This window comes from Eurosta solidaginis, chromosome 3 (assembly GCF_040869045.1).
Source record: "Eurosta solidaginis isolate ZX-2024a chromosome 3, ASM4086904v1, whole genome shotgun sequence".
NCBI lineage: Eukaryota > Metazoa > Arthropoda > Insecta > Diptera > Tephritidae > Eurosta > Eurosta solidaginis.
The window spans coordinates 93,725,904-93,870,082 of NC_090321.1; the positions used below are offsets into that span (position 1 = coordinate 93,725,904).

General features: G+C 37.8%; 2 protein-coding genes across 2 annotated transcripts in view; both read right to left on the minus strand.

Moving 5' to 3' along the window:
* Nucleotides 1-581: 581 nt before the first annotated feature.
* nvy (CBFA2/RUNX1 partner transcriptional co-repressor nervy) lies at nt 582-115,633 on the minus strand. The gene is made up of 8 exons (XM_067772778.1): nt 115,550-115,633; nt 54,417-54,513; nt 3,013-3,653; nt 2,526-2,948; nt 2,105-2,461; nt 1,795-2,028; nt 1,631-1,738; nt 582-1,565 (listed from the first exon to the last, which is right to left on the minus strand). Exons 1-8 carry the CDS (start codon nt 115,589-115,591, stop codon nt 1,356-1,358), a joined length of 2,112 nt encoding a protein of 703 aa, XP_067628879.1. The 5' UTR covers nt 115,592-115,633; the 3' UTR covers nt 582-1,355.
* A 25,686-nt stretch (nt 115,634-141,319) lies between these two features.
* Nucleotides 141,320-144,179, minus strand: part of LOC137245934 (uncharacterized) — a 3,639-nt gene continuing 779 nt past the window's right edge. The window contains exons 2-3 of the mRNA XM_067777115.1: nt 142,188-144,179; nt 141,320-142,134 (exon numbers count right to left, since the gene is read on the minus strand). The exon at nt 142,188-144,179 is cut by the window's right edge and continues 409 nt beyond it. Of these exons, the coding sequence (XP_067633216.1) occupies nt 141,320-142,134; nt 142,188-143,508 (2,136 nt within the window). The 5' untranslated portion in view covers nt 143,509-144,179. The remainder of the gene's footprint in view (nt 142,135-142,187) is intronic.

The following is a 144,179-nucleotide window of genomic DNA, read 5'->3' on the forward strand; positions in this document are numbered from 1 at the left end:
CAGACAACAATATGTGCAATATACGAAAGTATGTGGTGAAGTTTGAAGCTTCAATCTGATAAATTTAGGAAGATGTGACAAAAATCCTCTTTTTCTGAAAAATCGGTTGCATGGACGATATATGCTATAGTGGTCCGATACCGTCGGTTCCGACAAATGCCTAATCGGACACCCAAATACGCCCGCTCACCAAATTTTATCAAGATATCTCAAAAATTGAGGGACTAGTTTGCATACAAACAGACAGACGGACAGACGGACATGGCTAAATCAACTCAGCTCTTCATCCTGATTATTTCGGTATACTTATTGGTGGGTCTATCTATTTTCCTTTAAGGACTTACAATTTTGGGATTCGTGACGAAATTAATATACCATTTCATTTTCATGAAAGGTATAATTACTGCAACTTACTTCTGCTCCTTCTTGGGTCATATTGTATCGAGTAACCCATCTCTGATTTCTGTCGTTGTTGCTTGTTTATGCGGGTTGCTAAAAGGACGAACAGTTTTGTAATGTGTACTTACGTTTCTTCGATTTTTAAAAATAAAGCAATATACAACATTTATAAAATTTGCATATAATGTTTTGGTTTTCAAGTTTTAATATTTATTCAGCGATAACATAAATTAATACATTTAAGATTATTTTAATATTGTAATATAATACGTAATAAATAAATTACTAAAATTACAGTATATTTGCTTTTTTGGGTTTTTCACATTTAATTTTATTATTTAAATTTTAGATTTACTACTTTTGATATTGGTTTGATATTTTATGTTTTTTTCTATAGAATTTTATATTTGGTGGATATTGAAGATTTTCAAAATTAAAATGCAAATATTTGATGGGTGCTTCGATTCTGTCTTAACCTGTTTGTAATTGTGCGTAATTGGTTTTCTTTTAAACAATTGAAGTTCGAAGACTTTCGTTTAAGTGAATTTGAAACATTAAAACTTTTCCCTCTTTTCACTACAAGGTGTGTTCTTTCGGTAGGTCGAAGCCGTCAGCCTTCATTCAAAATGGCGTTTTTTATGGAGAATAACACAAGGGCCCCCTCAAAGCCGATATCTGGGTATTGTTAATTGCTTTTATCCATGTATATATTTTTTAAAATCTATTTTGATTATGTTCAGATATTGCTGTGCTGATTCAATAAAATGTATAACTATATACTCCTTTTCGGCGTAAATGATTAACTCCTTACTTTAATTATTATTATTATTATTTTTTTTAATTATTTCTTTGCATACATTTAATGAATTTGTTGTATTCTAATAAATTTATATTTAGTTTTTAGTTTAATTTGACTAGCACAAGTATTTTTTCTTCGGCTTCATCATGCGAATGCGTCATTTGGAGCCGACTCCATTTGCTACAAGAGAACTAGGTGGCGGAGCACTGCCGCTTCCCGAGTTCAGCGGTTGCGGCACCTGAGCCGTTGGCTGACTTTGGTTGGGCGGTGATCTGCTAATGGAGCCACGCATAGTAGCCGAAAGTTGTATTCCCTGTGATACGGCATGCTTAGCAGAGAGGTCGGTTGAGCGTGTGGTGCCACAAATCTGTGAGAAAATAAGGAAAACACTTTCATTGATATCAGTTTAACTTAGTTTATGCGTTTATCCACCTGATGATGATGTTCCCAATCCTTATGCTGGCAGAATGCACCGCAATAACGCGCCAGATTACAACCAGAACATGTTTCTGTTGCTTTGCGTCCACAGTTCCAACAAGCCTTAAGGAAAAACAATTTTTCTTTTAACTACTATCTTCGATTGTTTTCATACTTACATTTTGCCCAGCGGTAATAGAAGGAGACTTATTATCCAACTCACGCTCGGCTGCCACTGCTACCGTCGCCACGCTCGCAGCAGTAGCGCCCGCAGTGTGTACGCCTCCAGAATGTCGACTCATTTCTACAAAGAACTTTTCCATGCGCAACCGCTCTTGGGCCATAACTTCAGATGCACGCGTTTCTGCTGCTACCACTGCACGTTGTATCTCAATCATTGCTTGACGTTTTACCTAATATGGGCATATACATATATACATAAGTAGGAAATGACCTCTTAGGGTGATATCATTCACTTTTAGATATTACCTGATTGACAGCTTCCTCGGCGTTGCGTTTAAATTCCGCCACCTTCTCCTCTGTTTGACGTCGTATTTCCACTAAAGAGGCAGAATTCATTTCCCCATAATTCGGTTGATGTGGCTCTACACCACGGTGTTGCAGGATGGTTATCGCTCGCTTGGTTTTATCTACCATTGCTGATATGCAATTGAGCATAGTGTGAATGTTTTTCCATTCTTCTTCACCGCCAAGTGCAGGGTTGCTGTTGCTAATACCGCTCGTACCGCCACTTGTAGATGGGTGACTTGACCGTGGTGCATGACGTTGCGCTCCAGATTCAGAACCAATATTTACACGTACATCACGATCTTCTCTGTGACTCGCCTAAAGTAAGTAATATTTGTATAGATTGAAATATGTATTTATCAAATATGAAATTAAGTCTTACTTTCTCCATAAGACTATTAAAAGTGTTCTCCGATTGAGTTACTGCCGATGCGCTACTGCTAGTTGCCGAATAATCAAAAATTGTTGGTTGAGTGACAAATCCAAGACGCCCATCTGTAGGTGCACTATTCAAATGCACCGTGTGTGCGTGCAAAGCACGTTTAGCAGGTGGATAAGCTGTCATATACTCATTCCAGTCTTGTACTCCATTGTGATGCTCCATTAAAGTGTCCGAAGCGCGACGTTTGAAGACTATGTTCGTGGTGTTGCTGACATTTGAAACCGCTGCCTGTGCTACAGCTGCCGCTGCTGCAGCTTGTGACGCTTCAATGTGTACAAACATATCACTATATTCGGCTAATGGCCCATGCGGGGAAAATTCCATTACAACATTCTCGTTGGTGGTAACATATTGGATGGGAGTCTAGGATTATGGAAAAAAAAAATATGTTTAATATATTAATTGAAACTAGACTATGGAAATTTACCTGATTGGTGGCGCGCGCAAGCTCGGCAATTTCTCGTTGCAACAAGGAAATGTGGTTTTTTAGTAATGGTATAACGTAGGGACGTAACGGCAAATTAATTATATCCTGCAATGTTTGGCGAAAGTCATCTATACTTATGTTGCCACTGACCAAAGATAGCACCAGCGCTCGTACCCTATCGCTCACTTCTGGATGAACCTCTTGAGCTAACTGTACCAGTGAGCCAAGAAACTTGCGTATTTTACTTAGAAGGCGAGTCTGTTCGGCATGCACAGCTGCTGCAGCTGCTGCCGCTGCTAGAGCGGCTTGTGTTGGTGGAGTGGGTAAGGGTGGAGGCGTTGTAGTTGTGGCGCCATTTACCACGGGTGAAGCACTAGCATTACGATTTGGTCGTGGAGGTGGCGGTGCCAAAGTAGATAGGTGAAGTTGCGGTGACATTGGTGAGCGTGGTGCAACAGCACGCGTACTCTCTGGAGAATCGGGCGTACAGCAACTACGCGTACCGTTCCCGTTTGGGTTCGAGCTGCTTGAATTAGAGTTGCTTATCCCGCTGCCACTGCTTGCTCCTGTGCAGCCGCTAGCTTGCGAATTGGTGATATTACTTGAATCTTTGTTGGATGAGGAATTCGATGTGGTATTCACTGGAAAGAGAAAAGGAAGAAAAAATTTCAGATAAATGAGAAGTGTTGTAATTAGTGGAAGTTTGTTATATTACTTTGTTAGGAAAAATGTTTTGCAAGCACCACAAAATAAACGAAAGGATAAGCGGCTACTGCCTCGCTATGATTCCCCCTTTAAACAATTATAAGCCTTACAAAATTTGGCCATCAGCTGCATCATAACCACCAATGCTGGTCAACTGGCTTAGAGAATTATAGTTGTACCGGTGGCTCTGTTTGCTTGTTGTGTTGGTATTGTTGCTGCCAGGTTTATCATATTCAACACTGTTCAGTACCCGAAACACGCACCTCCCATGTCCATCCAACAGTCTTTCGTGTATATCGTGTGATCATGCAACCGCAAATGCCGAGATTTGTGTTACGTTCCTTCTGCCATTGACGACGACTCAGTGATTTTACTACTGCTCATGTACTGCTGCTGTTGACCCGAAGGATAAATGCGTTGCTGTCTGGTAGAGCATGCGAAAGGACATGCCAGCAGCTGACACATCATAAATGCATTAGTTGCACATGAAGAAGGCATTTCGCTTCGCTGGCTAGCTGCATTGTTGTTTTGCACATTTCAACTATTTCTTGTTATTATCTTCCCGCACCCATTTTCACTTGCCACACAATACTTAATGCCAACTGACCAATGCAACAATTGCTCCTGCAACGTTGTTTTGTTTCTATATATTTATGCTTTTGGCGACACATCTTTATACATAACTACATACGTACAAGTATTGTGCTTTTGTGGAATGTGGCATGCCACACGAGAATCAGAAGGATAACGACAAGAGTGTGGCCATTAACCATTGCATTACAGCAATGTGTTGGTAGCGGGCAGCAACAGCACACAATTACTATGTGGTGCGGTATTTTGCGAACATGGCCAATAAATTAGTAACATTCTGAACAAATTGGACTTGCACACGAGATTTTTTATTCATTGTTGGAAATTCTCGAATGTCGATTTGGTTGTTGGAGGGTGTGATGGTTGTTAGTGTTGGTGTTGAAAGTACAACACGTGTTTAAGCATTTGTTACCAAATACATGATTGCATTTTGTTGGCATATGTTCGGACATGGAAAACTTTTAAGGATTTTCAGCAACTACAACAATTGACTAAATCGACACTCAGTGGGCGAGTGACAATCACGCTGTTATGAATACTAAAAACATGATTAACTTCTCATATTTTACATACCTTATGTAAATCGTCTATTTTCAAAACCGGCCATCTCCAAAATTTAAATTTTTTAAGCTAAGTATAACATTATATTCTAAAACATCTCCTGTATTTAATACTAAAATAATTTCTTAACAAAACCGGCCATATTCAAGACAAATTACTATATTTAAAATGCCCTTAGTTTCAAAATTGGCTATCTCCAATGGTGCCTTACGTTCAAAACTGGCCATATCCAACCGACCAATAGTAATTCGCAATTTTGTTATTCCGGCATATTCTGCATGTCACGACCAGCGTTGCCATAAGTGAAGATTGATCTTCAAAATTAAGATTTTTTTGTCAGAAATCTTCAAATAGTTTTTTAGATTTCCAAAAATTGCACTGAAAAAATCTTCATAATGAAGATTTCCATATGTATCTGCCAAAAAATGTTTCTTTCCGAATAGTTACAGGCTAAATTCCTTTATACCGCTACTATTTTTAAGCCAAACTCCATATCTATCACTGAACATTTTCGTAAGAGATATCTATGTACCTGACCTGTTTAAGACATAAGTTATATTTTTACTCAGTTGGGGGTTTCATAGCAAAATAAGGTGGCTCAACCCATAGCCAATAAAATTTTCTAAAAAACATTGGGTTTTCGATCAAAGTAACATGTTCGACACACCAATGCTTTATCTATTTCAAAGCTATTAAGTTTGAATTATGATAAGTAATCAATTATTTAGACGGTTTTTTAATTGGTAATGATTATTTTAAATTCTTTTCAGAAAAAAGTAATTATTATATAGTTTTGATTAAAAATAATCAAAAAATTATTATTTTTAATTGTTTTGATTGTTGCCGTTTCTTTTACCCAACTACTAACCTACCATTTCTTTTTATACTCAGCTGAGCAGAGCTCACAGAGTATATTAACTTTGTTCGCATAACGGTAATCCGTAATGGCATAAACTAATGGAGATAGATATAGACTACTATATATCAAAATTATCTGGGTGAAAAAAGAAATTCATTTAGTCATGTACGTCCGTCCGTCCGTCCGTAAACACGATAAATAAATGTAAGGCGCGATAACCTACGAAGAGATCTAAGGCCGAGCTTCTGTTCCAATTTGCGTCGTGCTCTTCTTGATTTTCCCTACAAATTGGCCGGACGGGACCTACATGTTTTATGCCGACTCCGAACGGCATCTGCAAGGCAGATGAGTTTTCACTGAGAGCTTTTCATGGCAGAAATACACCCGGAGCGCTTGCCAAACACTGCCGAGGGGAGACCCCGCTTAGAAAAATTTTCTTCTAATTGAAAAACCTTATTTCTAAAATTTTGATGTTGCTTTGCCCGTGGTGCCATCCCAGGGCATACGGTGTGATAGGCGGAGCACGCTACCATCACACCACGGTGGCCGCCGTAAACACGATAACTTGAGTAAATTTTGAGCTATCTTGATGAAATTTGGTACGTAGGTTCCTGGGCGCTCATCTCAGATCGCTATTTAAAATGAACGAAATCGGACTACAACCACGCCCACTTTTCCGATATCAAAAATTTCGAAAAGCGGTAAAAGTGCGATAATTCATTACCAAAGACGTATACAGCGACAAAACTTGGTACGTGCGTTGACCGTATGACTCAAAATAGAAAATTACTAAAATTTTGGACAATGGGCGTGGAACCGTCCACTTTTAAAAGAAGGAAATTTATAAGTTATGCAAGCTGTAATTTGGCAGTCGTTGAAGATATCATGATCAAATTTGGCAGGCGCGTTACTCCTATTACTATATATGTGCTGAATAAAAATTAGCAAAATCGGATGACTAACACGTCCACTTTAAAAAAAAAGATTTTAAAGTCAAATTTTAATAAAAATTTAATATTTTTACAGTATATAAGTAAATTATGTCAACAGTCAACTCCAGTAATGATATGGTGCAACAAAATACAAAAATAAAAGAAAATTTCAAAATGGGCGTGGCTCCGCCCTTTTTCATTTAATTCGTCTAGAATACTTTTAATGCCATAAGTCGAAAAAAAATTTACCAATCCCTGTGGCATTTCGTAGGAGCATAGATTCTATGACGATAACTGTTTTCCGTGAAAATGGGCGAAATCGGTTGAAGCCACGTTCAGTTTTTATACACAGTCCACCGTCTGTCCTTCCGCTCGGCCGTTAAGACTGTAACTTGAGCAAAAATCGGTATATCTTTACTAAACTTAGTTCACGTACTTATGTTAACTCACTTTATCTTGGTATAAAAAATGGCCGAAATCCGACTATGACCTCGCCCACTTTTTCGATATCGAACATTACGAAAAATGAAAAAAGGCCATAATTCTATACCAAATGTGAAAAAAGAGATGAAACATGGTAATTGGATTGGTTTATTGACGCAAAATATAAATTTAGAAAAAAATTTGTTAAATGGGTGTGACACCTACCATATTAAGTAGAAGAAAATGAAAAAGGTTTGCAGGGCGAAATCAAAAGCCCTTGGAATCTTGGCAGGTATTCTGTTCGTGGTATTACATACTTATATAAATAAATTAGCGGTACCCGACAGATGATGTTCTGTGTCACCCTGGTCCACATTTTGGTCGATATCTCGAAAACGCCTTCACATATACAGCCAAGGGCCCCTTGCTTTTAAAACCCTCATTAATAACTTTAATTTGATACCCATATCGTACAGCACACATTCGAGAGTCACCCTTGGTCCACCTTAATGGCGATATCCCGAAATGGCATCCACCTATAGACCTATGGTCCACTCCCTTTTAAAATACTTTTTAATACCTTCCATTTGAAACTCATGTCATACAAACATATTCCAGGGTTACCCTAGGTTCATTTTGCTAAATGAAAGCTCTAAGCTGAGTATGTAATGTTCGGTTAAACCCGAACTTAGCCTTCCTTACTTGTTGTTTATATGTTTAATTCCATAACCATTACTATGAATTAAATCCATAACCATTACGATTAGTAATCATTATCTAACATGTCTCATCTATTTACCAGATATGGAAATATTGGTTGTACAAAAGTTGAGAGTTTTTTAACGGATTGAGTCTATTAGAAGAATGGAAGAGGGTTTGCTTAAGAAATACTATATGAACATTTCAATAAGTTCTTATGGGGAAATAGATTTTGAGTTTATTCTTTAGGGATTTTTTAGATAAGTAGATTTTTTGACGTTCAATCAATTGTTTTATAATTTTTGATTGCACGTCCTAAAATCGGTCAGGAAATCAGTTCCTGTAAAAGAGCGATTAAAAATCATTTAGTGAAGATTTTTGGGTATAAAGAAGATTTTTTTGCTACCTAAATCTTCAAATGAAGTTTTTTTCTATAAAAATTAAGATTTTTCATCTCCTTCCTCTGGCAACACTGGTCAAGACGTATTTTGAGTCAATTATCTTTAGTCTGGTTTCGTTTGTGAACGTTTCATTTGAAAACAAATAATTTAAAAAGGGGAGTTCAGGATTTTGTGCAAATGGTCTAGCATCATTGTATTTGCACAATGGTGTAGTATTTTTACACAAAACGCCAAAAAGTTATACGGCTATGCATTTTCTACGTCATGGAAAATACCCAACATCAAAAGCCGTAGTTTTTTTTTCAATTTTGCATAGCAATTTAGCAACTGTCAAAAGAAAACAAAATATGCAAGACAAAAAGTTCTTCATGATCCGAAGCTTTCATTTGCTATGGCAACGCTTTCAACACCAAATGCACAAAAATTTGAACTTCCTTTGTGTGTTTCTCTGAATACTTATTTTTTGTTAAGTTTTGAAATAAAATTTAAAAATGTATACGTTTTACTTGTATTATTAGTTAATAAATGAGAGAATGTTTGGCTTTTACTTGCACCAATATAGGCCAAAGACATCGGCAGGTAATTTCAAAACCGACCATATCCATATCCGGCTAACTCCATAGCTTGGTTTTGTATTAGTAATATGTATTTATATTATCATCACAAACATAAAAATAATAAATACAAATTGTCATTGGTTTCTTATTTCGTGTTGCTATCAGTGACTGAAAACAATTTGCACTCAAGCGATAACGTTGTAACTGCCAAACCATTTCTAAAAATTTTAATAATGAGTTCTATTTGTCGCTAGTTCGCATATGCCATTAATCCAATCCACCATTTCGGAGCTATTGTGATTTAAAAAATGCGTTTCGATTACGGATCATAACACGTAATACGGGCCCTGATTAATCGCAAAAATGCGGACGGTTTTTAAGAATATAAACATATTTGAGTAACAAGAAACTAAATATGTCCAGTGGAGTGGCAGTTTTAATAGCCAGTAGAATACTAATAAATCCTTTTGTGTCAGAGATATGTCAACCGTAGTTTCGTGATGACTTTTAGAGTAGTTCCCGATATTTTCGGGGACATTACGGAATTTTTTAGGATTTTTGGTATAACATTCTAAGGTTTTATATAAAGGACCATACAATACAAGATATGTTCGACGTTATTTATGTTTTTATTTCGATATTGTTTTTAACCACTTTGTAACTATTTCGAAAAGGTTCAGTTCCCCCAACCCTGAAATCTTTTTAGAAATAGTCCTGATTAAATAGTAACGAAAATAGTCGCAAGATAAACTTTCGCTGGCATGCTTTTCAATGCAAAAATACAGTGCTTGCCAAACCAAGTAGGAAGAAATTAGTTAGTTAAAATTTTAGAGCTGTAGTCAAAGCAGCTGTTGTACTATGTAGCCCGGGATGTCTTCTTATTTCCCCAAAACACACTCTACACAGTGAGGCGAAAATACTCCCTATAAAAGAGAGAAAGTGAATAAATAGTTTCAGTTGAATACCTAGAAACCTGCACATCCCAAAAAATATCCGATTGAAGGGGCCCGCCTCCTAGAAACTTAAGAAGTAATCTCCGTTAGAACTATGAAGAAACCCGGTACTTATGAACACAGTCATTTGAAAATTATGAGCATGACAAGGCCCTCAGAAACATCCATAAATCCATCGGACCTCTATGCCAGGGACTGTCCGGTTAATACCGTCCTTAAAGATAAATACCCCAAACTTGCAGTTGAGGAAAGCAACCTCCCCAGGGGGACGCGCTTCACTCAAGCTCAGCTTCGAGCTGGATACTGTTATAGGTTAAACTCTTACTTATCCAGAATCAACCCTGACATACCCAAAGTATGTTAAGCTTGTAATGTATAACCCCATAACATCAACCATCTTTTCATTTGCAATGTGGATCCAACGCCTCTAACACCCTTATCTCCCTAGTCCAAACTTCAAGTTTGCTCGAACTCCCGTTGATGACAATAAGTGAGTGGTCGCACCTATTGCATGGGGCGAAGCACTGCTAAAACAACAACATCGAGCCGTTTGTATCCAAACTTTCGTAAATATTTATATTTATTTCTGTATATTGCTATATTGCATTTAAACAAAAAGTCTTCTCTCGATTTGCATATGTAATAGATTTCACGGGTAAAACAGATATAATATCAAGTTGAATAAAAGGGGGTTTAGCCTATCAAAACTTGTGGTACGCCGAATTTCCCTGCTTGACTAGACCAAACTTTTTTTTCGATGTAAGTGTAAACTGTGACAAATTCTTTTTAAAATGTTGGCCTCTGGAAAATGGAGAAAAGGCTAAAAGGCTTCACCAGTGTTTTTATCTTTTCTATGCAGAACTCAGATTTAAATCTCCCTATAAAGATCGATATTTGACGGTTTGATACTGATGTCAGTATTTAAGTTTTGCAAATGCAAATATGGATTGGAATTGAAACGAACTCTATTCTAATCATAAAAATAAATGTCCTGTATCATGTGATTTGGGTGGAACGATAATATTGCATACCACCCATATTCTAATTAATACACACTCTATCAAGTAATGCCAATGCAAATCAATGCGTGATTTTTATTTTTTCCCCAGAACTTTTTTAATTAACTAGGTTATTCTCTAAGTCCAGAAATTTTTTAGTCCACGAAAAATATTTGGTAAAGAGTGATTAACGTAATCTTGTGCTTTGGGTATCCTACGATGCGTACACAAACTTAATGGAAGGGAACTTATATAACGACCAAAGAAACGAGGCTTGAACTTCTTAGTTAAAATTCTTGCTTTAAACTTTGACATGGTTGGGCTATCATCACAGATTTTGAAAAAAAGTATGTATTAACACAAATATGTAAATCTAAAATTAAGAAAACTTATTTAAGGAAAACATGTTTTCGAGCTGCATCAATTTTGTTGTTTAGTGAAATTGATATCCTAGAAAGTTATGTAAATTTTAAACATTGTTGTAAAGCAATTTCGAATTAAACTACAAACAGCTGAGGCTTCTTCAAATCGACGAATGAAAATGGCATGTAAAGAAAAGAAGTGGGGGTAAAGTAGTTAGAAAAGTTGACGACAGGATATTCTCGCAAATTGTACAATAAACTTTTGTCCTTACACGCACACCCACACATACAAGCCAAATACATGCAAACAAATATATCCGTTAGTATGGCTGGATTTAAGCAACTGATAGCAACAATGATGAATGTACATACATACATATGTATTTCAGAAACCAACAACTATGTATGATCCATCATATTCGTTGACATTTGCCCACTTCAGCTTGAATGTTTCTTGTCGATCGCAAATTCAAGCCCACCTGCTGCTCACTTATTGGTGTTATTGTAATATTCTCATAGACAACATATACCCTCTTTTCTTTATACATACATAGCTAGTACAAACAAGAGGGTATATTATGTATGAATATACTAGTCAAATTGGATTATATACGTAACATTAATGCATAAATGTGTCTGTGGATGTAATAGTGATACAAATAGTGATACAAATTTTTCAATTTTTGCTTTTTCGGGATTTCGGACAAGGTGTTTCCAAGGCTCGAAATTTCCAAGGATAAAAATTTCAAGAAAAAAATTGGGATGATCTTAGCATTTTAAACACCTTTTCCTGCGAGTTTTGTCTTAGTAACACCAAAATTCAAAATCCAAAAATTATTAGATATATACTTATGTACATATAACAGACCAGCAGGGTATGATTGAAATATTAAAAAAATATATATGTATATCTAATTTCGCTCTTTTGCACATTGGTATATTATTTTTGAAAATGGCTTCAAAGCTGATAACTATTATCCGATAATGTCGGAAGAATTATTTATTTTAGTATAATACTCTAGCATAGTATTGTAAAATAAGTTTTTGTGTGAGTTTTGGTTCTTCACGTTCTTCACAAAAACCGTTTATGGTATGATATCGAAAGTAAAATTTTGCATAATATACTGTCTTTTATTTACTAAGCTGAGAATTCGAAAATGCCTCTCAGCAAAATTTTTCAGGACATCCAATCTAAGAATTTGTTTGGAGAATACCACATTGGCTTTAAAGCTTGGCTGAGATGGATCTTTTCAAACCGTCAGCCAAGAAGGCAAATAAGTTAATAACAGCAGCTGTCAAAAAAGTTGCAACTAAATTTAGAACCGAACAATTTAAACAGAGCCGCTATAACCCCTATAAACTTATAGCACTTTTGTTTTGTCATTCTCTGGAAAAATTATAATAGGCATTAGTAAATAATAAAATCCGAGAATCTCGAGGTAGTCCCGAGAATTTTTTGGTACATAAAAATCACGGGATGCCGGGATTCAAATCCCTAGTAATATAGTTAATGTGGGTGTAGGTGGATATGAGGTTTTCTGCGGTGTGAGCTGCGTTCACTTGGCTGCTCTACTGCTACGTTGGCCTACAGAGGACAATTTGCTGTGCAAACAAAGCAAATCGAGATAAACGAACCGCGTTATAACAACAACAGCAACAACAAGACAAGAGCAATACATAGAGTAAAAGCACAAACAAAAGGCGATGTGAATAGGCAACAAAACCAATTGTTAAACACCAGCAGCGGCACACGACAGAAACATTGAATGACGACATATGTATCCCAAACTTGGAGCACTTTAAACTTGACTCTTCTTATACTACATACCTACATATACATATACGTATTTTGTATGGCTTGAAACTTCTAAGAATTTGGTTGGACGTCAAATTTGACTAATTGTTAAGAACATATTTGCAGGTCCACACCAAAACGGAACATTTACGCCCTGAGTAATTTCAAGTGAATTGAGAAAGTTTAGTTCACTATGGATTTCTAATCAATGTTGTTTATTCATGTATTGAATAAATTTTCTTAAATGTTAATAAATATGCCACTTCAACCGTTCACAGGCTTATATTAGCTTCACTTGTATGTATGTAACTCTCTAGGTTAAGTGCGCAAAGGAGAGTTAAAAATAACACATAAAAGAATGAAGTGTGGTTCCAACACTTTTCGGAGTAATATTCAAACTAATTTTGGTGTATTTTCGAATTTAGCACAAAAATAGTGCAATGCGAAAAAGTTACATAGGTATTATTGTATATTATTACACTTTTCGGAGTGATATTTAACCTAATTTTGGAGTCAACGCTCTTGTCGTTGTATTGAGTAATGACAGATGTAAAGAGCAAGCCGCAGTGGTGTGGTGGAAGCGTGATTCGCTTTTCAAGCCGAAAGTCCTGGGTTCAAATTCCGGCCGAAGCAACTACAATAATCTTTTTTTTATTATTATTTAAATTCTATTTTAAGAATAGCTATTTTTCAACACTTCTTGGGGACGAAATTCACACTATTTTGGTTTTTATATAGAACAACACCACAAAGTGCGGTTTTGGCACCAACATTTTTTTGTGTGAAATAAATATACATAGTTTATAAAAACTAGAAAATACGCTTTTATAGTATATGAAAGTAAATAAAGTTATAAAAAATTCAATCAAAACACTGCCGAGGGGCGACCCCGCTTAGAAAAATTGTCTTCTAATTGAAAAACTTTATTTCTAAACTTTTTGATGTTGCTTTGCACGGGGTTTGAACCCAGGGCATCCGGTGTGGTAGGCGGAGCACGCTACCATCACACCACGGTGGCCGCCTATCCAAAGAAATAGTTTTCAAAATAAGTTTAAGACAATGAACGAAAAATATTAGTATTATTGTGAACAAGTATGGAAGTCTAAGTTCGGGTGAAACCAAACATTACATACCCAGCTGTACACTTGAAATGCTGTTGTTGTTTGTTTTGTGTGCTGAAGGCAAGATGCACAAGTGGCGTAGCTTCATAGACGCGTAAAAGATATGACATGTAGCTACGATTTCTCTACGCCTCAAGATCTGCACACGAAGCTACTTTCGAGCGTTGCTACAAATTGCAAAAAATTATTGAAAAATATAAGAAATTTAATTTCTTCAGGTATATTTGTCCCCGAAACCAAAGGAAAACAGGTATTAAAAGTTGTTTGCATCCCCGTGCCTTTGTAAATTATGAAAGGCAACTTTACACCACCGCGGACTAGATAAAAAAGTGATTTCTAGTTTCCAACACTTTTTAGCCTTTTAATCGCTTCAACAATGTCCAACAAAGCTTTTGTGATGTTGAATACTCTTTTTCGCTTTGGTAATATACCTTTCACGTACTTTTGTTAACTAAAATTCTATTTTCTAACTAATTACACAAATTTGGGTTAAAAAAAAATGTAAGCAAACATCTTGTTCTTCTTTTTTTCAAGGTTACGTACGCTCAGCTACCAACATTGCTGTACGCTTAGCTACATGAAGCTTTCATGCTTTGTTGCTTTCATGCAGCTTACGCGTCGTGTGCAGCTCTCCATTCAAGTACATGTGTTCGACATCAAAGCGTACAGATTTCGCCTGCAGCGTCTAATACGCGTCTAAGACGCATAGCCCCGTGTGCACCTTGCCTAATAGTGTTACAAGGCTGCGCAATAATACATATACATAATTTTCGTTTAAAAGAAGCAAAAAGGATACAGGGGCTAACACCAATAACCTTGAGCGGGTAATAATGCAGTTTTCTTTCAGATATGGGAATTCCCCTACTGTTTATTTTAAAATAAAGATATAACAGAACAATAAAAATACGATTGGTACAAAACCATTTTTCGCTAAGATTTTTGCTTTTATTATTTTTGCTACGACCCTTTTTAAAGTAATTTATATAAAAGCGGGCATGGTCCTTAACCAATCTTATTCATATTTCCTGCTATAAGGAAAATATGTGTACCCAATTTTGTTAAGATATGTAAATTTTTTTTCGAGTTATGGCTCCCTAAACATTGAAAATTCCTTAGACGAAAAAGGGGCGGTGCAACACCCATTTTCAATTTTAGTGTTTTCCAATTAAATGTTATAATTCAGTTTAGAAAGTAAAATTCTATTGATACAAAGCTCTTTTTCACTAAGATATAGCTTATTATTTTCGTCTACGACCCTTTTAAAAATCTTTTATATAAAAGTGGGCGTGGTCTTTGGTCGATCTCGTTCATTTTTCCTAGAAATAATTCCTGCTATAGGGGAAATTTTTGTACCCAACTCTATTACGATCCGTTAATTTTTCTTCGAGTTATGGCTCCCGAAACATAGAAAATTGCTTAGTCATAAAAGGGGCGGTGCCACGCCCATTTTTGTAAATTTGAGGTTTTTCCTATTTCTTGTTATAAATCCACTTGGGAAATTAAATACCATTGATATAAAGTTCTTTTTGCAAAGATATAGCTTATTTTATTCGTCCATGACCCCTTTAAAAATCGTTTATATAAAAGTAGGTGTAGTCCTTAACCGATTTCGTTAATTTTTCTTCAAAGCATTCCTTATAGTAAATGTAACCTTTCTGCCGAATTTTGTTACGATAGGTTTAACGATTTTTGATTTATGATTAATAATATTCGTAAAATTGATTTTATCACAAGTGGACGGTGCCACGCCCATTTTAAACAATTTTTTCAAATTTTTATCAAGAGTGTCAGTATCGGTCTACACGTCAAATTTCAACATTCTAGGTGTATTATTTACTAAATAATCAAGTTTTTTGTGCTTTCCAAAATGTTATATATATAAAAAGTGAAATTGGTTATCATCCGATTTCGCTCATTTTCAATACCAATCTATTCTGGGCCCAGATAAGCTCGTGTACCAAACTTGGTGAAGATATCTCAATATTTACTCAAGTTATTGTGTTAACGGGCAGACGGACGGACATGTCTCAATCAAATTTTTTTTCGATACTGATGATTTTGATATATGGAAGTCTATATCTATCTCGATTCCTTTATACCTGCACAACCAACCGTTATCTAATCAAAGTTATAATACCCTGTGTAAAAGTACTGCGGGTATAAAAAAACGTGTGCGATTTGTGCCATATTTTTCGCATATCGAGCGCCCGACACTTTTTTCACAATAATACTAGTATTTTTCGTTCATTATTGGTTTAAAGTTATTTTGAAAATAATAACGTTCGATATAATTTAAAAGCGATTTATATTTTTTTATTTGTATTATGTTAATTTGTTCGCACTTTATTATGTATCTTCTTTATCTATAAACATTATAAAATAAAGTCGCTAAACGACATGTACGCACATCACTTCATACAGAATGCTCCGATTTTAAAACGGTTTTTTTGCATTTGAAAACTTAACTACGTGCAATGGATATTGTCAATATAATTTGAAGACGTATATTATAGGGGCGTGAGAAATTGACAAAATGTAGTAAAAAATTATAAAATTTTTGTTTACACAGCTAAAACTCATAAACGGATGGATGGATTTGAAAAATTTTACTTTGCAGTAAAACTTTGAAATATTTACCTTCGTTCTGCATAAAGAAAAAAAATACTTTATTCCTTTCTTATATCAGCCAAATTGTTTAAAAAAAGTAACATTTTTACCAAAAAATGCGTGCATGTGGTTGTTCGATGTTAACTGTGCGCGCAAATTGCTTTTGAGTGAGGCATGATGCGACTCATACGTACATACATAGCATTCGCTGCGTTATTTAACTTCGGTCGTAGGTTTATAGGCATGTATGGATGTACATATGTTATGTCCCTTTGAATGCTTAAACCTTTAAAATTACGCAACGGATTTTGATGCACTTTTTTTAATAGATAGAGTGATTGAAGATTGTATAATAACATCCATTAAATAGTGGAGAAATACTGTTATTTTTGAAGTTTCTAATGTGATGTATATATGGGGTATTCCATCCCATTTCGACCAATTTTGAACCCGACCGCTTTAGAATTGGCTGAAAGTTTTTCTTCTTTTTCTAGCTTTCGAAAGACGTTTTTCAGAAGTTTTTCAAATTTTTTCATCCAACTCAAAAAAAGTAATGGATTTAAAAAAAAACACCGTTTTTGTTTTCAAAATGCTATAACTTTTTCAAAAATTGACCGTTTGGGATCTTTTTTTTTTTTTAAATTTGTTTTTAAATTTACTTTTCGGAAAAAATTCAAAAAAAGTTTTTTTTGCAATTGTTTTTGTTTTTATCGGACTATTGATAAATGATTCAAGGATCGGTGTTTTTTTCAAAATGCTATAACTTTTTCAAAAATTGACCGTTTGGAATCATTTTTTTTAATATATGCTTTTAAATGTACTTTTCGGAAAAAAAAACAAAAAAAATTTTGAAGTTTTTTTTCAATTAAATAAAAAAAAAAAAAAATTCTCGTCCCACTCCGGGATTAGTGGGGATGATTGCAGAATTGATTGAAGTTTTTTATGAGAAAAAAAGGGCGAAATTCGAAAAACTGAAAAATTACAAAAAAAAAACTTTAACATTTTTTTCGAATTTTTTCCGAAAAGTACATTTAAAAACAAATTTAAAAAAAAAGATCCCAAACGGTCAATTTTTGAAAAAGTTATAGCATTTTGAAAACAAAAACGGTGTTTTTTTAAAAATTCATAACTTTTTTTGAGTTGGATGAAAAAAATTGAGAAACTTCTGAAAAACGTCTTTCGTAAGCTAGAAAAAGAAGAAAAACTTTCATCCAATTCTAAAGGGGTCGGGTTCAAAATTGGTCGAAATGGGATGGAATACCCCATATATAAAAGAAAGTGGTGTTAGTTACACTATATGTATATAACTCAAGAACGGATGAACACATTTCGCTGAAAATTGGTGAAGGAGTAGCTTGGGTACCAGGAGACAGACATAGGATACTTTTCATCCCGTTCTGGATAGGATCTTGAGATTAAAACGTGTACCTGGTTAATCCTGGGACATGTTTGTACAATATGGGCATCAAATGGAAGCTGTTTACGAGTACTTTGATACCGGGTATTTTTCGTACCCGTGGGTGACTAGGGTCTCGAGATATAGGCGAAAACGTGGACGCGGGTACCCCAAGAATATGTTTATAGAATATGGATAACATATGAAAGCTGTTGATGAGTTCTTTAGTACAGGGTAGTTTTCATACCTATTGGTGACTAGGGTCTCGAGATATAGGCCAAAACATGGGCCAGGGTAACACTAGGATGTGTTTATACATTATGGGTATCAAATTGAAGCTGTTGATGTATGATTTAGTACAGAGTAAATTACTCTACCGCTGGGTGACTAGGGTCTCGAGATATAAGCCAAAACGTGGACCCGGGTGCCCCTAGAATGTGTGTGTAATATGGATATCAAATGAAAGCTGTTGCTGAGAGCTTTAAAGTGATTTTCATTGTGATATTCGATTTAGTCGCATCAACCTGACAAAACTGATAAATATGCATGCGAAGCCGATATAAAGACATGAATTAATAATAACCACATACCTATTTACATACGTCCTATTCGAATTGCCTGAAATTTGGTATATAAATTTGCCTATATTAGTATTTACGATCCATTATTCCGGGAAGTAGACCAGAGACGGGCTGGGAATGGGATTAGGACTAGGACTGAGACTGAGACTTGCAGTCGGACTGGGACTCGGAATGGGACTGGAACAAAATACATACCACCCTCTGGGACTGGCAATAAGGGATGAAGAAGAATTGGAAGAACTTGAGAGAAGAGAAAAGAGGGAAGGAGACTGAGAAAGAGATAGAGTGAGACGAAGATAGCGATAGATGAAGCGAAAAAGCGAAGGGAGGAGTGAATAAAAGGATTAAGAAAAAGTGAAGAGGGGAGGGGGGGGGGGGGCAGAGTTAGACGGAAAAAGCTTATTAAAATGTATGCAGATGGACCAAATTTAGGGCAGAACACCGTCTGACGGGTATGCTAGTTTCATATAAATCTAGCCAAATAATTTAAAAAGATGTTACAACCAACAAAATTCTGAATAGAAAAAAATTTAAACTTAAACCTGAACACCTAACTACGTACTTTGTTTTTGTAAACACTTTCTGTATCAGTGTTGGCGGCCGCCGTGGTGTGATGGTAGCGTTCTCCGCCTACCACACCGAAGACGCTGGGTTCACGCCACGGGCAACGTCAACATTTTATAAACAAGTTTTTTCAATTAAACATAATAAAAATTTTCTAAGCGGGTCGCCATGTGTAGGAAAAATTAAAAAAGGAGTACGATGCATATTGGAAGAGAAAATTGGCCTAAAATCTCTTCGGAGGTTATCGCATCTTACATTTATTTATTTTGTGTATCAGTAATAAAAATCAAGCATTTGCTTATATTTGCTCATTATTTCCAATAAAACAAAAGAAAGTATTAATCTCTTAGGTGACTTTTTTTTGCCGTGGGTTGCTGCCTGTTTATGCTACAGTGTAGTGAGTTCACTTACTCTTACACATGCTGTAGTCCATACAGAATACTAAAACTATGCACTACTCCTGCATTAACATTGTACCAGAGCTGGTAGAATCAAGTACAACTACCATTACGGTTACAAATACTCAGTAATTGAAAACACCAATTACCAAGTATAAGTATATTTTATTGGTAATTGATATTCAACGCCCGCATTTTCAATTATTTGAAACTAAAAATTTTGGTCAGAAAAAAAAATATTCATCGCTAAACAGAAAGAACAATTCACAATATTGCAAAATTAAACCTCTTTTTGTTATATAGTAGCCATTTTATTTTTCATAATTAGGCCGGATTAACCCTTAACAGGGCCCTTTTTCACGTCCGTTTCCTTCTTTTTTCGATTAAAAAATACAAACTTATATCTTTCATAAAAATGTTACTGTTACAATGTAATAATATCAATAAAATTGCTATCTCCATTTTAAACATGTCGTTTTCACATTTGTTTTCGGCTTATTCATCAATTATATCATCAATATCGATTTTGTTCAATAAATCTGACTTAATGCAAATTATACCTAACATTTCGAGTCGCTCTTGCGAGAAGGATCGTTCGGCAGAACAATTTGTGATCATTAATGTTAAAAAAATCCGATGAGTTATTTCTGTGTTAGGAAATACATCGGCTAATTGGCGGCCACCGTGGTGTGATGGTAGCGTGCTCCGCCTACCACACCGGATGACCTGGGTTCAAACCCCGGGCAAAGCAACATCAAAAAAAAAATGTTAGAAATAAGGTTTTTCAATTAGAAGAAAGCTGTCTGCCTTGCAGATGCTGTTCGGAGTCGGCATAAAATCATGTAGGTCCCGTCCGGCCAATTTGTAGGGAAAATCAAGAGGAGCACGACGCAAACTGGAAGAGAAGCTCGGCCTTAGATCTATTCGGAGGTTATCGCGCCTTACATTTATTTATTTTTTTTTTTTTAATTGAACTTCCATTAGCATCTTATACAAATGACTATGACTTTTTTGTGCATCAGTGTATCTGGAGTTCACCAAACTTTGGAATTGTTTCATTTCATTGAAAAATTCTTCCAAATCTCTAGAATAAAAACAAACTAAGTTATTTATAGCTTCGTGGAGGTCTCCATCACTTAGAGAAAAGTTGATGAGAAATGCAAATCTCTCTGAAACTTCCATATATAGACTTTCGCACGTCGTTTGATTTCACTGTGAAGATTTTCGATGATTTCGAGGAAACCTTTTGTCCTAAAATCATTGCCAGGCGAAAATTCTACTTCTGGAGCATTTCCATCATTAGGTCGTTTTTTTCTACGGCGAGTACGTTTTACGATTTCTGTATAACCTACACCTTATATGTACACTTATGTACAAGTCAACGAAGAACATTCCACAAATATAACCAGGGGTGAAGAGATACTCACGCACACACATGTGTCATCAGCCGAAGTAGTTACTCACACATACACACGCATACACTACAAATATACATTTATATAGCTGGTAACCAAGCATGACTTACAACTGTTTGCGAAATTACTAGACCTTAGGAGAGATGGGTGAATGAGAAAACAGAGATTATAAAAGCAGCGAAAGCTGAAGAATCAGTAATCAGTTTGATTTAACCCCGCTTTTGTGAAGTACGCGTACAAGTACAATGTGACTAGTCCCAAAGTAGACTAAATAAAGACCATATTTCCATACTGAATATTGGAGTTATTTATTCAACAGTTCAGAGATACGAACGTTAGCAGAAGGTCCAAGATATTAGGAAATCCTCAAATTCGTTACAGTATGTTCATTTATTTGTCATCCATCATTAATCCTTCACTCATTCATCATTTTAGTTGAAATTTCCGGTTGAAGGCTTATACAGCCTCTGTTCCAAAAATAACCGAAATTTTTCAAAATAAAAACAACCAGGGTACATTCTGAGATAATTCTTTTTTATTATTCAATATACTCTCCTTTCACTTCGATACACTTCTGTGCACGCTCTTACAACTTGTCAAACGAGTTGGAAATGTCCTTTTTAGGAACCTTGCCTAGTTCGTCGGTCATCGCCTTTTGAATGCGGTCAATTGAGTTTTATTTATTTGAGCAAAATTTATTTTCAGTTCTGATTATATCTTTCTTTCACTCTCTAGAATTTTATGTTTGTAAGAAAATATTAGAAGTGTTTTTTATTTTTCGGGGGCCTCCTACTTGTTAATACGGCCCTGTTCATAATAAATAAATACTTGAAGCAGTGTTTTTCCGGGGTCGAGCTGCTCTCCCCATTTGCGTCGCGTTGCTTTTACATTTTTTTCGGGACATGAATCCTTCGATTTGTACACAAACTTAGAGAAAAATTTTTACTATTTCAGAAAAGCTGAATATTGGCACAGACTGAGGAAATATAATAGAAACCAAAAATTTCATGGCCAAATCGCCGAGTAGCGGGACATTTGCGTTCAGCATCTATTTATAGGTCAAGAGGCCCTATGAAAAATGTAAAAAAGTTTGTCTAAAAGCTTTTCTTTTCACATTAGGTTGCATTCTTGTGATATAAAGTGTATTCAGAGACACTAAAAGTACCGCAATAGGTCGCATGGGGGGACCGCGAGGTTGCAAAATTTAGTGATTTCGTGAAATTTATTTTCTTAAAACTGATAATGAGCGCAGTTCTAAGAAATATAATATCAAGCGAGGATTCGATGATCACTGTGAAAATGCGTGATAGTTGCAGTCATCACCTCTAATAGTCCAAGAGTCGCACAAACATTGTGAAGCACATTTTTAGTATCTTTCTTTCAAGTTGTATTTTAGTAATAGAAAATTGGTTAAACGTTCCTCGGTACAGCAGCTTGGGGAGAGCTTTCATAAAATTTCTATGCGACATCTTGAATTATAAAGAATAAATGGTGAGTAATCAGCGTGTTCAGTTGTCAGTAGTTACTAAATGTGTATCTGTTAAGTGGAAAAAATCGGTTCAATACAAAATTTTATATTCAAACAAAGAAAAAAAATGCCAGTTTGAAAACCAACTTAAATAATAATTCGATTACGCGAATTCCTTTGTTTATTTTAGTTTAATAGATATTAGCAAATATTTGAATTACCAAGAATGTTCATTAGTGCACAGCTCTGCATTCTGCATACATATATCCCCCATAGAGCATAGGCCGTACAAAGGCTATGCTTACGCCTACACTTTACACCTTTAGCTTACATTCAGGATTCCCCTATAACGTGAGCAAGGATGTTTACACATTAAAAAAACTTCGTGGCGATTCTACTCTCCTATTGAAATATTGATAAGACTGTATAAACACTACATGTTACTAGTCGACCGTGCTTGCCTTGGCAGACAGGAATTTTGCTAATGTTGATTCAGGTGAATCCACAAATTATTATCGCAAAGGTACGTACCTCCATACACAAAAATTAATGAAGGGATACAAGAAAGCAGCAGCCATCAGTTGCGGCTTTGCAATGCTTATGTATGTTTGTACATATCTGACAGCAAATGATGGCAAAGAGAAGCTTCATCTCACACGGACACACTCGCAAATACAATTTTAGCCGGTGGTTGTCATCATTGGCAGAATCGTTATCGGCCCGCACAATTACGCAAACAGATTGCTCACCCGCATAAACCATAGCACCTGTACAAAGAAAATATGTATGCAGTTACGTATGTACAATGTACTGACATATGTACATACATATTAGAGATATACGCCGCCGATAAACGCCACCGCCGCCGATTTTCGTCGTTTCTTGCACGCCACTGCCGAATGTCAAAAATATCGGCACGGTACTACATTTTCTACTCATTTAAGACTGTCTAGGCCATTTATTGTTCATGTAGAAAATTGGACGGAAATGGTCGAAAGGGGTATCAACGGATGCGTATCACTGCCAGTTATAAGAATCCAATTGCGTAATGTAACTCTTTCTACCCGTTCAAAAGTAATTTAAAACAAGTAAGGACGGGACTGTCTTCGGCTGTGCCGAAGACTTCATACCTTTCATGAATGGGGCTGAACAATAATCTTATCCCGTTCGTAATCTCCAAATAATCGGATGTATAAGATAAGAAATATATAGTGAACAGATGTACATACTTAAACGATTTTTAAGATAAATCTAATATATAAAATTCTTCTGTCACGGTTTTAGAGGCTGAACTCTCCGAAACGGCTGAACCGATTCTCATGAAATTTTGTGAGCATATTGGGTAGGTCTGAGAATCGGCCAACGTCTACCTTAACTTAAAAATCGGCATGTTTTTACAAATTGAGTAAATTGGAATGATTCTTTACTTTAAGTTATGAGTGTATGGACTACTATATCCTTATCTTTATTGTTCCTATCATTATTTTCTAAATTATTTTTATAGTTCCTACTATTATTTATGAACTTATGCAAAATATTTTCCTATTGAATTTTTTTCTATGTAAATAATTTATTGAATAATTTTTATTATTTATCTACCTAGGGTTAGAGAAAAAGAAATTTTGCTATTAATAGTTTCTAATCTATTGGGGTTAAAGTAAACTATTTTCCTAATATGTAAAAATATGACCTTATTAGACCTAAGCAATAAATGAATGTATTTATTTTATTTTATCAAACTGATTCCGCATATTATTCAAGGAAAAGATTTTTTTTTTTTTCGCTTGACATTTTTCATTCATAATAAGGTAAATCTGTAATAATTGCATAAAAAATAGAGGGGTTGCTGATGGAAGAGCGGGCAGTTGAGTATTGGTAGTGGCTCCATTAATGGATAAATGGAAGGTACAGTGGGTGCAAAAAAATAATTTTCGTATTTTTAAATGTCCTTTTTTTTTATTTTCCATAATTTCATATTTTCCAGCTATTTCTTTGATCTTATTTGTCATGCGATTTCTGCGGCGGCCACCAAGACAGAATCGTCATGACTTTGATGAAGAATTTATTTTTATACCGGGATTTGTCACTTTCACAACCTTTTTGGGTTTGTGCAATTGTTTGATCTTAGAGAATTTGGGTACCTACTTTTATTATTTTAAATTTGCCTACTCGAGTAAATAATCATTTTCCACCAATTTGTCCCTTAGGACAATTGTGATTTTCTTATAATTACCAAGTCCTAGATTGGCGGCATTTGTACAACGTGTGCACAGCCTGATAAGTAATTGTCCTAAGTCAATTTTACAATCCACAATCAGGTTTCTTGTATTTCCTACGCTACCATTTTGCTATCCTAATATGAAAACGAGCGCGACATGTCTTATTGCAAATTTGTATAGCGCTTCACTTATATTTTTATAGGTTCTCTTTGTGACTATTCTTCATCATTTTTTTTTGTGTTATGGGCTTGTTTTAAAAGTTTCCTAGTTTTTGCCTATTTCCACTGTCCTAAAATTTCCTATTGCTTTATGAACATTTTTGTTAGGAGCCATAAAAGGAGTTATGCGAAATTTTTTTTTTTGATTTGCTGTTCACTTTAGGCAGTGTTGCTTTTATTGTCGATTGTGACATTTTGAGATTTATTTCAATTTATCGCTCTTCCTCAGCTTTGGTTTGGTACTCGTAATGGGTTAGATACGAGTTGTGGCGGGTTTTACCTGCCTAAATTTGTGCTTTATATAGTTTTTGAGCACCATAGCTATTGTGATGATCAAAAGCATGAATACACAACCTATAATTGCTAACCAAACATCTGGGATGTTCGTAGTACTTTCTGTATTTACCCTAGTTGATGGCTCATACTTGATGATTTTATTATCTCTTATTTCAGAGCTTTCTTTTCCTACTTCGTAGCCAGTTATGGCTACCATAATGCTTTGGGCTATCTTTGTCCACCAAGACATCTTGAAGGTTTTAATAGAAAGTTAGATATTTTTGTTTTATAAAATTTTTTTTTTTTAGGTGCTACCTAACATTTGGAATTGTTGGGGAACACTTTCCTCATCATACGCATTATTTCTTCTATTGTAGTTGGTATAGTTATTTCTATGTTGTACCTAGCTAAAGAGGATACTAATTTGTTTCGTACTTGGGAAAAGAATTGGTATGCTTCTGCTTGGTGTTCTTTGGTGAGTATATTATTTACCCTATTGATTACCTGTCCTATATTGTTTAAGGCTTCTACGATTGTGTTTATATGTTTTACTATAGTTTCTGGCTTTATCGTGTTGTTTTTATTTATGCACTTGTATGCTTTTTCGCTTCAAAGATTTGTTCCCATTTGTTCATTTCTATTTTGGCGGAACATGAGTGGGAAAAAAAAAATTCTAAATTTGAAGGGTTTTTATAAGGGTGACCTAATCATTCCAATTTACTAAGAAAGTATTTACGTTCATTTGTGTTATTTATTTCATTCTTATTGGTAGTAATATTTAGTAGTTTAAAAGTTTCAGCTATTTCCTTCTTTTTTTAAATTGTTTACCTCCCCGTTTTCTTTTTCTTATTATTATCGGGGAAGGTACTATTGGAATTTCTTCCTTCTTATAAAGATTGTTCCGTCTCCGATATTCCTCTATTGTAATCGGAGTTGGACCTTGCCTAGTTGTTTTATTTATTTTAACTTCTACGATTTTTATAAATTCCCTAATGGTGTCTTCGCACTTTTTAAAGATTTTATGAAAATCTTCCTCAGTTTTTATTTCTTGCATAACTAAAAGAGATAGCTGAGCTTTTTTTGTTTTTTTTTTTTTTCAGTAAGAAGTTTTAATTTTCCTCCTAATTTAAATTTTAACAATTTAGATTTTTATACTATCAATTTTTTTTCGAGGTCCAAAGAAGTTATTCGTACATACTTTTATTTTAGTTTAAATTTTCCCTTTTTTTTTCAAAAAAAAATCCTAAGCAAAAACTCTCGTTTTTGCTAATGGTTTACCGTCCCTGAGGCCGCTCAATTGATTCTAAATTTTATATACATACTTATTCTAAGACATTTTTATTTAATTGGCCAGCTTGTTATTCACGTCCAATGCCGGGATCCTGTGGTATATATTTCACTTCACGCCTAATGCTTTTATTCTGGGTGTATATTCCACTTCACCTGCGCGCTCCCTTCACTTCACGCCTAATGCTTTTATTCTGGGTGTATATTCCACTTCACCTGCGCGCTCCTTTCACTTCACGCCCTTCGCTCGTTTTTTGAACGTGGCAATCAAAATTTCTTAGAAAGGAAATTTGTTCCTTTTGCCTTATTGGCAGAATTTAATGAATTTACTTTTTGTTTAAATCTTGCACGGTCTCCTCCAGCTAGATTCTTAGCAGTTTTGCCAATTTTAAATCTAGTCTGGCAGGATCTTCCCTTCAGCGAGATCTAGCGAATTTTGCTTAAGAGCAAATTTTCAGCTAATTAAAGATCGGGCTGGCAGGATCTCCATGAAGTATTAGAAATTAAAAGACGTTGCACGTTTGATGGTGCGACATTAAATCTCTCCTTTATTAAATAAATTCTTGTCTTTTATAGTAATTGGCTTAACCTATACATTCATAAATATCTTAACACTAATAACTAAAAATAAGTACATAGGAAATGGAGTATGCATACATGTACGTTTGTATACAGTCTTTGTATACATGTAGTTTTGTATGCATGGCTCCATACATGTAGGTTTGTACATGTTGTTTAGCAACGTCAGCAGATCAATTTAAGTGTTTTGGTATTTTCCCACAATGGGTTGTATGTTTGTATGTATACTCAAAATTTATTAGCTGTGAATGGAAATGGGTCTCATATTCGGCATTCTATTGATGTTGGTTAACCGTCTGGGTTAGTTCAATAATTTATGTTGGACAATATTGTAATATGACTATTACTAAAATATATTTGGAGTTTATGATGAGTATTATTTCAAGTGTGTTACAGTGGGTATGAAGCATAATGCTACATTACAGTGGGTATGACGTATAATGCTACACAGGGTCTCGAGATATAGGCCGAAACATGGACCCAGGTACCCCTAGAATGTGTGTGTATTATGAATATCAAATGAAAGCTGTTGCTGAGAGCTCTAAAGTCCATTGTGATATTCGATTTAGTCGCATCAACCTGGCAAAACTGATAAATATGCATGCGAAGCCGAAATAAAGACAATAATTAATAATACCCACACACCTATTTACATACGTCCTATTCGATTTGCCTGAAATTTCGTATATAAATTTGCCTATATTAGTATTTACGATGCCTTTTTCCGGGAAGTATACCAGAGACGCACTGGGACTGGGATTAGGACTAGGACTCAGTCCCAGTCCTGAGACTCGAAGTGGGACTGGGACTGGGATCTGAGTAAGAGATAGAATGAGACGAAGATGGAGATGAAGCGAAAAAGACGGAGGGAGGAGTGAATAAAAAGATTAGGAAAAAGTGTAGAGGGGTAGGGCAGAGTTAGACGGAAAACGCTTATTAAAATGTATGCAGATAGGCCAAATTTATGGCAGAACAACGTCTGCCGGGTCTGCTAGTATAAAATAAAAAAGGTAGGTACTTTGGTGAGGATGCAAAGTTTCAGGTTTTTTGTGATATGCATGTAAAAACTATGACTATGAATCACGTATTTCAACAATATATGGCGCAAAAAAGGGGAAAAAATTACAGTTTATATGGGGTATATAATATATGTATATACAAGCGATCTCTATGATTTTTTCAGACAACAATATATACTATATACGTAAGCATTTGGTGAAATTTGAAGCTTCTAGCTGTTAAAATGGTGCCCAAATTGCAAAAAAAAAATACATATATAATATATATAACACGGAGCTCTATGATTTTTTCACACAACAATATATACTATATACGTAAGCATTTGGTGAAATTTGAAGCTTAAAAAAAAAAAAAAATAAATTTAAGGCGCGATAACCTCCGAAGAGATCTAAGGCCGAGCTTCTCTTCCAATTTGCGTCGTGCTCCTCTTGATTTTCCCTACAAATTGACCGGACGGGACCTACATGTTTTATGCCGACTCCGAACGGCATCTGCAAGGCAGATGAGTTTTCACTGAGAGCTTTTCATGGCAGAAATACACCCGGAGCGCTTGCCAAACACTGCCGAGGGGCGGCCCCGCTTAGAAAAATTTTCTTCTAATTGAAAAACCTTATTTCTAAAATTTTGATGTTGCTTTGCCCGGGAGTTGAACCCAGGGCATACGGTGTGATAGGCGGAGCACGCTACCATCACACCACGGTGGCCGCCAGCTGTTAAAATGGGGTAGAAATTCCGAAAAGTTTCTTATCTGAACAATCGGCTTTGTGAGATACATACTATATGGGATTGCCACGGAATCCCCAAAAAAAATACCCAAACACAAAATCCCCAAAGAAAAAAAATATCCAAACACATAATCCCCAAATTCAAAATCCCCGAAGTCAAAATCCCCAATTCCCAAACACAAAATCCCAGGGCTATGATAAACATCATGCCCGTGTAAAAAATAGCAATATCTCTTTCCTCTTTCATTCATATTTATGTATGTATAACTATATATTCACGTTTTGGCAATACAAATTTTTACTTATCCATATATAGGACTGCTAGTCGCTCTAATTCGAACAAGCTAACAGAAGCGTGTACTACGCAGAAGGACATCACCGTAGCGGTAGCCACGGTTATACCACACACGGGCTTGGCATGGCGTAGCCCAGGGTTATTTTTTGTAAGCGCGGCCGAAGGCCGCCTATGCAGAAAGTTGGTATGGATTATTAGCCTTTTTTGGTCGCGGCGATTTTAAACCTAATTTTAATTTATTTCACACATAAAATGGGGATTTTGTGTTGGGGATTATGAGTTTGGGGATTTTGATATTGGGGATTTTCATTTTGGGGATTTTGAATTTGGGGATTTTGATTTGGGGATTTTGTTTTCGCCAACCGATCTCATCAATTTTTTCAGACAACAATATTTGCAATATACGAAAGTATATGGTGAAGTTTGAAGCTTCAATCTGATAAATTGAGGAAGATATGACAAAAATCCTCTTTTTCTGAAAAATCGGTTGTATGGAGGATATATGCTATAGTGGTCCGATCCGGCCGGTTCCGACAAATGTCTAATCGGACACCCAAGTACACCCGCTCACCAAATTTTATCAAGATATCTAAAAAATTGAGGGACTAGTTTGCATACAAACAGACAGACGGACAGACGGACATGGCTAAATCAACTCAGCTCTTCATCCTGATTATTTCGGTATACTTAAGGGTGGGTCTATCTATTTTTCTTTAAGGACTTACAATTTTGGGATTCGTGACGAAGTTAATATACCATTTCGTTTTCATGAAAGGTATGAAAACAAGGGCTTTCAATGCCAGCTTAACACCGATTTTGCATCACCCAATTCACCAAGTTATTAAAACAAAAGATTAAAAGAAAAATTATATAAAAAATTTGAATGCTCACTTTGCATAATTTTTAAAAAAAAATTAAGAAGGAACAATGAATTCAAATAAAATGACCCAAGTCCAACATGTTTTCAAATTGTCCTTATGTTAAAAAAAACAAGTTACCCGAAAAAAATGCTGATTTTTTCAAAAATTTTATATTCCGATTGGCGTAAATAATAAAGGGAATCAGTTATGCAAAATCCTTTAGTAAGTAGGTCCCAGGGGTTTAAACTCTCCTTTGAAATTATTCTCACCTCATACTTAAGTTGAAGATAGAAGGGTTTGAAAAACCATTTGGCCTTATTGTTGTTGTTTTTTATTTGCGAAACTTTAAAATAGCGACTGATGTGTTAATTTTGATTTTCACACTTCATCATTCTACACCCAAGTCTCCCGTTTTGACATTTCCTAAAGTGGGCGGCCCTATCCCAACTAGTCCCTTGGAGTGAATCACAGTGATTCTAGCCTACCAACCAAGTTTAAATATCACCTACACGTTTCGGCTCCTGTTACATATGTGAATACGTAGGCACATATATTTCCAGGTGATACTTTGTCCTTCGCAAGAACTAAAAGTGGTGAAGCAAAAGTTTTCCCCAGACAGTCGAACAAATGACCAGGTGTATTACTACTCTAACGTAGTGGATAGTCGAACTAGTTTGAAAACTGAAGCTACGCGGTTATTCATAATGAGCTCTTGTATCAAAAGGCCGGAAAACAACAGTTTGAACTGAGCATATAACCTTAACCTCTTTCAACTTAAAATCGGGCTACATTCATTCTAAAATATCGTTTTGGTTTAGCGAAGACCATTGAAATCAATGTTTCGAACACAAACTTCTGCAAATTTTGGTCTACATTTGAAAAAAAGGTATCCAGTGTCCTTGTAAAATTTAAATTATGTAGGATTATACTATTTTCACCCATGAGTTACGCAATAATATCCACTTGGACTGCTTATGATTTCGAGGGCGGCATCCTTGGCCGAATAGTTACTCCCTAACGTTTCAAGGTGTTTCTCTGGTAGTGCTCGGCAGTATAGCGCAACAAAAAAAATCCTTTAGAAAGTCTTCTGAGCTAAACCTAGATCTTCTAGTGACGTTCATGAAGGTATGAGTTCAAAGTCGCAGTCCTATATCTTCTGTGCTGGCATGTTGTATGAGGGACAGGAGACGTGGTAGCGACTGGTTTTGGACAGGATTTCTACTGTTCTCACTTCGGGAATTATAGCTCTTAAAACAGCCGAAAAAACTAGATGCCCCCTTTGGCGCGATTAACAATAGGCCAGCGTTGGTGCTCACCGTTAAAACTGTGCCATGAGAGCCATGAGTATTAAAAGACCATTAATAGCAACCGTAAGTCGCCTTTGTGCTTGACCAGCAAGTGGTCACAAATAATTTAAAAAAATCGTGTCGATTACGAGTATTAGAAGTTAGACCAGAACATCTCCTTCGGTGAAACTACGCTTTGTACGAGACATACAGACAAAAGTGTGACCATTGTAAGTACTTCAGTTTTTTTCGGCAGACGCAGTAGTGCCAACCCCTTAGGCCGGGGCTAGGTTCGAAGCCTCCCTGGAGTATGTGAATGAAGGACAGTCGCTCCGCAAGGAGCTCCTCTTGAAATTTTTTGAATGATCCGCGAGACTTTGCGGTAAAAACCTCTGATCTTTCCGAAAACGCCAATACGTTGATTCCCTTAAATACGTACAAACAAAACCTTTCCTAAATATTATTTTTTTAAATAGTAAAAAGCTTTTTAAAGCAAGAACGCTGGCGTACACCGGCGCGCCGCCCACGCCGCCGCCGGTATATAATAGTGCCTACGCCGCCGCCGCCGATATAGTGATCGGCCTAAACCTCTAATACATATATCTGTAAGTTCATACATAAATACCCTGTAGATAAAACAACAGTTTCAAAGCAGTCTATAGTGTGCGGACATCCTCCCGAATTTACGTATATAATGGTCTCATATTTAAATTTGTACTGTTTTAAGTTTCTCTTTGGCATGGCGAGTACGTGCTTCGCTCACATGCAAGAGGTTCCGCCCAGGTTGTAGCCCAGCTTAATTTTGAGCTTCCAACCCAGAAAGAATTCTTGTTCAAGTTATCAGAAAATGGAAATTACCTCAGGGTTCGCCTGGAGAAAACATTTTTATGGAAGATTAATATAAAACTGTTCTGCTGAAGCTGGGAATGGAAATGTTTATTTTTACGTAAGTACCTGCCGCCGTCGGCCTTACCTCACCATGCACCAACACACGGGTTAAAGCAACGTTTGCCCAGCGCCCAAGACCAGCTTACCTTGGTGGTGTTATAGGCCTATCTAAAACCTCTTCCAATGTATGGGACTTGCCGAAGCTGCTTTGGGTTGAGTATGGTGCGGGCCAGCGGTTTGACAAAATAAAAAAATGAATGGAAAATGAGATAGTGTTAAAACTTCTTCATACGCTAGCCAATTAGACCCCCATTCGCCATCCTCTGTCTTCTCTGTCTAAAAACATCCACAGTAAATTCATTTAATAATTTCACTGAGCAAATAGTAGAGGGATCCACTTGAGAGTGCTACGAAATCCCCCCAAAAAAATACCCAAACACAAAATCCCCAAAGAAAAAAAATACCCAAACATAATCCCCAAAATCAAAATCCCCGTGCTATGATAAACATCATGCCCGTGTAAAAAATAGCAATATCTCTTTCCTCTTTCATTCATATTTACGTATGTATAACTATATATTCACGTTTTGACAATACATCTCGGTCGAATTCGAGCGTACTTTTCATCATAGAATGATTAGATATGGCACATTGGAAAAGTACGGATCTACCTTTTATTTCGTTAGCTAAAGATATTTGCGATGTAAAAATTGTAAAAAATGTCGATATTTTACCTGTTTTTTCATTTTTACCAAAATATTGATATTTTATTTACATTTTTCTTACAGGAATCGGAAAATTCAACTTGGGGAGACCATATTTGAGACATTCCTTCCCAAGATTTCAATATCTAGGAATCGATAATATTAAAAAGGCTCAACCAATATGTGGTATATGAATGGCGTATTCATAATTTGTTTCATGAGCACTTCATAAAAAATCGAAGCTCGATTTTGAAAATCGATTAATCGTTGAGTGGCGATTATTCGATCAAACTGAATATTCGAATAGCGAAATTCGATTAATAAACGTACAAAAATCTAAAATCATATAATAGAATACTCCATTAATCTAGTTATTCAAATATTTTTAGGAGCCAGAGCTGAAAAGCTCAAAAGGTATTTTAAATAATTTCTTTTGGAATATTATAAGGCAAGAATTTAAGAAGTTTAACGATATACAGTACGAAAAGAATTTTATATGATTTTGGCAAGCAAAATTTTTCTGGATCATTGTTCAGTGTAATGCATGTGGACTTATTGATTTAATTTTGAACTACCAGCCTATCAAAAATACCGAAATTATGTATTCATAGTTCGGGATTTTTTTTTAATGGACACTAGCATTTCCGTTTATTATAACTTGTTTTACGGAATAGGTTTAAGTGAAATACTCTTTGACAACAGCACCTGATGAATGAACATATGTACATGCTATATGGGCGCAGCTATGCAAATTTAAGGCACGATTCAATGCCACATACAGTGGAAACTCCACAAACATATTTACAATTAGAAGCGTACAAATCCATATCAGTGGTGTAGCATTAATCTTTCATTTCTGCACGTCTGGCCAACTTTTTAAACACAAAGTTAAAGCAAACAAATTTAGGAACTTGTTGAAAGCTTGATTTTCAACAAGTTTGCTTGTGTGGAATTATCTTGGACCTTCAACCAATTGCGGCCAAAAAAATATGTGAATTGTCAACAGCAATTTCCCAAGCGCGCAGAAAATTTACGAATATTTTATAAGTCCCAGAATAAAAGTTAAATTCGGACTTTTAAATTTTAGTGACAGAAAAAAAGTCCGGCCTTTTAACTTCGAACACCTTATCTAAATCAAACGAAAGAAATGAACGAGAATACACAAGCCAGGTCCCACAAATGAACAAATCCAAGTGGACAGTTGGGCAAATATTTTTAGATGAGGTCAATGAGTAGGAGGCGTTTGAAGTAAGAGCTTTCACGATGGAGTATAAGAACTTTTAAAGTCAATGTTGTTATTATGATCTTTGTTTTTATTATTGCTTCTGTTGCTGCTGATAACTCAGCTTGGAATTGCCAAATTGATCACAGCTGCTGCCTTGAAGGGTAAATGTACATAGTCATTCATTCATATACGGGTAATTCATTTCCGAGTGCGAATAATTCATCATCTATCCGAGTGTAGGACTCTTTAGCTACTCTCGCGTTATTGTGAGGAGAATATTCACACGTATCTGCTGACCATATCCCATTTGTCACTTTTGCAGGTCATCTTATGACGAAGTTAGGTCGTCTAGTGGTTCTTCCACCTTTCTTCGTTGCTATGCGAAGTGTTCGCATTCGAAAAAGGCAGCCAGCAATTCGGATTTTCAACTTTTCCCATTCTGTGAAGGTACTACCGGAAGTAGCCGTGGCGCTTAAAAACTGTTTCAGGTAGAAGTCGACCTCTCCATATGGCCGTTCTTACCATGGTTCCAGTTCGGGAATCAGGTTCCTGGTCCACTTGCCTGCAGCTCCATTGCTGTTGCCAGCGTCGGATAGATTTTTTTCGCGCCTGCACTACAGCAACATCTCTGACTCTTCTCCTCGGAGGTGATAAATTAATTTTTCACCTCAGCGAGAAGATATATGGGTGTGGTTCCTGCAATTACAGGAAATGTGTCTGCGGAAACCGTGCGGTAATCGAGGCAATTCGTAGCGCCCCTATGCGTTGTACTGAGGTAATAGCTGCTTAACACTTTCGGGATTTCATTGCTACCGCCCAAATTTCTGCACCGTACAAAGGCATAAAATCCGAAGCGTAAGCCAGCAGCTTTCTTATACATGGCCTTGGCCCGCCTATGTTTGCCATTAATCGCCTTAAGCACCCTATGATCTGCGCAGCTTTCTCGCAGGTTTTTTGAAAGTGTTCTGAGAAGGTTATCTTGCTATCTAGTCTCACCTTAAGTACTTGCTGTTCCCCAACCATCATATTTATTATGACCAAAATTAATCTCTTCGTGAGGATCACGATCCCAGGTTTCGCTGTCGCAAGCTGAAGTCCATGGTAACTCATCCATCTATTTACACTGCGAATTACTTGGTTTGTTTTCCGTGCTGCAGTTACGGCAGCCATGTTGTCTCCGATAGCGACAAGAAAAGTGCTTTCTGGCTTGTGCAAGCAGAGGCTTCAGGTATTCCAGAGACCAGGACCTAAATTTTATCCCTGGGCTGCTCCCCTAGTTCTCCTTACCTTTCTCTGGCCTTGATTGGTCTCGTACGTGAGCCTGCGATCTTTCAGGTAGTCCCTTAATATTGCTAGTAGATAAGGGAGTACGCTGAAAGAGTGTTTTAGCGCATCCATCATTTTTCACGTCCAGCGTGACCACTAAGACAACCGGCCTAGCTTGGTGGGACGCTGGTTGAGTTTTCGCAACCGCATTTGTAACCACGGCTATGGCATCTATTGTGGTGTGGCCATTGCCGAACCCATGCTGCCGATGGAACAGACCTCCTCAGTCTTGAATGGATGCTATCAGCCGTTGTTCTAAAACGCTTTCCATCATTTTCCCGGCTGTTTCAAGAATGTATAATGGTCGAAACGATGACGGGGAGTCCGTGTCTCCCTAGCCTTTCGGGATTAACACGAGGTACGATATCTTCCACCCTGTTAGAAAGATCGTACCTTCTGAGCATTTGTTATGCATATGCAGCAGCAACTCAGAGCTGCTGTTGGCAGCCAGTCTTATAATGTATAGGGCCGTTTTTAGCTCACTTTCATTGAACGATTGCGCGTTGAGATCTGCGTAAGAGACGTGGCGGCCTTCCCTGTTTGGTCGAATAAGGAAAAGAGCATGTAATATATTTCGCATTTTGTCCTTATCCACCTAGGTAGGCTGGCTTTCGCTAGATGGTCTTTTTCACCATTTTATTTAGTTCGACACCTGGAATGCTTTAGTTGGACGCATGTTTGAATGGATGGTTGACATCTTTTTTCCACATTTATGGCGATATCTCGAAAAGGCGTCCACCTATAGAACTAAGGTCCACTCCCTTTTAAAATACTCATTAACACCTTTCATTTGATACCCATATCGTACAAACAAATTCTAGATTCACCCCGGGTCCACCTATATGGCGATATATCGAAAAGGTACCCACCTATAGAACTTAGGCACACTCCCTTTTAAAATACTCATTAACACGTTTCATTTGATACCCATATCGTACAAACAAATTCTAGAGTCAGCTCTGGTCCACCTTTATGGCGATATCCTTAAATGGCGTCCATCTATAGAACTATGCCCCACTCCCCCTTAAAATACTCTTTAAACCTTCCATTTGATACACGTGTCATACAAACACATTGCAGGGTTACCCTAGATTCATTTTCCTACATGGTGATTTTCCCTTATTTTGTCTCCATAGATCTCAACTGAGTATGTAATGTTCGGTTACACCGAACTTAGCCTTCCTTACTTGTTATGAAAAAAATTGAATAAAACAGAATTTCATTGTAGTTTTTTAATGCAAATTTACTTAATTTTTAAGGTTTTATACAAATAAAAAAACTCCAGGAATTAGAATTTTTCAGAAATTAGAATCACCCGCAGAGTCTACTGTAATGCATAAGATTGAGTTGAACGCATTTATATGAAAAACTGTTTATGTGACGGGGCTTTAACTTTATACTGTAGTTAATTTTTATGGAAATTTGCTCAGAAGGCTGCAGCCAGGGATGCAAACCATAAATCAATGATTCCGAAACATCGATGCGTCGTTCGTATTTTTTATCATTGATGTTTTTGGAAAGTTTTCACTTGCCCCAACTTTTTTTATCTCTCTAAATCCTGATGAGAAGTCTTTTTTTGCATTGTCTTTGACAACTGACTGCTGTTAATATTACGATTTAAATTCGATTGTTCCTGTTTACTAAAATGTTTATACAAATTTACATGCAATATTGTTTTGTATTATGAATGAATTATTGTACTAGTCTTCACCAAATATAAGACAAGAAACGGACCGCTTATTGTGAACATCGTGCATTCCAGTAACATCGCCACAATCAACCAAGATGGTGCGTTTGTAAATATGAAGGAACTTCAGACTTGGCAATTGAAGTTCATTACGCCTTGCCCATTCACATACAAAATTTCGCGAAGCACTGTTGTAAACATTCTCCCTATACAACAATAATACTTGCTAACATATTTTGTGTCGTATTCGATTGTTATATTGCCGTTCTTAATTGCGAATAATGTTAGAAAATTTACCAACCAGTGGGGAAAATAATTTCACTTGCAAAGTGTGCCAACACTCTTAGCCAAAGCAAATGTCAAATTCTTCTTCTTATGATTTGCTTGGAACAAAATTGGGGAGTTGGCTACTTTTCAATATCAGATGGCGCCAGTGTCGCTCATTCTACCATTCTACATAAAAATACGTGGAATCTACTCATAATGCATAAGCATGTGTTAAACTTATATATATGAAAAACTGCTTATGTGTCGGACCTATAAGATTGAGTTAAACGCATCTATATGAAAAACTGCTAATGTGACCGGGCTTTAACCCTCCATCGTTCAGTCGTTAACGAAATTGTGGATAAAACAAGTCTGATAACTTTTGCATGGACGTCGAAATTACAAATAGAACCGATCGCCTGATTTTTAATTGACTATCGTGGTCGCATTCTGTATTTTGTTCTATCACCCGCTGAAGATAACAGTCCCTATGCACCGGCATATGAACATCCTGTCAAAACGCTGCCAAAACACTAAGAAGGAGCCATCTCGAACATACTCTCAGACAGTTGACGGATAAGATATCGCACTTATAAGATATCACTTTATCCACAATGGTTAGCGAGACAGCAAAGAATAAAATCTGCCCCCGGCTGCCGCCGAAATGTTAAGATTCCCTGTGACAAATATTACGATGGGAAACGCTGCTGGTAAGGTCGTCTATAAGTAATTAACTCAACTTCCAAATATGTTTAGGTATGGGTTTTTACCTCTTGGATACGTTAACCTTATGCGTTTTTTTTTAATTGTTTAACCAAAAGTTGTGGCAATTTCATTCTGTATTCACATTTTTTCAGACCCCAAAAAACCCGAAAATATTGAACTTCTGCTGTGCAGAAATTTACTAGATAATGTTTAAATACTAAATTGTCCAAATTTGTATCTCCCCATTCTTAAGAGCTGCCGCTGTGGTGTGGTGGTAACGTGCACCGAAAATTAAGAAAAAGTTTTTTCAATTAGAAAAAAAATTCTAAGCGAGGTCGTTCTCGGCAGTGATATTTTTTAATAAAAAATTTACCACCACGGCTGTAAATAATTGTCAATGTGTTTGTTACATTTTGCGTTTACCATCTCCTTTTGACAATCCCTATCTATGCCAGTGAAATGAAAAAAAATAAAATCAGCTGAAATAATTAAGCCATGGTCAAAATTACAAATTTACGTGGGGTTGAAAATAAAATTTGTAGAAACCGTAGACAATTTTCTACAAATGTAGTTTGCTGTTGCGTGTAGAAAAGTTTTTATAGTAAAATCTAAAACTTTCCACGTTTTATGTGGATACTAAACAGAGAGAATATTCCTAAGTCTTGAGATAAAATGCTTCTAATGCCCTCTCGTCTTTTTCCTATAATTTTCAAGCTTAACCAGATCTATTCTTTGAAAGTATGACACCAAACGGACATTAGAAGGAAATAAAATCTTCTGAAGATACAAATAATGTCGTATCATATCTTAAAACCGGATGTAAGATGACCAAGTTATTATGAAAAAACAGTTTCAGCTTTAAATAAAAAAAATTGTTTAACATTTTTCTGAGATCCTCTAACATAAACTTTAAATTAAAGGTGGTACGTTTGGAACTTTTTTATTTCATATGGTGACCAACCCAGTCTAGTAACCATTCCCCGTTCTCTCCATATCAATCCCTGGACTTCCCTAGATAGGACCTCGTGGTCTCGCTGGAGCACTCGAGGTATGCTCGCACCATTTCTCTATTTCACCCGTTTGATTTGACGTTTATAAATAGAGAATCATGTCTCATTTATAGAATAAAACTTGGCAAAAGTTGAATACCTAATTTACATTCCAAATCTTATCTTTTCCCGCTAATAAGTAGAGGTATTATTGAATCGAAAAAACAGATCGATTCGTATTAAATTGAAGGTACGCATAGATTCTAAATTTTAGATTTTTTAGTTAGCTCCCTGTTGATCCATTTAACGATATGGCTATTTTTTATCTAACTACATACGTATGTATATATGTACATAAGGGTGTACACAGTTCAACCTCCGCCATTACAAACAGTTCACAATTTTCCTTGTCTGTTGATTCTTTTGTTAGTGAAATGGATGTTTTCCGGTTCACGTGTTTTCTTAGAATTTGCACGACACAACTCCCAATCAACAACGGTAGACACCTGTTTGCTTTCCCAGAAAAGACAGATGGATGGGTTTGACGAAAGACGGCGACGAAAACAACTTTAACAGCTTGAAATAGGATTTGTACAAAAACGGGCTTTCGTTGGTTTGCTTTCTACATATTTATTCGTTGTTATTTGTTGTTTTCCTACCTACGATTGTTATTTTTTGGCGTAAGCTTCTTCGTGATGCTCTATATTATTTACTGGCGTACATTTGTATATCTACATCAGCAGAAATTTATAATGGTGTGTCCGTTATTCATTTTTTTTGTTTTGCTTCCATTCCCTCAGAATTTACACTTTTACTGTGGTGAGTACAAATTGATGCGGAACCCTTTTATGTATGTGCCATTAATGGGCGCTTTTCCGCCTAAGCGATTTCGGCAGTTTCTTATGAAGTCACGCCAGATATCCCTGTTTCGCGAAAACTGACGGCAATTGGGAGCACAAAGGGAGGTCAAGCCTTCTTTCACCTGCCTCTCCCAACTCAATGGAGGCCTCCCTCTTCCTATGCTTCCAAACATCGGTGTCGACTGAAGTACTTTCTTGTACGGGGCATCTGCTACCATTCGCATAACATGACCGAGCCAGCGAAGCGTTTGGGATTTTATCCGCTGCACTTTCGTTATATCTGCGTAAAGCTCATGCAGGTCGTCATAAATCTTCCGGTGAACTTTTCCCTCGAACACTCCAAGAGCCATCTCATCTTCTCTCGACACGGTCCATGATTCCGAGCCATACACCAGAACAAGTATGATGAGGACTTGTAGAGCGTTATTTTTGTTCGTCGAGAGAGGACTTTACTTTTCGATTGCCCACTCAGTCCAAAGTAGTACTTGTTGGCAAGAGTGATTCTCCGTTTCTAAGCTGCCATCGTTTTTGCTGTTATTTCTGGTTCCAAGGCTAGTGGCTGCCAAGGTGCGAATGAGCCGCTTCGTTCTTGGATGACAGCAAGTACTTCTAATCCCGAGAAGGCATTATCATCAGCATATTAGGCAATGATATCATTATAATCAGCATACGCCAGTAATTGTGCTCTCTTATAATAGATTGTACTACTTAGGTTCAGTTCTGCTGCTGGAATTACCTTCTCCATCATTATGTTAAACAAATCGCCCGAAAGGGAGTATTGGTTTCGAATGGCTCGGAGAGGTCCTTCCCAATCCTTACGCAGCTCTTGCTGTTGCTCAACGTCAACGCTGTCAAATGCTGCTTTAAAGTCAACGAAAGATAGTGAGTGTCGATTTATATCAATTTATCATGATGTCGATCTTATCGCGAGTCTTCTCAAGAGTCCGACGTATCGTAACGATCTGGTGAATAGTAGATTTACCAGGTATGAAGCGGCACCGATAAGCTCCAGTCATTTTGTTGACAATGGGCTTCAGTCTCTCGCACAGTACGTTAGATAGAATCTTATACGCGATGTAAATTTTTCTAATCTAATACTCTATTTACATTCTACATACAAATAGAGAATACCACTTACAAAGGCTACTCTTTTACTTACGCTTGCGCTTACCTTACAGTTATGTGTTACTCTTACACTCAGGATTTCCCTATGTCGTGTACAAAGATGTTTACACATCAACAATTTTATAATATTTCAATAACAAATGAATAACTTCTTCATACCACCAATAGTTGTTGCGGTTCCGTATTTATTTTCTTATCTTTCCTCGCAGTATGGGGGAATCCAGAAAGTAAGCGTAAGGTAAGTATTGTCTTTGGAAATGGTATGCTATGTGGCGGAATATAGAATCTAAGAGCCTCATTCTTTAGTGCGACACGAACGTTCGTTTTGTCTCAGAGACGAATCGTTCGCCTGTTTGTATTATGTTAAACGATCAAAATAAAAGACGAGAACAGCTGATTCTTACTTGACAATAACGTAAGAAATGAGAATAAGCTAAGACGAATTGTTATAAAAACAAAGAAAACATATCATGGCGAGACGAAAACACAATTTGCCTGGCCCGCATGCAGCAACTTTTATACATATATGTATTTGAAAAGTTTGACCCGAATCGGAATTCCATTGCCACAGTAACCCCTACGCCCATCAGCAAGATCTACTGGTAAAGCGCACAGCCGTTGTAGTCGGTAGCAGATCAATGGAACACGGAGTTTGTTCGTTAGAAACAGATTTTTGGATTCAATCTCTCTATCAGCTTTTCATGCACAAATATTTTGTCCACTCTTGCCTGGACCATTTTGAATAGTCATAAAATACATTTTAGCGACAGGTTAATCTGCAAGTTCTGGCAGTGATACTAGCCAACCTGGTTAGGTGTAGATAAGCTTTCAAAGCTGACTTCTCAAAAAATCATCGAAACGTTTTGAAATATACATACATAAATAAACTGTTTATTTAAATAAATTTGGCTTTTCCAATATTTTTTTTTTGTTTTGTGGGAAGTTGGGGCCGCCTCCTTCCTCTGCTTCCATAGGCGGGTTCCCATAAAGTGTGTGAGTGTAGTCACTACACTGTAGCATAATGTGGTAAAATTGATAGAAGCTGTTTGTTATTGATAAGTTATCTGAGTGTTGTTATCAGAGTGTTGCCCACATATCACTCCAATATGTAACGTTTACACTTACATGTTGAATTGGTCCATGCACATATCACTCCAATACATTACGCTTACACTCACACTTACCTTACGCGTACATTCTACATTCCCTCATACAGCATACGACTTCTAAACATTAGGCTTACGCTTACACCTATAATTACATTTATATTACGCTTTCATTAGGAATTCCACATACAGTGAGGAAAGATATTTGCAAATCAAAAACGGACACCATAATGTAAAGAAACTCTCTGCTAGTTATCAACTTATTGTATGTGCATTTGTATGCATGTATATATGTATGTATGTATGTATGTATGTAAACAAATATATATTGTTTGATTGTATAAGCTGTATGTTTGATTTTCTTATGCTTTGAAAAAGTAATTCTTTACAGTTTTGCTTTTATTTTTAGTTACAGGACGTGTTATTTCAATATTTTCCCACAATTACAAATGGCAAATGAATGAAATTCTACCGACGTAATTTAGTATTTTACAGAAAAAGGAATTGCAGATTACCCACACCAATTCAGTTAATAATATACGCATACATACGTACATGTACGGAGATTTTCAGGACGACTGAAGGCGGCAATCATTGACAAGAAACAATGAGATTTGGGAAATTCTGCGAGGAAACAAACATGAATAGTTGTGAGAAGGTCTCGAATATCATATCAGGATTTACAAGAATACCTTGATGTAAAATTATATTCCTAATTATCATGAAACTACCGTAAAACAGATACGTTTCCGACATGTATTATTATATGGTTTCGACGGTTATCAGCCGATGCCCAAAAAAAAAATAAATTATTTTACAATTTTAATTAATATACACCCATTTTGATTTTAGGGAGAATGATGTTTTTGATTCGATTCGGATAAAATATAAATGGAATTTATTAAACTTTAATTTATTATACCTTTCATGAAAATGAAATGGTGTATTGAGTTTGCCATGGATCTCAAAATTGTAAGTCATTAAAGGAAAATATATATCCCATACAACCGATTGTTCAGATAAGAGGTTTAACATAATTATTTCCTCATTTTTGCACTAGAACCTTCAAATGTTTCCAAATGCTCACAAATACGGTCTGAAAATTGTTAAGATCGGTCATATATATAATATATATTCCATACAACTTATTGTTCATATTTTATGAGTTTTTGAAAATTCAACACGTTATTGTTCTGCTCCACTTATGAAAGGTCCCATCCTTATTGTTTTTATATAACGGCATACTTACTTATAGCACGGTATCCAGATCATAAGTCCGAGTTTACAAACGAATATTTTTCTTGCTGAGATTCGCCAATTTCTCTTTCGGTGTTGCGCATTCTATTTACACACGGAAACTCTATTTATGCAACTATCTGATATTCCTTTTGAATAATTTTCTACATAATTTTTTTTTATTCACTAAAAATTTTAAAATTAAACATGAAATAATCATGATAAAAACACTTGCAAGGCCTGACCGTTCTCTATTTTGGTTGAATGTGATTTTTGTTTGAAGGTTTCATTTCAAGTGGCCATGTCGAACCTTATAGGTATGTAAATTTTAGTCGCCTCTTAAGCCAGACATGCACACCGCCTGTGCTAAAAGAAAGGGTACCGAGTTGCTTGCGGTCGTCAACTTGCTTTGTGCCTTTCTCAATTTCACAAACTTTATTTAGTTTCAATAGTTATGTTAAATATGAAACTTTTATGGCATTTGAAATACTATTTTTTCAATTTTGATGGAAATCTGGAATATTTAATGTTTTTTCTAAAATTTTCACAAGCACAGTTTTTTTAGAACAAATTGAAACGAAATGTCAAATAATTTCATGAATAGAGCCATTTGGCGCCTTACCGAACACAATCTTTATTGATTCGTTCCAAACGTATTTCCGTCGGTTGAGTGATAAAAATTTTGTTTTTTGAACAAAAAGTTGAGTCAATTGCTAATTAAAATAATTATCCTTAAATTTTTAAGAAAAGGACTTCTTAAATAATTTTTCAAGCTTAACTTTAATTTTAAGAAGAAAATTTTTATTCATAAACAACACTTTAAAATATCAAAAACTGCCAAACATCTGAATAAGCACGTTGAGCCGATGTAGCGAAAAAAATTTCTACTGAGTTTTTAATATAAAATTCTAATGGATGAGCGAATAGAAAAAAAAAAAAAACAAAAAAAAAATGTTTCAGTTAAACGGTTTTATTGAAAACAATACTTACATGAAGTAATAATGGGCGTTGATCAAACAATTTATTAAAAGCGTTGGGGGTGTGATATTTCTAAAAATGTGAGGTGTAGCATAACCTTATTAGGGTTCAGTTGGTCTTACTTATGGCTATCAATAGAAATTTTACGCGTCCAACGCTTTTATTTAATTGTCTGATCAACGCCCTAGATTGATGAGGAGTGTGATGACTAGAATCTAGGACCTACCTAATTATTTTCTTGCTTTTAGTATTATTATTACTTCGTGTAAGTATTGTTTTCAATAAAACCGTTTAACTTAAAAAAATTTTTTTTAATTATTTTATTTTGAAGTTTTTAGTCTTTATTTAATTGCCTATTATTTCTCATTATGTTTATTTCATTTAGTGACTCATTATTACAAAGATTCTTTGCTGACAATTTGTTACAATCTAAGTTCTAATACATAGTCCTTCCAAAGACTTTACTGGACTCTGCGCCACGTATGCTTGTCCCTCCTCAAGCTGCAAAATATTTTGATGTCACTTCTACCGGACTGTATGTCATATTTGTTCTAAATACGAGCCAAATCGGACATCATAGGTCGCTTTCTATTCTTGTATGTATTATGTGTTCCAAATATGGACCAAATCGGACCACATATACGATTTTTGTGAATACATATCTCGATCCTTGCGCGACCTAGCTGCGATTTTTTCATAGGTCACTTTCTATTCTTGTGTGTATTATGTGTTCCAAATATGAGCGAAATTGGACCACAAATACGATTTTTGTGAATATCTCGATCCTTGCGCCACCTAGCGGCGATTTTTTTCTTATTATTGCATTGTCATCGGGTTCTGAACTATATTCCAAGTTTCAAGCTTGTAGCTTATCGGGAAGTTTCTTAAATTTTAATTACAAAATTCGCGCTGGCCGGCCGGCCGTGCAGCCTGTCAAGCCAATCTAAATAAAACTGTTTAAAAATACAACGGTGCGTTCAGCAAGTTATCACACAACGACTAGTCAACAGTTGTGTGTGCTGAAAACGCCTCTTGTGTACCAACTGAGTGATAGCTTGTTCAAGATGCCTTTTTTACCCTTTTGACCGCGTTTTGACAGTACCTAGGAACATGGCGGCGCATACGCTCGGCCATCTTCAGCGGTTGATAGAGATGTTGGATGAGACCCCGAGAGTAGCTTAAAAAATCTGTCTATTTACTAGTTTGACCAAAGAGGATAAATTATAATAAGAGCCACCTGTTTGCTTCCGAGTGGCGAGTAACTCGCCGGAAATCAAAAAATTGATGCCGAATATTTTCTAAGACTAAGATGTTTAGTCATGCAGTGTAGGCACCTTGTGCAGCTGTGATTTTTGGAAGAGAATTAATTAATCCGTCGGAAATATAAACACAAATACCCCACGATAATGTATAGAAGACATTTTATGGTCATCTCGCCCAAAAAAAAAACACTACGGGCTAGCTCTTAGAAAGCATCGAGAAAATGGCTACGAGTAAGGAGTGACGTCGGGGGCTAAGATACTTGGCTTGGATATCATAAGTGGTTTCAGGCTCTGGATCAGGGACTGATATCAGTCTTAGACCGGCCATAGTGACGAATGTCACGCGTGATTAGTTATCACGTCCTGCACGAGGTGCCCCTGCTTATACTGATAATGGCGGATCTAGAGAGGACAACTCGATAAAACCCGCACCCCCTGAGTCATTGTGCCGTGCTCAGGGGAGGGAGAACTCTTTAAGAGTCAAGATCGGTACACAACGGTGATGAACTGGACTGTTTTAGGGCTTTGATTTGACATTACATTTTGACTTGATGACTTTGGGCTGGTAGGTGCGGTATTCTGCCACTTTAGTAGGTCGGGGTGAAACCCTACCGAAATGGCTGGTAGGCTAATGCTGCACCTGCCCATGTCCCGTTAAAACCGTGGCGGGCCTCAAGGTACGTTCCGGCTCCGTCGCTGTTAAGTTGGTGGTGTAGGTGCGGTTGAAGATTTTCCCGCTTGGCGTCTGGTCTGACTCTGAACGCATTACTCATAAGGTAATGCGTCAACCCTCGCGTGGCCTCCCTGCGTAGCATAGATAACCACGAGACCGTTAAAGGGCGACTACACAATCGGCTCCGGATAGCGGCCTTGAGAGGGGACTTTTTTTTTTTTTTGAAAAAGGCGGAGTGGATATAGTCCTTGTCCAGGAGCCGTGGCTGAGTAGTAACGGCAGAAAGATTTCTGGATTAAGACTGGAAAATTCAGCACCTTGGTGCATGGGGAGACAAGTAGGCCTAGATCCTGTGTGCTTGTTAAAAATGAGATTAAAGCTTTTATTCTCTCTAATTTCAGCAATGCTGACGTAACCACGGTTTGCCTCGATCGAGGAAGTAATGAAATGTGGGTAGTCTCAGCGTACATGCCCCACGGGGACGTAGAGGGACCACCACCTGCGATTCTGGGTAAAATCACTGCTGAAGCAAGGCGGAGAGGTGTTGGCGTGATCATCGGTGCCGATGCTAATGCCCATCATATCATTTGGGGAAGCTCGGATACCAACACTAAAGGTGAGTCTTTATTTACTTTTATTGTAGATGAGGGACTTTGTATATGTAATAGGGGGAATGACCCGACTTTCATTACTGCGGTAAGGGAGGAGTTCCTGGACCTCACCCTGGCTAGTAGAGAACTGGAAGGTCGGATATCTGGATGGAGGGATTTCAACGAGCACTCCTTCTCTGATCACCGATATATTCAGTTCTCAGTGAACGAAGAACGTCCCGGGAAAATATCTTTTAGGAACCCTAAAAGTACTAACTGGGACCTGTATTGTAGGAAGCTGGGAGAGCTACTGCCTGCGGTGCCTATCATTAGTTTGGGCCTGTCCGAATCTGAGATAGACGTTCTGGTGGAAAACTTCACCTCGGCAAGCAATAGCGCCTTTCAGCTGTCCAGCCCATTGAAAACTTACAGGGAGAAGGGCAAGCCGCCCTGGTGGTCGGATTCTCTTGACGACATAAGAGCGTCCAGTCGGCGGCTCTTCAACAGAGCCAGGAGGAGTAAATTACCCTCGGACTGGGAGCTCTATAAGGTGAGTCTGGGGATTTATAAATATGAAATAAGGATAGCCAAGCGAGATGCATGGCGAAGCTTCTGCGAAAACGTAGAAGGCTGCAATGAATCCGCGAGATTTAGAAAAATACTCTCTAGGAACCCCGCTCCTCTGGGGTATCTGAGAGATGATGGTGGGTACTGGTCGATGAGTAGCGAGGAGTCCCTAAGGCTTTTACTGGACAATCATTTTCCCGATGTCCCAGTTGCGCAGGGATCTTCGCCTACATGGTCGGTGGTCGTTGGCCATGCAGAAGTGCCTGCCATTCCAATACGGGAAAGTCAAATAACCTGGGCTATAGGGTCGTTCAAGCCCTATAAGTCTCCGGGCACGGATGGAATCATTCCTGCGCAGCTTCAAAGGTCTTTGGGGATTTCCTGCCGCTGGTTGGCCATCATATATACTAACTGCCTCAGGCTTAACTATATCCCGAAGTCTTGGCACTCGGTTAGGGTTATTTTTATTCCGAAGGCCGGCAGAAGCTCTCATGTATCACCTAAGGATTTCAGGCCAATCAGTCTCTCGTCGTTTCTTCTTAAGACGTGTGAGCGGTTGATTGACCTGTACCTACGGGAAAGGATACCTCGGGGGTTACTGTCGGCTTCACAGCATGCGTACTGCAAGGGCAGATCGACGGAAACGGCTCTCCATTCAATTGTAAAGCAAATAGAGGGGCCCTAGAACACAAAGAGTATGCTCTGGGTGCCTTTCTAGACATCGATGGAGCTTTTAACAATGTCTTACCGGGGGCAATCGAAAGAGCTCTGGTGGGTTTAGGAGTCGAGGCGGCTCTGGTTGAATTTATTAGCAAACTTCTATGCGGCAGAATTGTCGCAGCGGAGTGGGGAGGGGCCATAATTAAGAGGATGGTGTGCAGGGGCACGCCACAGGGGGGTGTCCTATCTCCTGGGTTCTGGTAGTCAACGAGCGTCTTGTGGAGCTGGAAGCCAATGGTTGTCGGGTGGTTGCCTATGCAGATGACCTCGCTATCCTAGTCAGAGGCAAATTTCTGGGCACCCTGCGCGATGTTCTGCAGGGCTACCTGGATACTGTGGCTAGGTGGGCTGAATCATGTGGGTTGGCGGTCAACCCGGGAAAAACGGAATTGGTCCTTTTCACAAGGAGATATAAGATGCCCGATTTCAGAACTCCCTCGATTGGAGGGGTACCGTTGGTAATTTCTGATAGGGTTAAATATTTGGGGATTGTTTTGGACAAGAAACTGTCCTGGAGACCCAATGTGGAAGATCGGGCCAGGAAGGCCGCCATTGCCTTGTACTGCTGCAGAGGAGCTATCGGAAACAGATGGGGACTCTCGCCAAGAATAGTACACTGGCTTTATGAGATGGTGGTCAAGCCGATTCTGCTATATGGGGTGCTGGTCTGGTGGAAAGCACTGGACACGGCGAGCACCTCCAAAATGTTAGTGTCAGTGCAACGGACGGCGCTGATCGGTATCAGTGGCGCTCTCAGAACAACACCTACCTTGGCACTGAACGTCATGCTGAACATATACCCAGTAGATATTGCGGGAAAGGCGGCCGCGGCAAGGTCGTTGGTCAGGCTTCGTGATATGGGATATAGACTTTCTGACCGCGGACACTCTAGCCTTCTTTTTAGTTTCGACTTCATCCCGGACAGAACGGACTACTGTATGCCGATAACTGCTCCCTATACAACCTTCACCCCAGTTATTCTAGAGAGAGGATTGCGGAAGAGGAATTATCTGGGGCATGGGACCGGTTAACTTGTTCACGGATGGGTCAAAGCTGGATGGAAAGGTTGGTGGGGGGGGGGGGGGGTCTTTAGTCAAGAGCTAAATTTAAGCGGCAAGTTTAAGTTGGCTGATCACTGCAGTGTATTCCAAGCGGAAATTGCTGCGATTAAGGATGCGGTGGATGGAATGCTATCCAGTGCTACCACGGTTAGGGAATTTAACATCTACTCTGATAGCCAAGCGGCTATCAAGGCCTTGAGCTCAACTACAGTGCGATCGAGGGTGGTCTGGGAGTGTCTGACCTCGCTTGCGATTGCATCGAATTATTTTACAATTAAGATTATCTGGGTCCCGGGCCATAGTGATATCCCGGGTAACTGTCAAGCAGATCTCTTAGCCCGCATCGGTACAACTGAACCGGATGAAGATGGCTGTAGGGATTTCGGGATTCCGCTGGCCACCTGTGGATTGCTCCTCCATAGCTGGGCCTCGAATCAGCTCAGCAAACGTTGGGCGGATACCACGTCTTGCAGGGTAGCAAGATCTTTCTGGCAAAAAGTGGATGGCAGGAGGTCTGCTGAAATAATTGGGTTCACTAAGGCTCACCTATCAATGGTCATTGGGGTTTTGACAGGGCACTGTCCCATGGGTATCCATGCGGTACGTCTCAATATACTGGAAACTCCATCCTGCTGCAGCTGTATGGAGGATGATGAGGTGGAATCACCAAATCACTTTATGCTTGATTGTCCAGCTTTTGCCAGAACTAGGCGAAAGTACTTCGGTCGCGACTCACTTGGATCTCCCGAGGATATATCCAAAGTTGAGATCGGTATCATTCGGAGCTTTATCGTTGCTACCCAACGATTCTCTAAGTAGCTAGATCTAAGTCACCGTTATTTTTGGTGTATCTGGTATCACAACGGACCTTCGTGTTGTCCAAGTGAGCTATCCTTATCAGGGCAGCTACCACCTAACCTATCCTAACGAGTGACGTCTATTATCATAATCTATCCTCTTTGTTTTGACGTCCAAACTGAAGATATCACACTTAATTTATCCAAATTGAACAGTTTCTGTATGACTGTGGATTGCGTCACGCAAGAAGAGGTGTTGCCGATAATAAGCAACAAAAGTTTTATTTTGAATTCTTGAGCATTTTCTTGTGACCTGGATACCGCGCTTTTATACCTAGTTCAGATCTCGTTCAATCTGTTGACGCGGTATTGCAAAATAATTTTTTTGATACCCAAATTTTGTAGAATATTTGCATCCAACCTAAAGCTTAAAATTTTAAAGTATATTTTGACGGAAATCTTAAAGGTACTAATTGATAATTTCAGGACGAAAAGCACTTAATGAATTGCTGCTAATAAAGGATGGATTATGAACAAAAGGGGAACTAAATAACACACGACCGCCGTGGTGTGATGGTAGCATGCTCCGCTTATCACACCGAAGATCCGGATTCACGCCCCGGGCAAAGCAACATCAACATTTTAGAAACAAGTTTTTTCAATTAGAATAAAATTTTTCTAAGCGGAGTCTCCCCTCGGAAGTGCTTGGCAAGCACTCCGATTGTATTTCTGCCATGAAAAGCTCTCAGTGAAAACGCATCTGTCTTGCAGATACCGTTCGGAGTCGGCATAAAACAAGTAGGTCCCGTCCCGCCAATTTGTAGGAAAAATTAAAAGGAGAACGACTCAAATTGGAAGAGAAGCTCGACCTAAAATCCCTTCGGAGGTTATCCCGCCTTACATTTTTTTTATAAATAACAGATGCGTTAAAAAGAGAATGGAACGATTAAAAAAAACCGGTTATTCGTTACCTAATCGATCGGGCCTTCCGGGATGTACAAACCTGGGCACCTTGTGTCGGATTGACAGCCAATGCAGAGAAGACGGATATGGCCTTGTTTACTGAGAGGTTCAAGGTCCCAAATTTTACCAGGCCTAAGCTAGGAGAGCAGACCCTGCAGGAGAAATCTTGCACAAATTATCTAGGAATAATTCTAGACAGTAAGTTGTTGTGGAAGTTCAACGTGGAGGAGATAGTGTAGCAGGTTTCGATTGTACTTTATGCATGTACGTGGGGTTTATCTCCCTCTCTCACTCATTGGGTGATTGTAAAGCATATCCTATATTATGGTGTCCTTATTTGGTGGACGGCCACAAAAAAAAGAACCTACATCAGATTCAGGCTATCAATGCTTAGCATTACGGGAGCTCTGAAAACAACTCCGAAGGCTGTACTGTATGCGCCATACTGCACATTCCACCTGCAGACTTGGGAGCAAAGGACATAGCGTTAACAACTGCAATGAGGCTCAGTGCCTCGGGGCAGCTTGAGCGCGACCATACAGCCATAATAGTAACCCGTCATCAATTACAGGGCGAACAGAATACATAATACCGTATCTGCGATTGGAAGGCTCTTAGATCCACAATAGAGGTAGATAGATGGCGCAAAGGTGCGCAGTTGGCGAACGAGGTGATACACGTGAAGACCTATAGCTCCAAAGTAACGGAAGGAGTACGGTCTGCGGTATACTGCGCGTTTTTTAGGCGGATTTAGTAGCTGTAGAAAGCAGTAGAAACACTGCAAGAAAATAGCTTAAAATGCAGCTGCGTCAACTTTTATATTGACAGCCAAGCAGCAATTAAGGCAATAATCTAACATAGCACAGCATCTATAAGTGTGTTGAGAGTGTAAGCAATCCCTGGAAAGAGTCGAGGCAGGGTGAAGCATACGTCTATATTGGGTATCAGAGCATATGGGAATAGATGGGAATGAAAAAGCGGATAAACTAGCTAAAAAGTGCGCATCCCTAGAAGCTTGCTCCGTATACGTCCCAATTAGATTGGGCGAGATTAAGAGAAGGCGAGAGGTGCACATGATACACCAAGCGGAACGGCAAAGTGTCGAAATTCATGTTTAGATCTTACAACCTAGGAATAACAAAGATACTACTATCATTGAAAAAACAGAAATGTAGATTCATGACGGCTATTCTGACTGGCGGCACATGACCTAAAAAAGGATTGGTTAGTAATAGCAGATATGATGAATTTCATATCAAAACCTATAAAAAAGGCACATTTTGAACCCGACTCCCTCAGATTTTGATGCAATTTTGTACAGCGGTACACTTTACCTATACAAACGCCACCTCGTTTTTGGAAATTGCATTTTTGAAAAATTGTGGGCGCGGCATGGTGTCAAAGTTGTGAAAAATGCGTGAAAAATGACGGTAATAGGTACTTTTGTGCTGTGATAACTACGGGATGGCTCAACCGATATCAAAGATCTTGGTACCATTGGAAAGGTGTTCGAAATATTTATCTGCAAATATACAATAAAATCAAATTAAATTAAGGTATGCTATTGCGAATTCAGACCCATAGTTTTTACAAGTGTAGCATTATGCGTCATACCCACCTATGCAATACACTTGCGGCATTACGCATCATGAACTTTTATGCCAAATACTTCTTAGTAACAATCATATTACAATATTATATAACATAAATTATTGAACTAACACAGCGGTTAGCTAACATCAATGGAATGCCGAATATGAAACCCTTGTCCGTTCACAGCTAATAAATTCTGCTTATTATTTACATACAACCAATAATGTGAATTAACCAAATACCCACATTGATCTGCTGACTTTGCAAGCATGCATACAAATCTACATGTATGCATAGCATTAACCAAATTACCCGCATTGATCTGCTGAAGATGCAAGCAGGCATACAAATCTACATGTATGCAAGCATGCATACAGATCTACATGTATGCAAGCATGCATACAAATCTACATGTATACAAAGCATGTATACAAACCTACATGTATGCATACCCAGTTACCAATGTACATATTTTTAGTTTATTAGTATTAAGATAATTATGAATGTATAGGTTAAGTAAATAACTATAAAAGGGAAAGAATTTATTTAATAAAAAGGAATTAATGTTTGACTACCAAACCCTTCACATCTTTTTATTCTAAATCAAACATTTCACTAGGTTAAGGATGTTAGAGTAGCCACCGGTGCGAGCACCAGTGCACTTAGTTTATAAGTCCGACCCCAGAGGCATATCCCCCTTTACAAGAAAAAATCATACTTCTTGTGGGTTTCGCATGTGTTCTGACACGAATTAAGTGTGATGGCAGGATTTAGGACCCCTCCATCTCACACCCGCTTCCTATGGAAAATCCCGTCCATAATAAGCTTACAGTTAGCGATCGACATGTTCAATCCTTTCCAGAACGACGCATCCGGAGCGGATGTGCTCTCTCTTGCAAGTTCGTCAGCCATCTCATTGCCCGGTATTTTTGATCAACTCAACGGTTGGGTTACAAATATAATTTTTTTACTCAGCGTGCCTTGCACACAGAGTATATTAACTTGGATAACGGTTGGTTGTACAGTTATAAAGGAATCGAGATAGATATAGACTTCCATATATCAAAATCATCAGTGTCGAAAAAAAATTTGATTGAGCCATGTCCGTCCGTCCGTCTGTCCGTTAAGACGATAACTTGAGTAAATATTGAGATATCTTCACCAAATTTGGTACACGAGCTTATCTGGACCCAGAATATTGAAAATGAGCGAAATCGGATGATAGCCACGCCCATTTTTTATATACACAACATTTTTAAAAAAACAAAAAACCTGACTACTTAGTAAATAATACACCTAGACTGTTGAAATTTGACGTGTGAATTGATATTGAGATTCTTGGCACCGCCCACTTGTGATAAAATCAATTTTACAAATATTATTATTCATAAATCAAAAATCCTTAAACCGATCGTAACAAGATTCGGCAGAGAGATTTCCTTTGATACAAGGAATGCTTTGAAGAAAAATTAAGGAAATCGGTTAAGAAACACGCCCACTTTTATATAAAAGATTTTTAAAAGGGACGTGGACGCAAATAATTGCAGCTCATGCTGAGTATATAATGTTCGGTTACACCCGAACTTAGACACCTTTACTTGTTTCACTTAGTGTTATGGTGAAGTGAGAAAAATTATTAAGAAGTTTTTTCTTTCCTATTTAAGGATAGTTACTTCATTTGGGAGTTGGCTCAACTCGCAGTTCTAAGAACAAATTTTCTGAGCTGACAGAAACATTTGCAACGTATAAAAAAAATTATGTTTGCGTAAAGCGCCCAAAGTGTTAATACTAATTTAGCTTACATTTTTAGTATCGATTGCTTTGCTCGATCCCTTTGAATGAGTACGGCCGTCGAGTATAAGGTGGTATCGGAATGACATTAGGTCTACCCTAAACAATTGTGTAGCCATAAGCATTCTTATAATACTAACCTTTATTCCTTCGAATAGAATTTTGGGGTGCAGAAGCCTCATACGCGTCCTTGTCGGTTATTTCTTCTTTAATTATGGCTTTGCCGTCAAGTGCCATCTGAAAGGAAAATGAAATTTATTGAGAAGTTTATATATTATTCTACATTTTTTAACTGCAGCATAATTTTGTTAGGGAAATAAAAGTACTTGCCACTTTATAACATAATGCTTTGTAAGTCACATACATAGTTACTTAAGTATTTTGGACCTAAGACTAAGACCTATGAACTGTACAAATGCAAGGTAGATAGGTTGAACTGGCCCGTCCATGAGGACCTCACGTAGACTGATTGAGTCCGTAGTGTTACCAGAAGTTTGTTTTAAGGACCAAACTGAAAAACCCTATCAAAAACCAGGACCTATGTTATAAAATAACTCCGTCCTCTTGGCAAATACTAGAAGCTTCCTATGACTTAAGCCACTTGCTGCTTCTAGATCTGACAGCTGTATCACTTCTAATAGCTGGAGTCTTAGCCTGGCAAGTGCAGAGCACGAGCACAGAACGTGTTCGATCGTTTCCTCCTCCAACCCGCACTTCCTATATCTGCTATCACTGACCAAGCCTAATTTAAAGGCATATGACGCCAGAAGGCAGTGTCCAGTCAGAATACCCGTCATGAGTTTACATTCCTCTCTTTTTAATGGTAGAAGCAACTGTGTTAGTCTAAGGTTGTAAGACCTACACATAATTTTCGACACTTTACAGCCCCGCGCTTGAACCCACGCATTTCCCGCTTGGTCGATCATGTGCACCTCTCGCCTTCGCTTATTCTCGACCAATCTAATTGGGACATCTACGGAGCAAGCTTCAAGGGATGCGCTCTTTTTAGCTAGTTTGTCCGCTTTTTCATTCCCATCTATTCCCAAATGCCCTGGGACCCAATATAGATGTATGATTCTCCATGTTCCGATTCTCTCCACAGACTGCTTACACTCTAACACGCATTTAGATGCTGTGCTATGCGAGATTATTGCCTTAATTGCTGCTTGACTGTCAATATAAAAGTTAACACGGTTGCAGCTTAAGCTATTCTCTTCCAGGGTTTCTACTGCTTTGATTACGGCTAATATTTCCGCTTGAAAAACTCTGCAGTAATCCGGCAGCCTGTAGGATCTGCTTATTTCCGGATCAGCGCAGTATACCGCAGACCCGACTCCTTCCACTACTTTGGAATCATCGGTGTACACATGTATCGCCTCGTCCGCCATTTGCGTATTCTTACGCCAACCGTCCACCTCTATTGTGGCCTTAAGATCTCCCTCGAAGCGCAGATAGGGAATCATGTAGTCTGTTCGTCTTGTGATTGATGGCGCTATACTACTATGGCCATATGGTCGGCGCTCAAGCTGCCCCGAAGCACCGAGCCTGGTTGCGGTCGTTAACGCTTTGTCCTCTGCTACCAGGTCTACAGGTGGGATGTGCAGAATGGCATACAGTGTAGCCGTCGGGGTTGTTTTCAGGGCTCCCGTAATGCTAAGCATCGATAGTCTGCATACCCCCTCTAATTTTTTGAGGTATGTTGTTTTTTGTGTGGCTTTCCACCAAAAAAGAACTCCATAGTATAGAATAGGGCTTACAATCGCTGTAAAAACCCAATAGAAAAAGAGAGGGCGATAGGCCACACGTACACCCCAGCATTCTTTTACATGCATAGAGTGCCGTTGAGGCCTTCTTGGTCCTCTCCTCCACGTTGAGCTTCCACGACAGCTTACTGTCTAGGATGATTCCTAGATATTTTTTGCAAGGTTTCTCCTGTAAGTTCACCCCTCCTAACTTAGGCCTGGTCCAATTTGGGACCTTGTATCTCTTTGTAAACAAGACCATATCCGTCTTCTCCGCATTGACTTTCAACCCAACATTAGATGCCCAGGTATGAATATCCCGAAGCGACCGATCCATAAAAGAACTAATCGTTGGAAGGCACTTTCCACTTATGACAATTGCAACGTCATCTGCGTAAGCCGTAAGTTTTACAGGTCCCTCATCGAATTGCCAGAGCAGTTGGTTGATGACCAGCGTCCACAGCAGAGGTGATAGCACCCCTCCCTGCGGCGTGCCCCTGTCCACTGATTTCGTGGCTTGGTACAACCCCAATTGTGATTTAATCTTTCTGCAATTTAACATGCAGCCGATCCATCTAATTAAGGCAGGATGTACTTTCATGTAATTAAGACCATCCATAATCGCCCTTATTACAGCATTATTGAAAGCCCCGGCAATGTTCAAGAAGACTCCTAGAGCATACTCCTTATATTCCAGGGATTTCTCTATGCTTATTACCACCCTGTGCAATGCGGTGTATACCGACTTGCCTTTGGTGTACGCATGCTGTGTTGTGGAGAGCAGGTTTTCATCCCCGTTGGACTTTATATACACATCTATCAGCCTCTCAAAGGTTTTGAGCAGAAATGTTATTAAACTAATGTGTCTATAGTCTTTGGGATATACGTGACCGATCTTCCCCGCCTTTGGTAGAGAAGCTACACGAGCAGTTCTCCAAGAGTGCGGTACATGATTCAGTCTTATGCACCCATCGAATATTATTTTAAGCCATTCCACGACCGCCCTACTTGAGACTTGTAGCATGGCCGGGAATATACCATCTGGGCCCGGCGATTTAAACTTAAAAAACGTCTTCACTGCCCACTCGATCTTGGTATCGGTCACCAAGCCCGGCTTTAATAGCTCCGTGATCGAAGTGTGAGTGATGTCTGCTGGCTCTTCTAAACCTTCTGCCGATGGGAAATGTGTATCGAGAAGCACCTCAAAGGATTCCTCACTATTACGTGACCATTCCCCGTTCTCTTTCTTTATTAGTCCCTGGACTATGTTTCCCTTTGCTATGACTTTTTTCAACCGTGCTGTTTCGCTGGAGCACTCTATGTCCGGAAGGAAACTTTTCCATGAGTTTCTCTTCGCCCTGGTAATTTCACGCTTGTAGATACTAAGTATATCCCTGTACTCGTCCCGACACGCTTCGCTTGCTTTCCGCGGCCTTTGCGAGCTTAAACATTTCTTTTACCTGTTTTCTTAGAAGACTCAGCTCATTGCTCCACCATGGCGGGTTTGCTTTTCCTCTGAATCTTCTTAGAGGGCAAGCTTTGTTATACGCAGTCATGAGCGTCCTTGTTAGGAATTCATTCGACTCCTCCAGTTACAATACATTAGCAACCTCTTTGGGTTGTCCCAGTTTTTTTTTCTACATGTTTCTGGAATTTAGTCCAGTTCGTTGACCTAGGGTTTCTAAAGGTTCCTCCCTTCTCTACCCTCTTTCAGGGGATGCTGAAGCTGATATGCGCATGGTCGGAGAAGGATGGTCTATCAAGAACCATCCAATCATACCTTGATATATCACGCTCGGAGCTCAATGTAATATCCAGAACATTGCTGGATGTTGGACCAATGTATGTAGGGACATTTCCCCTGTTGGCTATCTGCAAATTGGTTTGCGGGATGTAACAAAATAGAGATTCGCCTCTCTCGTTCGTATCTGCTTCTTCCTACGCATTGTGGTGCGCATTTGCATCTGCGCCTATGACCAACCGCCCTTTGCGCCCTTCCTCCTGTACTAGCCTTTTGCACTCCATCGGTGCAACCTCCGCAGCATGGGCCATGTAGCAGGACGCCACGATAAAAGCCTGCTTATTCTTTTGCTCAACGGCCACCGCTACGAGATCCTCAGTGGTGTAATTAGGCAGCATATATGAATGCAGCTGTTTCCTTCCCGTTAGTACAGCTCGCACACGTCCTTCCGTTTGCGCGTAGTAAACGCCAAACCTGCGCGCGCTAAGTCCAGAAACATTTCCTCCGGATGAGAGCCTCGGCTCCTGGATCAGCGCCACGTCAAACGAACCCTCCTCAAGGGTTAGGAGGAGTTCGCTCGACGTCACTTTGTTGGAGGTTTATCTGTAGGACTCGCAGCACCATTGGGCTGTTTGCCCCCCTCCAGCACCTTCGTCTTGACGTTGCCGTCCTCCCCTTGCCCTTTTGGTTTAGAGCATTCGAAACCCCCTTCAGCCTATCGTGACTGTTGTGCCGGGTGTTCTTCTGTGCGAGTCACATCACCATTTAGCGGTTGGTCCTCTTCCAGCACGTTCGTGATGACTTCCGGGACCTCCACCCGTCTTTTTCCCCTTAGGCTTTTGAGGTCCTTTTCGACTTCGCCCACCTCTAGCGTGTTAGGGTTTTTATCCTCGTGACTTCTTTTCCTGAGTCGCATGTAGATTTTGCCAGTGCCAAAGGACATTTTGCCAAGCTGCGTGTACAAAATATCCTCCGCCTGCTTGTTTATTTGGAAGATGTAGAACTGACCATCCTCGGTAGGCCGAGATACAGTAAGTACCTTCCAATCCTGTGTCGGTATGTTCGGATTCTGATTCTACAGAAGTCGCAGTGTATCCTCCGACTTCATCACGCATGGTATCCATACCTTAACTTTTGGTACGGTGGGGATTTGCGCTTTATCCACCACCTCAAACCGCGCGTTCGTCCCTTGCCTTTGGAGGTTTGGAATCACTTCCTCCAGCCACCGCAAGCTCGCGATGTTGTCGCACGCTATCATCTTCACACCATTATACCACCCCCCCGAATCAAAGGTTGGAAGGGGCTTACTTGGTTGTTCCCGCATCATTTTAAGCATTAAGCTAATAAGCTCTCTTTCCACAGATCTCCACCTTTCAGTAGTCATTTGTCCGAAAGGACTGCTACGATCAACCAGCGCCACAGTCAGTGACTACTTTGCCACATCAGTCATCTTCTCGGGAAAAGCAGGAGTCTTAGTGTTATCTCCCTTTGGCACCTCCGAGAAAGGTGGAGTCTTAGCGTTAACTCCCTTTAGCGCCTCCGAGAAAGCCGGAGTCTTAGCGTTATCTCCCTTTGGCTTATCTCCTACTTCCGTAGTTGGAACTTCCCTATGACTCGCAGCTTTCGAGGTAGTTGCTACCTCGCTATTGGAGCCCATCTGTCTTTTCAGCTTTGGGCCTACATTTCTTGTCTCTGCGACTGCCCTGCCTCGCGGCTCTAGGACTGGATCCTTTCTGCCTCTTGAAAGCAGGCTTGCCGTCTTCCGCCGAACGTTGCCTCTTCATTCTGCCATTCGACGCTTCTTCCTCCTCGTACCGGTTGCAGAACCGACTGTTTCTCGCAGCAAACCTTTTGAAATGCCTTCGACCTACTTCTACCGCTTCATGGACCCATTCCAAGCGCTCGATCTCTACTTCTGTTGGGTCGACCACTGCTCCCAAGCGTTGTACAATTCTTAGTGCTGCAAGGTACTGCGAGAGAGCTCTTTTACTTCCTCTGCTCCGTACCCTTCTCCACTCTTCTACTCCGTTTTCATTTGTGTGCTTCTCCAACACGGAGTTCATTGAATCAGCACTACTCTCGCTCCCCGAGTCCGACGCATCGCTTAATTCGTATTTGTCGTCCTTGGATTGCGACTCAGTTCTCCTCTTTACATCGTCCTTATTACAATCAGGTAATGAGTCGTTCATCTTGGTCGTACGACCACCTGCCCGACAAGGCGGGATCAGCGGTCCAGTATTATATACGGGGAAAGAACCGTCCGCCACAGCAGCGCCCCTTACTGTGGTAAGGCCATAAATACTTCCCGAGGTGGCCCGGTATCGGGAAGGCTCCGTTCGAATACAGCCGAATTTATCCCCTGGCTGCAAATCGTCCAATAGGCACGGTCCGCATAACACCCTGGATTCGGGGTTGGCAGTTCTTGGTCACCGACATCCCGCCGCCCTCCTATGAGGCGAAACGGCGTAGATGTTAGTCCTAAACAGCTCCGCCTCATAGTCGGCGCTGTGGAGTTCGGCTAAGCCTTCACACCAACGACAAGGTGCCTACCCTAGTGAGGGTACAAATGAAAACTTATATAACTTTCAGTGGTGTGATGGCAACGTGCTCGGCTACCACATAGAAGGTTCTGTGTTCAAGGCCCGCGAAAACCAACATCAAAAATACTTTGGAAAAAGCACTTCTAAGCATGGTCGCTCCCCGCATGTGAATTAGTAAACAGTGCTATGTAGATACCGTTCGGATCGAACATACAAAAATTTTAAGAGAACCTAGGCCTAAATTTCCTCGGCGATATATCTCACCTTGTACTGTTGGGACAATGATTTATTATATATTGGGTAACTTTTTGGAAATTTTCGACATAGTTATAAATTAAATAAATAAATGCAAGGCGCGATAACCTTCGAAGAAATTTTAGGCTGAGCTTCTTTTCCAATTTGTGTCGTGCTCCTTGTTAATTGTTCCTGCAAATTGGCCGGACGGGACTTACATACATGTTTTACGCCGACTCCGAATGGCATCTGCTACGCAGATAAGTTTTCACTGAGAAGCTTTTCCTGGCAGAAACACACTCGACATCCCGCCGCCCTCTTATGAGGCGAAACGGCGTAGATGTTAGTCCTAAACAGCTCCGCCTCATAGTCGGCGCTGTAGAGTTCGGCTAAGCCCTCACACCAACGACAAGGTGCCTACTCTAGTGAAGGTACAAATGCAAACTTATATAACTTTCAGTGGTGTGATGGCAACGTGCTCGGCTACCACATAGAAGGTTCTGTATTCAAGGCCCGCGAAAACCAACATCAAAAATACTTTGGAAATAGCACTTCTAAGCATGGTCGCTCCCCGCATGTGAATTAGTAAACAGTGCTATGTAGATACCGTTCGGATCAAACATACAAAAATTTGAAGAGAACCTAGGCCTAAATTTCCTCGGCGATATATCTCACCTTGTACTGTTGGGACAATGATTTATTATATATTGGGTAACTTTTTGAAACTTTTCGACATAGTTATAAATTAAATAAATAAACGCAAGGCGCGATAACCTTCGAAGAAATTTTAGGCTGAGCTTCTTTTCCAATTTGTGTCGTGCTCATTGCTAATTGTTCCTGCAAATTGGCCGGACGGGACTTACATACATGTTTTACGCCGACTCCGAATGGCATCTGCTACGCAGATAAATTTTCACTGAGAAGCTTTTCCTGGCAGAAACACACTCGAACCCCGACCCGCTTAGAAAGTGTGGTAACTCAAAATAAAATAAAAACATACATTCTTAATGTCTAACGCTTCATCAATTTTATCAAGCCCTTGTTTACTTCTACACAGTAAACAGCTCTTGGCTTTGCTGATGCCAAACTTTTATTTTAGACTTCACTTTAACTCGACATCAAATGTGCGATATTAACTGTAAAAATAAGTTGAATATAAATTTCGGAACTATAAATTTTTCGAAATTTGGAAAACAAATGGAGAATCCAATCAACTCTGTATCCCATGTGAAATATTAACTGAAAACTATAAATTCCTCAAAGGTTGGAAATAAATTGAGTGATGTAGGACATCAATTTGAGAGCTATAAATTCCTCGAAACTGGAGAAATATATTTTTGATGTTTGTTGGGACTTATTTCGAATACCATTCATTATAAATGAGTGAGTAACTGTGAGTAAAACATTTCCCGCTAATATCGTTGTTTCTTGTTTTTGTTGATTTCGTTCCCATTGCTGATTGGAAAAGTAACACCTGCATTGATAAATTGTTTCAAAATCACCGCCGTGGCGCGCCAGCCGAGGCGGTAGGAATGGCAGGGCGTCTGGCTGACTGACAGCTGCATAACAGTGTATTGGGCAGTATTCGAAAAGGAGGTGGTGAGGATAGTGGCATGTCGGCAGTAACAGCTGCATTAAGTTGATGTTTTTGTTGCCCCATCCAATAGGCACAACAGAACAAATTGTCATCAATATCCTCCAAGGAAACTTGCTGTTTCAACAGGGGTGGACCATAGTGAGCGCGGAGGGAGCAGGACATACATTGTGTATGTCGGTGTTGATTCTGAATAGGTAAGAGTTAAACCTGTTACAGTACTCAGATCGAAGTTGAGTAAGAGTTACGCGCGTTTACCTAGGGAGAGTGGGTTCCTCTTTTGATAGTTCTGGGTATTTTTCTTTAAGAACAGGAATCGTGGGAAATTCCCGGCATAGACGTACGCAGATTGTTTGTGGATATCACTGAGGACCTGCTTGTGCTTTTTTGCTTCATCGTATTTCCTCATAATGACCCCTTAAGCCCCTGCGAGGTGTGGCCTCATCAATCAGATGTCTATTGATATCTACACTGCCGTCCATAGCAAAAACAGTAAAGAGTTTTCCACAAATCCTAATGAAAAATGTGGGTATTTACAAATTGGCAGCTGTATCTAGACTTTTTTTATAGGAAACCAAATGAAACTATAATATGTTTCCTAATCAAAAACAACGTATCTACGCAGACATTGGTTTTTAAACGGTTTTATTTAGGTTGACTTGACAGGCTGGCTGGTTGGATGGCTGGCATGTATTTTGTAATTGAAATTTAAGTAACTTCCCGATAATCTACAAGCTTGAAACTTGGAATATAGTTCAGAACCCGGTGACAATGCAATAATAAGAAAGAAAAAAATTGCCGCTAGGTGGCGCAAGGATCGAGGTATTCACAAAAATCGTATTTGTGATCCGATTTGGCTCATATTTGGAACACATAATACATACAAGAATAGAAAGCGACTTATGAAAAAAAAAAAATCACCGCTAGGTGGCGCAAGGATCGATATATTCACAAAAATCATATTTGTTGGCCGATTTGGCTCATATTTGGAACACATAATACATACAAGAATAGAAGCGACCTATGAAAAAAAATCACCGCTAGGTGGCGCAAGGATCGAGATTTTCACAAAAATCATATTTGTGGTCCGATTTGGCTCATTTTGGAACACATAATACATACAAAAATAGAAAGCGACTTATGAAAAAAAAATCACCGCTAGGTGACGCAAGGATCGAGATTTTCACAAAAATCATATTTGTGGTCCGATTTGGCTCATATTTGGAACACATAATACATACAAGAATAGAAGCGACCTATGGAAAAATCGCCTATAGGTGGCGCAAGGATCAAGATATTCACAAAAATCATATTTGTGGTCCGATTTGGCTCATATTTGGAACACATAATAAATACGAGAATAGAAAGCGACCTATGAAAAAAATCGCCGCTAGGTGGCGCAAGGATCGAGATATTCACACAAAAAGTATTTGTGGTCCGATTTGGCTCATATTTGGAACACACAATACATACAAGAATAGAAGCGACCTATGGAAAAAATCGCCGATAGGTGGCGCAAGGAACAAGATATTCACAAAAATCATATTTGTGGTCCGATTTGGCTCATATATGGAACACATAATAAATACGAGAATATAAAGCGACCTATGAAAAAAATCGCCGCTAGGTGGCGCAAGGATCGAGATATTCAAAAAAGTCGTATTTGTGGTCCGATTTGGTCCATATTTGGAACACATAATACATACATGAAAAGAAAGCGACCTATGATGTCCGATTTGGCTCATATTTGGAAAAAATATTACTACAGTCCGGTAGAAATGACATCAAAATATCTTGGAGTTGGAGGAGGGACAAGCATACGTGGCGCAGAGTCGAGTAAAGTCTTTGGAAGGATTATGTATTGTGGACTTAGATTGTAACAAATTGTCAGGAAAGAGTCCGTGTAATAATGAGTCACTAAATTAACTAAATAGAATAAGAAATAATAGGCAATTTAATAAAGACTAAAAACTTGAAAATAAGATAATTAAAACAAAATTTTTAAGTTAAACGGTTTACATGAAAACAATACTTATATGAAGTAATAAAAATACTAAAAGCTAGAAAATAATTAGGTAGGTCCTCGTTGCTCTGACAATTAAATAAAAGCGTTGGGCGCGTGAAATTTCCAAAAATGTGAGGCGTAGCATAACCTGATTAAGGTTCAGTTGGTCTTATATATGACTAAATAAAAATAAATGTAAGGCGCGATAACCTCCGAAGAGATCTAAGGCCGAGCTTCTCTTCCAATTTGCGTCGTACTCCTCTTGATTTTCCCTACAAATTGGCCGGACGGGACCTACATGTTTTACGCCGACTCCGAACGGCATCTGCAAGGCAGATGAGTTTTCACTGAGAGCTTTTCATGGCAGAAATACACCCGGAGCGCTTGCCAAACACTGCCGAGGGGCGACCCCGCTTAGAAAAATTTTCTTCTTCAAAAACCTTATTTCTAAAATTTTGATGTTGCTTTGCCCGGGGTTTGAACCCAGGGCATACGGTGTGGCAGGCGGAGCAATATATACATATATAACGCTTTTATTTAATTGTCTGATCTATGCCCTAGATTGATGAGGAGTGTGATGACTAGTACCTAGGACCTACCTAATTATTTTCTAGCTTTTAGTATTGTTATTACTTCATGTAAGTATTGTTTTCAATAAAACCATTGAACTTGAAATTTTTTTAAAAATTATTTTTCAAAAGTATTCTCAGATTTTTTAAGATTATTTTCCATTTATAGAGCGCCGTATCTACAAAAATCTACACACAAATGTTAGATACTGCTCCTGAATGGGTTTTGTATAAAATGTTCCATTAAGCGAGAACAATATCTACAGTTTCACGTATAAGGAATCGAAGCTTTTTTTTGCATCCGAAATAGTCTAAAACATCTACTTTTAATTTAAGGAAGAGCATATGTTACCTTCAATATCTCAGTCGCAGTTAAAAAGAAGATACCCACATTCTTTATTAGATCGGCAGTATACTCGTTAGGGTAGCTGTGTAGATACGTTGTTTTTGGTTAGGAAATTTCACTTGTTTTCCTATTAAAAACGGAGATACTGCCGTGATTTTATAGATACCCACATTTTTCATTAGGATTTGTGGAAAATGTGTGTAGATACTGCAAAGTGTGAGTTTGAAGCCACTATGACTTTTCATCTATTGCATTTTTAAACGTATTTTTGCATTAATAAAATTGCATTTTCAAGAGAAGCTCGTTCCCCTATGTAAATAGCTAATGATTCTTGGTTCGAATTCGAGCTCAAGGCCTGTAACAATAATTTTTTTGATAGTTATTTTTTTGTTACCATATTTGAAAAATAATTTTTTAATTAAGAGTGGAAATAAAAAAAAATGTGTCAGACAGTGCACAAATATGTAAATCCATTTCAAAGATTGCGGAGTAGTTATCGGCAGTATGCTTTGGGGTCCAACCATCTATCTTTACAGCGGTGGTTTGCTTGACAGATAAATTGGTATTTCTATTCCACTATACCAACTATATTTTCAACAGCGATAATGTTTATTTTTTTTTTCATTTCCATGTGCCCTGTGGATTTCAATTATGGAAAAACTAAACAAACAAAATAATATTCATCACAAAAGTTATTGTTAAAGGTATTGGCTCGAATTCGAACCAAGAATCCGTAATTTATAGGCCGATAAAAACATCCAATTTTAACTAACTCATTTTTGGAATAAAAATCTAGATCCCCATATTCTTTAAAAGGATTCACCTTTATAAAAAAATAGTAACATTCCTTTTAAGATAAATGTTTATGGTTTTATGTAATTATATCGCACACCTAGATTAAAACAGGTGTTCCGGAAACGGGAAAACTTAGTGCCTCTCCCATATGCGACATTGCAGGTTTTGTGTTTAAAAAGCATTTCCTTTCTGTTAAGTTACGAGGTAGTAGAAAATCGAGTATACAGTTCGGTACGTATTGAACTGGAAATTCAAGGTTTTGAGTTGGCTCTCTGCTGATATTGTGCGACAGACACCTCATTTGATTCAACACTTCCGATTTCGTTAAAACTCCGTTTAATCAGCACGTATCCAGATGTTTAACTTTTTCCCTATCTGTCAATACCGAAGTTTGTTATGGTAAAAAAGTTTTTTAAATGTCACCCACTATGCACCATTGCGTATAAGTAACCTGCTTACATGTAATGAAAAATTTAATATTTCCCCTTGATGGTAATTGTTGCAGAACGCACTGTGTTTAATAATTTTAGTAGTAAATTTAATGATCTGGTAACCTTGAAATGTAAACTCGCCGCTGTCTACCAAGTCCCATTTTGTAATATGAAAAACTCCATTCATTGGCGAGCAGTCGGATAAGGCACACAGCGGTAAGTAGAAAATTTGTCATCTTGTCATTTTATAATGTGATTTTATTAACCTGTAACCTGATTTAGAAATAAACCACCCAACCTATCATCAAATAAACTGACATCAGTTGTTTACAACTGGGTGCGTTAAATTCGCAAGCCCGAGCCAGCGAGAAAAACTTTATTTCGCTGTTGACCAAATTGGCTGCGCTTACTGCGCCCGTCACATCAGCAACGCCATGCTCGTAATATTTTGCCAATAACAGTAGCGAGCATTTTATTGCCAAAAAAAATGTTCAACAGGTGGATATGAATGTTGTAATTGTTCGCCATTTAATGCGAGTAAAATACCACCGTGAAAAGCCACTATAACGTCGCGTCGGCGTCGCCGCCGACCAGAATTATGCCCTTCGGTCAACGGGATTGAATAACGGTATTCTGCTGCAGCGTCGTCGCGCAGTCGCAGCTAATGCTGCCGCAGTCAACGCAAGCACCTCCAGTGCTGCCACAGACAACGCAGACGCGGATTGAGCCGTCGCCAATGCCAACTAACACGCAGTCGAATGTCTCTACGCCATTTATCGAAGCCCCTTGTGTACCTCCGCCCAATTCTAGAGATCTATACAATTTTTGTCAACCCAATGCAACATCTTATGATTTGCGCTATACCTCTGCGCTACATTCAAATAATTTATTTTCAGCTCAGTCGTCAGCCGCTCCGACGTCGACGCCTCAAGCCATTGGGGATTGCAACAACGTACAGTATGTACACTTTAATTTGAACCCTCCCAAAAAAGTGTTAGATTTGCATGAATTTAGCGGTAGGGCTGAGGACTGGCCTATGTTTCATGCATCTTTCGTAGAGTCGACGGCGGCATACAGATATAGCAACTTCGAAAATAACCAGCGTCTCCAAAAGTGCCTTAAGGGTGATGCACGTGAAATGGTCAAGTCACTACTCAATCACCCTAACAATGTAAATTGCATTATAGAACAGTTGAAGTTTAGGTTTGGACGACCAGAGCAGCTGGTTCATAGTCAGTTAGCGCATATTAAAGAGAGAGCACTAATTTCCGAGAGTATGTTAGGCAAAGTTATATCGTTTGCAATGAAGGTAAAAAACATCTGCGCACTTTTGGAATCTGCCGGTGCCGAGCATCATATTGCCAACCCGATGCTACTCGACGTACTTATCGCAAAGTTACCCATGGGTAAACGCATTGAGTGGGGTCGGCATGCAGCCGCCATACCTGCTCGGGCTACAATATTACATTTTAGCGACTGGCTGACCTCACTCGCCAATGTTATATGCACCATCAACGATTACTGTCAACTCGCTGCTCGTGAACCTAAACGCCGTACAGTCCTCCATGTAGATGATACTACTCTGCGCAACACAAGCCATCAGAGTGCAAACGCCTAACTGGAGCCACGGTAGCTGATAATGGACCCTAGTTAAATCTCGACGATTATGTTTTGCCTGCCTAAATGGGGGTCACATTACCAGCAATTGCAGAAGGCGAAAGGTTTGCGGCATAGATGGATGCAGTAGAGCACATCATAAATTACTTCATGAGTCCCGGTCAGAGCGTCTGCCAGCTCCATCAACATCGTCGTCACGAAGCGCCTCCCTTGTTACGTCTAGGTCTACGTCGCCACTAAACAAAGCTTAACAGCAGCCGCTTAGCTATAAGGGAGCGACCGTTTTAAGCTGTTCTACCAACTCGCCGAAAGTTAAGTTACCCTACCGCATTCTCCCTATCACACTGTATGGAAGGCAACGTCGCGCGGATACATATGCCTTAGTAGATGAAGGTTCCTCTATAACGATGATGGAAGACAGCGTCGTGAAAGAGTTAAACCTAGTAGGACGGCCGTATAGTCTGAACGTTCAATGGTTTGGGGGACATTCGGTTCAAGAGCCCGCCACCTTAGTCGAATTACAAATAAGCGGTGCTGGTATGAACAAAAAACACAAGCTGCGACAGGTCCATGCCGTACGTAATCTGAGCTGCCAACACAAAGCCTTAGTTGGAGTGACCTGGAAATGGACGACAAGGAAGCAAGTCAACTGCCAGTGCAGCCGCACTCAGGAGCGACACCTCGACTTCTCAGCGGGATTGATAACTGCCATTTGGGCATAGGTTCAACAATTATCACGATGTGGAAACACGGTCCGTTTGCAGCCAAAACAGAACTGGGTTGGGTAGTGTTTGGTCTTGCCAGTAAATCCGCTCCTTCGATAGCTACATGTCTTTTCTTGAAATGCAATCTAAATGAACTGCTTCATAACATGGTTGCCGATTTTTTCGAAACCGAAAGTTCTGGCGTTAGACCATCGCCACCAATCGAAAGCGACGCCAACATCCATGCACGATCTATTTTGGAGTGGACAACTTGTCATGCTGGACGAAGATTTCAGACGGGTCTTATATGGAAGGATGATAATATTCAGTTGCCGAGTAGTTACCATATGGCGCTCAAGAGGCTAAAGAGCGTTGAAAGGAAAATGAACTGCGATGCCGTGTTTGCTAAAGCTTATAAGCAAATCATTGATAGTTATATAGGGAAGGGTTACGCACGTAAACCTACCACGTCGGAATCTATCTTGTCATCGCCGCGTACCTGGTACCTGCCCCGTAGTAAATTCGAACAAGCCTGGAAAACTCCGATTCGTGTTCGATGCCGCCGCCCAAGTTAATGGTATCACCTTGTATAGCTGCTTACTTAAGGGACCGCAGGAGTATAAGCCTTTGCCTTCGATTCTCTTCCGCTTGCGTGAACGAGCGGTGGGCCTGGTGACCAGATATTAATATGTCCGGAAGATAGGTGTGCCCAGCGGTTTCTGTGGTGTAAAGGTTAAGACGCGAAATGCGTTGAAACACGTCGATGGCAATCGTTATACGTCACGGGCCGTAACTGCGATCTTGGAAAACCACTACGTGGGCGACTTGGTAGATAGTTTCGACTCAGCAAAGGAAGCCATAACCGTTGCAAAGCAAGTAAGGGAGATCCACAAGGATGCCGGCTTTGAGCTCCGTAATTTCACGTCAAACTCGGAGGAAGTGATTACAGCATTGGGTGGAGTGGACGTCGATAAGATCATCGGATTATAAGATGGACTGGAGGCTGAGAGAGTTCTTGGTTTGCATTGGCATTCTACGACGGACTGTTTTAAGTTTGGACTGAAATTTAACAAAGTAAGCGGGGCGGTAGTGAACGGAGGTAGGTGCCCTACAAAGAGGGAACTTCTCAGTGTGGCTATGTCCATATTCGACCCACTGGGTTTCCTAGGGAACTTCGTGATAGGAGCAAAGTTATTGATGCGAGAAGTATGGAGGCACGAAACGTATTGGGATGATCCACTCCCAGCAAATATAGCCGAATTATGGGAAATATGGCGAAAGCAACTGCCAGCGGTAATGGAGTACGCCTGCCCTCGCTTCTATTTCCGCAATGGTGCACCGAAATCTCTACAGTTACACGTACTTTGACCATACCGCGATTAGAGCAGCAGGCCGCGAGATGCACATTCTTTCAAAATCGACACATGTTTTCTTTGGAGTGATTCGGGAACAGTGATCAAATGGATTCAAAGCAAACATCGTAAATATAAGCCCTTCGTGCAGCATAGAATCGCCGAAATCTTAGCCGTTACTCACGAGTCCGATTGGCGTTGGATACCTACAGCACTAAACGTGGCCGATGGAGCCACTCGAGCCAATCATAACATCGTGCTCGGTCCTACGACTAGGTCCATCATTTCTGCGCGAAGAGGAATATGCCTGGCCTACTGAAGATGGAATCTCTACCAATGTTGTTCATGAAGAAGAGTTGCGCCCACAGCATACATTTATCATCGTATATAAAAATTTCATTGACTTAGATCGGTTCTCTTCATACAATAGGCTATTACGAACTACCGCCTGGGTTGTGCTGTTCGTCGAGAAATGCCGCCGAACCCAAAATAAGAATCCGAATGGTCTTACAACTGACAATCTCGAAGCAGCGAAGCTTCTCATATTCCGCACCGTTTAGAACGAATGCTTACCTGAAGAAATCCAGCAGATCCAAGATGGAAATGAAATAACAAGTCAGAATCGTTTAGTGCAGTTGTCGCTGTATCTGGATGAGAATGGTGTGCTACGTGTTCGTGGACGTATAGATACAGCCATCTGGCTCCCGATATGTACTAGACGCCCTATAATATTGCCGCCAAAACATGAGTACACGAAACTGATAACGGAACATTATCATATCCTCATGGGCCATCGAAATACCGAAGCCACCATATGCGCTATTCGCCGAGAGTACTGTGTGCCGCGTCTAAGAACGCTTCTACGAAATGTCATCGCTAACTGTAAGGTTGCCGCCTAAGCAAAGCAGCACCAGCCCCCCACTAATGGGGCCGCTGCCAGTGGATCGACTTACGCCCTACGTGAGCCCGTTTACTTACACTGGTATGGATTACTGCCAAGTCCCATTTTGTAATATTAAAAACCGCCATTCGTTGGCAAGCAGTCGGATAAGACACACAGCGGTAAGTAGAAAATTTGTCATCTTGTCATTTTGTAATGTGATTTTATTAACCTGTAACCTGATTTAGAAATAAACCACCCAACCTTCCATCAAATAAACTGACATCAATTGTTTATAACTGGGTGTGTTAAATTCGCAAGTCCGAGCCAACGACAGTAATATTTTGACTTGTTATACTCAGTTGAGCAGAGCCCACAGAGTATATTAACTTTGATTGGATAACGGTTGGTTGTACAGGTATAAAGGAATCGAGATAGATATATATATCAAAATCATCAGTATCGAAAAAAAATTTGATTGAGCCATGTCCGTCCGTCTGTCCCTTAACACGATAACTTGAGTAAATTTTGAGGTATATTGATGAAATTTAGTACGCCCTCATCTCAGATCGCTATTTAAAATGAACGAGATCGGACTATAACCACGCCCACTTTTTCGATATCTAAAATTTCGAAAAACCGAAAAAATGCGACAATTCATTGCCAAAGACGAATAAAGCGATGAAACTTGGTACGTGAGTTGAACTTATGACGCAGAATAGAAAATTGGTAAAATTTTGGACAAAAGAAGGTAATTTAAAAGTTTTGTAAGCTGTAATTTGGCAGTCGTTGAAGATATCATGATGAAATTTGGCAGGAACGTTACTCCTATTACTATATGTATGCTTAATAAAAATGAGCAAAATCGGATGACGAGAACGCCCACTTAAATTTTTTTTTTTAAGTTAAATTTTAACAACAAATTTAATATCTTTACAGTATATAAGTAAATTATGTCAAAATTCGAATCCAGTAATGATATGATGCAACAAAATACAAAAATAAAAGAAATTTTCAAAATGGGCGTTCATTTAATTTGTCTAGGATACATTTAATGCCATAAGTCGAACAAAAATTTACCAATTCTTGCTTAGACTCTAGGACGATAACTGTTTTCTGTGAAAAAGGGCGAAATCGGTTGAAGCCATGCCCAGTTTTTATACACAGTTGACCGTCTGTCCTTCCGCTCGGCCGGTAACACGATAACTTCAGCAAAAATCGATATATCTTTACTAAACTCGGTTCACGTAATTATCTGAACTCACTTTGTATTGATGTAAAAAATGGCCGAAATCCGACTATGACCACGCCTAATTTTTCGATATCGAAAGTTACGAAAAATGAAAAAAATGCCATAATTCTATACCAAATACGAAAAAACGGATGATTTGGTTTGGTTTAATTGGATTGGTTTAATGACGCAAAATATAACTTTAGAAAAAAACTTTGCAAAATGGGTGTGACACCTACCATATTAAGTAGAAGAAAATGAAAAAGTTCTGCAGGGCGAAGTCAAAAGCCCTTGGAATCTTGGCAGGAATACTGTTCGTGGTATTGCATATATAAATAAATTAACGGTACCCGACAGATGATGTTCTGGGTGAACCTCGTCCACATTTTGGTCAATATCTCGAAAACGCCTTCACGTATACAACTAAGGGCCACTCCCTTTTAAAACCCTCGTTGATAACTTTAATTTGATACCCATATCGTACAACCACATTCTAGAGTCACCCCTGGTCCACTTTTATGACGATATCTCGAAAATACGTCCACCTATAGAACTAAGGCCCACTCCCTTTTAAAATACTCATTATCGCCTTTGGTTTGATACCCATATTGTACAAACGCATTCTAGAGTCAACCCTGGTCCACCTTTATAACGTTATCCCGACAAGGCGTCCACCTAAAGAACTAAGGCGCACTCCATTTTAAAATATTCTTTAGCACCTTTCATTTGATACCCATATCGTACAAAGAAATTCTAGAGTCGCCCCTGGTCCACCTTTATGGCGATATCTCAAAAAGGCGTCCACCTATAGAACTAAGAATCACGCCCTTTCAAAATACTCATTAACACCTTTCATTTGATACCCATATCTTACAAAAACAAATTCTAGGGTCAACCCTGGTCCACCTTTATAAATATATCCCGAAAAGGCGTCCACCTATAGAACTAAGGCCCACTCCCTTTTAAAATACTCATTATCACCTTTGGTTTGATACCCATATTGTACAAACGCATTCTAGAGTCAACCCTGGTCCACCTTTATAACGATATCCCGAAAAGGGGTCTACCTATAGAACTAAGACGCACGCCCTTTTAAAAGACTCATTAACACCTTTAATTTGATACCCATATCTTACAAACAAATTCTAGAGTCACCCCTGGTCCACCTTTATAACTAACTATATCCCGAAAAGGCTTCCACCTATAGAACTAAGGCCCACTCCCTTTTAAAATACTCATTAGCACCTTTCATTTGATACGCATATCGTACAAACACATTTTAGAGTCACCCCTGGTCCACTTTATGGCGATATCTCGAAAAGGTGTCCACCTATAGAACTAAGGCCCACCCCTATTAAAATACTCATTATCACCTTTGGTTTGATACCCATTTTGTACAAACGCATTCTAGAGTCAACACTGTAGTGGAATTCACTAACTTATAACGATGCGATTTGTCGAGATTTTAATTAACGATTTTGTCGCTTGCCTTATCGATTGTACTATTCACTAACTTAGTTTTAACGACTCGAAATAAATGGCATTTAAATTTCGTTTTAATAGTAGAAAGGTGGCAGCACAGCTTAGCGAAACCTAAACAATGCGAAAAGAACAAAAGGGATGCCAAAAATAAATAAATTCGGTATACTAACTGCTTTTAAAAGCCATTATTGTGCAAGTTTTTACATATTTCAACAAAAGATAAGTAAATGCGGTATTAATTTCTTTTTTCTCTGTGGATATCGCAATTATTCTTTTACCCCTTCATCAAGTTCAGAAATAATATCATGAGCTAAGTCTGGGGTTAGTCGGTACAACTTTCGAAACTCCATTGCATGCAAGTGGAATGGGTTATCTACTTCTCTAAGGAGGTGTCTGTCCACTGGCGATGGACTTAGTAATTCTTCATATTGTGATAAAACGTACGCCAAGTACACAAATGCCATTTGATTTATAAATAAATCAACTTTTCGTGTTTGAAAGTATTTAGTTAAAGTTCCGATTTCCTTTTTTTAACTAAAATTTCCAGAAATGTTAATTTCGTGATTTTTAACGCAGCCCATTTACTTGCCGTTTATTTAGCAACACAGCTGATCGTCGATAAACGAATATCGATACAAAATAGTTACTGAATAACGAAATCGTTATAGTTATCGATTCACAAATAAAGCGATGGCAAATGTCGTTAAAAAAGTTAGTGAATTCCGCTACTGGTCCACCTTTATAACGATATCACGAAAAGGCGTCCACCTATAGAACTAAGATCCACTCCCTTTTAAAATACTCATTAGCACCTTTCATTTCATACCCATATCGTACAAACAAATTCTAGAGTCACCCCGGGTCCACCTTTATGGTGATATCTCGAAAAGGTGTCCACCTATAGAACTAAGGCCAACGGCCATTTAAAATACTCATTAACACCTTTCATTTGATACCCATATCTTACAAACAAATTCTAGAGTCACCCCTGGTCCACCTTTATGGCGATACCTCGAAAAGGCGTCCACCTATAGAACTAAGGCCCACTCCCTTTTAAAATACTCATTAAAACCTTTCATTTGTACCCATATCGTACAAACAAATTCTAGAGTCGCCCCTGGTCCAACTTTATGGTGATATCTCGAAAAGGTGTCCACCTATAGAACTAAGGCAAACGGCCTTTTAAAATACTCATTAACACCTTTCATTTGACTGGACCTGCTTCAAGCATTATGTAATGACGCCGTAGCAAAAATAAAGGAATGTATCGTACAAACAAATTCTAGAGTCATCCCTGGTCTACCTTTATGGCGATATCTCGAAAAGGTCTCCACCTATAGAACTAAGGCCCACTCCCTTTTAAAACACTCACTAACGCCCTTCATTTGATACCCATATCGTACAAACAAATTCTAAAGTCACCCCTGGTCCACCTTTATGGCGATATCTCGAAAAGGCCTCCACCTATAGAACTAAGCCCTTTTAAAATACTCATTAACACCCTTCATTTCATACCAATATCGTACAAACAAATTATCCCACCTTTATGACGCTATCCCTAAATGGCGTCCACCCATAGAACTATGGCCTACTCCCTCTTAAATACTATTTAGTACTTTCCATTTGATACACATGTCATACAAACACATTCCAGGGTTACCCTAGGTTCATTTTCCTACATGGTGATTTTCCCTTATTTTGTCTCCATAGCTCTCAGCTGAGTATGTAATGATCGGTTACACCCGAACTTAGCCTTCATTACTTGTTTTCAAATTGTTTTTACTACCAACGAATATCGGCTGGGCTTCTGAGAATAGGCATTGACATATTCATCTCAGCTCATACAGATAAATATTATGTAACTAATTCTCCTATAATTTCGATGTTTAACGTATTCCCTTTTAAAATCGGCAGGAATGACTATAAATCTGATCTATGTTTTCTCCGCGCTAACTGCGAGAAAGAAAAGTAGAGGTCAACTGTTTGGCTAATTTTCGTATATTCACGATAACACTTTGCGATTTGTTTTACAAAATATTTACAATTAGCGATAGACGTTGGTCACCCTGTGTTGGTGAAAACAAAATTTTAAATCAGCAGTGGAACCAGAAACGGGACATCCGGAAATCAGCTTTCGACTTTGACATTAGCCCATTGATTTACAAAAACAAAGTGCATGGTGTATTTACTTATGTTAGTTTGTATGTCACCGTGCTGCCACTTTGTATGGTTCGGTATGATTTAAATTAAAGCTGTCCGAAAGATTGTTGCAGTCCAGGTAAAATCTAACCTAACGGAAGATGGTGAAGACGGTACTAAGCGTGCTTCATTTGCAAAAGTTAAGCTTTGGTTATGCACTAACCCGTTATTAAAACTTAAACAAAAAATTCTCAGTTTTTCACTAAATTTCTATCTATACTTTTCTGGAAATTTATCTGACTACTTATATATATTTTATATATATTTATTGAATGTTATAAAATCAAAATAGAATATCATCACGATTACTCATAGCCGCACCCTGTTTATTGAGTAGTGTACAATTGTGTAATTTTCATTTTAAAAGCTCTTATTGAAAACAGCTATTAGTGCATAAGACGACCCCGTAAACTTTTTATACTCAGTTGAGCAGAGCTCACAGAGTATATTAAGTTTGATTGGATAACGGTTGGTTGTACATATATAAAGGAATCGAGATAGATATAGACTTCCATATATCAAAATAATCAGGATCGAAAAAAAATTTGATTGAGCCATGTCCGTCCGTCCGTCCGTTAACACGATAACTTGAGTAAATTTTGAGGTATCTTTGGTATGTAGGTTCCTGAGCACTCATCTCAGATCGCTATTTAAAATGAACGATATCGGACTATAACCACGCCCACTTTTTCGATATCGAAAATTTCGAAAAACCGAAAAAGTGCGATAATTCATTACAAAAGACCGATAAAGCGACGAAACTTGGTAGATGAGTTGAACTTATGACGCAAGATACAAAATTAGTAAAACTTTGGACAATGGGCGTGGCACCGCCCACTTTTAAAAGAAGGTAATTTAAAACTTTTGCAAGCTGTAATTTGGCAGTCGTTGAAGGTATCATGATGAAATTTGGCAGGAACGTTGCTCTTATTACTATATGTACGCTTAATAAAAATCAGCAAAATCGGAGAAGGACCACGCCCACTTTTAAAAAAAAATTTTTTTAAAGTAAAATTTTAACAAAAAATTTAATATCTTTACAGTATATAAGTAAATTATGTCAAGATTCAACTCCAGTAATTATATGGTGCAACAAAATACAAAAATAAAAGAAAATTTAAAAATGGGCGTGGCTCCGCCCTTTTTCATTTAATTTGTCTAGGTTACTTTTAACGCCATAAGTCGAACAAAAATTAACCAATCCTTTTGAAATTTGGTAGGGGCATAGATTTTATGGCGTTAACTGTTTTCTGTGAAAATGGGCGAAATCGGTTGATGTCACGCCCAGTTTTTATACACAGTCGTCCGTCTGTCCTTCCGCATGGCCGTTAACACGATAACTTGAGCAAAAATCGATATAAATTTACTAAACTCAGTTCACGTACTTATCTGAACTCACTTTATCTTGGTATGAAAAATGAACGAAATCCGACTATGACCACGCCCACTTTTTCGATATCGAAAATTACGAAAAATGAAAAAAATGCCACAATTCTATACCAAATACGAAAAAAGGGATGAAATATGTTAAGGTAATTGGATTGTTTTATTGACGCGAAATATAACTTTAGAAAAAACTTTATAAAATGGTTGTCACACCTACCATATTAAGTAGAAGATAATGAAAAAGTTCTGCAGGGCGAAATAAAAAACCCTTAAAATCTTGGCAGGTATTACATATATAAATAAATTAGCGGTATCCAGCAGATGATGTTCTGGGTCACCCTGGTCCACATTTTGGTCGATATCTGGAAAACGCCTTCACATATACAACTACCACCACTCCCTTTTAAAACTCTCATTAATACCTTTAATTTTATACCCATATCGTACAAACTCATTCTAGAGTCACCCCTGGTCCACCTTTATGGCGCTATTTAGAAAAGGCGAACACCTATAGAACGAAGGCCCACTCCCTTTTAAAAATACTCATTAACACCTTTCATTTGATACCCATATCGTACAAACAAAGACTAGAGTCACTCCTGGTCCAGAAAGGCCCACTCCCTTTTAAAATACTCATTAACTCCTTTCGTTTGATACCCATATTGAACAAACGAATTCTAGAGTCACCCCTGGCCCACCTTTATGGCGATATCTCGAAACGGCGTCCACCTATGGAACTAAGGATTGCTCCCTTTTAAAATACTCATTAACACCTTTCATTTGATACCCATATCGTACAAACGCATTCTAGAGTCACACCTGGTCCATCTTTATGGCGATATCTCGAAAAGGCGTCCACCTATAGAACTAAGGCCCACTCCCTCTTAAAATACTCATTAACTCTTTTCGTTTGATACCCATATTGCACAAATGAATTCTAGAGTCACCCCTAGTCCATCTTTATGGCGATATCTCGAAAAGGGGTCCACCTATAGAACTAAGCCCTTTTAAAATAATCATTAACTCCTTTCATTTGATACCCATATCATACAAACAAATTCTAAAGTCACCCCTGGTCCACCTTTATGGCGATATCTCGGGAAGGCGAACACCTATAAAACGAAGGCCCACTCCCTTTTAAAAATACTCATTAACACCTTTCATTTGATACCCATATTGCACAAACGAATTCTAGAGTCACCCCTGGTCCACCTTTGTGGCGATATCTCGAAACGGCGTCCACCTATGGAACTAAGGATTACTCCCTTTTAAAATACTCATTAACACCTTTCATTTGATACCCATATCGTACAAACGCATTCTAGAGTCACACCTGGTCCATCTTTATGGCGATATCTCGAAAAGGCGTCCACCTATAGAACTAAGGCCCACTCCCTCTTAAAATACTCATTAACTCCTTTCGTTTGATACCCATATTGCACAAACGAATTCTAGAGTCAACCCTGATCCACCTTTATGGCTATATCCCTAAATGGCGTCCATGGCCCACCTTTATGGCGATATCTCGAAACGGCGTCCACCTATAGAACTAAGGCTCACTCCCTTTTAAAATACTCATTAACACCTTTCGTTTGATGCCCATATTGTGCAAACAAATTCTAGGCTCACCCCTGGTCCACCTTTATGGCGATATCTCGAAACGGCGTCCACCTATGGAACTAAGGATTACTCCCTTTTAAAATGCTCATTACCACCTTTCATTTGATACCCATATCGTACAAACGCATTCTAGAGTCACCCCTGGTCCATCTTTACGGCGATATCTCGAAAAGGCGTCCATCTATAGAACTTAGGTCCACGCCCTTTTAAAATACTCATTAATACCTTTCATTTGATACCCATATCGTACAAACGCATTCTAGAGTCAACCCTGATCCACCTTTATGGCTATATCCCTAAATGGCGTCCATGGCCCACTCCCTCATAAAATACTCTTTAATGCCTTTCATTTGATACACATGTCATACAAACACATTCCAGGGTTTCCCTCGGTTCATTTTCCTACATGGATATTTTCCCTTATGTTGTCACCATAGCTCTCAACTGAGTATGTAATGTTCGGTTACACCCGAACTTAACCTTCCTTACTTGTTTGTTTTTAATATAAGTATTCAAATATGTAAGTGTGAATGTACTTTTATACCCAGCTGAGCAAACCTTACAGAGTTCTTCTATCTTAATGAAATTTGTTGTATAGGTTCGCTGTCACTTTATTATTAGTCGCTACGTTTTTTTTAATGAACAAAATTGAACGATAACCACGTCCACTTTGTATATATAAATATAATTTTGGAAAACAGAAAAAAAAGGTTATTAAATTAATAATCCAAATTAAGATTCGTCATAACAGGCAATAGCTATGCAAAAAGAAACTTAACGTGAATGATGTTTTACTTCCGAAATACCATTATTGGAGAAAAGGACAATTTTTTTTAAAATGGGCCCAAAAGTTTTACTATATGGATATATTTATTTGAATGCTTATAACTTTTGTATTAGTTCATCGATTTTGTTGAATGAAAGCTTATTTTTTGTAATAAAACAGAATTCTGCAAAAAATAGTTTTCGAGATCCTTCCTTGTAAAGTACAAATTTTTTTTATATTTAAAAAAAAAAATTGAAAAAATCCGTGATGATTGTTCATTATTTTGAATCTGCAGGGCCTAGCAAAAAATGTTGTATGCACAGTTTATAGCAAATTTTATTACCTTTTAAAAGCTTAAACCGTTTTGGAATTGCTCAATTGGTTTTTGAGACATATATGATTAAGCGGACCCAATTTTTTTTTTTTTCTTTTTTTTTGGAAAAACGGTTATTCGTAAATATCTCAAAAACGTTACCTCTGAATCAGGGGGTGAATTTACATAGGAATTTCATAATGGCGTCTCTGGTGAATTTTGGCTGTAAACCAGTGTAATTAGTGTCAAAGGCCTAAAACTAAATGAACTGCACGATAAAAGCTCACAGTTTAGTATATAATGCTGGGTTACACCCGCGCCTAGACTTCCTTACTTGTTTATTTTCCATTACTGCTTCATGTTACTCATGTGGCACGAACACAAAGCTGATTTGTCTCAAAGGGATTTCAATTGATGCCACTTGTGCCGACTACAGCTGCTATCTCTCCTCCATTTATTCCGCACAAACGACAATGCCGAACATCAACCCAGCTATTCAATGCTTCTCATGATATATTACAGGCTGGTCTGAAGAGATCTCGCGATATTATTTCAAACAGTATAGATCGCGAATGTTATACATACATACATACATCATTTCAAGTTTTCTTTCCCCCTGATGTAATATGGATAATAAGAAATTATTTCTAAACCAACTTTTTTAATGAAAAACTAAATGCATGACGATGTTTTAAGATGTTTTTTAGCTTACCATTTCATAAAAATTATTCTTTAAATTGAGGAAAATTTAATTTTAATGAGTAAGAATTTCTTATTTTAACATTTACTAGTTAGCTCAGTGAATAAGAGCGGTCGACTGTAAAGTTGATGACCTTGACTAGAAATCCACGGCCGGGACTGTTTCTTTATTTTTTATGCAATATTTTCCATTAAAAAAACAAAAAAACTATTCCAATAACCAAAAAAAAAAATTGTAATAATTTTTAAGAAAAGTACTTGTCCAGTTTTCTCTTATTTTAATAGCTAGCGAGTATATGTATTTTATTCATAAAAACATGCGAGGGTATTTAGGACATCTTAGCCGTGCCACATTTTCGGGCTATTAAAATAAAAGTCAAGGAGACACACAAATATTTTCGAAAATCATGCTTAAAATCGGTTAGGATTTAAATGTTAAGAAGCTTTCCACGGTTTGTACGGGACAAATCGTATGCGTTTTTCCGGTTTTCGGCCATAAATAAACACAAACCATATGTACCTTTATACAATAATGCATTTCATTCATTAATATTGCGTGGTATATGTCTAAATAAAAAATAGAAACTTGCTTTCAAAATACATATGTATTTGTAATGTGTGTGAAAAATCCAAAATATGTACATAAGCATACGGGACAGGAAAAATTCACCGCATTTTGTGGTCACTGTGAATCAGGTGAAATTTCAGCGAAACTAATAACATTTGAATAAAAAGTATATTGGTTAGTATTTGTATCAAAGTTTGTAAAAATAACATAACTCTGAACTCATTCAGCTATTCAATTTTCAGGAATAAAAGGAATGGGTGAAACGAAGCTAAGGTTGGTGCATATGTGGTTTTTAGGTATATTTTGTTCCTTTAAAAAATTTCTATTTATTTTTTGTGTGTTAATTTTGTTTTAATTTTAAATTCTACTTGCTTTGTGCATTGAGATGCTAAATTTTAAGATGTTTAGATTTGCATTGAAACAAATTTACGACCCTATTCACGAAAAACTTTACGCTGCTTGCCCACCGATAAATAGCTCTGAAAATTTCTTCTTTATACGTTGTATGCACAATTTTAGAAAACCCAAACCTAAAACACTTTATTTTAAAGTGCCATGCATACGAAGTAACACTTTTCATTACATTTTTCATTGGGGAAATTGTGTTTACGAGATAGTAAGCCTTCTTTGCTTTGCTGATCCTACTCTTTAAAGTTAATGTACTATGAAGTAAATGCCAACTGACTTCGCCCTTAGAGAATTTCGGCAACAAATATACATGTTACCTTTATGGAACTCAGATGGGACCCGGAAACTTTGTAAGTTTCCTCTTTTTTCGACTAGGACCATCCAACATCTTACATCAAACCATTTTACCTAACATCTCTCACTATGTCATAACGATTCAAGAGGAGAACAATTTTAACATTCTGACTTCACTTGCACTCATAAGTCTTTAAAATTTTCTAAACAAATTCTCTTAGATTTACTTAACTTACTTAATTGGGGCTTTACCGTTTATACGGTTATGGCCGTCCAACAACGCGGGCCAGTCGCTTCTTCGCTCTTCCAACTGACGCAAATTGGTCTCACCAAGGTAGTTTAAATCGTTTTCCACCTGGTCCTTCCAGCGGAGTGGCGGCCACCCTCAGCCTCTGCTTCCAAAAACACTTTCATAACCGGAGCATCATCTTTCATTCGCATAACATGGCCTAGCCAGCGTAGCCGGAAAAACAACTGGTACGATGAAGAATACCACGTTACAACCGAAAGAAAAGACGCTGCCTACAGGGCTACGTTAAAAGTGAGAGCAACAAGGGGAGTATGTTAACGCTATCGCGAGTTGAAGTGAACAACAACAAGGCAGTGGGCGCTGATGGATTGTCTGCGGAGCTATTCAAATAAATGTATCCTACAGCTCACAAAAGCGAAAGATTTATGTATCCGATAGGTTTAACTTACTTATGTGATATCGTAAACTACAGTATTCCGTATAGTACCCAGTAGGAGTTCGTAAGTACCCTTTGCTTAGATTAATGAGTTTAGCTGATACTCTCGTTGCTGCGAGTACACAAAATTTTGCCTTTTTTCCCTGGGAATTCAATCCTGTGTTGTGTGAACTGCCTTGTTTCCCAGTTACTTATTGATTCTCGAACGTGTGCCCTTGTGAGTCCACAGAAGTTCTCTGGACCATACTGCTTTACTTTTATAGCAGCCTGCTTGGCTAGGTAGTCTGCTTGCTCATTCGATTCATGTCCTTGATGCCAGGGAACCCATATTTACAAAACATAATTTTTGGCTCCCTGATCATTTGGGACTCCTTTGAATTCTACCGCAAACTTCTATTGCTTGGATTTCTGTCTGAAAAATAGTGGGGTAGCATCCAAAAGGTATCAGTTTTCTGAAGAAATAGTTCAGTCGCTAACTGCCACCGAAATTTTGCATGTCTTTTGAAAATTCAAACCTCAATCTAATTGCATCGAAGAACACAAGACTAGGGAAACGGTTGTATTTTCCCATTCCTCTTCTTAAGATTTTCTTTTCTCTACAAGTACACACTCATATGGGGTATTCCATCCCATATCTACCAATTTTGAACCCGATCCCTTTAGAATTGGCTGAAAGTTTTTCTTCTTTTTCTAGCTTACGAAAGACGTTTTTCAGAATGTTTTCAAATATTTTCATCCAACTCAAAAAAAGTTATGAATTTTTAAAAAAACACAGTTTTTGTTTTCAAAATGCTATAACTTTTTCAAAAATTGATTAAAGTTTTCTTTTTTCAATTAAATTGGTCGAAATGGGATGGAATACCCCATATATTCTTTAAGCATCAAGTAGCCGTTTAGAATGGCACGACAACGTGTGCCATTTCAACAAGTGTAGTCCTGACAGACAAGCAGACAGCAACATTCCCATCCACTCCGCTTCACTCAATTTCACTCTACTCATTGACTGAAGTTGCTTCCAACACAAACAACCAGTTCAAGTAACCATGAGAGGCACTTCATACATCAACGTTAAAATTGAAAGACGCAAAACTTCGGAAGGATGGAGAAAATAAACGATAAAAAAGTCGTAAAAAGGAGTGAGAAAAATTGTTAGCTATTTTAATGGTTGGTGGCGTCTATACATACCTATGTGCATATGTGTGTACGATAGTTTGAGAACTGGTTCGTTGGCATTCCTGAAATCGAATTCAGTCCAAGAAGAAAAATAAACGTAACAAGTAAGGAAGGCTAAGTTCGGGTGTAACCGAACATTACATACCCAGCTGAGAGCTTTGGACGCAAAATAAGGGAAAATCACCATGTAGGAAAATGAACCTAGGTTAACCCTGGAATGTGTTTGTATGACATGGGTATCAAATGGAAGGTATTAAATAGTATTTTAAAAAGGAGTGTGGCATAGTTCTATAAGTGGACGCCATTTCGGGATATCGCCATAAAGGTTGACCAGGGGTGACTCTAGAATGTGCTTGTACGATATGCCATACTGCTCGTTGTATTACATATATAAATAAATTAGCGGTATACAACAGATGATGTTCTGGGTCACCCTGGTCCACAGTTTGGTCGAAATCTGGAAAACGCCGTCACATATACAACTACCACCACTCCCTTTTAAAACTCTCATTAATACCTTTAATTTGATACCAATATCGTACAAACTAATTCTAGGGTGACTCCTGGTCCACCTTTATGGCGATATCTCGAAACGGCGTTCACCTATGGAACTAGGGATCACTCCCTTTTAAAATACTCATTAACACCTTTCGTCTGATACCCATTTTGTACAAACAAAGTCTAGAGTCACCCCTGGTCCACCTTTGGCGATATCTCGAAAAGGCGACCACCTATAGAACGAAGGCCCACTCCCTTTTAAAAATGCTCATTAACACCTTTCATTTGATACCCATATCGTACAAGCAAAGTCTAGAGTCCACCTTTGTGGCGATATCTCGAAAAGGCGACCACCTATAAAACTACCACCACTCCCTTTTAAAACCCTCATTAATACCTTTAATTTGATACCAATATCGTACAAACACATTCTAGAGTCACCCCTGATCCACCTTTATGGCGATATCCATAAATGGCGTACACCTATAGAACTATAGCCCACTCCCTCATAAAATACTCCTCAATGCCTTTCATTTGATACACATGTCATACAAACACAGTCCAGGGTTTCCCTCGGTTCATTTTCCTACATGATTATTTTCCCTTATGTTGTTACCATAGCTCTCAACTAAGTATGTAACGTTCGGTTACACCCGAACTTAACCTTCCTTACTTGTTTTTCATATAGAATTATGGCATTTTTTTTCATTTTTCGTAATTTTCGATATCGAAAAAGTGGGCGTGGTCATAGTCGGATTTCGGCCATTTTTTATACCAAGATAAAGTGAGTTCAGATAAGCACGTGACTAAGGTTAGTAAAGATATATCGATTTTTGCTCAGGTTATCGTGTTACGGGCCGAGCGGAAGGACAAAGGGCGATTGTGTATAAAAACCGGACGTGGCTTTAACCGACAGCGCCCATTTTAACAGAAAACAGTTATCGTCATAGAATCTATGCCCCTACCAGATTTCACAAGGATTGGTTAATTATTGTTCGACTTATGGAATTAAAAGTATTCTAGACAAATTAAATGAAAAAGGGCGGAGCCACGACTATTTTGAAAATTTCTTTTATATTTGTATTTTGTTACACGATATCATTACTGGAGTTGAATGTTGACATAATTTACTTGTATACTGTAAAGATATAAAATTTTTTGTTAAAATTTGACTTAAAAAAAATTTTTTTTTAAGTGGGCCTGTTCGTCATCCGATTTTGCTAATTTTTATTTAGCACACATATAGGAATAGGAGTAACGCTCTTGCCAAATTTCATCATGATTTCGTCGGATTTCGTTCATTTTAAATAGCGATCTGAGATGAGTGCCCAGGAACTTACACACCAAATTTCATCAAGATACCTCAAAATTTACTCAAGCTATCGTGTTTACGGACGGACGGACATGGCTAAATAAATTTCTTTTTTCGCCCAGATCATTTTGATATATAGAAGTCTATATCTATCTCGATTAGTTTATGCCGTTAGGGATTACCGTTATGCGAACAAAGTTAATATACTCTGTGAGCTCTGCTCAGCTGAGTATAAAAACAATGGTATACAACAACACCGAGTAAAACCCATTCTGCGGTATGTGGTTCCCTTTGACACGCTTCTAAAGAATGCTGCACATGCAGTAATCAATAAACCTACATACTCGTTTATGTGTTTTCTTATGTTGGTAAACGTGCGGTGTCAGCTGTTGTTGACAACATACTGCAATAACAACAAAGCGCATAACACCGCTGTTACTAACGATGGCAATAGCAATTGTCCTGGCATTGGCACTGGTGTTGGCAGCAACAGCAGCGAACATAATTTTCTTTCCCTTTGTTCTCTTTGGAGCACCAGCGACAACTGCAATGACAGCACAAACAACATGAACATTAGCAAGAAAAAATAAACGCAATTACTTTATACAATAATACTAAAAATCAGCTGAATTTTGTATTTATTTAAACACAATGTGAAAACAGTGCCAAATTACGGATGTGACAACATATTGAAATTAAGATTCGGGCCCTTAAAAAATGAAAATTAGTTTGAAAAGTTTACCGCCCGAATACCTGAGGATGTGAATTATGTTATACTATGTTTTCACTAACAGCCTGATTCTAATGTGTTAACAACTTTCTTCATGTGGCAACCTTTGCACCCTTTTGATATTATGCCAACGAAAGTAGCCGGATAATTGGTTACCCATTAAAATAGGTGGTAACATCGATTTAACCACACAAAAGCTGTTGTTTAGAAAAAGGCAATACTGAAAAATAAAGAATTGTAAGCGCAAATAAGTAAACATAATAGTAAAAAAGTGTTGCCTCTTGATATACATTGAAACTTTATCGTTTTATTCCTCAGGATGTCTTTATTTTATTTTCGATATTTAGTTCGTCTTACAAAATGGCAACTTGTCCTTTTTGGCTGGCACAGGAAGAAGAAGGAAATCTGTGAATTTAGCTGCGCTTCCCTCTTTTTGACATTTTTACATTTTCTTTTATACTCGACATCCTATGCCAGGGTTGCTATGTACAGGGTTGCTTATATGAATAAAACTTAAAACTAAAGGTGACATTACCAACTTAAGGTGACATTACAACATATTTGTTTACATTATGTACTTTCACAGTATATATTACAATATAGCTATGTAAAAACTTATGCATAAATAAATAAAAAAATATATACACATCGTCCCATTTATTCGTTAACCTCGTATCTACGACTAACATATTTTCGGTAAAGCCATGGCGGAACCATACAAGGTGACAGCATGGTGAAATACCTAGAAACATAAATAAAAATTCCATGTAAGTACTTTGTGTTTGTAAATTCGATGGACAAATGTCAAAATCGCACTGCGCCGGAAGTTGATGTATCAAATCAAATAAAAAGTTTATATTCAGCTGTCCCATGCTATATAAAAGCAGTTTCCACTAGTTTTTTTTTAAGCCAAATCTGACCTCACATAAGCGTAATTTGTCCATAGTGTAGCCGAGCTGATAGAAAATGCCAGAATATGCTTTGAATATGTTTATTTCTTTCCCTTTTTGGGATAGATTGGTGTTCGCAGGCGAGTCTTGCAATCGAGGATAAGCGAAATGCGAATGAGGCCAATGTAAACGCTTTCAAATGCGTCATTTGGGCTTAAAATTTGGTTTATAAATGTTCAACAATGATCATCCATCCATCCGCCCCTTTGTCCCCTATCGGTCCGAAGGCTTATCCTCATATGTATTCTTGCAATTACTTTCATTTGTTGTAATGGATGACAAGCTACTTTTCCTGACCAAGAGTAAAGTTTATATAAAAAATAGGCATAGGTATATAACCACGCCTTCTTTTCATGTATCAGATATTTCCTATAAATTGATTTATTCGATATTCTGATGCCTCATTGAGCTAATATCTTCAAACATGGCATGTAGGTTGGCTACATGCAGCTAACTCAATAAACATAAAAATTTTGAAAAGCGGGCGTGGCCATGCATACCTTATCGAGCGTATCTAAGAAACTGATAAAAGTAGGGCTCTTTCGAACTGTAGGCTGAGACCCGAGAGTGTGTCGGGTCTAGGCGAAATTATATTGAAGACCTGCGTTCTTATTCTGTAACTCGCGTCGAAATGAAATTTTTTTCAAATCCGAAGCGATGTTCTTTCGAGTCGAGTTACATAATAAGGCGCCTGATGATCTCTCGCCTGATACTCATATTGTAGTGGTCAAAACTTTGATGTGTGATGGTGGAGGGGAGAAAGGGGGGCTATCATGCCACGTCGCTGTTCACAAAAAGAGGCGCCAAATGAGCGGAAACACAAAAAATTGCTGGAAAATTTGAAGTTTCTTCATGTTTGATTTCTTTAAAATATATTTCAACAAAATTCTGAACAAGGGCGTTCTTCAAATCATTTCTGAAATAGGGCGATTTTTTTAAGTTTTCTGAGATAGAGCGCTTTTGAACTGGCAGCCTAGGTAGAGTGATATTAATATTTCTGTTAAAAATTACCGAAATTGGTAAAGGACCACGACCACTTCTGTGTAGAACATTCTTCAAATAATCGTAGAATAACATAATGGCCAGTATCTACAGTAAGAATAATTTTATATCAATGATTTTTAACTCTTAAGACGCTGTTGGTACGAAGGGGATTATTATGTTTAACGATCAGTGACTATCAAACGATAACTATGCAACTGTCAAACAATTTCTAAAAATTATAATAAAATATGGATTTTACGAGTACTTTTTATCGCTATATATTGCATATGTCATTAATCCGACCCACCACGCCAGAGCTATTGCGATTTAAAAAATGAGTTTTCATCACGGATCGTAAAACATAATATTGACCCAGTTCGAAACCTGCTGGGCTACCAACAAAGGCTATTCCACACTACTTACTCCCTTAGCAGGTATCTTAGCGCAACTTTTCAAGGAAAGCGTACTTAATTTAAAATAAATAAATGCAAGCGCGATAACTTCCGAAGGGATTTTAGGCGGAGATTCTCTTCCAATTTGCGTCGTGCTCCTTTTAGTTTTTCCTACAAATTGGCGAGACCTACATGTTTTACGACGACTCCGAACGCCATCAGCAAGGCAGATGAATTTCACCCGAGAAGCTTTTCAAGGCAGAAATACACTCGGAGTGTTTGCCAAATCGCTGCCGAGGGCGACCCCGCTTAGAAATACTTTTTTATAATTGAAAAAACTTGTTTATAAATTGTTGATGTTGCTTTGACCGGGGCTTGAACCAGGATCTTCGGTGTAGGCGGTGCACGCTACCACCACACCACGCCGGCCATTGACTAAATTGCACAATATTTTATGCTAATTCAATAAAGTTTAATTAAATTTTTATACAACAACACCAGAAACAAACATAACTAGCAGAGTAACACAAAGTCAACTAAAATGAAAACCTTCTTTTGGTTTCCATGATAGTTGGTTCTAAGCGCTCCAGACCAGAAACTGTGCCTTTGAAAGTTTCTTCTTGCTATCGTAAATCAGTTATATGTAACCGTCACATTGAAAATAGTTGTTTTTTGTTTGTCCTTTGAACAAAATCGTATTTATTTAGAGCGATTAGGATACAGATATATTTTGAGCCACGCGTCCATGCTTGCCTAGATTATTTATCTAAAAACAAAACAAACTTCCCTGATTATGCGGCTGGCAATCATTTTGGGCCTTCTGGCTTCGCCACCCTGCTTAGACTATAATTAAGCCCTGTTTGTGAGAAATGAGTGTAAAAGCTGCCGAACACTTTTGTGCGTCCTTCAGTCGTTTTCCAATCTCATTATCATCATATTGCTTGCCAACAGTGCTACAAAAATGACGAATGAAGCGAAATGTCAGTTGCACATGGCACACTGTAACACCAGCTTCGACATAAAGGTCCTGAATGACTCTTTCGCATACATGCACACATTCTTATTGTAGCCCGTGAAATATGGGATTTTAGTAGAGTGAAAAAAGAATATGTAAAAAAATGGGAAATTTCTCCAATTTAGTGGGCCATACAACGCTGAGTGTGGAAATCTTTGCTATGGTTTTGGAGCCATGCTTGCTCTCTATGGTACATTTGTATGATGTTGTAAGTATGTGCTTGTTGTGCCCTTCAAAATTACTTGTTTTCTGAGCAAGGAAAATGGAAACTGTCAGAAGCACAAATTGTTGTCGTTGATGCTGATCCCACAACCGCCACCAATACAGCTGCCAGCATAGCTGCAGGCAACTGTCAGCGTTAAAAACAAGAGTAAATGGAAGAACAACAAGAGCGACAGCAATTTAAGCAGCAAAATATAGAAAAATTAAAAAAGTAAACAAAAAGCGCCACAATAATGATAACGACAGCCGTTGGCAATTGCTGTGAAAATAATTGCGCGCCACAACGACTGGCGCATATTGAATTGGGCGCATGCTGCTGCTGCCATAGTCACAGCAGCTGCTGCATGCTTATTGCCGGCGCGGTTTTGTGTGCTGTCGAATGCGTGTCACAATTTATGATACTGGCGTCCTCCTCCCCTACCATTCCTCTCTTTCTTATTCAGAAAGCAGCCGTTTTCGGCTAGCACATGTGCTACCAACTATTAAGCGTGCACAATTTGCCACCAACTGTTGTAGGCTGCTTGCTTTCTTGCTAGCTGGAGTGCCATTCACAGAGCTTGCCAATGCAGCCAGTGCTGCCAGGCATTATGTATGTACATACGTGTTTATAGCGTACAATACTGGTCGTTGTTCTTTCACATTTGTGGGAGGGCATATGGCATGTGCGTTTCTCTTTTAGGCTGGCAATGCTTTTCGGGCTCTATGCTTTTGTTCGGGCATCGTTAACTGGCACTGATTTCAAGTATTTTACTTACAATGCCATATTTACCCCACAAAAGATTTTTCTACTAGTTTCTAGGAAGTGTAGTTCAGGACTCCTCTTTATCTGATAAACATTGATCGTACACAAACTAATATTGTTCGAATATAATTAAAACATGTAACAAAACAATAATGAAGTTCTTGCGTTAATTGGATAAGGCCAGATAGATAAGTCATTCTACCATCCAAAGTCACCCATCGCAAACAGATTTCGCGCAAAGATCCTGCCATCTGTTTGACCCAAAAAATTTGTCTACGGGTGTAAAAGCCACTATGTAAAGGTTTTGAGGCACTTCATATATTTAATGCCAGGCTATCAAGACAAAAACACCACTTTCATAATTTGGCCTTAAGTTTATAAGGGCAGTCCTTTAATATGAATTTCGTTAGTTTAATTCAGAAAGGCTTTAACCAACATATTTTTTGAAACTGCGATTTTGGTATGATAAATTAAAATACACCCCTAGGAAAAATTTGAAAGTATTGGAATAAATAACACCCCAGTTAACATTTGGAGTCATAAGGGAATCAGAAAATACTTCTAAATCCGAGCTTTATCGCTCATTTTGAGCTTATTGAGGAGTAATATATGAAAGCAGTTCCCTTTTTGTAATGGTCGCGCGATATGGGTTTAATTTATTTATGATATGAGCCTGATATGAGCTGCCTATATGCCGCTATGTCTGAACTTGGTTTCCCCGCAAAACTTATACGGCTGTGCAAAATGACGTTGAGCAACACCATCAGCTCAGTCAGAATTGGGAAGGACCTCTCCGAGCCGTTCGAAACTAAACGAGGTTTCAGACAGGGTGATCCCCTATCATGCGATTTCTTTAATTTGATGCTGGAAAAATTATACTAGCTGCAGAACTTAACCGCACTGGAACAATGTACTATAAAAGCGTGCAATTACTGGCATTTGCATATGACATTGATATCATCGGCCTAAACACCCGCGCTGTTAGTTCTGCTTACTCCAAACTGGAAAAAGCAGCGGTAAAGATGGGTTTGATGGTGAATGAAGACAAAACGAAGTACCTGCTGTCATCCAGCAAAGAGTCAGCGCATACGCGCCTTAGCAAATACGCTGGTGTTGGCAGCCATACTTTCGAAATAGTAAAGGCCTTCGTTTATTTGGGAACCAGCATCAACACTAGCAACAACATCAGCACTGAAATACAGCGAAGATTCAATCTTGCCAATAAATGCTACTTTGGACTAGGTAGGCAATTGAAAATTAAAGTCCTCTCTCGGCGAACGAAAATCATACTCTACAAGTCACTTATCGTACCCGTCCTGCTATATGGGGCAGAAGCATGGACCATGACAACAGCAGATGAAGCGGCTTTGGGAGTGTTCGAGAGAAAAGTTCTTCGAAAGATTTATGGGCCTCTACGCGTTGGAGATGGAGAGTACCGAAGAAGATTTAATGATGAGCTGTACGAGCTATACGCAGACATCAACATAGTCCAGCGAATTAAAACGCAGCGGCTGTGCTGGCTAGGCCATGTTATGCGAATGAAAGATGATGCTCCGGCTAAGAAAGTGTTTCTATCGGAACCCGCCTATGGAAGCAGAGGTAGAGGGCGGCCCCACTCCGTTGGAAGAACCAGGTGGAAAACGATTTAAACTCCCTTGGCGTGACCAATTGGCGCCGGTTGGCGGAGCGGAGGAGCGACTGGCGCGCCTTGTTGGACGGCCATAACCGTTTAGACGGTTAACCGCCAATTAAGTAAGTAAGTAAGTATGAGTCTGAATATGATTCATATAAGACACATATTGGCGTCATGAACAGCTCATTTCCGACACCTTTTGGATTCCGTAAATACACATTTTTAAAGCTTTTCAGAGCCATTTATGAATCTTAACCAGCTTATACAAATATTGCATTTTTGTTTTCAATAAAATTTTGTTTGAAATTCGGGAAGCATATATGTATGTACGAAGCTTTATGTGGAACAATTGTGTTTTGGAAAAGGCGTAGGTTTTGTCTTATTCAGTAGCAATTATGCGGCAAAAATCCCTCAAAAATGTCTGGAGCACTGGTAATTCTGAGAAGTAATGATTTGGCACGACCAGTAACAATAGAATGACTAAATAATATGTCCATGTTGAACAGGAAAGCAGGAAATGCTCTAAACCATTAGGTACATATTAAATTTTTATTCGAATGAAAAATTTTTCTCTTCGTAAGACATGGTGTAAGAATAAGGAAGAGTTCCGTCAAAATAAAAAGATCGAAAGTCTTATTAGTCGCATGATACCCTGCATGTAGTTCCGGACGCAGTCCGGACTAATCATCTTATAAGCAGGCTTTATATATATGTCTTTAGGGTTGTGTCTTCTGTGTGTATGTGTAATTACTACGTAAACACGTTTGTTCCTGCTGGTTTTAATTTCACTTTCTTAAATTTTATTTTACATGCTATGGAGCGTTCAGTTTTTCCAGCTTCACTTATTTTCGTTGCCAAAAGCAAAATTCTCGTGCACTTTACCAAAAAGTTCTTGTCTGCTTTTGACATTTTCGCAAGGTAGCAGCAGTACAAAAAGGTTACCAAATACCATTCCCTCCCTTTAGTTAGTTTATTTTATTTTCCCAGTATATTTTATGTAAAGACCAACATCTTACACTATATTAAATGCTTTCTTTTAGCTCAAAATTCCACAAATGCAGAGGCGTATCAATATTAACGCCAGAATTCTGTTAGAGCTCCCCTTAGAGATCTTCTCAGGGAAGGATAAAATTAAACTGGCTTATTGTTTAGTAGCCAGCTAATGTACTAAATTTCTATTTATATTAAGTATGTTTAAAATTGAACGATTCTTCCACGAAAGCGTAGTGAAAACTATGGAAACAAATATTTCGCATGTGTTATTGTAAAGAGGTGTAGTTCAAAATTTTATTTCATCATACAGTTTCATAATAAAAAATTAAATGCAAAGACGGGTATGCCGGTCAGCTTTGCCCATTGGAGTATTCTATCTAATCTCACCAGCCGGCTATTTTGGGTGTTAACATATCTCTAAAACATACGTTAGGAATACTTTTTCAATTATGTTGTGGTTTTATCGGCCTTTTGATTTGTAACATCATCTGATCGAATCAAGCTCAAGGCCAAAACAATAATAATTTTTATTTGTTAAGACATAATTTTTTCTTTACTGATAATTTTTTTAAATTTGAATGGAAGAAGACAACTGAAATATGTAGCTCGAGCCATTATTATTATTGTTATGTCCTTGAACTCGATTCGAACCCATGGAAATACTTTGCCACTACCACTAAAAAAAATTTGTAATTGACACACACGAGCCGAGCAAAAATTAATTAACTCCATTTGGAAACCGACATGACATGACATGTCTGAGCCATTGAATTGAGATATATCAATGATATTTGATTTAGTCTTTAGACTTTTTGAGGTACCTGGGAAATAAATTTATCAGCATTACTATGGTGTTTGTCAAAAAATCGTTTATGTTTTACTTGCGATAAGTCTACATTTATGGCGGCCACCGTGGTGTGATGGTAGCGTGCTCCGCCTATCACACCGTATGCCCTGGGTTCAACTCCCGGGCAAAGCAACATCAAAATTTTAGAAATAAGATTTTTCAATTAGAAGAAAATTTTTCTAAGCGGGGTCGCCCCTCGGCAGTGTTTGGCAAGCACTCCGGGTGTATTTCTGCCATGAAAAGCTCTCAGTGAAAACTCATCTGCTTTGCAGATGCCGTTCGGAGTCGGCATAAAACATGTAGGTCCCGTCCGGCCAATTTGTAGGGAAAATCAAGAGGAGCACGACGCAAATTGGAAGAGAAGCTCGGCCTTAGATCTCTTCGGAGGTTATCGCGCCTTACATTTATTTTTTTTTTTATTTAAGTCTACATTTATTACGTAACTTGATCAATAACATATTTTGCGTATATCAGTTCAGGCAAATCCTGCGGTTTTTTGGTGTAATTTCGAAGTGTAAGTTTTTCTTTTATGTTTTTACCTAAAACGACATACCCCTTCATAATAAGCATCAACATATGTATGTTTATTATCTATAAATAAAAATATACCTGCTTTTATACTAACTACAACCAACGATGTGTGCCAGGAGCACACAGAGCTTCTCTCGTATCTTTCATTTGCAGATGTGCAAACGTTTGCACTTAGTGTTGTAATCCTTTTGAGAATGTCAACCGCACATTTCCATATTTTTATCCTTTCAGCGCACGCACTACAAGCAAACTTTGCAAATAAGCCGGCCCACATTTGCACACATGCAGCATCAGGCGAACATAGTCACATACAACGAGGACAAACACGAAAAGTTGATACACACTGCTATCATCAGCTGGTTGACAACAACTGGGGTACATTCATAGCGTCGACGCCAAGGTAGAATGACTTTTTGATATTGATGGAAAGGGAGTCGATTTCTGCGCAAAGTCGTAAAACAAAATTGGATGGATGGACGATTCTGGCATTAACCGCTAAAAACTACTAAACAAAAAATCTGCTAACTCTAAACAAATTATGTATTAAAAGCTCATAACTTCATAAAATTTCAATCCTTTTAGAAATTTAAAATGTCTCACACTCTGTTGTTTGGCCAATGAACTACTTCGTAGAGCTTGCGCTTGACGGATTGGCTTCGCATAATCAGTATCGCTTCCACGTTTCACAACAGTAGTGCGCTCCGGCTTGAAAGTACCCTCGCAATTTTTCTGGGAAATTCGTTGCTTCGTTTTTGTGCGTCCATTAGGTTTTGTCAATGCCAGTGTTTCTCCCGCAGGTACTTTTGATTTTGCTTTATTTGGCCCATATGATCTATCAACCTTTGCCTTTGACTTTCGTGGTCTTTGTCGAGTCTTCTCCACCAGTACTCGATTACCACTGAATCCTTTCTGCAAACTGAAGTTAAGTGGTATATCCTGGTTCTTATAACGCATCACCCTTCTCTGCATATCGATCTTGATGTCATGGTCAACCAAGAAGTCCACTCCCAATATGACTTCATCAACGATCTCCGCCACAACGAATTTGTGTAGAACTGTGACCTTTCCAATCAAGACTTCACATACCACTTCTCCCTGGACTTGGTTATACTCGCCAGTGACCGTACGCAACCTTGCTCCAGGTAACGTTTTTACTCTCCAGTTGACCAAGTCAGATCGAATTAGGGATGAGATGCGCCCGTATCTACAGTCAGTAACCTTTCTTTGCCATCCACATTCCCTCTGCCGGTAAGACTGCTTGATTTCCTTCCAATTTGCGACACAGATATCACAGGACATTCAATAGCTGGAGATAGCTCTCGATCTCTACATCTTACTCGCTATTGTTCATCCCCTCCAGCTTTGTTATTAAAACCACTCATGCTGTTGCACCCACTAGGATCAAGATCGCAATGACGTGCAATGTGACCGGGCTTCCCGCATTGGAAGCATTTGATAACTCTCTCTCTCCGCTTTTGCAATCCTTTCAATGCCTCCAATATTGCGTCTACCCACTCTGACCTTTCTACTTCCACACGGCGTGCTTTGAAAACTGGCTTACACAGAAGCGACGCTGTTTCCTGAATCAGAGCATGTGATACCGTTTCTGCGAATGTTGGCTTTGGTTTTGCGTATGTAGCTCGCTTTGTTTCGACGTCCCGTATGCCATTTATAAAGCTCTGAATCTTTACCCTTTCAGTGTATTCCACGGGTGCGTCCGCATTCGCTACTAAATGTGCCAGCCTTTCAACATCCGACGCAAACTCTTGCAATGTGTCACCAGGCTTCTGGAAGTGGTTCAGTAACTCCATTTGGTATATTTGTCTCCTATGCTTAGTTCCGTATCGTCTCTCTAGAGCACCTATCAATGCTTCATAACAGTTCCGTTCGCCCTCTGGAATGGTTTGTAAAATCTCAGCTGCAGGCCCTTTCAATGCTATGAACAGTGCAGTAACTTTATCTTCAGCACTCCAGTTGTTCACTGCTGCGGTCTTCTCAAACTGAATCTTAAACACCTGGAAAAGAACAGAGCCGTCAAAAGATGGAGTTTTTACCTTCGTATTGCTTGCTGAAACAACTGGGCGATCTAGTTGCAACTCCTGTATACGACCTCTCAAAGCATCCACTTCGGCTTCGATTTTTTCCTCAAACTGCGTTATTTTCTCGTCCATACGCGCTTCGAGTTTTGATGATATACGCGCCTCTTGCGCTTCGAGTTGTACTGTTATGCGTGCCTCTTGCCCTTTCAGTTGTGCTTCCATCTTTGATGTAATCTGTGTCGACATTTCTGAAATACGCGTTTCTTGTGCTTCAATCTTTGATGTTATGCGTGTCTCCTGCGATTCCAGTTGAGATGCCATATATGTCTTCTGTTCTTCCATCTTGGATGTTATACGGTTCTCCTGGGATTCCATATATATCTTTTGTTCTGCCAGTTGAGATCACACTGTCGATGTTTGAGCAGATATTGCAGCTAAAATCATGTTCAAGTCTGTGCTCGTAACTGTCTGCGATGTTTTGATTTTCTCTTAAATTTTTGTTGTCTCCTCGCCATCAAGAGGAAAGACATACTCTTCCACGTTAATTCCTTCTGCTTCCATTGCCTCTCGTAGTCGTGCCTGAAGTTCGAGTTTAATACCGCTGGTATTCAATCCACGGCTCTCCAACTCCTTTTTCAGTTGCTGGATCTTCAATTCACTGAACTTTGCCATGTCCAAGTTGTATTCGAAGTTTTCGGAATTTATTCAACAATTCCTCTTCTAACACCAATTGTAACAAATTTACTTGCAATCCTCTTATTTGCCCTTTTGCTAAGTTCGAAACACTAAACTGTTGAATAAATAACTCCAATATTCAGTAATGCCAAATGGCCTTTATTAAATTACTTCACAATAAATAATACTGCTATTGCTCGCCAGATGGCGCCTTAATCAAAACTGCTTGGAGCGCCTCTACCTTTGGTGCTTTTATACTCTGTCATTTCCTCGTTGTATCTTCTAGGCGCTTCCAGAATTTACTTAGTTACTGCCATATAATTATAACTACAGATGCACGTGTATAGCTTCTCATATGCGCGCGTATTTGTGAGCCGCACTTCCACAATTACAATTGCATACTTTCGGGAGAATCTCAGATAAGATAGCTGCATGAGTTTTTACATCTCTTCTCCGCTGCGTGTACGTAGATATGTGTAGACATAATGATTGATTCGTTTATGTAGATACATAATGATTGATTTATGGATGTGCATACAAGGCGCTGCTTTGCATCGGCTTAGAGATGGCAGTACCCCTTAGTGTTGCTAATATTCGTAACATTATTTACGTGTTTTATTTTAATTTGAGCTGTGGCAATATTGCATATAAGGTTAATAATGAGAGTTCCTTTTAAGTAAAAGTTAAGAATAATTTTTGCATACTCACACTAAAGAAAATCATTCTTTGTCGAGGACGCATTATTTTTAAGTCGAGCGATTGTTGGAAAACAACGTTGGAGATTTGAGAAGTACACGGCTAAAAGAAGGTTTATAAATACCTATTATGCCGGTCTTCCTGAAAATGAGAGCGTAGAACAGAATTTGAAACGTCTACACTTTAAGAGTAAATTCTAGTGGGCGGCAGCCTGGTTTCGAACCCGCGTGCCACGGATTGTAATAACTTGCGCTACCTACTGAGCTCTCACATCTTTCTTAGAAAATATATCATTACACTTCATATGTATAACAAAATGTTTGTAGAGTTTTTCAGAAATGATAATTTTATTATTTATTACCTTTGTATTAAGTCCCTTTCATGTTTGTCCCCTCATTTCCATATTGACCCGCGGAAAAGTCTATTTCGGTACCTTCCCGTTGAGCTACACACTTGATACTTAGACCATAGTTCAGATCTGGGAGACATTACAATGCAAGTGCAAAAAAATCCGCTAGCACATAGTTTGCGAGTAGATGGCACTACACTTCGTGGAAAACAAAATGCCGTCAGGTGGCAGACGAATCGAGATAAATGAAAATCCCTGAAAAACGCAGGGAATCTTGCGATCGATTTTTAAGTAACTTCCCGGTGAGCTAGAGACTTGAAGCTTGGGCCCTGAGTCAGAACCCGGTGACAATGCAATATTTGATCAAAAAAATGTCGCTAGGTGGCGCATGGATCGAGATATTAAGAAAATTAATTTTGATTTGGGAATCTTTCAATCCATTTTTAACTAACTTCCCGATGACATAGACTTGAAACTTGGCAAGCAGTTCGAGGCTTGGTGACAATACAATTTACAGAAAACAAAATTCCGCTAGGTGGCACTTTAAGTAAGATAACTACAAATCCTTGAAAAACGAGGGGAATCTTGCAATCGATTTTTGAGTAACTTCCCGGTGAGCTAGAGACTTGAAACTTGGGCCGTGGGTCAGAACTCGGTGACAATGCAATATTTTATCAAAAAAATTCCGCTAGGTGGCGGACGGATCGAGATATTGAGAAAACTACTTTTAAATTGGGAATCTTGCAATCGATTTTTAACTAACTTCCTGGATATCTAGAGACTTGAAACCTGAAATATAGTTTAAAACTCGGTGACAGTGCAATGTTTGATCGAAAAATTTGAGCTTTGTAAAGCACAAGTTGAACTATTTAGAAGATGCAGGCGTTATAGAATTCCACCTCGTTGAAGGCCCAACTCAACACACGTCCTTGCATACTTTTAGGCGTACGAGACTTTCACCACGATTTTCAGTTGTGCAAATTAAGTAGCTGACAAACATGGTGGAATTATCTTGTTATGATGCGAGGTTGATTCCTGTTGTATTCGCCAGTTTGGAAAAAATAAATAAAGATAAGTATTTTCACTTAGGAATTACTAAAATTACTAATCAAAGTTGCAATAGCCTCTTTGTAGGCAGTACTAAAAAATTTAAAATAAAATGATAATAAAAAATTTTAAGGACTACCTTTATATAAATGGACCAAAAAATAGAAAGCAATTTTTCCTTTAATACAGACAGAATTTTGGGATTTAAAATTATAAAGGTGAAGCGCGTGTTTAAATTTTAAATAGTCAATTTGTTAATCCCAAGTACATGGTTTGCCTTAAATTGAAATATTGCGCTCTACCTTTATAGTTTTAAATCCCATAATTCTTTTACAAGAGCTATTGTTAAAGTTTTTTAGCCAAAATAGACTATGTCTATATTAAAGGAAAAATTGTGTTCTATTTTTTGGTCCATTTATATAAAGGTAGTCCTTAAAACTTTTTTATCATCTTTTTTATATTTAAATTTTCAGCAACAAGTTTCTATTTTTAGATGTTTAAAACTTTTTGGTTTTATTTCAAACCCTATTTTTCTATTCTATGTTTACCACCGTATTTATTACAAAAATACTAAAGGCGATTGTTTTTTTTTTATCGGCCTAATGATAAAGGATTAGTGGTTTGATTTCGAGCTACATATATACAATAATTTTTATGAAACTATTTTTTTTTTCAATTTTTCTATAATTGAAAAATTATTATTTAATTTGGAATAGAAGATAGAAAATTTTTCAGACACCTGCCATAGCTGCGCAGATAGACCCATTTCGAAGATTGCTAACCCTTTATCATCAGTACGCTTTATGCACGCAGCGCTAACCTTTTAGCTACTTCTATTCCTCTTCACCAACTATATTTTAACAGCGTTGCGCCATCTGTTGCAAATCACTGATAATGTTGAATTTTTGTTTATATTATAGAAAAATTAAGTAAACAATAATTATTATAAAAATTATTGTTATAGGCCTGTATCTCAAACCAATTCCAACCAGGAATTCTATAATGCAAAAGGATTATAAAGCTTTTTAAGATGAAATTTCAATACAAATTTTCATATTACAGGAACTTTATAAACTTTTTTATTTTTTTGAATAAGAGGGTTCGATTTTTGAAACTTCTTTGGTTTGGGGTAAAACAATTCTGACCGTGTATCTATGTTAGTTCTCAGCTTAAGCTTTAGTATGTCTAAATGTTTATTGGGATACATAATATGGTTTCCAATCAGTGAATCAACTCATTTCGCTGAGATAACTAGCATTAGCTCAGCATTGCCACAAAAAAGTAGCAGGAAGCGCATAGCAATCTGTGTTCACAACATTCTAACGAATGTCTTAATCGCAACCCACCCTTTTAAACTTTCACGTTCCTTAGGTTTATCGCAGCTCATGCAGCATGTTGTTCTCATAAGAATGGTCACAGGTGTCATTGACGGCGCTAGCAAACATTGGGTGGTAACATTTGTTAGAAATGACGCGGCAGCAACCACTGACACATAAAAACGAGATGAAACAAGTAAGGAAGGTTAAGTTCGGATGTAACCGAACATTACATACTTAGTTGAGAGCTATGGTGACAACATAAGGGAAAATAATCATGTAGGAAAATGAACCGAGGGAAACCCTGGAATGTGTTTGTATGACATGTGTATCAAATGAAAGGCCTTAAAGAGTATTTTATGAGGGAGTGGGCCATAGTTCTATAGGTGGACGCCATTTAGGGATATCGCCATAAAGGTGGATCAGGGGTGACTCTAGAATGTGTTTGTACGATATTGGTTTCAAATTAAAGGTATTAATGAGGGTTTTAAAAGGGAGTGGTGGTAGTTGTATAGGTGGTCGCCTTTTCGAGATATCACCATAAAGGTGGACTCTAGACTTTGCTTGTACGATATGGGTATCAAATGAAAGGTGTTAATGAGCATTTTTAAAAGGGAGTGGGCCTTCGTTCTATAGGTGGTCGCCTTTTCGAGATATCGCCAAAGGTGGATCAGGGGTGACTCTAGACTTTGTTTGTACAATATGGGTATCAGACGAAAGGTGTTAATGAGTATTTTAAAAGGCAGGGATCCCTAGTTCCATAGGTGAACGCCGTTTCGAGATATCGCCATAAAGGTGGACCAGGAGTGACCCTCGAATTTGTTTGTACGAAATTGGTATCAAATTAAAGGTATTAATGAGAGTTTTAAAAGGGAGTGGTGGTAGTTGTATATGTGAAGGCGTTTTCCAGATTTCGACCAAACAGGGTGACCCAGAACATCATCTGTTGTATACCGCTAATTTATTTATATATGTAATACCTGCCAAAATTTCAAGCGTTTTTTATTTCGCCCTGCAGAACTTTTTCATTTTCTTCTACTTAATATGGTAGGTGTCACAACCATTTTACAAAGTTTTTTCTAAAGTTATATTTCGCGTCAATAAACCAATCCAATTACCATGTTTCATCATTTTACTATTTTTCTATTTTGCGTCATAAGTTCAATTCACCTACCAAATTTCATCGTTTTATCTGTCTTTGGTAATGAATTATTGCACTTTTTCTGTTTTTCGAAATTTTCGATATCGAAAAAGTGGGCGTGGTTATCGTCCGATATCGCTCATTTTAAATAGCGATCTGAGATGAGTGCTGAGGAACCTACATACCAAATTTCATCAAGATACCTCAAAATTTACTCAAGTTATCGTGTTAACGGACGGACGGACGGACGTGGGTCAATCAAATTTTTTTTCGACCCTGATGATTTTGTTATATGGAAGTCTATATCTATCTCGATTCCTTTATACCTGTACAACCAACCGTTATCCAATCAAACTTAATATACTCTGTGAGCTCTGCTGAACTGAGTATAAAAAGGAGATGGCGTGAAAACATGTAGGAAAAAAAGTAAGGGAGCGCACGTACATAATTTGTTGATGTTACTGTTGTTATAGCTGTTTTGCTATCTTTCCACCACTTCACCTGCTGCTTGGGTCATTATTGTTAACCGTTTGAATCTAATAGGATGCGGGCGCGTGCTCTAATGGTCTTACTCGCCACAACAATAACGACAACGGTCACAGTAGGTATGTAAAGAATGACAGTGCAGTTGGTCGTTTTCTCACAGGCACAGCAATAGATCAAAATATGTCTATGAGTTTTGTTTTTGTTTTTCTTAAATTTTCACAATTTTACTTTAACAGCTTTATTTATCTTTCTGTCGGATTAGGCCACCTTTTTTGCTTTTAGCAATCGAGCAGCGTTTGTGTGACCGTATACAAGTGGTATTTATGACATAACTGAATGTCTTTGTTATTAATAACGTTAAAACGAAAGAGGGTCGTTCTAGAACCAGATGCGAATTATATGGAAATAACATTTCATGAGAGCATTGCTAAATTGAAATGAAAGATATTTTTAGGAAATGTCTCAATTCTCTCGCAATCAGTAGTTGGGGTATACGATCTCCACTAAAAGGAGGCAACTACATATGAGTTTCGTTCAGGTTTATTTCCAATAAACCAACATGCACTATCATTTGTTTACTTTCTTTAAAAAAAGTAATCGGCTTTTGTATGGCAATGACCGAAAAATAGTCAGAGTGGTTATTTCTGCATTACATGTCAACAAGTTAAATAATTCCAGTCTCAAATTCAGTTAGTCTATTATTATCTGTTATACATACATATGTATGTAACTGTTAAAATAAAAACATGGGTTGATTGAAATTTATATTGGTATCTGCTTTTACAATGGCCGCATCAGAATGAACTTCTTCATATAGGTGCGTACAACGCAATCTTATGTATGATAATAGCATCGCCACAATCACGCAAGATGTTGCATTTGAAAATGTGAAGGAACTTCAGGCTCAGCAATTAAACCTTATTTTTTCTCCTACTCTTTTGTTAAAATGCAGTTTTTAATTGTGAAAAACATTGGAAAAGTACCAAAGAGTGGGAAAAATAATTTCACTTGCAAAGTGTGAAAGCATTCAAGCTAAAGCAAATGTCGAATTTTTCTTCTTATGCCTGCATTTACAAAAGTTGAAGATTGCCAACTTGTGTATGTCAGATGGCACTTGTGTCGATCGGTCTGCCAATCTCCGTAATAATACGTGCAATTTACTCATCATGCATAAGATTGCGTTGAACCTATGTGTATGAAAAAGTTGATTGTGACGCGATCTTAACATTAGTAAGTGTTTAAACGGGACCAATACAAACTTCTTAATTAACTTGAAACTAAACGTTACGTGCATCCTTGCCAAAATCGGATCGAGGCATAGGAGACGGAATATTTATTTTCAAATTTTTTAGACCAAGTTTACATAGTACGAGGTTATCTTCATTTTCGTACTTAACTGTTAATCGGTAATCAAATAACTAGATTTCCCAAAAGAGTAAACAAAACGGTTCCTCGACAAATTTGAAATTTATTATTGTAGTACCTAGGGATGGGGTTTATCTAAACGTAGTATAGGTAAACTATTGTGGGTTTAATGTTGATTAGAGTATGTGTAAACAAAGTTTTGAAATGATTTCGGTTTGATTTTTTCCAACTTCACAGTTGTCACGTGGCTGTCATGGCGACCTTGCATGACGTACCAACCAGTAAGTAGCTGACTTTTTGTAGTTAACTAGACTTGAGTTACCTTCCGGAATCCCATAAAATACTCAATTTTATTTTGATTTTTTCCCAATTAATGATTTTTTTCTACAAATATGGTATACTTAATTAAGGTGCATAATTTTTTTTTTTTATATATATCAAACAAGTGACAGCTCTGTAAAAACATCCTGAGTACCAACATTAAAAGATTACTAGGCGTTTTCAATTATTGGTTTATTTTGTATTTTAAAACATAGTAAGTGTGAATCTATTCGTCAGGTTATTCAGAATAATTCCACCATTGCCACCATCTGTCTTTTGTTAACAAGTTGAGTTCTCGCCAGTCTTGTGGCTACAGCTTGTTGTTGCCCATATCCTGCTGTTTCCGTTCAAACTGACAAATTTTGCCATTTTAGTGCGATTGTTTTTTGTTGTTCGTTTTGCTTACTCAATTACGCACAAAATTCAATAATAGGATTGCTTTCGGCGCAATTACAGCTGCAACATTTCAGTTGCTGGATCACAGCTATTAGGTATAAGCAACAAATACTACGCGAAAAGAAAATGCCAGTGGCCAAATAAGAACGCTTGGATATAAAACAGATGCCTAAATTCAAGAAAAGTGGCGTTAGCGTCAGCAATAATAACAAAAATCGCCATAAGGCAATTTGCTTTGACATCATATATATATGTATATTTCAATGGAGAGAAAAGCACTCTTGTGTTTGTGAAAACATGTTCATCACATATGGTCACAGCTGTTCGTCAACCACCGCAACAGTAGCAACGTCAGGATGATGCTTTCAGCGACGACCAGTTTTGTCGTTTTAATACAAATATATACAAGTGGATACATTTAAATCACAAACAAAACATTGAAATTTTCTGTTCCTAAAACTTATTATTGACAATTTTTTTATTTAGATATTGTTACGGTCGCGACACTTTCTGTAGAGAACTTTCATAGTTTTACTAAACCGATCTTACCATATCAAAATTTGAAATTCCACCTATTGACAGTGCAATCAAAGAAAAAGCACTTCTTAAGCCATTGTGATTTATTAGCATTTGAAAGTTTTCCTGTCGCGACATCTCTGTGTTATGGTCGCGACATGATTCGTTTTTTTACTGTGTATTGGGCAATGTCTCCACAACCGATTGTTGTATACAAACGAAATGTATTCTTTGGTCCATGGTCCCCTGTCGTGTGATACAGATATTAAAGTAAAATATTTTATGGTCATCCAAGTCCAAACTTTGGTCAATACTCGACAACGAGAGCTTACTTAGAAAAATTGTTAGTACCACTTAAGTCATTGGACTCGTATAAATGAATCTGTCCCAATCTGAAAGAAAAAGTACCGAATGTCACGGTCGCGAAACTTATAAAAAGTTACAAATAAACTGATTTGATGTTTTTAAATGAAGGGCAACTCCATAAAAAGCTTCGCAACTACAATTACTATTTTATAGATTTTCCAAATTATCTTTTTATCAACTTTGAGCTGAGCTAACGTCTTTTCCACAACATCCAAATGCAAAAAAATTATTAATTATAATGGAGTGACCTTTCGTGAACGCATGTAAGGATTTTTGGATACTGTAAGATGGAATTTGTTTATTAATTCAGAGGGGTCTGAATTGGTGGAAACACTTATACACATATTCAGCTAAAATTAACACTATACGAGTTAACTTTAAGTGCGAATTGGCCGCTAAGGTAATCAGGCAAGTCAATGTTAAACCGGGTTCAATCTCAACTCTAGTTTAGGTTAAGCCTAGCTTTTTCGTTTTTTTTTAATTTTAAGCTTAGTCCCGTAAACGGTTATTGGTTATAATTTTGCTCCGATTTATCAAAACAAAATATTAAAAAAAAACATATAAATAATTTGAAAAATTACGAGACTACCTTAAAATTTTTGGCGCATAGTCATAGTCAGGGCTGTTCAAAAATTTCTATATTGAAGTTCAAATCAAATACACATACAAAATATTATGTAGATTGAAACGTTTTTAAATTGAACAAAAAAATTATTATTTATTATAATAGAATTTTGATGGTCCCTTTAATGAATAAATTTTGAATTAAAATTTTTCTCAGTGCTAAAATATTTTTGAAAAATTTTTTGGTATCAATTTGTTCGTGTAAATTTTAATATCATACCGAAGTGCCTTGGCTTCATATGGAAGTACTTTTTTGTACTTTCTAATGAAATTCAGGCACTTTCATATAAATCTTATTTATATGTGAGGGCATATCTTCAGGGCAAAACAAAAACAAAAGTGCTATGAGTGTATGGGGGTAGAGCAGCTCTAGTCATAGTCAAAACACAATAAGTTTTATACTTGGTTGCCGTTTTTGACAGAATGCTCATAAGAACTGACATATGTCAAAAAACTTTAACTAACTTTAGAACATAGCAATAACTAAAAAGGTTCAATGTGGTCATATTAAATCGTTCCCAAGATGGTCGGGCTAGTCCCTTAATGGTGCTTGTTACCGAAACGTGTCGAACCTATACCCCGCAAGGAACCATCAGCAAAGAACCAAAATCTTCGGAGAGTGTCCTTATCGTTACAACAACAAAAATAAAAACAACATAAATTCGCAATTGGATGCTCTCTTAGTATTGCATATTTCATCTAAGAATTTTACGAAAATAAACTAAATTTTTTCTATACATATTACATTCTGGCGATCAAGCGGATACTGTCGGAAACGGAGCCAGCATTTGGGTCATCGTACGCATGTATATTCGTTTTCACTAAACGCTACGCGCCTTTGGATGATTGGATAAATAACATTGTTATATATAAAATGTGGCTTTTCGTCCTTTACCTCGATCCACTTACGCATCGACATCTGTCTTTTGTATACGTATGCCTTCATATTTTTCGACTCAGATCTGCCAAAAAAGGGTTGTCAATATTTATTTTCTCCTTTTATACTTATTGTCCTCAAATGTTTTTGGCAGGACCAAAGTCACGTACTCCCCACACAAAAATCCCTTCATTAAAGCTTACAAACAAATAAATTTAATCTAAATTTGTTTTCTAGACTATTTGGCGTTAGGAAAAATGTTGGTTTGTGTGTGGAGAGGTGGGTGATTCTGTGCTTCTCATATGCTCGCAGCAAATCAAGTTTGAATCTGAATTTAGTTGCTATACACCATGAGTACACGTGTGAAGCTCGGCGCTCGAGGCCGTATATAACTTGGTTTTCACTTCGGAAAATAAGTATGCAGATAACAGGGAGCAATGTGCCTATCTGTTTACGTAGTGTTGAATGTTTTGCTGAGTCGCCTAATTGCAGTTCGTCTGGGTGTTGCACTGCTGCCAGTAAACTCAGTAATAAATTTGCCATTCTTCATAGTTATGAATCAGTGAGTTGTACTAGTTCCTGGGTTAAATTTCATAAGTACACTTGCACAAATAGCTACTGCAGTTTCGTCAACACCTCAAGAACTCATTTAAGTTGTCTTCACATGGATTGGTTGTTGTCTACTGGAAAATTTATGTACATAGGAGTGGCTACACAGCTAATGCGTTTTCATGAGGCGAAAATAGATACATACATATGTTTTTGATAAAAATAAACATAAATATTTTTTCTGTACGCTAACTACATTTCAGACTCTATTCGCCGTAGACTATCATGCATTGAGCATTCTTATATTGTAGGTCAGTCGAATTTCTATGATCTTCCTGAGATGTATATATACCCGAAAAAAGCTGTCTCATAACATGCAAAAGGGATTGAATTTTCGTTCTAGATGTTTTGTCCTCCTCCGAGGCGAATCCTGTTACAAATATGAATGTATCATATACATATTTGGCAGGCGAGGCATTGGCGACCCCAAGTTCCTCACGGAACCAGGTGATGGGTGGACAAGGCCTAGAATGTTCACTTTTGTCCCGTGATGGTCGGGATAGTACCTTAATAGTGCTTGATTCCGGAACGTACCGGTTTTATATCTGACAAAGGACTACCAACATCGCTAACACTCCCCAAACGAACAGTAAGATTCGCAAAAAATTTTTCCATTTACTCATGTTTTAAGAATTAAAGTCTGAGAATACGAAGATCAAAATGACTGCAATCTGTACCATATGCGATGCGCTTACAATTGCGGTGTACTTTTCCACTTCTTTTGTATGCACCACACCCGCTTTGCTTTGAATCGTATTTAGTGGCATTTCTCATTGAACAACATCGACGGCACATTTGCAAGTGATATTACCAAGTCAGAAGCACGGTGAAATACAAGTTTTCCTTAGAATTTTGAAGCATGTGTAGCAAATGTGTTCATATGTTTGCTTAATTTTCTTTTTAACATCCGTACTTGTATGAATGCGTTAACGTGTGCCAGCATTGCATCTATACATGTTTTTATGTTTGAGATGATGAGTGAGTTGAACAGACTTTTTGGGTAAGGTGTTATGCACCAGTGTCATTCATAGGCACCAACAACATGCCCATTCATACATTTGCAGTAGAATCGGCTGTTTTAACTGGTGTATATCGGACGAAGAATGTGTTCTGCTCAGTTCTAAACGTTTTTTTGTCTTTGGATTGGTTTATCAAAGCGGTTTTTAGCACTTTGAACAGGATTTACGGTTCAGTTCGGTTCTATATATATGTAAAATCAGAAAATATTTACTTTTTCCTACAAAGTTGCAAGAAAAATAGTATAGGTAGTTTTATCAAGGACTTAAAGTTCTCTTTATCCTGTTTCTAATAGTGCGTATTTTGCACGTTTTTGTAAACCTAAATATCGATTTGTAATTATAATGTTGTATTATCAAAAAATTGAAAAGCATGTCCACAATAAAACGAAAAATATTTAAATGAAAATCATAAGAAAAGCACATACATATTTTTTGTTTCCCTGTCGACATCCACATTTAAAGGCTACATCTGCTTTATTTCGAATTGTTTGACACAATTGAAAGGGATGTCCTCCAACCACACCCACTTGCAAATTTTTAGTTAAGAAGTAAAAGTTTTGGAAAACCTTCCATATGAGAGTGCTCCCACCTTTACAAGTGTGCTATTTTTAGTTTTGTCATGATAAGGCCAAAGAAAATGTGCTGTTTAAGTGGGGGCTCAGAGTGAGGTTGGTGTTAGATGAGTTTGCTTTAGTATGGGGAGAGGTGGTTTTTGTTGCGCGGTTTCCCAGACGCAGGATATGCATTGGGTACACTTACTTAAATGGCGCTTAACCGTTGTAACTGTTTTGGCCGTTCAACACGCCGCGTCAGTCGCTTCTCCGCTGGGCGAACTGGCGCCAATTGGTAACACTAAGGGATAGGATTAAATCGTTTTTCACCTGATCATTCCAGCAAACTAGGATATGTCCAGTAATACTGTAGAGCATCATCTTTGGGTCGCCGCCGTGGTGTGGTGGTAGCGTCCTACGCCTACTACAACGTAGGTCAGGTGTTCAAGGCTCAGGAAAAGCAACATCAAAATCTTAAAAAAAATTTTTTTTTAATTAGAAACAAATTTTGTAAGTGGAATCGCTCGTTGACAATGATTGGCCAACTTTTCGAATGTATTTCTGATATGAAAAGCTTCTCAGCGAAAAATCATCTACTTGCAGATGCCACTCGGAGTCGGCATAAAACATGGAGGTCCCGTACCGCTATTTTAAACGAAACAATGTAGCACGACAAAACTTGGAAGAGAAGCTCGGCCTAAATCTCTTTGGAGGTTATCCTCTCCTGTATTTTTCATCTTTCTACTACTACTACTGAGTCCATTGAAGCATTTGGTGGCAACAGTGGTTCTTCGATGGATTCTTAAGCTGTCGTTGTTGTTTGTGCTAATGCTGGTTCCCAAATAAACGAATTCCTCTGATATTCCGAAGTTATTGCTACTAACCGTGACTTGGTTACCAAGCTGCAAATATGCAAACGCTTCATGAAAGAATGTACTTCGTATGGCCTTTATACCCATCAAATCAAATTTTCCGCTTGTTTTTCCATTTTGAAGTTAGCTGAACTAACGGCGCGTGTGTTCAGGTAGATGACATCAATGTCATCAGCATACGCAAGTAATTGCACCATTTTATAGAATATATTGTTTATTGTTCCAGATTGGTTAAGTTCTACAGCTTGTATTCCTTACTCCAGCATCAAATTAAAGCAATTACACGATAAGGGGATATCCCTATGAAATTTCGTTTAGTTTCGGACGGCTCTGAGAGGTCTCTCTCAATTCTGGCTAAGAGTGGCGTGTGGTAAATATTTGGTAGATCGATTTCCGCACCGATAGTAAGAAGGTGGATTCCGCTGTAGTTCGCGCCGTTTACAGGTTCCCTGTTCTTGTGGACTGGACGGATTCAGTCAGGGTTGCATTCGTCCGACCATATTTTGCATAAAGGTTGATGCATATGGCTTACCAGCTCCTCACTGTCGCATTTGAATAGCTGCGCAGGTAATCTTTCCGCGCCCGATCCCTCATCCTTTTTAAATCTAGTTATTCTGACTTCATCATAGTCGGGTGCCAAAACATGAGCTCCATAGCCATCGATTGCGTGATCCGGTTTACCATCATCCCCAGGCGTTTTGTCACTGTATCCATTTAAGAGCACAGAGAAATGCTTCCTCATAATCTAAGTACCTACTTTTATGGACATCGGTTGCCAATTCACCCTTTGCCATGGGATGAAAACCTTCCGTCGTCGCCAAATTTGTATGGTAAAATTTGAGTGGCTAGCTCCTATCACTCACTTTCTGCCTCTACTTTTTTATTGTATTCGGTACGTCGTGGTTTAGTTTTCATATGTGACGGTTTTGCCTATTCCAATACCCAGATCGAAGTAAACACAGAGTAAGGCGGGTGACTTGAGGTAGGTTTTGGTCCTTCTCCATAACAGATGATATTGTCCATATTCACGGCATTCACTGCCGGCCAAAGAACTGCCAGATCTCTTTGGCGGTCGTTCATAGCTCATCAGTACACTGCGGACCAAATGTCCATTAAAAAAAGTTTTTCAAAATTAAATATGCTAAAAAACTGCATACACGAAATGTTTCTGAATTACTAATTTATTCAGAAAATGGCTTGATGTTGAGTAACGAAGATCTAATTGTACTCCATTTTTAGCTCCTGCTTCAGAAGATAGACATAGCTCATAAGTGCAAATGTAACTGAGTTTTCTAAACCCCGTTCTTAAAGATAAATACCCTGTACTCGCAGAAGAGGAAAGCATTATCCCTAGGGAGACGCACGTCACTCTATCTCAACTTCGATCTGGATACTGTAACAAGTTAAATACTTACCTATCCAGAATCAACCCTGACATACATAATGTTGCTTCGTGTCCCCATATGACACCAACCATCCTTTTAATTGCTATGTGGAACCAACGTCTCTAACATCCCTCTCACTCTGGTCCACCCCTGTTGAAACTGCAAGTTTCCGTGGACTCCCGTTAAAGGATATTGATGCGAATTTGTGAGTGGTGGCACCTATTGGATGGGGCGAAGCACTGCTATAACAACAATAAGGAAACTGGGCCTTTACGGAATTAAAGAGAAAATACGGATTGTGGGGTTGAGTCTAGTTAAAGTGCACCGTGATGGGTTGTATTTAGAATTTAAATGTTAGGTTATGGTTTTGTCTTGTTTCTTGAATTTTTGGAAATGTTCCTTCTCCCCGATGCCTCAGTAACAGGTGCATAAAATGGCTACAAAAGTACGTAAAATAAAATATGTGTTTGTGCATACATACATATCTGCGGCAATAAGAAAAAAGATATGATTTGGTTAAAGGTTAAAGGATGGGTAATGGATAAATAGCACCAGCAGTAATATAAAGTAACAGCTGCCACTTTTCTACAATAATTCACAATTTTCGGAATACAAGATGAGCTACAGATGCTTGAGTTAACCTTCCACTTTAAACGATGAGATAAGGAGTGTTAACAGAAATAGGTATGCACGTGTAGGGTAAGTGGAGTTATTTTAAATAAATACAGTATGGCCTCGCCTCAAACGACGTACCCGTATCATGACGCCGAAGAATATAAATCTACAGCCAATTCGCGAAAACTCGAAACATTTTAAGTAAAACCTACATACACTGCTACTTAAATAAAAGCGATACCAAAGTAAGAAAACAAATACACATAAAGAAACTATCACTATTTGTTCGATACACATTGTTCTAAGATAAAATTTAATATATGGGACCTTTCACCACATCAGACCCCTTTGAACTAATAACCAAATTCCATATTGCACCTACCAAAAACGTTGACAAATGTTCAATTAAGGCTACTCCATTATAGTTTAAAATTTTTTTACATTTGGATATTGGGACGAAGTCGTAAGCTCAGATCCAAGTATAAACAAGATAATTTAAAAAATCTTAAAACTCGTTATCGAAGTTGTAAAGATTTTTATGAAGTTTTCTTTTTTACAAACATAATGTTTTCATAATTCGAAACAAACCTCAAGCTCTTTGGAGTTATGTACGGCTTACAGCAAACATTTTAACTTTAAAAGGAATGGCGTCGCGAGCGTTACTGGAAAAGTGGAAAAGTTCAATAACATGAGAACCAGAATTTTCGCAAATTTAATTCTTTGCATAAGTATCAAGCAACATCTTTATATTACAAATTTCGTTAAGAAAAGTTCGTCCTTTTCTTTTATTTCTTACGTTTTATTCGTTTCGCGACTGTAACATTTGGTAAATTTTCTTTGAAACTGAAGGCTTTATACTTAAATCAAAAATTTTTTTTTAATCAAGCGGGAAAAGGGACAGGATTCAACCATGCCAAGTCCACTAATTTTAGGGGTACCTACTAATAATTTTTCTATGTAATTCCTCGTTGTCAAGATATTGACCAAAGTTTCGACCTGGATGACCATAAAATATTTTTATTCAATATGGTTATCACACACAGGGAGCTTTTCGGACTATGAAGATAGGATGTATTTCGCTTGTATACAACAACCCTTTGTGAAGAGATCGCCTAATATACACCAAAAAAACGTATCATGTCGCGAGCGTAACATTTTAAAATGCTTATATGTCCATCAGAGAGGGTTAGGCTGAGTTTTTTCTTTTAGATGCATTTAAAAAGTTCGATATAGCAAGATGGTTTAGTGTGAAAATTTTACAGTGTTTGGCATGGAAATGATTTCCACACAATTTATGCAATTTAACATGTCGCGAGCGCAACATTTTTCTGTAACCTCTCCTGGGCATTACCAAATAAATTTTTAAATTGTTATTTATCTAATATATTTCTTACTTTTTGAGGTCCTTTTTGTATATAATAATTTAATAGTTTTATTTAAAATTATGAAAGTTTAACAAAAAAATGTGGCGCCTGTAATAATGGAAACTTTCAAATGCAGAATATGATACCGTTATATTCTTGGTATCGACATAACATTTAACAATATACATACATACAAGTTGTCAAAGAAAGCTCGCTTACCCCGCTTACGGATATAACGTATAACTTCATTTATTTAGGTTTTTTTAACCAATTCCTATTGCCGCATGGCTTAAAAAATTATAAAAGAAGGTAGTTTCAAAAAGAATGTCTTCAGAAGATTCGTGTTCGAATTGTAAAAAACACATAACCCGTTACACCAATTCGGATTTAGTGCGTTAAAAACGTGCAAGCAAATATGTCGCGCTACCAGATTCGCCAATTATTTTTTGTGTAAAGCGCGGTATCCAGTTTAAAAAAAAAAAACAAACGCAAGAGATTTATTAATTTTCCCCTTGCAAGACAAAGTTGAAGTTTTTTAATTTGAAAATGAAGCGAGTTCAGGGTTTTGTGCAAATGGTCTAGCATCGTTAAATTGCAAACTTGTGTAGCTTATTTTTTACAATGGACTAACAAAATGCACGGCTATGCATTTGCTACGCCATGGCAATGGAAAAGTGTAAGGATGACGGAAAGAAAAAAACTGATAAAATCAGCCGAATTACGGGTCAATTCAAACTACATATCGAGCCCTTCCCGCAATTTAAGTGTAACCAACAAAAATACAGATATTAGTTTTTTGCTGAAAATCGATAGTTTTGCATGATTTGAATCATCTCCAAATTTTTATAATAGAGAATAGTACCGTTATCAAGCTAAATCAAAAAGAAATTTTAGTGTAAGTGAATTTTAATGTTTCTTTACTTTTTTTGTGACCGCAAATTGCTACTTACCTCAAAAGTGCTTCTCTGTGGTATCTTACGAGTAATGTTTATTTTCACTTTTATCGTGTATATTTATATTATTCTCAAAAGCACTTGTTGCAATTATACTGTATATGCATGATTTAAGCAAGCATTTTGCAAAAAAAAGAAATATGGCTGAAAACGAGAATATATATTTTAGTTTGATACAAATCATTTCTGCTTAAGTTCGTGAAATCCAATAAAATTGTTGTATTATTTTAATATGGAGCTTTTAAAAAATAAGGTGATTAATTATTTTATATTATCTTTAAAATAAAATAACAAAACTGTTTTTTTATACCAATGAGCGATCAAGAATAATTCACTGGTGCCATATAGCGATACCGAGTCTGAAAAGACATATTCTGGGGAATTAGAAAACGAGATATGCGCTGGAACAAGGGGGTACAAGAAGAAACGAAAACTTCCTAAAAGACTTCGGGGAAAAGACGAAAGCTGTATGAAGTTAAACCAAATCCCTGCGTAGGTAAAAAGTGTGGAAACAAGTGTTGTGAAAAGCTTAGTGAGCAAGATCGGTTGGTGCTAAATGAGCACTTTTGGGGCTTACGCAACAAGATACGACAAAGAGATTTGCTTCTATCGTGCATGACCCGGAAATGCGTCCAAAGGAGAACATCAGATAGCCTTAAAAACAGTGGAGCTATGCATATTTCATTACCTATTACGCAAAGTGTTTTAAAGTTTGTCAGCTGTTTTTACTGAAAACACTTAAAATTCCCGAAAACACGTTAATATGTGCTAGAAAAAAACATAAATCTTCAAATACCTCTTGCCTCACCAAAAAAAGATCTCCTCCCCATAGCAAGTCTGACGAAATAAATGTGGCTCTTTTGAAATCATTCATTGAACACCTACCAGCAGTTCTTTCCCACTATTGTAGGAACAAAGGTACTAATTTATATCTTCCACAGTACTTTCGAAACGTGCCAACTTTGTATAGGTGTTACACGCAGCACTTGATAAATACAAATCAGGAGCAAGCTAAGTTATCTCTAAGAGTTTTTCATACCATTTTCAAAAATGAATACCATATAGGCTTCCATTTGCCAAAAAAGGACAAATGCATTATTTGTGAAAAGTATAAGTATTCGGACAGAGAATCACAAAACCTTTTACAACAAACTGAGGAACATAAAATGCACATACGGGACAGAGATAAATCAAAAGAAATTTTCTTAGAGGACCAAAGAAAAAGCAAAAAGAATGGGACGTATATCTGCGCCAGCTTCGACCTTGAAAAAGTATTGAATACACCACACGGAAAAAGCGTAAACCTTTTCTATTCAAGAAAATATGCCGGATGAAAGGGGGACTCATTCTGATATAAGTCTATATTGTGATAGTTGTGTTGGGGACAACAGTAACAGAGCTATGCAAGCAATGATAATATATTTCTTAGAGAAGGCTGCTAACGTAAAACAAATTAAATTAACTTACCTGTTGCCTGGGCATACCATGATGACCGTGGACTCCATACATAGCACTATTGAATCTTTTATTCGCGATAGAAATGGTTGGGCTCCAAGTGAATGGTATACAATTATTTCGAACGCAAGAACTATACCAGAAAATTATACATGCATTTTAATTCATAATTCGGATTTTAAAGATTGGAAAACCTTTTCTCAAGCTTTGCTTCCAGTTTCAGTTAAAATATCATTTACGTCTTTGCGTTGCGCTATCTTGGAAAAAAAATCTCCCTTGGTTAAACTACACTATGGTTATTTTGACGATAGCGAAAAAAGGTATACGATCACAACACAATTGTGCGGTCAAGGCGAAATTCTCTCATACTTAGTAAGGGTCCTGTTACCTTATATGATCACTTCTTACACATTTCATCTTCAAAATATAACGACCTAAAAGCCCTTTGCGAAATGAGTATCATACCAAAACAATTTCACTATGAATATATTAGCTTATCCCATACTGGAAAGATAATAGATACATTGCCTGAAACAGGCGAAGATGACTGAATTATTTTGTTTACAACAATACTGTTTAATATATTGTGTTCAAATTTGGAATTGTATAAGTTTCGTTTAATTTCAAATGTATGTATGTACTAAAAAATTAAAATAATTACGCCTTTAATCTGAAAAGTATAATTGAATAACTTAAAATTTAAGGCAACCAACAAAATAGTGTTTGGAAAGTGAGCCAACATGACAGCAAAAAAAACGTAAGTACAGATAACAGGACTTTCGGTAGTAGGCATAAGAAATATTTTATACACATACCAAATTTCATGATAGTAGCTATTTTTTGTCAGAAGATAATTACAAAAAACCTTCTACTGTGAAATTTATTTTTGTTGGTAACACTTAAATTGCGGGAAGGGCTCGATATATTTCTGTCAGTTTTTATTGACTGGACCCAAAAAGAACAATTAAAACTGTGGATATATAACAGTGGCTGTTAACACTACAGAGATCTCCCTTTTAACAGGAAAATCAGATTGGTTGAAAATCTGTGATTTTACAGAACATTGTTAACTTGAAATCAACAGTGTTCATAAAAGTTTGTCCTCTTGACAAAAAACTCCGTTGAATTACTAAATAACTGTTAATTCAAGACCTAAAAACCTGATTTTTTGATTTTACTAGCTTCATTTCTTTTCGTGTACATTGGGATTTGCTGCATTAAATAATGCGCTGTACCTAGTATGCTCCAGCCTATGTAGTTCAGATCAAACTTGAAGTGTACTTCAAAACGGACTGCATTGGACTAGAGTGTGGCTATTTGTCTGCATTTGAATAAAGAGACACATCCGCGCCAAGTACTACAAAGCCGCATTGAATGGCCAAATTGCACTCACCAAGTCTCAACTAGAAAAATAATTTAGTAGCGAAAATGGCGGGATCCGTCAATGCGTTATGTGTTGTGCTTGCCATTATTGCATTTCAATATAGGAAAATATGACCAGCTTATTTTTGGCATAAACATGTAAACAATATGTAGCATATACATAATATCAATATGTGTGTAACTGACACAAAAAAAGCTTTGGAAAGTGTGGTTTCATTCCTAGGAAGCGGTACTGAAAATTTTTAATTTGACGAATCCTTTCGAAAATCGGAAATAAAACAGACTTATTTTAGGGAAAGTCCAAATTCGTAATTTGTGCAGGATGCGCAATATGAAGGACGATGTAGTTCATGCAGTATCTATTAACAACTCCTGTCGTGTTGATAAATCCTTACGTACTGAACGTATTGCAAAGGAGCGGTATTATGATTGGTGAAGGGATTGCTTGCTAAAAAATTATAGCTGCCAGCAAATTCCATCACAACAAAATTTTGTACTTGTATTCAATAAAGCATTCACTTTGCCACTCATAAAGACTGCAATTTTTCATAAAAATTTTATTTTGGATCTATCACATAAACATTAATCAGCACATCACCATCTACATTATAGACCGGACCATTCAGGTTTCGGCCTCACTGGATTGTGATTTTGTGTGGCGAGCTCTAATCCAGCGCCCAGTTCACTCTGCGCGTATACACACCGCTCTTATCCTCGAATTAGCCCTTGTAACGATTATGTATTTTTACTAGGATGTCGCCTCCCTATATTATCTCACCACCAAACTGACAGTCAGTGGCTAACAAGAGGATATTTGGATGCAAGCGTCCGGAAGAAGTGAGCAGCTTGGTTGTGAAGTGCAACCCTTGCAAACGGGCTGCTAGCGCAATTTTTTGCTGCTCCAACCTAATTTTCAATAATGACGAATTCCGTATCTTTAGCAGACGGAGCTCCGGTGACCCCAAGTTTCTTATGGAACTAGGTGGTGGGGCGGGATAGCCTAGCATTTTCAATATGGTCATATTAAATCCTTCTTGAAATGGTCGGTCTTGTACCTTAAGGTGCTTGTTAATGGAACGTACCGGGTCTATATCCGACAAAGGACCATCAACATCGATAACAATCCCCAAAACCTTCGGCGAGTGCCCGCATCGCTACAAAACAACAATAATATCCCACATGGTTCCACCCCACAATATGTAGCTATCCACATATTCCGCACAAATATGCATCTGTCCCAAATACATATTGAGAATCACTTACATAACTGGAAGAAGCTGAGAAGAAAAATAACTACATTGTCAAACATGGTGCTGTGCAGAATGAATGCAACATTATTTCAAGCAAGAAGAAAGCATTAATTCTTTAAAACTGATCTTTCTCTCTACTTCAGTAATTCCTTTTTCTCATTGCATGGTATTGGCAGCTGACTGGGTAATAGAACGACATCGTTTTTACTTAAAATAAAGGATGGAAAAAATATAATAATAATAATTGCCTAATACTCCAAAACCAAGTCTTATTCATTTAGACCTCGTAATAGGTTGACTAAAATCTCAATTGCTTCAGTGGAATTTGCCCACGGCTTCATTCAGATTCGGGCCTATGTAGATTAAAACTCCAAAGTTTTATACTTATAATGATTTAACACCAACCACAGGTTTATTTTCTCTACTACTAAGATATTATTTATCAAAAATTCGATTTTTTGTGAACCAGGCAAGCCACGTACTTATTCAATTATTATATAACAATTTATGGTTGTCACACATGTTGTGGCGAACATTGAGCAGAAGTTATTACTCAACATACGCACGCATATAACTAGAAGACAACAGTGAATACTAGATACATACATAAAGGAGAAATAGATAAGCAGCTGTTCAAGAAGAATGTTCGCGAAAAGTGTAGACCCTACGATAAATAGGGGACGAGGTAACTGAGAGTATAAAAGCAGAGCAAGCTGAGGAATAATGAATCATTTTGATTTTAATCGCTATAATTGAAGAAAGCGAGCAATTGTGATTTACTACTTCCAAAGTAGTGTAAATAAAGAACATTTTGCTATATTGGATATGTGAGTTATTTATTCGACAGTTCAGATATTCCAACGTTAACGTTGTTAACATCATTTAAAACAAATCGGAGGAGTGAGGTATTTTCGCCCATAAAGGTCCGAAAATAGAAAAGATTACAAAAAATAAAAATTTAGCAAAATGCATCCATGTAATTACAAATTACATGGATGCATTTGTAAATAATAGTTTTGAAAACCATCAAACATGAAACTACCTTTTGATAGGTATTGTTTATTCTGTATTGGTGAATGCCTAGTCATTATCAAACCATTACAATTTTCACACTGCAATAATAGTATTGAAGCCGAAAATTCTCATATGCTGCGAGGAATGTGAGTGCTTATGAATATATTAGTATATGTATAAACAGCAGGTATTTCAATAGCTTTGCTTTGTTTATCGTAAAATGTTGCGTGTGTTTTTGACATATTTGGCGAATTTTCATTATTTTTTTCCAATTTGCATCAAGTTACCTCTCTATTCCCTCACTTCTTATACCTTGCATGTGCATACTACAGGTGTCTTATTTTGTTGGTATGTACCTATGTATATACTTTAGAAACTATTATAAATATGAACCCAGCAGTCCTTCCAACTGGTTCTTAAATAGCTCAATACTAGTGTATCATCCTGATCAATTAGTTTCATCCCTACTTATTTTTATATAGTGTCCATTAATTCGGCTCCTGCATTAGTATCTTACAATAGCATAGGAACTGGAAACTGTTTTGTAACATTTCCGCCATATATTAACATGGATGATTAATGCTAAAAATATACTTCAGAATCTTTTGTAGTAATTTTCGTTACCTCTTTTTGAATATTAATAGACATTACAAATTGTCGTACTTCTCCGAATATTTCGCTGAATATAAATCATTGCAAAATTTGCATAATAGCAGAGCCAACGATAACGCCGTTGATGCCATAAATAAGCTCACAAAAAAATTTGCAGTTTGTTAGAGATTCCATAAATGATTTAGCTTTAGATGATATGCCAGAATCTGTCTTATAAATACCAGGAACTTCGTTTCGCTGCATTGCAATTCACAAGCATATACCAGTGCAAGGTTTAAAGAATGAGAGGACAACGCACATACACGTTTTCAGAAAATTGTTTAATTCATTGCCGATGAGCCATGGTATCCCTGGCCGATCATATAACTTTTTGTCTATAACTATTGCTCTAATAGTTTTAGTGCCTCGATTCAAGTCACAGTTTCTGATGATAACTTCGCATCTACTTCGACTGAAATTCCTGCAACCCGCCTCACTGATCAGATATTAGAGCAAAATAATCAAGAAAAAACTGCTCCTAGTGCTCTTATCGTAGTCCCGCCTAAGAAATCGATATTTTTGTCGCGTTTCTCTAGCGATACTTCAGTCGAGGACGTGAAGCAGTACATAACGTCTCGGTTGAAGCCCAGTGAGCTAAATATTCGGAAATTCAAATTTAGAGAAGAAAGAAGTATATCATTTTTTAAAATTGATGTCTCTTGGGAAAGTTTTGTAACGATTTTAGATAAATATTTTTGGCCGGATGACGCACTCATTCGGGAATTTGTTCGGGAACAACTTCGGAAAACTGTACGAATTCCTCAAAGTTTTACTCCAGCTTCTAAAAACTAGTTTGCGATTCTAGCACTACCTTGTACTATCAAAATGTAAGAGAATTAAACACAAAACCTACTGACCTATTCCTTAAGAGCCACGACCTCACCTACAAGGTGTTGGTTTTCACTGAAACCTGGATTATGCCGCACGCGTTTAGCTTTGAAATTTTGAGTAATAATTTCGAAGTTTTTAGAAATGATCGTCAGAACAAAGTAGGTGGAATAGTTTTGATTGCTGTTGATGCCAGGTTTTCCGGTGAAGAAATTCTGATCCCTGAAACCGATAAAATCGAATTTCTTTGTGTCCGAATTAAACACTTAACCTGTTATACTTATATTACAGTAAGCTACGTCCCTCCGTAATCTGATCTATAGATATACTACAAACATTCATCAGCTATAAGGTCAGTGTCTTCTTTAGTTAACGTTTCTGACTTGGTCATAGTGTTAGGCGATTTCAATTTGTCATGTGTAACCTGGAATATAATTGACCGTTTATTGGTTCCTTGTTCATCTAGAGACATCTTCAATGAGTTTTTAAATGACCTTGCGGATATGGGGCTTTATCAAGTAAATGGTGTTTTAAATAAATTTGGTAAATGCTTGGATCTCGTATATGTTAGTGACGTTTCTAAACTCGCTTTGGTTCGATGTGACCCATTGGTATTGCCCGAGGACGTGTATCACCCACCATTGGAGATTATTGCTGAAACATCCCTACAATTAAAACATGTTTCCAATCAAAACGATTTGTCTTCTGTTCGCTTTTTATTTAGAAAGACCGACTTCGAAATGCTGAAAAACAAGGTATCCAATATAATGTGGCCTCGATATGACGGAGATGTTGAAGAAAGCGTACTGCATTTCACTAACGTGTTAGATCGCATTTTTGATACTTACGTTCCTCGAACTTTTCGGCGTAGAGCACCACTTAAAACTGTCTGGTGCACTAGAGAATTGAACTACTTAAAAAATATAAAAAATCGCTGGTTTAAGCGATATAAGAAATCTGGCTTTCAAGTTACTATGGTGTTTATTCTATTATACGTCACAAATATAATTCTCTCAGCAAGATATGCTACGAGAACTACTTAGAAAAGCTAAAGCTTCATCTTTCTTCCAACCCGAAGTCGTTTTACGGTTTTGTTAACTCCAAACGTAAGACTACTGGTTTTCCTTCTGTCATGAAATTTGACAACATGATTTCAAGTGACGACGTCATAATTGCTGATATGTTTGCTGATTTCTTTAAATCAAACTACTGCGAGTCGGCTTCACGACAACCCAGACCCCCACCTGGGTTACCAATGCTTGACGGTGTACGAGTTTCGCTAATATCTGCTACTGATGTATTTTTAAAGCTAGAAAACCTGATTACTTCTTATTCTAGTGGTTCTGATAAGATTCCCACTGTTGTTCTGAAAAGTTGCGCTGAATTTCTTTATCAGCCCTAAACTAATATATTTAACGCCTCTCTAAAACAGGAAATAGGAAATATTCCTCGTTTCTGGAAAGAATTTTTTATAATACCACTGTACAAAAGTGGCAGTAAATCTTGCGTAGCAAACTATAGAGGAATTGCAAAACTTAATGACATACCCAAGCTTTTCGAGTGCATTTTTACAAAACAGTTAGCTCACTCACTATATCCAATAATCCACCCGTCTCAGCATGGGTTCTGCAGAGGTAAATCAACCAAATAAAATTTGCTTGAGTTCACAACGCAAGTTTCTAGAAACTTTAGAAATAACCTTCAAACAGATGTAATTTACACAGACTTTAGCAAGGCTTTTGATAAAGTTTCTCAAACAATTCTTATTAACAAACTTGACTGTATGGGGTTCTTGTCGACGTTTCTAGGATGGATCTCCACTTACTTAACAGGAAGGAAGCAAAAAGTGATATTTAAAGACGCCTCATCGCAATTCATCAAAGTTACATCTGGCGTACCTCAAGGAAGCCATCTTGGGCAGCTATTGTTTTTATTATTTATGAATGATCTTCCGGCGGCCACCGTGGTGTGATGGTAGCGTGCTCCGCCTACCACACCGTATGCCCTGGGTTCACACCCCGGGCAAATCAACATCAAAATTTTAGAAATAAGGTTTTTCAATTAGAAGACAATTTTTCTAAGCGGGGTCGCCACTCGGCAATGTTTGGCAAGCGCTCCGGGTGTATTTCTGCCATGAAAAGCTCTCAGTGAAAACTCATATGCCTTGCAGATGCCGTTCAGAGTCGGCATAAAACATGTAGGTCCCGTCCGGCCGATTTGTAGGGACAATTAATAGGAGCACGACGCAAATTGGAAGAGAAGCTCGGCCTTAAATCTCTTCGGAGGTTATCGCGCCTAACATTTATTTTTTTTCAATGATCTTGCAGGTATGCTAACTCGCTCCGAGATTTTAATGTACGCCGATGATGTACAGTTCTTTAGACGCATTCAAAGCCGTGGAGACAGACTACTTCCTCAGAACGATTTGGATTGCTTAGTTCAATGGTGCAAGGCCAATGAAATGGCCCTCAACCTAAACAAATGCAAATTCATGAGTTTTGTTATAAAATAAAATAATTAAAAGAAATTGTTTAAGTTAAACGGTTTTATTGAAAACAATACTTACATGGAGTAATAATAATACGAAAAGCTAGAATATAATTAGGTAGGTCCTAGGTACTAGTCATCACACTCCTTATCAATCTATGGCGTTGATCAGACAATTAAATAAAAGCGTTGGGCGCGTGAAATTTCTAAAAATTTGACTATTATGACTATCAGTAGAAATATGACGCGTCCAACGCTTTTATTTAATTGTCTGATCAACGCCATAGATTGATAAGGAGTGTGATGACTGGTACCTAGGACCTACCTAATTATTTTCTAGCTTTTCGTATTATTATTACTTCATGTATGTATTGTTTTCAATAAAACCGTTTAACTTAAAATTTTTTTTTTAATTATTTTATTTTCAAGTTTTTAGTCTTTATTTAATTGCCTATTATTTCTCATTCTATTTAGTTCATTCAGTGACTCATTATTACAAGGACTCTTTCCTGACAATTTGTTACAACCTAAGTCCTCAATACATAATCCTTCCAAAGACTTTACTCGACTCTGTGCCACGTATGCTTTTCCCTCCTCCAACTCCAAAATATTTTGATGTCACTTCTAACGGACTGTATGCAATATTTGTTCCAAATATGAGCCAAATCGAGCATCATAGGTCGCTTTCTATTCATGTATCTATGTATTATGTGTTCCAAATATGGGCAAAATCGGACCACAAATATGATTTTTGTGAATATCTCGATCCTTCGGCCACCTAGCGGCGATTTTTTTTTTGATAGGTCGCTTTCAGTTCTTGTATATATTAAGTGTTCCAAATATGAGCCAAATCGGGCCACAAATACGATTTTTGCGAATCTCTCGATCCATGCGCCACCTAGCGGCGATTTTCTTTCACACGTCGATTTCTATTCTTGTATGTATTAAGTGTTCAATTGTTTGGAATCCACGGTATCAGTTCCTGCTTTTTGCGTTAAGTCACTTATCGTGGGATCCAACAAGGAATCTTCCATCCTATAAAATCCGGTTGAAGTTTATTAACCTTCCTTCCCTTGAGAGCCGCAGAAAAATGTTGGGTGTATTGTTCATGGTGAAATTATTGGGAGGGATTGTGAATAGCCCATTTTTACTTAGTGAGATAAAGACTAATGTCCCTATGAGACCATCAAAACATTTTCAACCACTCTTCCTGAGTACATGCAGATCTAATTTTGAAATGCACGAAGCTTTTCGTTGTTTGTGTCTGGATTTCGACAAGCACTACATCAATTTCGATATTTCAGATTCATGTGTATTAATAAAGAAAAGTATACTATAAATTAGAAAATGTTTATCTAATACAGGCACAGGCAAATCAAAGCACATAAAAGTGTGATAAGATCATACTCCCAATAAATATATTACAAAAATTTATTGGTCACTGCGTCATCTACAACATACATTACATCTCACGAGAGCCCCCTACTAGTCGAACAGCTCCCTCATGAGCATTTCGCGTGGTTCCTTTATGAGCGCTTCACACAGGCTCTCTAATGGGCACACAGCTCCTTTCTGAGAAATTCTCGTCCTTCAGAGATCCTAACGACGGCTGGCTGCTTGGGCATACGTATAAGAATTGATGCTCAACAATCTATCCTTCTTATAAGTTTGTAGAGTAAATATGTTATTTATATCGCATATACTACATAGTTTAAGTAAATTGAACATTTTAGTCTGTATAAATTTTAAATTGTAGACTAATAAATAAATAAATAAATAAAATAAATTCTGTCATATAACGACCAGTATTATTTTGTTCAGTTACAAATTGTAAAAAAGTTCTCAACTGTAAGATATTTTGCAGAACATCACGCATACGGAGAGATATTATTTGTTCAATTTGTGCAATATCTGTTGTTCCATCTTCTAAAACAGAGAACGACTTATGCCCCCTTTTTCAGTACGAGTTTAAACTACAGCTAAAGTTGACTAGAGTTTATCGCTGCCACTTCGGTCGCTTAAGCTGAGATGAGCAGCAAAATTTTATGTTATCGATCAAAGTGGCAAGGTTAAGCTCTAGTCAACTTTAACTGTAGTTTAAACTCGCACTGAAAAACCGGGCATTAGTCATAGTAATACTTTCCTCAATTGTAATAGTTATAGTAATCCATGTCGATAATATTTGAAGTTTCGCCTTTGATTTTCGATTCATTGGGGAAATTTTTATTGATTATACAACTATAATTTTTTTAAGCTATCCAAATAATTTATTTAAAACTAGAATTTGCTATCAAATATATATAATACATATAGTTTTTTATTTTTTCCCCAAACAAAAACAAAACTGCAGTAAAATGGGCTAAATAAAGGAGATAAAATGGCATAAAAAAATATTTGACATACATACTGTGTACGTAAATAAGGAGCTCGGTACCTTCTGCTGCACTGTCGTGTTTTTTTTTTGTGATTCTAATACAATACAACCAATATAATCCTAAAAACTTAAAAATATTTATTTGGAACTTTAAAAATTATAAAATCGATAAGTAAACCCGTAAGGGTAGAAAGTTGATCTGACCGAAGCCGTGTGCGAAAAAAATAAGAGCTGTCCGACATTGCTCATAGGGGTACATAGAAAATTTGTCCGAGAATATCTGTTAAGGTACAAAGGAGGAGTAGAAAGAGGACCTATCAGAGGGATCATATCATATGATATCATATCATACACATATTTAGCAGGCGAGGCTCCGGCGATCCCAAGTTTTACATTGGAACTAGGGGGAAGAGGGGGCGGTATGGCCACGCTAGCTCAATGTGGTCGTATTAAATTGTTCCCGAGACGGTCGGGCTAGTACCTTAATGGTGCTTGTTACCGGATCTATATCCGTCAAAGGACTATCAACATCCAAAACCTTTTGGGAGTTCCCTTATCGCTACGACAACAACAACAACAACAACAGCACTTATCCAAAAGTACCAGTTCAGGCATAAACAAGGACACAAAGGGTGTCATTCAACTGAATATATTTAAACTGGATATAATCGCATGCTCCTTTGCGACTCATCCTGAATTCATCATAGACTAATCGAATTTTTGCAGGGTACTCAAATACATGATACTTTGTTGATTGCGCGTGTTGTTATTTTCGTATAAGCTTTGTAGTGAAAATTTCAGCGCGCTCAAGCTAAATGTCAGCTGACATTCGCAGATAAGAAAATTTTAACGTGTTTTAGTTTTGCTTCCGTTTTCCATTTAGCCCTCCCCCTGTACAATGACTCACACACACACAAATCAAACCAGCTGAAGTCGTTGCCGCCTGTAGTTCTTCATAACACCAACCCATGGTTCATATTCTCAACGTCCCACTCAACCAATTTTGCTTTTGCCGCAAAATCATTGAAATTAAAATGTTAGTGAAATTTCGTTTTGTGCTCTCTGTGGTGATGTTCTTTCTCAAAATGTTTATTTAGTTGTTGGTACTGCTTTTGGTCCTTATTATTCTTTTTTATGTGTTGTTGCAGCTGTCATTAACAGAGTTTGGGTATCTTGTTGATGTGTAGTGGAGAAACGAGAAATGTTCGCCGGGTAGCTCAAAACCGATTTCCTGAATTATCAAATGCAAATGGCACTTGACGCCCTCGCCTGCAGCCAACTTGTCGTCATTCTTTTATTCAGTCAGTGTTCATGTCATAATTCAAATTGAGTTTGTTTCACTACAGACAATTGATGGGAATACTTGTTTTTTTAATATCAACTGTTTTTGATTTGGCTAAAAATGTGTATGTAGATGTGTATTGTTTGTACATATGTAGGTATGCATATGGAAATCGCATTGATTTTCGTATTTAGCAAACAAATGATTTTAATCTAACATATATCAGACATTCGTAGGACTAAAGCAATATTTTCCAGGATCTGAATATAAAATCAAGTTAGTGTCGTACGTTACTCCTAATCGATAATTAAATACAAAACTAGATTCCCCATATAAATTCCCTACGATAACACTGTGTGACACCAAAAAAAAACTGAGAAGTCATGCCATTTTTCTAGTAGATCTGTAAGATCTACGGTATATGTCCCAAACTGTTTGGGAGGAATCAAAAGGAGACAGAAGTTGCAAATGATCCATTAAGCAGGAAAGGCGTCGATAGAAGCGCGGGGTTGCAAAATTTTTAAGATCATGTGCAAAGCCAAGAGGGAAGACATAAGGCTCACGATGGACATACTAACTGGACACTGCCTTCTGGCATCACATGCTTATAATTATAAGTTAGGCTTTGTCAGTAACAGCAGATGTGGGAAGTGCGAACTGCAGGAAGAAACGGTTGAGCGCGTTCTGTGTTCGCTATTCCAGCTATTAGGGCGGCAGATTAGCCAGCTTTCGAGGCAGCTATTAAGCTAGGCCGTAGAAAACTGCTAGTATTTGCTAAGAGGACGGAGTTATTTTATAATCTAACTGACCTAACCTGGTAACACTATTGACACATTCAGTCTATGTGAGGTCTTTATTGATCGGCCAGCTCAACCTAACCTAACAAGATTTTAAGGTTTTCCTCCGGATCGTATAATAAGAGATTTAGACCTTTTCAACATTTATATATCAACTTGGAAAACATATATAACACACTTGTGAAATTTTTCCCAATGAACAATTTTTTTTTCTTCTGCGTTTTTTTCCGGATTTCGTCAACTTTTGTGCTATCTTCACGCACTAGTATATAAGAAGATTATACTAACCCTGCATTGCACCAAAATTGAATATTCACTGACTGACCGAATGAAAACAAATTTTGAAAAAAAATGTTAAATTGTATCAAAACGACTAAGAAATGTTAACTTGGCCCATTGTTGTTTAAGTTTATAGTCGCCCTTTGCAGACTGTTATGATTGTGACTTCAGTAGATCTCAACCGATTTTAAACACTTTACCAGTTGTGGATAGACAAAACTCCATTCTTAAAAAGGGAATACACACATTTTAGAATATGAGTGAATATTTATGTATATTTAACGAACAAACCGATTTTTTTTTTTTATTAATTGGTTTGTTGTGTAAAGTTTACTTTTTTTATTGTGATTTATATTGATAATTCCTTAACTCATTAGGTGGTATCCTAAGGCGAGAAAGCTCGAAAGTCCCTAGCAGTTTTCGTAAAAGCAACAATATTTCCAAAAAGCGACAATTTTACCTTGAAGAAAAAATTAACAAACTTGTCTAGCAAGGACAAATTACGCAAAATATGGAAAGCGTAAGCGGAGAACATTACAATGAATTATCATTAAAAAGATTATGGACGAAATATACAAAAATTAGACTTAACTACAAAGGACACTGTAAACCGCGCTCACTTATACAAACACTTATTTACAAAGAGACAGTATACAGCTACACGTCACACGGTGCAGACGTGTTAAAAAAATTCATGTGAATTAAATATTGTTTTTGGTAGAAAAATATTTTTGAAAAAAATTTTTGTTAATTTTGATTTTTAATTTGTTAATACATATTATAAAAAGTAAACACTTTTTCCCTGTCGCCACTCGACGCTCAAACGGGTGGATGGATTTAACCAAACATACACGCAGGTCAGGTACATGGCCCCGCATGGTTCTTCTTACGTTTTTTTGAAATCAGGAAAGGGAGCGTGGCACCTCCCATAAAAATGGGATTTTTCATACTCAATATTTATGCAACTATTAATCCTAAACTACTGAAATTTGGTAAGGCGTTACATAAGGTAATTATCTATCCTTACTTTTATCCCTTTTTGAAATCGCAAAAGGAGGCGTGGCAACTACCATACAAATGGGAAATTTCATACTCAATATATTTGGAAGTATTAATGTTAGATTACTGAAAATTGGTAAGGCGTTTTCTAAGGTAAGTGCCTATCCCCATCCATTTCCCTATTGAACAAACATATTTTTTGCCTTTTCAGCACTTTTTTTTTATTCCGTATTCTTCATTTACAATAAGAAATTTCCTACACATCACTTATCTTCTATATATCTATATACATTAGTGTGACCGCAAGTTATATGGACAATTTTTTTCGTATTTTTACTTGGCAAACCCCTTAGATTTATTCTAAATTAGAAAACAATTATATATAAAAAATTTTAGATCGTTTGCATAATTACTGGGCGTGCCTTGAGCCCGCAAAATTTGCTAAAAATGCTATTTTCTCACTTTGGCTCGCTTTAATTGTTCTTAACTTCAGTAATATTTATTTTATAGAAAAACTTTATTCACAAATATTCTAGGGACATATCTGAAGAGCAATGTCGCTCTGTATTAGTTTTCTTTAACATTAATATTTAATCCAGAAAAGACCAAATTAAAAAACAACTAAGGACGGGACTGTCTTCGGCTGAGCCGAAGACTCCATACCTTTCATGAATGGGGCTGAACAATAATCTTATCCCGTTCGTAATCTCCAAATAATCGGATGTATAAGATAAGAAATATATAGTGAAAGATGTACATACCTAAGCGATTTTTAAGATAAATATAAAATAAAAAATGGCAAAAGACCCCCTTATCTGAACGATCAATTGCATGGGATATATATTATATATAGCTCCAATCGAAATGATTTTTTCATGAAATCTTCTATGATAGATTAGAATAAATATCACCAATTTTAACGTTTTTATATTGGAAATTAAGGGAGAAATGGCCAAAAATCTTTCTATCTGAACGATCGGTTGTATGGGAGATATATGTTATAGTGGTCCGATTCTACCGGATCCGACAAATGTCTAATATAATCTTATATAATACAAAAATACATCTTTGTGCCAAATTTCATTGAAATATCTGAAAATTTGAGGGACTAGTTTGCGTTCAAACAGACAGACGGACGGACGGACGGACAGACGGACATGGCTATATCAACTCAGTTCGTCGCCCTGATCAATTCGGTATACTTAATGGTGAGCCTATCTTTTATATTTCTCAACGTTACAAACATCGGACCAAAGTTAATATACTATTTCATGTTCATGAAAGGTATTATAACAGCGAAATTTTCACATATCTTCACATTCTTTGCATACGAACATATTTTCATAAAATTATTTGTGTTATAAAACTACTTTGCTTATTTATCACTTGGTAACAACATAGAATATTATCTTAGTTGTATTGGCTTTGGAATTTCTGTCAGTGAATTAAAATATGTATTGTAATAATTTTTTACAGTCGAAATTATACGTGCATTAAAACCGAGTTTGTGTGTTTAGTATTCTTTTCTATTAATAAATCTCTGCTAACAATTTGCAACACATAATTAGTGCAACAGTTTACCGTTAGTTCTTACTGAGTAGCAGAGCAGAATATTATTGTTGTTGTTACTTAATGACGACTACATTTCATTTATTGCCGTGCATTTAAAGTAATTAAACATGTCATCAAGAATTTTGCGTGAAAAAATTCTTTTGCTAGGCTATTTTTCTCCTTCCTTAAGTGGCTGTAAACTACCTTCTAACAAAGAAGTTATGAAGGTATTATTTTTTAATTTAGGAGCAGTAAAATTAAATTTACGTGAGAGTGCTGAATTAGAGGTCGAAGAAGTGAATATTTTTTGGGATAAAGCTCGAATCCCCACTAGAACCAAGCAACACTGCATAACAAAACTTGAATATTTATATAATGCATGGAGGAAAGTGAATAAAAATTTTAAATTTAAATCGGAAACGCAACGAGAAAGAGAAGAGGCGTGGACGCCGAACTTAGATGACTTATTTGACATAGCAAGTGAAAATGCACTGGACCTTATTAAAAATTCAGAGGCCAAATTATTTTTGGAGAATCAAAGAAAGAGAGGTAGACCGGGGTTTATGTATGGCATCGATTACAAAACAGCAGTAAGTGAAGAAAGAATGGAAGAACGTCAACAAAATCATTTAAAACGGAAAGAGCAGAGTGATCGTACATTAGCTGCTTCTAGTAAGAAAAAATTGTATATTATTTTTAATATAGCATAACATCTATTTATTTGTACTGTCTTTATTCAGATGAAACAGCTGAACTTTCTTTCTGCAGTTAGGAGAGTGATATCAGCGAAATCGCTGCTAGCTATGAGGTAAGTTCAAGGTTATAAATTATAAGTGCAACGTGAGAATGAAACTATATACAACGTAGATGAGAAATAATTGAAACAGACAGGGTTACATTACAAACTATAACCAGAACACTTAATTCCCTTTTAACAGGTCTTGGGAGCAGAAGCTCTAATGCCAACGCCAGCCAAAAAACTGAGAGGATTTAAAAATATAATGACTCCACAACTTGCAGCCGCTTTAGAAAGAACGTTTCAGCAAGAACGAACTTGGTGCAATTTGTTTGCACTGGGACCGAAAGCTGTTACCAGCTCTTACTGGGATTGGAAAAGTTGACAGACTTCCAATCATAATTTCATGCGGGCGTACGGAGCAACTACTTGAAGTGACCGCACTTAAAAGTGGAACTAGCAGAGAACAGGCGTCTGCTGTTTGTAAAGCTATATTTTAATGGGTTCTTCAAGATCATATAAAAGCCTTGGTGTTCGACACAACTACCGTAAATACAGGCCGTTTTAATGGAACCTGTACGACTATTGAACACAGTCTTCAAAAGCAGCTTCTTTGGCTACCTTGCCGTCACCACAATTTGGAAGTCGTATTAAAAAGTGCCTTTGAAGTTAAGATGAGCAAAACCGAAAGCCCAAATGTAAAAATATTTCAGCAATTTAAAAATACATGAGGAAATATTAACCAAAGTAATTATCAGTCTGGAATGGAAGATAATGATATCAAAAAATATTTAACAGTAGATAAAGATAAAAGAATTGAATTTGTGAACGATGCGATCAAAACTAAACAGTCAAGAGATGATTACAGAGAGTTTATTGAGATAACCCTAATATTTCTTGGTGAGACTGCACCTATTTTCGCGATGCAGCTTTTCGTGCCCCTGGGGCTGTCTACCACGCGAGATGGATGGCTGCTTAAAAATATTTTTATTTCGAGGTGAATTTGATTTGGCAGTAAAAGATAGGAAAGCTTTACGTAATATATGCCTTTTTATTGTTTCAATATATGTTGAGATGTGGTTCTCTGCCCCTTCTGCTGTACAAGCACCATACAAAGATTTCCAGCTTTTGAAAAAACTGGATTCTTTAAAAAAAATTGATGCTGATATATCTCAAGTTGCATTACACAAATTTAAAAAACCACTTATGGTACTTGAGTCCTGAATGTGTGGCTTTAGCATTTTTTGAGAACAGTCAGTGGCAGGTCTAAACTCACTAACTCACTAACTCACTTTCTTATGGTTATTAAGCTCTGAAAGTTGAAATAAATGGCATAGAGGGCTCTACTCGTTAAAAACTTAACAGCATATTGTCATTTCCGTCCTTACTTGTTATAATTCTATTTATATTTTTTAATAATAAAAATACGTTAAGTAAGCAGTAATTACTTTGTTCCGCCAAATATAAGAAAAAACTTAACGCCGGTACACATGGCTCGTCTTGTCATCGAAACAACTTTCATCACTTTCATCGCTTTCTTCATTTTCGAAGTTTTCTGCTATTGCTGGCACTTGCTTTTTTATTAAATATCTGATAAAAAAATTCTTTAGTGGCGTTTTATGCAAAATATTTCCTTACCTTTTCATTTCTACGTTGTGTAAGTGATGACACTTGATAATCGATTAATGTTTTATTATCAGCTGATTACCAAGCTGCCACATCGTCATAACGAAAAAAATAAAATAAAATTTCGATGTCACTTTTCTTCATTCTTTGCAAACGTGACGACACTGTTGCAAATATTTGCGACCGCAGAGCGTTCTTTTTCTATTCTAAAACGCTTGAAGACTTATTTGAGAGTCAACATGTCTGAAAATCGAATGACTGGTCTGGCACTAGGGAACGTCCACAAAGAAATAGAAACGGACATTGAAGAAATAACCGATCTTTTCTTAAAATCGAAGCCCCGACGACTCGAACCTTTGGATTGGTCGATAGAAGATTGAACCAGCAATAAGTGGGTTTGAAAGAAAGGTTTTTATGACTATTTTTATATGGTTGTTATATCATTATCTCGAGTGTGCTGAATAAAAGAACTTCATTTCAGAAAATATTGCTTGTACTTTATTAGTAAGTTATTTAATTTTTTAATTTTGAAAATCCTCGTTTTGTCATGTCATTTTATATTCTGTATACATTTATTTAACACATCATGGAAAACAAAAACAAAATTTGAAAGTGAAAAAATTTCAAGCATCCCAGTACCAAATCCAGATCCGCCACTGCCAGTTTGCAAATGCAATGATGCTAGGCCATTGGCACAAAATCCTGAACTCCCTTATTAACCATTGTATAAAGGAATTTGAGCAAGTTTCGCTAATTACATACATATAATTACAATAGGGGGACTCATGAAAGCATATAAAATTATATCCATTTACACACGCGGTTATATGAACGCACCTAGTAATACTCTTGATAAACTTGATTGTTTATCAGCTGTATTATTGCAAAACAAAATTTTTTTGATTGTTATACAAATTAAAAAATGCCAAGATTAAGTGAAAAATCAAAACTAAAACGCATTTACTTGCTGATGTTGGAGATTTCTGATTAAAATGCCTGCTGTAATGTCTGCAAGGTTGCATTCCTTTGAGTTTACCGTGTTTACACAATGAAATGTGCGCGTAAATTTATACAAATTGTGTAAATGATTTTTCATACAAAATTTGACAGCTCGTTTACACACTAGATAAATTTATACGTTTACACACTTTATAAGGCATTTATACGGTTACATGAGTCCCCCTAATTTTCATGTCGTAAAGGGGTATGAAAAATACTTTAAATTTGCTTCAGCTTATAAAATGGGCATCTCAAGGTTGATAATTACAAAATTGAAGACGATGGTGTCGATGTGAGGTATTTTTCCTACCTTTTTTATGACATGAAAATTGGTTCGTAGCCAAAATCGTTCAGTGCAATAGGCTGTATATTCATGCTTTAAACACATACATCATTAAGAAACTAACTTTTACCATAACTATTTCTCAGCAATCGCCTAGGTTTTTTGAAGAACTCTTCTAGAACTTCGTCTACAGAGAGTGGTGTGTTAATATGGCTATTCAATGAAGCGAATCCATTCAAACGTTCTTGACTGATTGTACTCCGCAAGTATGATTTTAACCTTTTGAGGGCAGAAAATGTGCGTCCTGGTGTTGCTGTCAAAACTGGTAGAACGGCTAATATGCGCAATATTTTGTTTACATGTTCGAAAGCATTTGGACTCACCATCTGAAAAAATAAGATAAATAAGAAATGCAGCATACAAATTTTGTAGGTCATCATCAAAATCGTACCCACCTCAAGTGCATCAAACACGCTTTTAAAATTCTGACCATCGACTCACTTTCTCCACATTTTGACTTCCACTGGAAACTCAGTTTTGGAAAAGTTCAGAACACTTTAATTTTTCAGCATTGTACTCATTTTTGGGAAATAAACACCGAAATTTTCGAAAATTGATTGGTGTTTCATGAAACGGTTCTGGATATGAGTTATGAATGCATCAAGGAATGGAATATAGAATGCGATTCTATAATAATCTTCGACGCTCTCAGTATCAACGTTGCATCTATTTAATTGATGTTTGCTGATGAGTGGTTTCTTAATATCTATGTCGTATTTTGTGCATATTTTTTTTACATTTTCGAAAATTTCGTGAATATGTATTTCTGAGTTTTGTCGCATTTCTTAAAATTCCCGCATAGCATCTTTTGCACATTTCAGGGCCTCGGAAAAATCTTGAATTTCTGATTGCAATTGCTTACTCAAAGCCAAAACAATGGAATGCACAGACTACATTATATAGCAAGAAGTTTGGAATTGCACGGTAGAAATAGCAGCCTGAAACTGAGAAGCTTGTGCTGAAATTTTGTCGTTTTTCCCTTCCTCTATCTCTTCAAAGGCTTCGAAGATTGCTGGCGGAAGTTCAATGTAAGTGGATACAGCTTCATGGCATTGAGCCCATCTTGTCGGGCAGACTCTTTACATTTTTTTCTTCGACTTTCTTTTTGTATAAATGAATTTTTTTTCTGTAGAACGTTTTGCCTTTTTGGCCATCGGTAAAAATCATGTAATGATCCGATTGTCCTCAATGCATTCTTCATGCCAGCTACATCACAAGCTGCATTTACCGCTAAATTAAATAAAACTATGTGCTGCACAGTGTACATAAATGGCAAGAGGAAAATCCAATTGAATGTTTGCTTGCGCACTATGAAATTCTCCACTCATCGCTGGAGATCCATCATAACCTTGGGCATAAAAATAATCGCAATCTAAACCTACTTCCAAAAGGCACTTTTTAATAGTTTTTGCAAGATCTGAAGTAAAGGAACAAAAACAATATATATAGCAAGTTGTCAAAAACTATCAAAAACAATTTCCTTTGAGCACGAAGGATATTTTATTACAAAACTTTTTATAATTACACCATTTAATAAAATAAATAACCATCAGGCAAAGAATGCGAAGATACGTGAAAATTTCGTTGTTATTTTTATACTCAGTTGAGCAGAGCCCACAGAGTATATTAACTTTGATTGGATAACGGTTGGTTGTACAGGCATAAAGGAATCGAAATAGATATAGATTTCCATATATCAAAATCATGAGCATCGAAAAAAAATTTGATTGAGCCATGTCCGTCCGCCCGTCTGCCCGTTAACACGATAACTTGAGTAAATTTTGAGGTATATTGATGAAATTTGGTATGTAGGTTCCTGGGCACTAATCTCAGATCGCTATTCAAAATGAACGATATCGGACTATAACCACGCCCACTTTTTCGATATCGAAAATTTCGAAAGCCGAAAAAATGGGATAATTCATTGCCAAAGACGGACAAAGCGATGAAACTTGGTAGGTGGGTTGACCTTATGACGCAGAATAGAAAATTAGTAAAATTTTGGAAAATGGGCGTGGCACCGCCCGTTTGTAAAAGAAGGTAATTTAAAAGTTTTGCAAGCTGTAATTTGGCAGTCTTTGAAGATATCATGATGACATTTGGCAGGAACGTTACTACTATTACTGTATACGTGCTAAATAAAAATTTGAAAAATCGGATGAAGAACACTTTTAATGTCATGAGTCGAACAAAAATTTACCAATCCTTCTGAAATTTGGTAGAGGCACAGATTCTATGACGGTAACTGTTTTCTATGAAAATGGGCGAAATCGGTTGACGCCACGCCCAGTTTTTATACACAGTCGACCGTCTGTCCTCCCGCTCGGCCGTTAACACGATAACTTGAGCAAAAACCGATATATCTTTATTAAACTCAGTTCGCGTACTTATCTGAACTCACTTTATCTTGGTAAAAAAATGGCCGAAATGCGACTACAACCGCGCCCACTTTTTCGAAATCGAAAATTACGAAAAATGAAAAAAATTCGATAATTCTATACCAAATATGAAAAAAGGGATGAAATATGGTAATTTGATTGGTTTATTGACGCAAAAAATAACTTTAGCAAAAACTTTGTAAAATGGGTGTGACACCTACCATATTAAGTAGAAGAAAATGAAAAAGTTTTGCAAGGCGAAATCAAAAGCCCTTGGAATCTTGGAAGGAATAATGTACGTGGTATTACATATATAAATAAATTAGCGGTACCCGACAGATGATGTTCTGGATCACCCTGGTCCACATTTTGGTAGATATCTCGAAAACGCCTTCACATATACAACTAAGGGCCGCTTCGATTTAAAACATTCATTAATACCTTTAATTTGATACCCATATCGTACAAACACATTATAGAGTCACCCTGGTCCACCTATATGGCGATATCTGGAAAAAGCGTCCACATATAGAACTAAGGCCCACTCCCTTTTAAAATATTCATTAACACCATTCATTTCATACTCATATCGTACAAACACATTCTAGAGTCACCCCTAGTCCACCTTTAGAACTATGGGCGACTCCCTTTTAAAATACTCTTTAATACCTTCCATTTGATACCCATGTCATACAAACACATTCCAGGGTTACCCTAGGTTCATTTTCCTACATGGTGATTTTCCCTTATTTTGTCTCCAAAGCTCTCAGCTGAGTATGTAATGTTCGGTTACACCCGAACTGAGCCTTCCTTACTTGCTTAATATGGTTTGTTCTGGATTAAATATTAATGTTAAAGAAAATTTATACAGAGCAACATTGTTCATCAGATATGTCCCTAGAATATTTGTGAATAAAGTTTCTCTATTAAATAAATATTACTGAAGTTAAGAACAATTAAAGCGAGCCATGGTGAGAAAAATATCATTTGTAGCAAACTTTGCGGGCTCAAGGTACGCCCAATAATTGTGCAAACGATCAAACATTTTTTATATATAGTTTTTTCCTAATCTGGAACAAATCTAAGGGGTTTGCCAAGTGAAAATACGAAAAAAATAACGGTCACACTAATATACATATCATAAAAAGTAAATACTTTTTTCCTGTCGCCGCTTGACGCTCAAACGAGTGGACGAATTTTAACCAAACTTACACACAGGTCAGGTACATGGCCCCGCATCGTTCTTTTGTACTTTTTTCTGAAATCGGAAAAGGGGGCATGGCACCTCCCATACAAATGGGATCTCTCATACTCAATATCTTTGGAAGTGTTAATGCTACACTACTGAAGTTCGGTAAGGCGGTGTGTAAGGTAAGTCCCTATCCCCATACCTATCCCTTTTTGAAATTGGAAAAGGGGGCGTGGCACCTCACATACAAATAGGATCTTTCATACTCAATATTTATGCAGCTATTAATCCTAGACTACTGAAATTTGGTAAGGCGTTATATAAGGTAAGTATCTATCCTTATTTTTATCCCTTTTTGAAATCGGAAAAGGGGGCGCGGCACCTCTCATATTTCCCTATTGAACGAACATATTTTTTACCTTTTCCGCACTCTTTTTTATTCCCTATTTCTAATTTACAATAAGAAATTTCCTCCATATCACTTATCTATCTATACATATTATAAAAAGTAAACAGTTTTTTCTTGACGCCGAAAAGGGGGCGTGGCACCTCCCATACAAATGGGATCTTTCATACTCTATATCTTTGGAAGTATAAATGATAGACTATTGAAAATTGGTAAGGCGTTTTATAAGGTAAGTCCCTATCCCCATCCCCATCCCTATCCATTTCCCTATTGAACAAACATATTTTTTGCCTTTTCCTCACTTTTTTTTATTCCGTATACTTAATTTACAATAAGAAATTTCCTACAAATCACTTATGTATATGCACATAAAATATTTCAAATTTCAAAATTGTTTCCAAATAATTCTGTTGTATGAATATTTTCGGTTCTATCTGTTCAGCAGGTAGCCGCCTGCGATTTCAAATTAAGAAAACTCATTCAAAGACATACATACAACTTTAAGGATCTGTGATCCTTTCACTGAAAAATATTAAAGGGCCTGTCGACGACTTTAAATAAAAGGCGAAAGTTTTTTATGTATTTAGATTACATTTAATTAACACGGTAAAACTTTAAATAAAATACAACAGATTTAAAAGGCAATATTAACTTGACATGACGCGTTAAAAAAATTGCTGCCCTTGCTGGCCACTCGACTCGTCTTCTTTTCGATAACTGTGCTGCTGTTCAATTTGGTACCTGTATAAATACAAATGTGTGCACAATGAAAGAACAGCAAAATCATACGATTATGCCGCTATGCATTGAAATTGCAGTAATGTTCAAAGCAATAAACAACATTAGCATGTATTTGTTATTGTATGGTTTTCTATGTTGGAAAGTGCACCGTAACTTGTATTAAAAAGGTAAATAACTGAGCAGACAATAAGATCAGCTCAGTAGCCCAGCAATATATTTTAATTTGCGTTGTTTGCTAAATTTATTATAAAATGACATCCCACCCCTCGGTGGATCCGCATGAGGATTCACCAACCATCAAAGCGGCTAGCTTACTGGCTGGTCGACGTATTAATCCGGATGCGGTTCGAACCACATCACTCCGTACTTGGCCGTCTTTCGCAGTGAATACCTCCGTCACCCGACCTCGCATCCACTTGCTTCGTGGTACAGTGTGATCACACACAATCACTAATTGCCCCGGTTTTAAAGGCGTTGCCTGATCTCTCCATTTAGAGCGTCGTAAAAGTTGAGGCAAGTATTCGGTGGTCCATCTCTTCCACAGTCGATCTTTTATATTTTGCGATATTCGCCATTGTTTACGAAGGCATACATGCTCGTCGTTTATACTAGGAGTTTGCGTTGAGTTGAGGCATCCTAGCAGAAAGTGGTTGGGTGTCAAGGGCTCCTCGTATTGTGGCGTTACAGGCAGTTCAGTTAGCGGGCGGCTGTTTACGATGTTTTCGGCTTCTATCAGTACGCTTCTGAACGTTTCCAGTCGCGGAGTTTCTTCCTTTAAGACTCGTTGTAATAACCTTTTGATACATTGTACGAGGCGCTCCCAGCAACCTCCTGCTGATGGGTTAGATGGACAATTGAATACCCATTGAATATTTTGGCGAGACATTTCCTGTTCAATAAGATTAAAGTCAAATAAACGGTTTTCTTCATTAAGTTCTTTTTGGGCTCCCACGAAGTTAGTACCGTTGTCGTTTCTAATCTTCACTGGCACTCCTGGGCGGTTGACAAAATTTCTAAAGGTAATAATAAATGCGTCAGTCGATAGATCTTCCGCTATTTCTAAGTGTATGGCTCGTGTTGTCAGGCACGTGAATAGGGCAACCCATCGCTTCTCCCTTCTTCGACCAATTGCAACAAAAAATGGCCCACAGCGAAATGGCGAACGTATGGTGTAAGGCGATCTGTTGGCAACTGACCCATGAGTGGTGTAGCTGGCTTCGCATTGTTGTAAATGCACACTGGACACTCCCTCTTGATGGATTTCAACACGGCACTTAGGCGTGGAACCCAAAATTTTTGGCGTATTTCATTTATTGCCAGACGATCATTTTGGTGATGCAGCTTACTATGGTATTGCTGGACGATTAGACGCGTGACGTGGTGATTTTGTGGCAGAATTACAGGACGACGCGCGGAAAGAGGTAAACAATAGGCGGCATCAATTCTACCGTTGACCTTCAACAAACCATCATCGTCTAAAAACGGCGTTAGCTGATATATGGCTGATGACTTCGATATTGACTTCTTCGTTTTAATGGAATGTATTTCTTCGGCGAATGATTCGGTTTGAACTTGACGTAAAATAGTTTTTTCCGCATCGGCAATTTCCATGGCGTTTAATTCCCCCTTGTGACGAATATCACATCTAGTGTTTTTAGCGAACCTTAGTACCCAGGCCAGAACTCTGGTGAGCTTTAAATATAAAGAAAAATTACAAAATTTGATTGGATATTCCCCTTGGTTTGTAAGTATGACTCTTTTAGGTGCTTCCTCCACAGCACATTGTTCAGACATCAATTCGCATGTTTCCCGCGGCCAGCGTGCTTCTTCTTCATGGAGAAAGGATGGACCATTCAGCCATCTTGACCGTGTACCGTAATGAAATGTTGTAGACGTTCTCGTTGCTTCGTCTGCTACGTTAAGCGCTGTAGGAACCCATCGCCATTGATCCGATGTTGTCGTACTTAAAATCTCAGCTATGCGGAATGCGACAAACTGTTTGTACGTTGTGCTAGTTGAACGAATCCACAATATGACAGTTTTGGAATCGCTCCAAAATGTTGTACTATTGATGCGAAAGTCATGACACCCCAAAACTGCGGCTTGTAGCTCTAAACGTGGTATTGTCATACCCTTGAGTGGTGTGCATCTTGCTTTGGCCGAAACCAGCGTAACATCTACCTCGTTCCCTCGTTTTATTCGGAGATATCCGACGGCGGCGTATGCCGAGGAACTTGCATCCACAAAAATATATAATTGAATATCATCAGCAACAGACAATAATGCAGAATAACAGCGCGGCACCGTGAAATTCTTCACCGACTGAAAATTTTCCCACCATGTCTTCCATTGATGTGCCAAGTCTTGAGGTACTACCTCATCCCACTCAATTTCTAGTCGCCATAATGACTGAACTAACAGCTTCAAAAATATGGTGATGTTTGCCAGAAGTCCGAATGGGTCATAAATTTACATAGATATGCCTAACAGTTCTCGCTTTGTTGGCGTTCGCGTGCCATTCAGAACATCCCGGGCGATTTTGTGAAACTGAAATTGAAATTCAAGAGCATCATTAGTGGTATTCCAATAAATACCAAGCACCTTTTCAGTTTTTGTATTGCGATCCATTTTGACGAGTTCCGAGTTACTATCTAAATTTTCCCCATTTAATTTGTATTGAACCTCTTTATTGTTACATATAAAATTGCGTAATTTAAAACCCGCGGTGGCATTTATTTTAATGGCTTCTTTTGTGATATTTAGAGCTTCTTCGGCGCTATCAAAGCTTATGACCAGATCGTCAACGTATGTGTTCGCTATGACAGCATGGCTACCACCTGGCATGGCGGTCTCAAATTTAGCGGCGTTGGCGTTCTTTATATATTCGGCGCAGCAAGGTGAACAAATAGCTCCAAATATCATCGACGACATTACATAGGTAGAGATTGGTTCGTTTAACTTACCATCTCGCCACAAAAAACGTTGAGAATCTTGATCTTTATCAATTATTCGTACCTGAGAGAACATCTCTTGTATATCTCCGGCTACTGCAATAATACCTTGGCGAAATTTATGGATGATCGCTATAAGCGGTTGCGCTTGTTCCGGGCCCTTCAGTAGTGCGGAGTTTAACGATGTAGAATTTGTAACGGCGGCTGCGTCAAAGACAATACGCAGTTTTCCCGGCTTCGACGGATTAACAACACCAAAATGAGGGAGATACCATGTTTTGGGATTTTCAATAGCGGCTTCATCTTGTGTCAGCTTTCTGGCATACCCCTTTTCTATATATAATTTTCAGCATAAACAGCATCCTTCTGCATTCTACACTCAGTACTCAATAGGCGCTGCTTCGCCATTGCATAACTCGACGGGAGTTCGGTAAAATCTTGTCTCCAAAGCAATCCTACTTCATACCTCTGGCCGATGTTTTTTGTGGTTTCTAACAAGATTTTCCTGGCTCGCTGATTTTCATCCGATTCTAATACGATTTTGGTACTCCGGACTCCAAAGCTCTCATTTGAAAAATACTCCTCCATTAAATTGTTTAATTGTTTATATGATTCCGACTTACGTATATGAAGCACCCTGGGCATGTCAACGCTTTCTTGTTGGTGTGGTCCGTATACCACCCAACCCAACTTAGTTTCCACTGCTACTGGTTGATCATGTCCGGCTTCGACGACTTTGTTGGACAAACACAAGTGACAATTGTCCAAACCCAACAGTAAGACTGGTTCGACATCTTCATAGTTCTCTATAGGCAAAGATTTTAAATGATTAAACCTACTTTTTTCAAATGATTGCTTTGGCAAATGGAGACCCTTTATCGTATGGACGTTTTTCAGTGAGTATGTATGGCGACTATTTACTTCTCCTATTTCAAGAGACATTTTCCTGGCGGTTTCTGTTGTCTGGCTGTCACCGTACCATTGAAGAGTGAGAGGCATGACACGACCTCGTAGACCTAACTGTGTTGCGACATCTTCTTCCAAAAGCGACACTGATGACCCTTCATCGAACATCGCGTAGACAGACATTTTTCCTCGAGGACCTGACAATGTAACTGGGACAACTTTAAAAAGACTGGTTACCTGGTCCTTTCGACAATTCAAAATTCGTTCCCGGTCGGACGACGACGTAGATGATGATCCCATATCCTTGTGCAACATCTTATGATGCATACGTTTGCAACCGTTGATGGAACATTGCTTGCGGCGACGACAATTTAAAAGGCTATGACCTTTTACCAGGCATCCAAAACAAAGACGGTGTTGTTTGACCAGTGACCACTTGTTGACTAGGTCGAGCGACTGAAATCTTTGGCATTCTGGCAAAGCGTGAGCTTCGTTGCGTGAAGGACATGCCAGTTGCTCGTGGTTGCTATGAAGAACTCTGCGAGCCGACCCTCCATTTGGTCCGGACTGACGATTAGTTTGTGAATTATATCGCGGCTGTGGTAATGTTTGTTGGCTAGAACGCAGAGAACTGTTACTAACCCCGGGCATAGTCGCCACTACTTTTGCCAAATCGCTCAACCAATTTGAAAATACGTCAACAGTGGGGAAACGGGGAGCATTAGCGGCATACTTACTCCATTCAAATTGTTTGGATGAAGGAAGCTTAGAAACCAATTGTTCCAGCAACATGGGATTCATAAGATGGTGTTCACATTTGGCTGACTTAAAAACGCTGAAATATTGGCGATACGATTCGAAAATTGTAATATCTGCTCAAGGTGGCTATCGTTAATGGCAGGAAACTGCTGCACTTTCTGCAATTGGCAGCGTATCAGCAAGTCCTGGCGTCCAAAGTTGAATTCAAGTTCCTTCATAACTTTTGGAACGTCATCAGGGTATATTAGCATTGACCTTACTGACCGCTTTGCATTACCCTGAAGTGCTTTCTGCAGTCGCATTAAATTCTGCCGGTTGTTGTAGGAGAACTGGGCTGTGCTGTCGCTGAAGTTCGCTAAAAATAGAGGCCAATCCTCTGGATTGCCATCGAAGGTAGGTAGTGGGTGTAATTTTACGGCGGAACTCTCTACCAGCCACATTGGGTTTGATGACGACGATGCTTGCAACTCCGCTGGTGGTATTGTTTTTTGCGGTGCTGTCGGTGGAGGCTGTGAAAAATTGGTATATGTACCCGCAGTTGGAACGACATTACTAGCCTCTGCCTCGATCCGCTGTCGAAGCTGCTGCACCTCTATCTGACTACGACTCGTTTCGTTTCGAAGTTCTTTTACAGAGTCTCGAAGCGATGCAATGCTTGCCACCAAAGATGCCAGCGTTTCGTTTGCACCATGCGTCGGTGTGTATGCTGCGGT

What these genes read in the sequence shown, in the direction of transcription:
- nvy (XM_067772778.1), bottom strand. Translation starts at nt 115,591, where the DNA reads ATGTATGGAGTCCACGGTCATCATGGTATGCCCAGGCAACAG. An exon ending in TTCTATTCGAAGGAATAAAG is followed by an intron (nt 3,654 to 54,416) that starts GTTAGTATTATA and finishes TTCTCTTTCCAG; the next exon opens with TGAATACCACATCGAATTCC. An exon ending in CTATTACCGCTGGGCAAAAT is followed by an intron (nt 1,739 to 1,794) that starts GTAAGTATGAAA and finishes TTTTTCCTTAAG; the next exon opens with GCTTGTTGGAACTGTGGACG.